Source organism: Oncorhynchus keta, chromosome 32 (assembly GCF_023373465.1).
Source record: "Oncorhynchus keta strain PuntledgeMale-10-30-2019 chromosome 32, Oket_V2, whole genome shotgun sequence".
NCBI classification, from domain to species: Eukaryota; Metazoa; Chordata; class Actinopteri; order Salmoniformes; family Salmonidae; genus Oncorhynchus; species Oncorhynchus keta.
The window spans coordinates 15,132,729-15,276,907 of NC_068452.1; the positions used below are offsets into that span (position 1 = coordinate 15,132,729).

Below are 144,179 nucleotides of genomic sequence, written 5' to 3' on the forward strand. Positions count from 1 at the left end.
GCTGTTGAGGTAAGGGCTGATTTAAATGCATTCAAGATGGCCAACAATGGCTCTAGCATTAATTCAGGAGTAATTGCTAAAATACGGTTTCACAAATTCTCAAGTTCCAATTGGAATTTACACAGCACCAAACTACAATACCCATAACCCCAACACTGCAACCTCAACTAACAAATATCCCAAATTAAAATATGCAAATAATCACTACTCCAACCTCAGGAGAACGTTAATGACCAAACAACCAGGCAATTCACCCAAAAAGAAAAGCAAAAATAAAGCATTGGGTTTATAAAGAGAAAAACAAACATTCCACAATCTGTACAGTGACATCCATTTACGACTGGTAGAAAAAGACAGGAAGAGGGAGCTAATTTGGTGTAGTAGTGGCAGCATTATTTGTAAGTTATAATAAGCCATATGAAATGTTTAATAACAGTAAACAAGGACACTAATTTGGGTAATACAATATAAGAGCTCTCTGTAACGATGTCTGTATTTAACAAAACCCCAATTTACATTTAAAATGTCCGTATATCTGTTTAATATATAGAGTTTGTCCTTTCTTTATCAAAATGCCCGGTACTCTTAACAGGTGATGTATGATTGTAAAAAGAAAATGTAAAAAAGCTGATTTTAAACTACAAAGGAAATTAAAATCAGAGACTCTGATTTTACTCTAAAGACTACCTTGTTTATCATAAAACCAGTGCTGCCTTTTTGGTAAAAGTTATGAAGAACAGTAAAGCCTTTGCTGATTGGCCAAATCATAGGGCTAACCAATAGGACCCATTTTTACCAGCGGATTCTGAGATGGAGTCAAGGGAGAAAACATGCCTTCCCATGGAAGGCAACAATGTTCTGGCTCTCTGCGGCAACGATGCTCGGTCTCCACGGCACCAATACAATCAATTCTTTAGCACTGGTGTGACGGACATAAACCCCCCCATATTACCCCAAACTCAAATGCCATGAGGCCTGACAAAACCATTAAAAAAAGTACAAATACAATTCCCTCTACCAAAACGGGAGACTTTTTATTCACCAACTTTATGGTGTGAAATATAATCATCATAATTACATTATTGATAACTGGTATTTTTGGTACGATGCAAAGTTCTAGTGTGGCCTGTGAGCTAAACAGATTTATGAGTAGATGCTACTTTTCAAGCCCTGTCTGGACTGGGGACTTCCACCAGAGTCCTGTTCAGTAGGGCACAACGTAGCAAAACGGTTTGTGACCAAAAAAACGTATCCCTATTGGCTAAGTTCAGGCAGTAGCATCTCCCCATATCACTCGGTTTTAAAAAGGTTTTCGCCCTACTGAACAATACCCTGCTAGTGGTGAGGCCACAGTTGTTAAATACACCAAAGAAGAACTGATAAAAAAAAATGAAGGCTGAATCTACACTAGATGTACTCCATAACCTCTTTGTGACTTCACGCACTTCAGTGCATTTCGCACACCCCAGGAATGTTCTGATCCAGAGAACGTTTGGTGGAGTATAAACCCAGGGTCCTATTCATTAGTGTACACCGTACGCTAAATATTTTGCACCGTAGCAAAAATGTATAGCAACGGCAAACGAAAACAAGCATTTCTTGTTGGACAAATTCAGGTAAGTCGCTCCCCGTTTCAGCCAGTTTCGTTCCAAATGAATACAGCCCAGCCTCACTCCATAAGGCTGGGCCGTATTTATTAAGACATCCCGACTGAGACATCTGAGAACTCTGTACATATAGCATAACGCATCTACTCCTTTTTGGTCTGTGTCTTTGAGAAAACAAAAGTGAAGAAGCTAAATAACTTGAATATTTAAATGAGACCTATCACTGAACACCTAAAAAAAGCCTACATGCATTGGAAGACTGTCACAAATATCCCCCCCAATGACATAGCTATCTCTGCCCCAAAACATATTTCATCCCATCCATTTCACCGTCCCAACACCACATTTAGGTTCTATCAACAAAATGTGTTTATTTGGTGGCTGGTGCATATCTTTGTGAAACAACGTTAGGCGAAAAAAAAGAAGAGCTACAATCAACTAAAAGTAGTTGACAGACAGAGGAAAATAACATCTACAAAGAGTCTATAGCTTTTGCTGACTAAGCGAAGGGGGACGCAATAGAAACGACCTCTGGAGGACTAAAGAGGATCGTTCATTTCGCCACTGCCTTCATCTTCAGTCCTGTCCTCCAGCCTACTGTATGCTCAACTCCCCAGAACTACTGTCACCGGGTTGAAGCACCTGGAAAAAGGTGCAAAAGTTTGTGCTTGACAGATCTGTGTCCATGTTCCATATGAGGGGTTGTAAAAGGTGGGTGGTGTGTGCATATCTGACCTATAAAGCACTCACTTAAAAATCTTCCCCCCAAACTGAAAGCATCAGCATACTAAAAGATGGAAGGTGTCTGTGTTACTAGTTTGTTCTCAGAGGAATAGAAGGAGGGTGACAATTATCAGGTTTGGGGAATGAGAGAGGACGTCACTTTGGTACAAGCAAGGTGAGCAGAGCTCGTCTTGTGATCCCTTTCGCCACAGCGCCTGGCGTTAGTGTGTGTGTGACCACAATCACATGCATCAACACCAGAACCTCACAGGGGACAGGTAATGGACAGGCTGTGAACACGAGTTGACATGAACATATACACAGGTACACACAACGTAGCAAAACGGTTTGTGACCAAAAAAACGTATCCCTATTGGCTAAGTTCAGGCAGTAGCATCTCCCCATATCACTCGGTTTTAAAAAGGTTTTCGCCCTACTGAACAATACCCTGCTAGTGGTGAGTCAGTCATCAGTGATCATCACCTGCCCTACACAGCCAGGTTGGTTGGGTTAGTAGTTCCCCAAAGGTCCTGGAGGCGGCGAGGGGTTATGATGTCATGATCAGGCGCCAGTCAGTCTCCTCCCTAAAATTCATTATGAAGACAAAGGAGCCTCCAGAATTTCTGTAGGATGGAAGGAAGGTAAATGTCTTCTGTTCACTTGTCCATCTTAACAGTCCACAGAAGTGTGTGTACAGCGCCTGGCATGAGTTGCCCAGTCCGGACTGAGTGAAAGGGGGGGTAAATGGGTAGTGGTCAGAGCAGACCCCAAAAGAAAGCTGTCTCTGGGGTGGAAGAAACAGGGGGGGGTGTCTCAGTTGGATGTGTCAGAGTGAACGCTGCCAGGGGGACCTGGTAGAGAGGTGACGGAGGGGGGTTGGGTGTTGTCCTGCCAGCTGTTGCTAGGCTAGAAGTAAAGAACCAGGATAGAAAAACAAAGACAGTTTTGTTTCACTTGTTAATACAGGTGTGTTGTGACCCTAGTAAAATCCACTTGTAAAACACTGCAAATTACATTTGCCTGGACTAGAAATACTTGGTTGATAGGCATGCATTTCTTTCGGTCTAAATAAAAGGGATACAAAAAGAAAGACAATTAGGAAGATTTGACTCACGTCGAGGCGGCGTGGGATGTAGAGTGAGCTAGTGGTCAACTCCTCATAGCCTGCCGTCAGGTGTGTAGCACGGTGCAGGGTATCCACCTGGAGGGAGACAAGACAGGCGCCATCAGGCGAGATGCATGCACACACACATACTTTCCTTGTTTTTACTATCCTTGGGGGGAATTTTAGGTCCCCACAAGCATAGAAGAACACCCCCACACACACGACATGGGTTCAAAAATAATTTGTTTCCTTTCAAATACTTTGTGCATGTTTGGAAGATAACATTTGAACCCAGGTCTGGCACGCACACAAACGTACTTGCGGATCAATCAGGGGATAGTGTCACAAACACAGGTGGTCATGAAAGGAACTTTAAAGCTTCCACAAACCTCTGCTGTATCTGTCAACGCAAAAGCAGCATGGCTCTTGGTTCGGACTTCTGGTTCCCTACTAGCTAACCTCTAATCACTTGTCTGTACAACCCTCACTTTGGGTTCATATCTGCCTCTCTGCCGTCACAAAACACTGCCTACCGTCCGGTTAGCCAGGGAGAATCTCAAAATTGCATTTGTCCTCTCCTCGCCTCCTTATCAAAACCTCTCTCTGGGATGAGAAAGCCAGCGGTCTCTCCCCTCTGACATTCTCCTCCAATGGGTTTTGAGAAGGATGCGAGGGGAGCGGCGGACACGACGACTCAAGGAAAGGATTTTCCCTCAGCCTCTCTGACACTGACCGTCAGGCTGTTTACAGCAGAAATCTGTGGATCCTCTGCAACAACAAAAGTGCACTTCCACAGGTTTACAAACAGAACAGTGATGAGGTGGAGGGCAACAACAACAACAACGGCAGAGTAATGGGGGAGTAGAGGGGGCCTTAGGCTTCCGTGGTGACAGGATGGAGAGAGATAGCAATGGGCTGCATGCGTCCAAAACGGCACCATCTCTCTCAAAAGTAGTGCACTACATAGGGAATAGGGTGCCATTTGGAGAAGCAAATGTGGACATAGAGCGATGAAATGGATGGATAAATAACTGGGGGAGAATGGTAAGGTAGGCACACCAAAGGCTTAACTGAAACAAGGTTATGTGGAGGGGGCTGGAGAGAGAGGGGAGGAGGGTCAAAATGCACCACGAGGTGTGTTTCTCTACTAAGTGGACCAGGGATAGGAGGTCTTCGGTTGGGTGTTAAAGAATCAGGGGTGATGCTAGGGCAGGGGTGAGGAGAGGGAGGTTGGGGTCATCATAGCTAGTATGAAACCTCCCCAAAATGCCCTGTTTTTTTTCTTCTTCCAGAAATCTTGTTTGAACAAATTCCAGGATTGCCTTCACAATTCACTCCTGATTCCAGAAATCCTCCAACCATGATTTCACGAAAACCAGGACATTTTGGGAACATTACAGGAATTGTGCAACCCTATAGGGACTTGGTTGGAGGGGGTTGTGGTTGGGGCATTGAGGCAGGCTTTCCTAGAGGTCCTCTGTGCCTACCTGGGGCTGCAGAGAGGGGGCGATGTTGAGGACGGCCTCCCCAGCCCCGTTGAGGTTCGAGGGGTGCAGGCCAAGGTAGGCAGCAGCTGCAGCGTCGCCTGCATGAGACAAGCTGTATGACCCCGACGACCCTGCAGGCAACACACGCTGTGTCAGCCAATCAGGCATCTCAGTGTGGTTCTGTCAGCCAAATCAGGCACCGTAGTGTGCCAGGGGTCAGAGATCACAGTTCAACCAGGAAGTTAAAGGACACTGGCTTTTGAAAAGCCATACCCGTGCTCACAAACCGTTTGCTAGTGTTGAAAACATGAGGATTGTGGACCACAGTCAGAGTATTTAGAATGGGTTGAGCAGTGAATTAGTCCCTCATGACACAGCCTTCTGGGTGCCAAGATGATCCAATACATGTACAGATGGATCCTCAATTCCCAACTTCTTCACATTGCTGTGAATTAAGTATGAGACGAGCGCAGGAGAATATAAAAATGGCCAAACTATAGGCCAACTGCAACTTTCTTGTTTGAAACGGACCAAAATCAAGACAACACAAATGTCTTATTAGATGAAAAAACGCAGGTCAACATTTTAGTTACACTGTAACAAGTGAGCATCATAAAGTGGAAGTCAGACATTTTCAGTTGGCAAGTCTTGAGTCCTAACACTCGACAGTCCACCAGCGAGCTGTAATCTTACTGCGGTAGAGGCAGACCATAGAAATAGAATCCAGATAATAGATTCTATTTCCATGAGGCAGGCATACAGCACAGCTCACAATGACTGAATGGTACATCACCTACCTGCTCCTGTCTGCTTCCTGAGCAAATAGGGGTAGCTGGTACATAAGGGTGCGTGTGTGTGCTTGCGTGTGTGTATACTGTACACTAGTGTGTGTGTCTGTATTCTGTACACTCGTGTGTGTGTGTGTGTGTGTGTGTGTGTGTGTGTGTGTGTGTGTGTGTGTGTGTGTGTATACTGTACACTAATGTAAAGGTGTGCTGGCTGCTACATAAAGACAGTTTGCAGTAGTAGTAGGCTAAATAAATAATGTTAAAATGATGACATCGAAAGAGGAAGTGGTGAAATTGAACAGAGACCATTCAGAAAAGAAAAAAACACATTGGTTAGTGATTGGAATTGGATGTATGATCAGATCGTGGATGACGGTCATTTCCTACTATGAGTTATTGCTTAGGGCATCTTTGATGCTGCTGAGTCAAGATACATTTAACCCTGAAAATGACCACTTTCTACAACAATAAAGCAACTTTTAACAAGGAAATTATCAATCTGGCTCAAAGTAAGATAGTGTAAATAATCTCTCCTCTATAGAAAACCTGTGAGCGCAATAACATCACAGCAACGCATCAGACACCAAACAAGCAGAAGAACAGTAGGAAAGTCTGATGGAGAGCCAGACAGAGGCATACAGCCAGACAGAGCGAGCCAGACAGAGAGAGTTCTCGTTCCATGCATGTGGTTCTACACTTCTGCCAGTGTGCATGAACGACACTGTGTGGTCTACACTTCTGCCAGTGTGTATGAACTACACTGTGTGTGTGTAATAGCATGAACATCAGCTGATTGGTGTGAGGAGGCAGGGTGAGTGAGATATGGATGGAGGGGTGGGGGTCAGGGGTGGTTGGAAGGGGCACACGGTACCTGAGTTGGGCGTCGCCGGAGAGTTAGCCTGGCTAGCCTGCGCCGACACGCTGGCAGCATCCACCGCTGTTTTAACTGCGTAGAGGTTCGCTTCCTCCTGGAACTTACCAATGTTCTTCTTGTACCGTATTCTCTTGTTGCCGAACCAATTAGATACCTGAGGGGGAGACGGATAGACCAGTGTATTAGTCAGTGTTTCCCTTAGATTTCTTTCCAGGGTTGTATTCATCAGTGCACACCGTAGCACAAGGTTTCCCAACGGAAAACGAAAACAAGCGTTCTTACTGGAAAATGTCAGGTAGTCCATCTCCGTTTCAGTATATTTTCAGTCACCTGACACTTTCAATTGAAACCAAATAATTTTAGGCAGGGGAACCGGCCCCCCACCTATAGATTAGAAGGGGAAAAGCTGGTTTCAGTACTGATAAGTCCACTGACAGCAGAAGCGTGTTGTGCGGTATGGTACCTGTGAGACCGTGATGGCACACTTCTTGGCCAGCTCTTCTTTGGCCTCCTCACTGGGGTAGGGATTAGACAGGTGGGAGTAGAAGTACTCGTTCAGCACCTCTGTAGCCTGCTTGTTGAAGTTACGCCTCTTACGCCTGACAGAGACATCGATACGATACGAGACAGTCAGTCAGACAATATTCATAATCTCGGAACAATTTTAAAACACGCTGCAGATTACAAATGAAATTACTGCAAAACTCTTGAAAAGCACACACGGACCTGGCGTCGAGGAATCTGGAGCGTAGAATCATGACGGCCTCGCAGGTGCTCTGTTTGAGCTGCATCTGGATGGAGCTGAACTTGCGGTGGATGATGGCCACCATGCGCTCGATCTCCTTGGGAGAGATGGGCCGCGTGCGACTCTGCTCCCTCAGCAGGTTCATCACGTGGTTGGTGAACTCACTGCACGCCTGGGGTGTAGGGCGGAGGAAGAGAAGGCGAGGAGGAGGAGAAGGAGGGAGAGATGGGACTTTCAAAACAAATTTGAAACTTAAATTCAGTTATACAAAATAATACAAATTCTCAGGAACACACTAATCTTTGAAGGAGAGAGAAATGTGTGTGCTGTTCCTATTTCTCCAGCTTAGATTGGGAAATCTGTGTAAATGAGTCTCTCCCTCTCTCCTACCTGTTCATATTTCTCCAGCTCAGAGTGGTAGATCTGTCTGATCTGTGCCAGCTTGGCTCTGTAGTCTGAGTGTTCGATGCCGCCGTCGGCACCGGGTGACCCTCCTGCTGCTGCTGCGGCCGCAGCTGCTGCAGCCGAGCCCCCGCCCTTCTCCGGGCCAGACACGCCCTCGGCCAGCAGCATGTTGTCCAGGCGCATGATCTGGGGGTCTGGGGGGTCCTCATCCTGAATGCCTCGGATACTCAGCACTTGAGGCGGAAAAAAAGAATAAATTCAATATATCAAATCAATCAGGCATTAAGGACAAAAAGGGAACACCATGTCTCAACTGCAACGTCAGGCTCATTCAGATTCAACCCCCTTTTTTCCCTTCTATAAAAAAAAAAAAATTATATTTAACTTGGCAAGTCAGTTAAGAACTCAACAAATTCTTATTTTCAATGACTGCCTCGGAACGGTGGGTTAACTGCCTGTTCAGGGGCAGAACAACAGATATGTACCATGTCAGCGCGGGGATTTGAACTTGCAGCCTTCCGGTTACTAGTCCAACAATCTAACCACTAAGCTACCCTGCCACCCCTTATCCTAACCTAGACACTTAAAGTAGATCTGAGGAAGTTGGATAGGTATAGGCAATATGGTAGTAAAACTGTCAGTAAAAGCTGTCAAAACAACCCTGCCAATTCTCTCGTCACTTAGCTATTGGTCACAAATGGAACCCTAAAAGTTGTGCACTATAAAAGGGGATAGGGTTCTTAATTAGCAGTACCCTATTCTAACACCAGGTGGCAGGGTGGCGCCTCAGTGGCAGGCTGCCAGTACAGAGCAGAGGGAGGCAGGCAGGCAGCAGCAATGTGAGACATGGGCGGAGTAATGGGAGTGCATGCGCTGTCACTACAAGCTCGGCTGGCCATAAGTACAGCTTTCAGCCCGCTCCGCTATTCCACTGTATTAAACCCAGGACCTCTGTCAGCCCCCAGCCATGCACTCATCTCTCTCTCTCTCTCTTACAGATAGACACACACACACGGAGGTACACAGTACACCCAGGTGCAAAAACACGCGTACACACTGCTCTCAATGCACACAGACTGCTATACACAAACTTGACTCACAGCCTTTGTTTTAACACAATCATGCTATAACTGTACATTGCCCTTTCAAGCAACTATGGTCAATGTGCAAACGAACCAGGCAAGCATCTTGGCTTGGCTCAGTAGAGTGAAGGGGGTATAAGGGGCCTGTAGCGCTCCTGTACTAAAAGCCAAGACCAGTAGCTCTCGGAGCCTGTTCTGTCCAACTTACTGTTCTGCTGCTAACAGTACAGGAATATATTCTGAACAAAAACATGTAAAAGTGTTGGCCTCATGTTTCATGAGCTGAAATAATTGAGAAATAAGCTTTTTGTGCATATGGAACATTTCTGGATCTTTTGTGTGCACAAATGTCTTTACATTCCCGTTTGTGAGCATTCCTCCTTCATCAAGATAATCCATCCACCTGACAGGTGTGGCATATCAAGAAGTTGATTAAAGAGCATGGTAATTACACAGGTGCACCTTGTGCTGGGGGCAATAAAAGGCCACTAAAAATGTGCGGTTGTGTCACAGAACACAGATGTCTCAAGTCGAGGGAGCGTGCAATTGGCATGTTGACTGCAGGAATGTCCACCAGAGCTGCTGACAGAAAATGTAATGTTCATTTCTCTACTATAAGCCGCATCCGTTGTTTAAGAAAATTTGGCAGTACGCCCAAATGGCCTCACAACCGCAGAACACGTGAAACAACGCCAGCCCAGGATCTCCACATGAGTCTTCTCCACCCGCAGGATCATCTGAGACCAGCCATCCGGACACCCTCTGCCCTCCCAGGCCCATCCATGGCTGCGCCCCTGTCCATTCATGTGAAATCCATAGATTACGGCCTAATGAATTCATTTCAATTGCCTGATTTCCTTATATGAACTGTAAATCCGTGAAATTGTTGCATATCGCTTTTATATTTTTGTTCAGTATATAAACGTGTGTGTGTATGTCGACGGGGTTGGGTACAGCTGGAGACACATTTCCCTCTTGCATGGATTAATAAAGTATTTTTGTTAAAGCCATTACTAGCAGCTGTAAATGCCTTGTTCTGTACAGCTTACAGTTCTGGAACAGAGGAAAAACAGGACAATTCTATTTCTACCAGCTTTGTTCTCTCTGGGTTACCACAGCCACGAGAGAGAGTTATGCTGAACAGTAAAATGCATCATCTGGGATATTTCCTGCAGTTCAATGTTAATGATATAGGCCTACCCATTGATTCTTGAAAAGTATACACAACCAAGTGGCAGGGTTGCTGTTGGACTACAACACAAACTCTGGATTGTGGCTTTAACATGTAGTTACTGAACACTTGAGGTAAGGATGTTTGCACAATAAAGTCAGTATCCCATCTTTTAGTGTACTACTTTAAAGTGCATCCTAACAATTCTGCCCACTCTCTCCCCCATCAGTCTTCACATCCCCTAAACAATGCTCTCTCTTCTCTTAACTTCTATCCAAATTTCCCTCCTTTTCTATAAACTTTTTTCCTCCCCTGCTGTTGCCCTCCTTTTTCTTGTTCCCTCTTGCCTGTTGTTTTCACCATCTAGATCCGCTTTCTCTCGGTTCTCTCCGAGACACATTCCTTCTCTGTTGCTCCCCCTCTCATGGCTCAGGAATGTAGCAGACCCAGCGGACTGAACGAATGACCCCGATTGGCCCATCCCTCTCCCTCCTTTTCTCTCCCTCTCAACTAACAAAGCTGTACTTAGTACTTATAGGCTAGTTAGAGAGAAAGTGCTTTTAAGATGTGTATGCAACTACTTCCTACGTTTTCTAAAATTTGGTGTGTGCTGGTCTGAGTAGATTGCTTTAATAGTGTTAGAGGATTAGCCTGCGTGTGCGTGTGCGTGTGTGTAGAAGTCAGTGTGAGCTGTCCGGTCCCAGACACTGTTCCATACTAACCATTTCCCGATCCAGCCGAGGCAGCAGCCAGTGCAATACACTAGAGGCTCAGAATATTCATCAGACATCGGCTCAAAAAACTTGAAATAGTATTTGTTACCTAACAAATATTTTAGTTGCGCTTGACTGAGCTTGTGTAGACCAACAACGCCAATGGAATAGTCCCAAAGGTACAAACCCCACCCATCTAGCACTCCAGGCAAAACACACTTAATAAAAGAAATGTGCTTTTGATCAGGTAGTGTTATACATGGATGCATTGGTCATAGGAGTAGCCAACTGACCTACAGCCCAAAGGGTCTCCCCTCCATCCGGCCCCAACCTCTCTGCTGAGACACACCCTCCCACCCGGCATTATTATAGCCCCCAGCTGTAGCCCCTAATGACCTCAAATTCCACTAATTACTACAATTATTAAGCTGTGATTTCTGACAATCACACACACAAAACTATTAGGGCCGATGCACTCAGTACTGAGCAGTCGTAATGCATTTTCCAATAAAGCAATAAGGAGCTCGTGTTTGCGGCCACAATACAATTCTATAGTAAAAACCACACAATAACACCCTTAGGCAGGTTATGTGGCATTTTTTTTTTTTTCACCAGAGACTGGCAGGGAGAAGAGAAGAGGCACAAGGCGAGAAATAGAGGAGAGCTACAGCCATACTATGAAATATTCAGGCTCTCCAGCTGGGGTTTCCACTGCATACATAATCCCGAAGCTCATTTCTGCCTGACAGCCAAAATCGCTATGCTGTGTCGTAGACACACCTGGTTTCTGCACACAGGCTAGAACACAATTGTGCGTTGTAGACCTAGTAGGTAGCGCAGGTAGGTAGCTACACACCCACTCTCTAGGCCCCTCAAACTCAACTCTGGAGTTCAAAGCCAGTTCCACTGCATTTAAAAAAAAAACATTTTTTTGTTGTTTTTAAATGGTTTTTATTGCTCCTCTCTATTCACGGAGTGATTTAGACCAGGGACACCAGGTGTGTAATTAATGATCAGGTAGAACAGAAAAGCAGCAGACTCCGGACCTCGATGGGTCAGAGTTGAGAAGCCCTGGCTCTCGGCCTACATGTGTGGCAGGGTGAGGTTGAAGGCCACCCTAACAGAGCAGCAGTGTCTTCAGTAAATTAGGGGGAAATGCATGTACCCAGAACACATTCAGGCCATCATCCATCCCTCAGCTCATGGCGCACACACATTTTTTACCCCACGTCTGTCTTCTCTCGCTCTGTCCTGCATCCCCTTTTCACTCTGACGACCCCCCCACACACACACGCTCTTGTATCCCCCTTTCTCCTCTCTCCCGGCGCCTCCCTCTGTTCTCCATTTCAGTTGAGTTCTCCATGTGAGCTGCAATCCCTCATACTGTCAGCCCCCACCTCTCCTCCTCCATCCCCTCCCTGTAGACAGACAGGATTAGCATTTTAATTGCATCAGCTCCTTTGAGTATTCTCAGCCTTTCGCTGAGGGAGAAAACCAGGGAGAGGGGGAGAAGGGAAAAAGAAAAAAAGGTAAGGAGAAAGGGTAGCCTAGAAGGAGAACCAAGGAGAATTGGAAAAACAAGGGAGTCACAGGAGTAGACATAAAAGCAGAGAGAGAGGCAGAAAGAAAAAAAGTGGCAAGAGGGAACAGCAGAATGATAAGAATGGAAATGCTCTTACCACTATTCCATAACTGGCCATAAATAAATCCAGAGGAAAAGAATGGTTGAACAGAAAGAAAGTTAAAAGCTACATGTAACCTTTACACAAGAAGAAAGAAAAAAAACTACATACGAGTCGAGGCTTGACATTCAGGCAAATTCGCCGCCAGTACCAAGTGAAAGGAAGTGGGGGGGATGAGAAGGATGTGCAGTAAACTTTGTGAAATAAATTCACTATGAGCAAACTTCCCAGTCTAAGACGAGGTAGAAAATATGATAAAAATATCACATATAAAACTTTTGAAATATTTTCAACTCAGTTCTATGACACCCATAGAATTCTATAATGAGTCTCGTCATTTGAAATGTTATGATGAAAGCAACCTAGTGAGCGTTCTGTGGCATCAGGAAGGAAGGAGTGTAAAAGTGACTCTGGGCCCCGGGAGGAAATTGAAGACTGTTACTGAACCCACAGGTTGAATTAGGATCCCTATGCTACAGCGGGAGTCATCGGAGTGCTGTCTGCAGTAGTATTCCTACTCCAGGGGTATCCTCTTCCATTTTCCCTCCTCCTTCTAACACAAATAATAACATATCCCTGGTGTAACAGAGGTGGTGAAGCACGCTCAGATGACAACTAACCTTGCCTGAGACCTGAAGCAAGGCTTTAAGCTCAACAGGCTAACGCAGTCTTGAAACCCAGTCGGTTACGTCCACTGGCAAACATGCTGTACAAAAGGTGAGGCTAGGGAGCTGAGGGCATCGTATCATCTTAAAGTACACAGGGTGTACATTTGGACTACATTCTCGGGCTCCCAAGTGGCGCAGCGGTCTAAGTGCTGGAGGCATCAGTACAGACACCCTGGTTCGAATCTGTATCACAACCGGCCGTGATTGAGAGTCCCATAGGGTGGCGCAGAATTGGCCCAGCGTCTTCTGGGTTTGGCCGGAGTAGGCCGTCATTGTATATAAGAATGTGTTCTTAACTGACTTGCCTAGTGAAATAAAACATTTAAAAATGATTCATTCCACCAAACATTTTAGTTTTGAGTGGTACTTTTTGGAGAGGGGCAGTAGTGTGGAAGGATGCGTCAGGTCCTGCTTTAAGCAGCGTCTGTGGTTGCATTGGTCCTCTTTACTGAAACCCTGTGGCACACACCCAGGTACACACACACAAAAAAACAAACAAACGGTCAGTGTGCTTCCTTCCTGAGTGAGGGAGTGGTGAGCAGTCAATGTCAACACAGTGTGATGAGGAGTGTGAATGGAAGATGTCCCACCCTGGGCAAACACACACCGAACACCATTAAGCATTAAATCAGCCCTTCATTAACTAGAGATGACAACTATGGAGACCAGAGCAAATCAGGGACAAAAGGCTTCAATCAGATCTAGGCCTATATGGCTCAACACACACCATGTTCTCAGGTGCTCAACACATTCTCCATAATAAGTATCCACTAGACAAGTGGATGGTAGAGGAGCAGCAGGTATGAGATGAATAGAATCTTTTTTTTTTTTACCTTAATTTATTGACTAGGCAAGTGAAGAACAAATTCTTATTTACAATGACTGCCTACACAGGACGATGCTGGGCCAATTGTGCGCCGCCCTATGAGACTCCCAATCACGGCCGGTTGTGATGCAGCCTGGAATCGAACCAGGGCCTGTCGTGACGCCTCTAGCACTGAGATGCAGTGCCTTAGACTGCTGCGCCACTCGGGAGCCCTCAGAGTTTAGGCAAGAGGGTAGATGTATCCCTTAAAGTGGCCATTGTCCCTCTATCCATCGTTAACTTATATATATATGTATATATATATATGCCATTTATATATACATATATATATATATATATATATAAGTTAACGATGGATAGAGGGACAATGGCCACTTTAAGGGATATATATGCCATTTAGCAGACGCTTTTATCCAAAGCGACTTACAGTCATGTGTGCATACATTCTACGTATGGGTGGTCCCGGGAATCGAACCCACTACCCTGGCGTTACAAGCGCCATGCTCTACCAACTGTGCTACAGTTGACTTCCCCAGTCTTCGCTCCCTCTCCTAGTGTTGTCATGACACCAGAATTTTGACGATACCACACCCCCAAAAAAAGCTTATTATCCAAAATCACAGAATGGCACTTGATAAAGACAGAAACGTGCTCTGTTCAATCGTTGAACATCATTTGAGTTCAATCTAATTACATTTTAAAAGTTGATGTCAAAATGTCAAACACAGCCAAGTATGTTTTCATGAATACATTATACAACTACTTTGAAGTTTTTACCAATCTAACTATATAAATGGTAACCATTTATTTGAATAGTAAATCTCTATTGATATACTGGGTAAATCAAGATGTAGGCTAGGAGACCTATTCACAATACAGGTGAATGCATTGAGTTATTGAGCTTCTTTTACCTGATTTCATGTAGCTGTAGATGAAAAATTGGATTGCCTTCCATATGGGACGTATTTTATTTTACTGATCAACAAAATTTGCATAGAAGTAGCAATCTCTTCTTTTATAAAAGTTTGCGCTGTCTCTTTAAACCCAGTAATGATGTCATTCATGACAATGCACACGCCCACACAGTCAGTTGAGGTCGTGAAAAAGAGACATGACAGGTGATGGGGGAAAGTAGCGATGCACATGATGGAGAGACGATTAAGTGAATTAAAGTTTTTGGTGACAAATTATTGTATTTTAGCACAAAAAGTAATAGGGTAGTAAATTGATGTTAGCTTCAACAGTAAGCTAGAAAGGAAAGTTAGCCTACAAAGCTGGAAGCTACCGGTATCTTCTTGCATTGCGTTCTAGCCAATATGGACAGTTTTGCAAACAGTAATTAACAGTTTCAACATTTCTACATGCTGTGTCGCATTATTCAAGTGTGTCAACTTCTGTGCAGCATGAGTGGGGAGCTAACATGATGCAGTCCAGACTCCAGCGAATGAGTAAGTGGAGCAGACAAGAAGCAGGAATGGTGCTCTCGAGCTTTAAGGAGGCATCGGTTGCGCTGATAAGAGACTTGACACTCTCAATCAGTATACAACGTGAGAAACAAGTAGAAGTACCGAAAGTAACAAATTCTAGTACCGAACCGTTTTTCATGTTCTAATATCAAAAAGGCATGACGATTCAGTATACCGTACAACACGACATCTCTCCCTTTCCCATCTGTCTCCATCATTCCTTCTCCATCCCTCTCCCTCAAATAAAATGTTATGTCACATGCGCCTAACACAACCTTACTGTGAAATTCTTACTTACAGGCCCTAACATGTTTTAAAATGTTTATATATACAGTATACAATTTTACCCTGATGTCCCTACACAGCTCTCTAGTCTTGGCCATTGTGGAGAGGTTGGAGTCTGTTTGAGTGTGTGGACAGGTGTCTTTTATACAGGTAACGAGTTCAAACAGGTGCAGTAAATACAGGTAATGAGTGGAGAACAGGAGGGCTTCTTAAAGAAAAACTAACAGGTCTGTGAGAGCTGGAATTCTTACTGGTTGGTAGGTGATCAAATACTTATGTCATGCAATAAAATGCAAATGAATTACTTAAAAATCATATAATGTGATTTTCTGGATTTCTGTTTTAGATGCTGTCTCTCAGTTGAAGTGTACCTATGATAAATTACAGACCTCTACATGCTTTGTAAGTAGGAAAACCTGCAGTGTATCAAATACTTGTTCTCCCCACTGTGTGTGTGTGTGTGTGTGTGTGTGTGTGTGTGTGTATATATATATTATATATATATATATTAACAGCGTTGTTGGTTAAGTAAGTAAAATATTTTAATATATAAGTTACAATAAAACAAGGCTATATAAAAAGGAGTGCGGGGGGGGGGGGGGTGTACAGGTTAGTCGAGGTGATATGTACATGTAGGCACCTCATCTTCCCCCTCTTCTGTCTCATCAGCCCAGCTGCCTGCTTTCCCATTCTCGTTAGTCGCCTCTGAAGGAGCTCCTAAAGACTTTGAAAAATGAACTCTCATTTGAGAGGTTGTTAATTTGCAGCGTTATGCAAATGAGGTGCCAATTAAGCAATAGATCAGAGGAGCAGCGGCCATTTATAACAAACCAACGAGTACCATGACAGTCAGATGTTACTGGGGAGAGAGCTGGATGGTGGTTGTCTGATTACACTAGCACTCACTCTAATCAAACACAGTGATTATATTAAAATAGTATTAGAGCACAGATCTATGGAACTGGTAAGTAGGTACTACAATGTACTCTAATTAGTTAAGCTACTCACAAACAGCCTGCTTAAACTCTTTATTTTACCTTTTTAACTAGGCAAGTCAGTTAAGAACAGATTCTTATTTTCAATGACGGCCTAGGAACAGTGGGTTAACTGCCTGTTCAGGGGCAGAACGACAGATTTGTACCTCGTCAGCTCGGGGAATTGAACTTGCAACCTTTTGGTTACTAGCCCAACGCTCTAACCACTACGCTACCTTATACAGCCTGTAGAGCAGGGTTCCCCAAGTGGTTTTATTTGGCCCTCCAAGTGGTCTAAGCAAAAAATAAGTGGATGAATTGTTGGTCAGAAGACTGTAAAACACCAGGAAATCAGCTCCAAGTGATTTTAATTGAGGAAATCTGTTCCAAAAGTACTCCCATGCATAAGAAAGAGACAAGTGATTCTATACAACATGTTAACAATGTTTGAAATTGTGTTTAGTCCAATTATAACGTTTTGGACTTCTTGCGATGAATTTGCGGCCTACAAATAATTTGTAATTATGTTCCGGCCTCCCGACCATCCGCCCGTGGCTGAATCTAGTTGATGATCCCTGCTGCAGACCGAGTTTTGTTTATGTGTATTATTATGAGTGTTGTGTTTACACCTTTGTGAGAGACTGCCAGATTAGAGTAGATTAACCAACAGGCTGTATCCAATGCCTAAATCCAAGGTGTCATCAATCTAAACTCCCTCGCCGGAGAACAATACAGCAGCTCCACAGGTTAACCAGGAGAAGAAGTCCTTAATACTGCCAATAACCCACTAGCTAATCCTGGGCAGTCTCACACACACATAATGAAGGTGCAAGCCACAACATATGCCAGTGTGTGGTCTATTAAAACAAGTTGCTATGTATGAGTTAGAGAGAATTCTATCAAAGTGAGTGAAGGCCTTTACATTTTTTTTTTTTTTTTTACATCTCTGTTAAAGTAATGCACTTTAAAAGGCATGGGGTGACATTTTGGACACAGTGTGTGTAAAATATACAAAAACAATCCTACAAGTGCTTATTCTGGACCCAGATCTGTTTGTGTATCATCTTGCCAGCTCTTATGGTCATTGTCTGCAAGACAGCACCAACATATCTGGAACCAGGCTAGAAGGCTCCCTCCCATCAATTGTAATTAATCCTTCAATTAGTGGGGATTAGGGCACTGGGAGCTCTGACACTCCAACTGCCCGCCACTGCCACCATTAATGCAATCCAGGGGAGGCCACATTTACATGTCTTTAATTAAGAGGACTGACAGTGGCTGCCTTTACAACAAGCTTCCCACTGACCAGGAGAGAGGGAGAGGAGAAACAAGCTGAGGGGTATTTGCTACCACTGGAACACAGGCATGGCTTCCAATGTAGGATAGATCATACAATGTCATCCCTTGCATCTATGAATTTGAGAGTAGGTAGGCCTACATTTCTCCAGCGGTATCACTCAGCTTTATAGCAAACCAAGTGACGAGGCTGTCTCGTTTCAAATTGAGGAAAGGGACTTTAAAGAATGAAACAGAATCTCACTGCCAATAGGTACTTTGTTTTTGCAAGAACAATAGCGGTATCTGCTGCATGCTGAACCAGTAGCGACGAACCTACTGATTCTACTTGCAGAAGCTTAATGCTCAGCAGTGGCCAACAAGTTAACTTTGGGCCAATCCAAGAGCACAACCCCCCTGAAAAAGTGGCCATTTTCTTCATACATCCACAGACGTGCTAGTCACACCTCACATGCAATTAGGCTATGGGATGGTAGCTAGCAAAGTGCACAGACGCAATGCACACAACACTAAAAACTTCCTCCAAACTAGCTAGTGTTAACATAATTAAATGACAATGGATGAGCTAGTTTCCTTGTAACAGCTGCCTGTGTTAGTGCAGTGTCCTTAGCTAGCTAGCTATGGAATATGCTAACTTTAGCTAGCTAGCTAAACATTTGGCTATGGGCTGGCACTGGCAGTATGGGATTATGGAGAGTGAATGTAACAGCAACATTGCTCAGAGCCGGTCCTGACCTCTCTGGGGCCCTAAGCAAAATTCTGCTATGGGGTCCTCCTACCTGACCCATGTAAACCACTTTCCATTGCCACAGTCACACCTGACACCCCAGTGCTCCCACTACAATCCTCCCTCCTTTAAAACAGTTTGCTCCATCTCTCAGTCTAAGAATAAGTAGACCTATGCAGAATAGAACTGAATATTTTCTATAGAATCTTAAGAAAATATTCACTTAACATTAACAAGAAATTGTAGAAGATATAAGATGTAAATATAACACTGAGCTTTGGTTCTGCTGCCTGGTAATTAGTCCAGTCCTCACAATATTATACAATTAGCTTTGGCTATACAATGTATATAGGGTATGTCTGCAGCTATACGTCTCAAAATAGTCAAATAAAACCCATACAGCTATGTGATTAACTTAGGTTCCCTCTACAGCCTAGGCATTTTCAGCATCAGCTGGCTTTATAAATACATTTGATTGATCAGCATGGGCACCAGTCTATCTGGAAGAAATTGAGAAAGTATGTCATAGTTAAACAGTCATTTACACAAACCGCATTTCTGCCATACAATCTTAAAATGTTACGAAGTGTGTAAACATTTGAATTAAAATCTTACCATCAAAATATTCCTCTTCTGCACTTTGAGGCAAAATCATCAATGTCATCATCATAGGACATGTTTCCCTACGATTTATACTCATGATGGCCAGACCACTCTGACACAACCTTCCTGTGACATGGAAGACCTCAGGTAGCTTTTGATGAGCTCACTGCCGATGTTACTGGTAGGATGACTGCAACTCTTAGGGCTATCCAACGGTTAGGATAGAATTCCTCCAGGTTTTTCCCCACAGAGAAAGGAAAGCAGCACAAAAGGCAGTCATCTTATCTGAATCTTATGTGCCAGATCCATTCCACGAATGTCACAGTCATCTCTGAATGCTAGAGTTTTACATTTCCATGCAGAGAGCCTTTAAAGATTCACTGGACATCTGAGAGGCAGTGCTGAAGTTCAGCGGCACTTTATTTGCTTGAGTGTTTCAAATATCTCATCCATGGATGTCACTACAATGAGTCGACTAAAATGTTGAAGTAGTTGAACTTCAAGGTTTTTCAGTACATCAGTCACTGGTTCATCAGGAGCCTCATAGCTGAAATGTCCCTTGCTGTTTCTCAGTCTTGTCTCTTTCAGAACGGCCTCCACATTAATTTATTCAAATGCTTTTTGTTGTCTGGGCCGAGAATCCAGTTTCCCGGTATGTAGTGAGGGAGGCCTTTGCATTTGTGATGAAATTCTCTGCGATATCCAACTGCATTTAGAGGAGTCTGTTCACCTTGTTTGCCATTGTCAGTATCTCACACCTACTCTCCCATCTTGTGTCACTCCATGTCTTCACAGTTATGTTCACATGTTTCTTGAAAACCCTCCATCTTTGTGCACCAGCTAAAAAGAAGGCGAAGAGCTTTTGCAAATGCCCCAAAAACCTGTATGTGCTCCACGTGAGACAAACACAGCTCTGGGATTTTTTTTTTGAGCCGTCTGGCTTGTACTCCTTGGTGCTTGCCCTTCATGTTGGCCCCATTAACATAAGCTTGCCCTCTGCAGTCTTCAAATGGAATCTTCAGCTTGTTCAGCTTATCGAAGATGACAGTGGACAGATTCAAGCCTGCTGTAACCTCAACATTCGCAAAGCCGAGGAAGTACGCCTTGATCTCTGGCTTTCCCTTTAAAGCCACGCTTCTCAGAATAATGGATATTTACTCCTGGTGACTTGTCAGGTGTACAGTCCAAGATACATGGAGGAGTACTTTGAGTCTCGAGTCACTATTGCTTCCAGAATCTTGTCACTCACAATCTGTATCAGCTCATTGTGTGTGCTCTTCCCAAGGTAATGAGCAGGTGTCTCAATCTTTCATTTTGCTGAGATGTTCCATAACGGGGTCAAATTTTGCCAGTAATTCAACCTCTTTTAGTAAGTTACCATTATCAGGTTGAAAGAGTTTGTCTGATGAACCCGATTGCTAGATTTCTTTCAGCAAGAGACTGGGTGATTCTTATTAAAACGTGTAAGGATATCCCGCTATCGCTTCTTTCAGCAAGAGACTGGGTGATTCTTATTAAAATGTGTAAGGATATCCCACCATCACTTTCTTTCAGCCTCCAAAATTGTAACTTGTATCTGGTCAAGAGTCTGTCCCCAACTTAAGATCAATTGACCAGTCATTCATGAATTCCTTTATTATTTTGTAGTCTTCTGTAGATGAGCTTATAACAAAAACAACACAGCGTTGTTTTTGATTGGGTATGAAAGCCAGCTCCTGGTAATCTTTTCCCCATTTGACAGCGGTCTCTGTAATAAGCCTGAATGGGTACTGGGTCTCTTCTAGACTTGTCTTTAGGGTAAGAAAAATCCAGGCCTGGTTTAAAAATGGACCTCTGCGCACTAACTCGGTCCTTATAAAGTATGTTAAGACTGGGGGGCAATCTGCTGGGTAATTTGGTGGAGCAGAAACTATTATATTTGGGTCTGTGTTGGTACTTGCTGACGCTGCCTGTACTGGGTCTGTGTTGGTACTTGCTGACGCTGCCTGTACTGGGTCTGTGTTGGTACTTGCTGGCACTGCCAGTACTGGGTCTGTGTTGGTACTTGCTGGCGCTGCCAGTACTGTGTCGGTACTTGCTGGCGCTGCCAGTACTGTGTCTGTGTTGGTACTTGCTGACGCTGCCAGTACTGTGTCTGTGTTGGTACTTGCTGACGCTGCCAGTACTGTGTCTGTGTTGGTACTTGCTGACGCTGCCAGTACTGTGTCTGTGTTGGTACTTGCTGACGCTGCCAGTACTGTGTCTGTTGGTACTTGCTGACGCTGCCAGTACTGGGTCTGTGTTGGTACTTGCTGACGCTGCCAGTACTGGGTCTGTGTTGGTACTTGCTGACGCTGCCAGTACTGGGTCTGTGTTGGTACTGGCTGACGCTGCCAGTACTGGGTCTGTGTTGGTACTGGCTGAGGCTGGATGTGGATCAACTGAGTCTGTGCTTGTACTGGCTGATGATCCAGCATCTCCTCTACTGAAACGTAAGCATAGCACCTGTAAATGATAGATAATACTATTAAACTTTATCAGCTGCATCAGGCCCATTTCAACCTGGATCCCACAGATTTCCTTTTATACATTTAAACATATAAAATACTATTTATACTATGGCTTGGCTGAATACTTGGTTATTATTTATTGCCCAGTATGCCCAGCTAATCAACAATTCAATAAATAAATCAATAATAATAAGATGTCCATCTTGCATTAGTCCAGAGTTGTAACTAAACCTTGACTGAGAGACTAGATAATAATGGTCTTGCGTGGGTTTGTAAAGTGCTATAGGCTATGGGGGGTGTGTGGACTTTCTTTTACACATTGCACATTCTCATTGCTTGCTAGTAAATTAATAAAAGTAGTCTTTAAAAAAAGGTTGGATGTGTCTGACCATTTATTCAACAGCAGTTGAGATTGTTCTGGCTCTGAGGCCTATAATGTGTTATTAAAGGAACAACGCGCTAATCCTCTCCGGTATAATTTGACAAGAGTCTTTACTTAATTTTGACTGATCAACGCTGATCAGGGCAGCCGATATGCCGCCCAAGGTGACACCACCCCCAAAAGGTTGACTTGCCAGGTGAAAGCTATGATCCCAGATGTCACTTTTTAAATCCACTTCAGAGTAGATGAAGGAGAGGAGACAGGTAAAAGGATTTTTAAGCCTAGAGACAATTGAGACATGGATTGTGTGTCATTCAGAGGGTGAATGGGCATCACAAAAAAATGTAAAGCTTCAATTACACAGACAGCGTCACAGCATTTTGGTACACCACAATTACATTAATTTCCAATGAAACTTTGCGTTGAAGCATTGTGTTGCAGTGCGTTCGGTGCATACGTTGGATTTATTGAATGTATGCGTCAAACTGTATGCGTAGACAGCTTGACAGAAATGGTAGCAGAAGGTGAATGTTGAACTTTTGTTGCACACATATCCAGATGATGCTGCATACTATTTTGTGCAATGACGCTGTTGGTGTGCCCAAAGCGTAAGTGCCTTGAACTGGGTATGGTAGTAGGTGCCAGGCGCACCAGTTTGGGTAAAGAAATGCAACGCTGCTGGGTTTTTCATGCTCAACAGTTTCCTGTGTTTATCAAGAACGGTCCACCACCCAAAGGACATCCAGCCAACTTGACAACTACGGGAAGCATTGGAGTCAACATGGGCCAGCGTCCCTGTGGAACGCCACTGACACCTTGTAGATGTAGAGTCCATGCCCCGACAAATTGAGGCTGTACTGAGGGCAAAAGTGGGGGTTGCAACTAAATATTAAGAAGGTGTGCCTAACATTTGGTACACTCAGTGTATATTAAAAACACAGGAAATCCCGTTTTTGACTGCACTGGGCCTTTAACAAACGACAGCAGTAGGGTCCAATCCAAAGCCTTCACAAATCTGTTTCCCGTTTGATTTAATAGGCTGACTGTGTCCGTGAAGCAGCTCCATGCTCATTGTAAAGCAACTGCAGTGACAAGTTGACTATATCCCAAATAGCACCCTATTACCTACATTGTGCACAATTTTTGACCAGGGCCCATTTTGGAGACAAACAGCGTCTTGAGTCACAACAGCATCGAGATGAGAGCCTTTAATTCCTGGAGGAATAAAACAAGGGGGTTAACCACACCACAGATCAGTCAGCCCACCGACCATTAGGCCCAACCAAGACTGGTGTTGATCTTCCCTCCCCGGCGAGGGGGCTTGTATTGGGGGCTGGGGGGATATTGAGTGTCTGTCAGGTCCAGGGGTCTGTGTGATATTAGCAGTCTGCCAATCTGGCATGGGGGAACGGACACAGTAATTACTACTGCTCTTACTGCCTCAATCTCTATCGCTCCTTCTCTCCCCCACCCCTCTCTTTCATTCCGTGACGGAACAAACAGATTGAGTGACAGAGACAAACAGAATGAAATCTAGTGTGTGTGGGTGCGACTTATATACCAGCGTGAACGTAAATGCAATAAAATAAAATTGTCCTTAGTATGAAGTCAAGGAGCTGTGTATACAAGTATCTGACTGGGTTATCCCCATTTGTCTATTTAGATGGTAGCATTGTCACTCGGGATGTATCAGACGATCAGTATCAGACGATATCAGCTAAAAATGCGGTATTGGCCGATGTCTAGTTTAACGCCGATGTGCAAAACCGATGTCAAAGCTGACGTGCATACGTATATAACGTGACGTAATGACGCCACGTAAAATTGTGTGCTACACATGAAACACAGCATTCCTAACCTAGCCCACAATGTCTGCTGTGTGGATCAAGCAGTAAACAAGTCATTTGAGAGAGTAAGAAAATTCAAAAGGTCAACAGTTTCCTGTGTGTATCAAGAATTGTCCACACTCAACGTCAACAAAACAAAGGAGATGATCGTGGACTTCAGGAAACAGCAGAGGGAGCACCCCCCCTATCCACATCGACGGGACAGTAGTGGAGAGGGTAGTAAGATAAGTTCCTCAGCCTACACATCACGGACAAACTGAATTGGTCCACTCACACAGACAGCGTGGTGAAGTAGGCACAGCAGGGCCTCTTCAACCTCAGGAGACTGAAGAAATTAGTAGTCACCAAAAGTACTAAAACTTTTACAGATGCACAATCGGGAGTATCCTTGTCGGCCTGTATCACCGCCTGGTACGGCAACTGCTCCACCCACAACCGTAAGGCTCTCCAGGGGGTAGTGAAGTCTGCACAACGCATCACCGGGGGAAAACTACCTGCCCTCCAGGACACCTACACCACCCGATGTCACAGGAAGGCCATAAAGATCATAAAGGACAACAACCACCCGAGCCACTGCCTGTTCACCCCGCTATCATCCAGAAGGCGAGGTCAGTACAGGTGCATCAAAGCAGGGACCGAGAGACTGAAAAACAGCTTCTATCTCAAGGCCATCTATCTCAGTCTGTTAAAAACAGCCACTGCTAACATCGAGTGGCTGCTGCCAACATACTGACTCAACTCCAGCCACTTAAATATTGGAAAAATTGATGTAATTTTTTATTTTTTTTTGCACTAGCCACTTAATATAATGTTTACATACCCTACATTACTAGAGGTCGACCGATTTAAATAGGGCCAATTTCAAATTTTCATAATCGGAAATCTGTATTTTTGGACACAGACTTGGCAGATTAAAAAAATTTTTTTTTACACCTTTATTTAACTAGGCAAGTCAGTTAAGAACACATTCTTAATTTCAATGACGTCCTAGGAACAGTGGGTTAACTGCCTTGTTCAGGGGCAGAACGACAGATTTTTACCTTGTCAGCTCGGGGATTCAATCTTGCAACCTTAGGGTTAACTAGTCCAACACTAATCACCTGATTACATTGCACTCCACGAGGAGACTGCCTGTTACGCGAATGCAGTAAGCCAAGGTAAGTTGCTAGCTACCATTAAACTTTTCTTATAAAAAACAATCAATCATAATCACGAGTTAACTACACATGGTTGATGATATTACAAGTATATCTAGTGTGTCCTGAGTTGCATATAATCGATGTGATATAATCGCAAAAAAGGACTGTCCTTGCGCCAATGAGTACCTAACCATAAACATCAATGCCTTTCTTAAAATCAATACACAAGTATATATTTTTAAACCTACATATATAGCTAAAATAAATCCAGGTTAGCAGGCAATATTAACCAGGTGAAATTGTGTCATTGCACACCGAGTCAGGGTATATGCAACAGTTTGGGCCACCTAATTTTCCAGAATTTTACGTAATTATGACATAACATTGAAGGTTGTGCAGTGTAACAGTAATATTTAGACTTATGGATGCCACCCGTTAGAAAATACAGAACGGTTCCGTATTTCACTGATAGAATAAACATCTTGTTTTCGAGATGATAGTTTCTGGATTCGACCATATTAATGACCTAAGGCTCGTAGTTGCGTGTTATGTTATAACTAGGACTATGATTTGATAGAGTAGTCTGACTGAGGGGTGGTAGGCACCAGCAGGCTCGTCAGAATGAATTCAAACAGCACTTTCGTGAGTTTGACAGCAGCTCTTCACAATGCTTCAAGCATTGCGCTGTTATGACTTCAAGCCTATCAACTTCCGAGATGAGGCTTGTGTACTAAAAGCGTTTCAAACATCACTCGCTCTGAGACTTGGTTGTTCCCCTTGCTCTGCACGGGTAACGCTGCTTCGAGGGTGGCTGTTGATGTGTTGCTGGTTCGAGCCCAGGTAGGAGCGAGGAGAGGGACAGAAGCTATACTGTTACTCTGGCAATACTAAAGTGCCTATAAGATCAGCCAATAGTCAAAGGTATATGAAATACAAATGGTATAGAGGAATAGTCCTATAATTCCTATAATAACTACAACCTAGAACTTCTTACCCGGGAATATTGAAGACTCATGTTAAAAGGAACCACCAGCTTTCATATGTTCTCATGTTCTGAGCAAGGAACTGAAACGTTAGCTTTCTTACATGGCACATATTGCACTTTTACTTCTCCAACACTTTGTTTTTGCATTATTTAAACCAAATTGAACATGTTTCATTAAGGCTAAATTGATTTTATTGATGTATTATATTAAGTTAAAGTAAGTGTTCAATCAGTATCGTTGTAATTGTCATTATTACAAATAAAAGAATCGGCCGATTAATCGGTATGGGCTTTTTTGGTCCTCCAATAATCGGTATCGGCGTTAAAATCATAAATCGGTCGACCTCTATACATTACTCTTCCCATATGTATATACTGTACTCTATACCATCTACTGCATCTTGCCATCTTTATGTAATACATTTTTCACTAGCCACTTTAAACAATGCCACTTTAAATGCCCAAAAAATATTTTTTTGGGGTCAGTGTGGTGTGTGTAACCTTTTACTTAACTAGACAAGTCAGTTAAGAACAAATTCTTATTTACAATGACTGCCTACACCGGCCAAACCCGGACGAAGTTGGGCCAATTGTGCGCCGCCCTATGGGACTCCCAATCATGGCAGAATGTAATACAGCCCGGATATCAAACCAAACTGAGATGCATTAACTTAAAAACACACACGGACGCAGCGGTCGAACTATTTAACTGTACGAGAATGCTTAAAATAGGCTGCTAAAATTTGAAATTATCGCTATTGTTTTTTTTGGCAAGGAAAATATTGGATATCATATCGGCCGAAAATGTAATATCGGTGCATCACAATTTGTTCGATAGCAGAACGTTGATACCAGGTTAAGTATCACGATACTCAATACCGAAATTATACCATGGCAAAAATAATATGTATTTGCTTAGTCACAGAATAATCACTGGGCTTTATTTTTGAAAACATTGAACAATTGAACCTAAAAATTTGATCATATTACTCCAGTGCTAGCCTCTCTACACTGGCTTCCTGTCAAGGCAAGGGCTGATTAAGGTTTTACTGCTAACCTACAAAGCATTACATGGGCTTGCTCCTACCTATCTCTCTGACTTGGTCCTGCCGTACATACCTACACGTACGCTACGGTCACAAGACGCAGGCCTCCGAATTGTCCCTAGAATTTCTACGCAAACAGCTGGAGGCAGGGCTTTCTCCTATAGAGCTCAATTTTTATGGAATGGTCTGCCTACCCATGTGAGAGACGCAAACTCGGTCTCAACCTTTAAGTCTTTACTGAAGACTCATTTCTTCAGTGGGTCATATGATTGAGTGTAGTCTGGCCCAGGAGTGTGAAGGTGAACGGAAAGGCTCTGGAGCAACGAACCGCTCTTGCTGTCTCTGCCTGGCCGGTTCCCCTCTTTCCACTGGGATTCTCTGCCTCTAACCCTATTACAGGGGCTGAGTCACTGGCTTACTAGGGCTCTTTCATACCGTTCCTAGGAGGGGTGCGTCACTTGAGTGGGTTGAGTCACTGATGTGATCTTCCTGTCTGGGTTGGCACCCTCCCTTGGGTTGTGCCGTGGCAGAGATCTTTTCAGGATGGTAATTTGGTGGTTGAAGATATCCTTCTAGTGATGTGGGGGCTGTGCTTTGGCAAAGTGTGTGGGGTTATATCCTTCCTGTTTGGCCCTGTCCGGGGGTGTCATCGGATGGGGTCACAGTGTCTCCTGACCCCTCCTGTCTCAGCCTCCAGTATTTATGCTGCCGTAGTTTGTGTCCGGGGGGCTAGGGTCAGTTTGTTATATCTGCAGTACTTCTCCTGTCCTATCCGGAGTCCTGTGTGAATTTAAGTATGCTCTCTCTAATTCTCTCTTTCTCTCTCTCGGAGGACCTGAGCCCTAGGACCATGCCTCAGGACTACCTGACATGATGACTCCTTGCTGTCCCCAGTCCACCTGGCCGTGCTGCTGCTCCAGTTTCAAATGTTCTGCCTGTGATTATTATTATTTGACCATGCTGGTCATTTATGAACATTTGAACATCTTGGCCATGTTCTGTTATAATCTCCACCCGGCACAGCCAGAAGAGGACTGGCCACCCCACATAGCCTGGTTCCTCTCTAGGTTTCTTCCTAGGTTTTGGCCTTTCTAGGGAGTTTTTCCGAGCCACCGTGCTTCTACACCTGCATTGCTTGCTGTTTGGGGTTGTAGGCTGGGTTTCTGTACAGCACTTTGAGATATCAGCTGATGTACGAAGGGCAATGTAAATAAATTTGATTTGAATATGTTGATAACTGGTAGAACAAATAGAATATCTTCTATATTACATTTATTTCAAAAAAATAAAAACACCCTGTTAAATAACTGAATAATATATTTAAAATGTTCCTTCTGCAGAACTGTGAGACAGCGCATACAAAATAGTCTTACATCTTAAACAGTTTTAACTTTTTAATTTGATACATATATATCAGGGTTAATTTGCTCATCTATGGCCATACTATTCGGTAAAATTACATTAGACCTGAGTCATTACAGCTTATTATTGTATTAAATTAATAGTTTAGTTCCAAAACATAAACACTTTAGCTCGTTTCTTAAGCGTCTATATTGCAATAGTCTAAATCAAATCCAATTTTATTTGTCACATACACATGGTTAGCAGATGTTAGTGCAAGTGTAGCGAAATGCTTGTGCTTCTAGTTCCGACAATGCAGTAATAACCAACAAGTAATCAGCTAACAATTCCAAAACTACTACCTTATAGACACAAGTGTAAGGGGATAAAGAATATGTACATAAAGATATATGAATGAGTGATGGTACAGAGCGGCATAGGCAAGATACAGTAGATGGTATTGAGTGCAGTATATACATATGAGATGAATAATGTAGGGTATGTAAACATTATATTAGGTAGCATTGTTTAAAGTGCCTAGTGATATATTTTACATCATTTCCCATCAATTCCCATTATTAAAGTGGCTGGAGTTGAGTCAGTGTGTTGGCAGCAGCCACTCAATGTTAGTGGTGGCTGTTTAACAGTCTGATGGCCTTGAGATAGAAGCTGTTTTTCAGTCTCTCGGTCCCAGCTTTGATGCACCTGTACTGACCTCGCCTTCTGGATGATAGCGGGGTGAACAGGCAGTGGCTCGGGTGGTTGCTGTCCTTGATGATCTTTATGGCCTTCCTGTGACATCGGGTGGTGTAGGTGTCCTGGAGGGCAGGTAGTTTGCCCCCGGTGATGAGTTGTGCAGACCTCACTATACTCTGGAGAGCCTTACGGTTGTGGGCGGAGCAGTTGCCGTACCAGGCGGTGATACAGCCCGACAGGATGCTCTCGATTGTGCATCTGTAGAAGTTTGTGAGTGCTTTTGGTGACAAGCCGAATTTCTTCAGCCTCCTGAGGTTTAAGAGGCGCTGCTGCGCCTTCTTCACGATGCTGTCTGTGTGGGTGGACCAATTCATTTTGTCTGATGTGTACGCCGAGGAACTTAACTTACTATACCCTCTCCACTACTGTTCCATCGATGTGGATAGGGGGGTGTTCCCTCTGCTGTTTCCTGAAGTCCACAATCATCTCCTTAGTTTTGTTGACGTTGAGTGTGAGGTTATTTTCCTGACACCAGTCTCCGAGGGCCCTCACCTCCTCCCTGTATGTAGGCCGTCTCGTCGTTGTTGGTAATCAAGCCTACCACTTGTGTCGTCCGCAAATTTGATGATTGAGTTGGAGGCGTGCGTGGCCACGCAGTCGTGGGTGAACAGGGAGTACAGGAGAGGGCTCAGAACGCACCCTTGTGGGGCCCCAGTGTTGAGGATCAGCGGGGTGGAGATGTTGTTGCCTACCCTCACCACCTGGGGGCGGCCCGTCAGGAAGCCCAGTACCCAGTTGCACTGGGCGGGGTCGAGACCCAGGGTCTCGAGCTTGATGACGAGCTTGGAGGGCACTATGGTGTTAAATGCCGAGCTGTAGTCAATGAACAGCATTCTCACATAGGTATTCCTCTTGTCCAGATGGGTTAGGGCAGTGTGGTTGAGATTGCATCGTCTGTAGACCTATTTGGGCGGTAAGCAAATTGGAGTGGGTCTAGGGTGTCAGGTAGGGTGGAGGTGATATGGTCCTTGACTCGTCTCTCAAAGCACTTCATGATGACGGAAGTGAGTGCTATGGGGCGGTAGTCGTTTAGCTCAGTTACCTTAGCTTTCTTGGGAACAGGAACAATGGTGGCCCTCTTGAAGCATGTGGGAACAACAGACTGGGATAGGGATTGATTGAATATGTCCGTAATGCGCATGCTCTGAGGGCGCGGCTGGGGATGCTGTCTGGGCCTGCAGCCTTGCGAGGGTTGACACTTTTTTTCTTTTTTTAATTTTTTCTTTCCATTTTCCAATTAAGAACATTCAAAACAAAAGTGAAAAGATATTAGACAACGATAGGACAGTGACAGTAACAGACGAACGTAACAAAAAATAAATTATAGTTATATAAACCAACATACAATAAAAAATATATTTAAAAAAAAATAACGAGACATTGGATCACCTGCCGTAGGCTACATAATATATATTACGTGTGAAACATTATGTGAGGATTATATATAGATTCAATCAATGAGATGTGGGGGAGATTCTCCATATAGTCAATAAAAGGTTGCCAAATTCTGTAAAATGTCTTTAACTTGTTCCTAAAGCAGTAAGTGCTTTTCTCCAAAGGGATACAACTATTAACTTCCGAAAGCCACATTGCAACTGGCAGGGAGGAGTCCAATTTCCATTTCAAGGCAATACATTTCTTGGCAATCGCTAGCAATATTTCTGTTAGCTTTATAGTATGGCTTTGCCTAAGATTGGTGTTAGTAAATTTACCCAGTAGACAGACCTCCGGGTCAAGGGAATGCAACCCCATGAATTGAGGATATGGTATCGCATACCCCTTGCCAGAAACCGTGTAGTTTTGAACACTGCCAAGTGGAATGGAGGAATGTTCCTTCAACTGAGCCACATCTAAAACATAGGGAGGAGATATCTGGGTTGAACCTGTGCAGTCTAGATGGGGTGATATAGAGCTGATGGAGGAAATTAAACTGGATCAGTCTGTATCTGGAGTTCAATGTGGATGTAACCGCATCCCTGCATAGGTCACTCCATAGATCCTCATCAAGATCGATACCCAGATCTCTCTCCCATCTAAGTCAGGGTTTATCTAGCCCAGGCAGTGTTAGTCCTGACATAAGAGCATTGTAAACATGGGAAATGGTCTTGAACAGTGGTTGGTCTGCGTGGCAGAGTTGTTCAATAGGTGACATCTTAGGAAGGTTCCATTGTCCCGAGAGTCACCTTAATAAAGTTTCGTAGTTGTAGGTAGCTAAAGAAGTCCCTGTTAGGCAAGTGGTATTTCTGTTTCAGCTGATCAAAAGACATAAGAACTCCCTCCTCGTAACAATGTTCCAGAAGAGTGATCCCCTTATCAGACCATGGTCTAAAGTTACTATTCTGGAAAAACATAGGGATCAATCTATTGTTTCATAAAGGGGTTTTAGGGGAAAGGAATCCCCCTCGTCCGAACAGCTCATGCAGTTTGCACCATGCCAGGACAGAATGTATGATTAAAGGGTTGTCTGTGATGGTTTTTATAGATTTTCTGTCCCATTTGTAAAACAAATCTGCCCCAGTGTCATCATTTACCTCAAGCTTTTCAATGTTCAACCATGAGGGAGAGGGACCATTGTCAAACCTCTGAGCCAGAAACCTAGACTGTGCAGCCCAGTAGTACATTCTAAAATTGGGGAGGTTTAAGCCCCCTTGACTGTAATCAAGGGTCTGTTTATCCAGGCCAACCCTAGGGGTTTTGCCGTGCCAGATAGATGAACCGTCTGGTCAGCTTGTTGAGAGAGGAAAAAAATGCTGCGGGAACAGGGATAGGGAGAGATTGAAACATATAGAAACCTGGGCAGGACATTCATTTTAATTACATGGATTCTACCCAGTAGAGTGAGAGGTAGGTCCATCCATTTACAAAGGTCAACCTCCACCTTTTGCAACAAACTGGCCAGATTGAGTTTATAGAGGTTGTTCAGATTACCATCCACCATTATGCCCAAATATGTGAAGCCCATAGGCGACCATCTAAAAGGAAACTTGTGCTTGATGGTATCATGGTCAAAGACAGACAACGGTAAGATTTTGCTTTTATCAAGATTGACCTTATATCCAGAGAAAGAACTATAACACTGTAGTAGGATCTGCAAGTGAGAGAGGGAGTGTTCTGGGTTTGTTAGGAATAAGATAAGGTCGTCCGCAAAGAGTGATAATTTATGGGTATGGGGGCCCACCTCAAAGCCATGTATGTCAGGGCACGTTCTAATAGCCTCAGCCAACGGTTCGATGGTGAGGGCAAAGAGGTGGAGGCTAATTGGGCAACCTTGTCTGTTCCCCCTATAAAGAGGGAAAGAGGAGGAAGTAATCCCATTCATAGCAATCCTAGCTTTAGGAGATTTGTAGAGTGATTTTATCAAATTTACAAACACGGTACCTAAACTGAACTTTTCCAAGACGCGAAAGAGGTATGGCCATTCAACCCTATCAAAGGCCTTTTCAGCAGGTATTTTGTTTTTGTTCGAGGGAGACCTGGTCCTTCTGTAGCTCAGTTGGTAGACACCAGGTATTTTGTTTTTGTTAGCAAGACTGAATTATATCAAAGAACCTTCTGAGATTATTGGAGGACAATCTATTAATTTACATTTACATTCAAGTCATTTAGCAGACGCTCTTATCCAGAGCGACTTACAAGCCAGTCTGATCTGGGTTGACCAACAGGGGAAGACATGACTCCAGTCTCTTAGATAGCATCTTGGTGACCAGTTTACAATCTGTGTTAAGGAGAGAGCGCACTTTAGCGGGTTTTTCCCTTTCTTGTGGATTACAGTAATCACTGCTTGAGAGAAGGACTCTGGGAAGCAGTTGTCTTCTCTGGCTTTTTTAAGTACCTCCATAAGGTAGGGGACCAACAGCTCCCTAAATTCTTTATAGAACTCTGGAGGGAAGCAATCCTCCCCAGGAGATTTATTAGAAGGTAAGGATTTAATGGCCTCCAACAATTCAGGGACTGAGAAGTGTTCACTCAGGCGCTCGCTGTCTTCCCCTGACAGGCATGGGAGGTTGAGAGAGGAGAGAAAGGAGTCTATCTCTGATAGATCATCGCTTGATTGGGAAGTGTAGAGGTCTTCATAGTATTTCTTAAAAGTATTATTAATTTCAGTAGGGTCGAAAGATCTCTTTAGTGAGAGTTTCTATGGCATTAATTGTCCTCTTACTTTCCTCTGCCATGCCAATACTTTGTGAGCTTTCTCTCCAAGCTCATAATAACGCTGTTTTGATTTAGTGATGGCCCTCTCAGCTTGATATGTGTTCAGAATATTATATTTAAGTTTTTTATTTACCAAAAGCCTGTATAGATCTTTAGTCGGGCCTCTTTGGTAGGTTCTCTTGCTCGGAGATTTCAGATTCAAGAGCACTCAGTTCCGCACCGTGTTTTTTCTTCAGCCCTTTAGTATAGGAAATAATCTGTCCCCTCAGGTAGGCCTTCAATGTGTCCCAAAGAATGAAGCTGTCAGGAGCAGAGGGTTTGTTTGTCAAAGTAAAAATATTGATCTGCTCTTTGATGAATGCACAAAATTCAGGTTGCTTTAGAAGTGTAGAATTTAGTCTCCATCTATATGCTCCATTTACCTTGGTAGGAATGGAGATTGATAATACCAGAGGAGAATGGTCACTAAGCAATCTGGGGAGATACTCGACATCTAACACTCTATGAAACAGTTGTGTCGAAAGTAAAAAGTTATCTATGCGTGTGTGTGTCTTGTGTAGGTGTGAATAAAAAGTAGTCCTTATCCTGTGGGTGCAACTGTCTCCAGATGTCTAGTAAATTGAGATCTTTCATGAATGACATGGTGAGCTTGCCGGCTTTGGTAAGAAGTGAGGGTTTATCAGAAGACCTATCAAGAACTGTATCTAAGCAAAAAATTTAAATCTCCTCCAACCAGTAGCCATCCTGGTGGTGCCAGAGGGCAGAGATGGTGTTGTTGACGAGAAGGGGAGCAACCTGTTAAAAAGGGAAGACATTCTGAATAAACATATGGTCATTTCATTTTTGGATAAAAAGACGTGCCCGTTTTTAGATATTTTTATGGAGCTTAAATAGTTTTCACTCTGGCGTTTCCAGGGTCACAGTAGACTCTGAAAACATATGTTTTCAATGATCCCCTGCACCAAAACAAACCTGCCAGAGGGATCAGAGATGGTGTTGTTGACGCAAAAGAAGGGGATGTGTCTACTTTTCAAAATTGCAGTTCCTCTTGCTTTGGAGTTAAAAGAGGATGCAAAAACTTGTCCTACCCATTCCCTCTTCAATGTCTTGTTCACTGGCTGTAAGATGTGTTTCTTGTAAAAACACAATGTCAGCCTTTAATTTCTTAAGGTATGTATAGACTCTTTTCCTTTTAATATCGGGCTGTTAAGAACTTTTACGTTGAATGTGACATATTTTAGTGGATTAAGCATAGGTTGGGTTTCAAATATGTAACTAAATAGAAATCTATCATATGCAGATAATTAGGAAATGTTTAAACTTTGGTTTGAGCACAAAAGTGACCTGTGTCTCTCTTTAGGAAGGAAACAATAAACATAGAAAAAAGGGAGAAAAAAAATATAAAAACCCCACCCACCCAGATTGTCAGACTAGAACAACAGTCCCAACAATCAAACATGAATACACTTGTAGAGATACGTTGCTGCTCGCTTTCCATCTTGCTCTTACTAGCTAAACCTTGGCGTAAACTAAAACCTGCGAGCTCTCTAAATTGAAAACAAACGTTGTGAATAGATATTTATGGCTGAATATTTACTGCCCATGGTAAGGGCTGCTTGAGTCTCTTTACGAAAGATTAACATAAATGAGGGGGAAAGCAGTGGGCCAAAACCCACGTATTGCTTCGCCCAGTAGATATGGACTAAACCAAAATATACTCTCCTGTAAATGTAATAGAACTCACCCCGGGAAGATACGGTTAGTTGAAAATTTACAAATCAATTAAAGTGACCGGGAGATACCAGCAGTTCAATCCGGATAAGAGAAAACAAACTGCATTTTATCCCCCAGATAGACCGTCCTGGCTCAGACTCAGACGTTGCTCAGTTCTTTGAGAAAAGTGTGCACTTCTCCCGGTGTGTTGAAGAGATGGCTTCGGCCTTTGTACTGAACTTTCATCTGCGCAGGGTGGAGGAGGTAGCCGGTGATGTTCTTCTCCTTCAGTGCTTTGGCGGCAGGTCTGAACTGCTTGCGGCGTCTGGCGAGGTCCGCGCTCATATCCGGGAAAAGGCTGACCCTCTTCCCATCGATGGCGATGTCCCCTTTGGCTCTTGCGAGTTACAGTATCTTCTCTCTGTCTTGGAAACGGAGGAACCTGATCAGGACAGCTCGTGGGGGCTCATCTGGCCGGGGTTTCGGCGCTGATGTTCTGTGGGCGCGTTCGATTTCCAGCGGCTTGGTGAAGTTGGTTATGCCTAGGACCTCCGGGATCCATTGAGTGAAGAAACGGACCGGGTCACGGCCCTCGCTGTCCTCTTTCAATCCCACCACACGGATATTACTACGTCTACTCTGGTTCTCCATCTGATCTACTTTGTTTTTGAGGTAGGCATTGTCCTTTTGCAGTTGTGTCAAGACCTGGTCATGTCTAGCGATGGTATATTCAACTGTGCTAATGCGCAGCTCTGCCTCAGTCGTTCTCAAAAGGAGATCATTCATGGAGGATTTCAGGTCATCAATGGAAGAATGGAGTTCAGCCGATTTCTTATCGATTTTCAGAGAAAGACCTCTGTTACCATCCTGAATTTCCCGGAGGAGAGTAGCCAGCATGTCGGCAGGCTCGCAAGAGGCTGCTGAGAGCAACAGTCTGGAACTGTCATCTGAGTTATGAGGGCTAATGCTAATCTTGCTGGCTGTATCTTGGGAATCAACAACGTTTTGGTCGTCCTTCTTGCCTCTCGGTCGGAGGTTCATGGCTCTTTGGGGAGGTAAGTACTTGACAATTTATCAGCCGATGTTAGAATATTGTTTCAACGTTGTTATTTAGGTAAAAATAGAATAACTTTGAAGAGCTCGGTTTGTCAACGTCTGCTCAGCGGCATCACGTGTCTCCTCCGGGTTGACACGTTTAAATGTTTTCCTCACGTCGGCTGCAGTGAAGGAGAGTCCGCATGTTTTAGTTGCGGGCAGTGTCAGTGGCACTGTATTGTCCTCAAAGCGGGCAAAAAAGTTATTTAGTCTGCCTGGGAGCAAGATATCCTGGTCCGTGACGGTGCTGGTTTTCTTTTTGTAATCCGTGATTGACTGTAGACCCTGCCACATACCTCGTGTCTGAGCCATTGAATTGAGATTCTACTTTGTCTCTATACTGACGCTTAGCTTGTTTGATTGCCTTGCGGAGGGAATAGTTAAACTGTTTGTATTCGGTCATTGTTTCCAGTCACCTTGCCATGATTAAAAGCAGTGGTTCGCGCTTTCAGTTTCACGCGAATGCTGCCATCAATCCACGGTTTCTGGTTTGGGAATGTTTTAATCGTTGCTATGGGAACGACATCTTCAACGCACATTCTAATGAACTCGCACACCGAATCAGCGTATTCGTCAATGTTGTCGTCTGACGCAATACGGAACATATCCCAGTCCACGTGATGGAAGCAGTCTTGGAGTGTGGAATCAGATTGGTCAGACCAGCGTTGAACAGACCTCAGCGCGGGAGCTTCTTGTTTTAGTTTCTGTCTGTAGGCAGGGATCAACAAAATGGAGTCGTGGTCAGCTTTTCGGAAAGGAGGGCGGGGCAGGGCCTTATATGCGTCGCGGAAGTTGGAATAGCAATGATCCAAGGTTTTTCCAGCCCTGGTTGCGCAATCGATATGCTGATAAAATTTAGGGAGTCTTGTTTTCAGATTAGCACCCTAGAAATACAATTGATTTTACACAGCATGCTACGATTTCCAGAGTGCATTTCAACTCCCATGGGATGCTGGCTGGCTAGTGGCTACTGCTAGCAAGCCCAGACAAACGCAAAGTAGTCTTAATATATTGCTATTATAGCTAAATTATGAGTGCATTTCACATTATTTTTGGGTTGTAATCATAGTATAATGCTCACATGAATGTCATGCTGAATACACTATGTTCATGTCACCAACTAGGTTTCCATCCAATTGGCAACAGATATGACAACATTCTAGAGTCAGCATAAAGAAAATATGCATATTTTCCCACCAGCGGTGTTTCCACCAAACAGACTTGTGGATACAAATCTGTGCTTGATGACATGCACACAAAATGTATTATTTCGGTTAAGTTTTCATTTACCGAATGAAAAGCTAACACTCAATGTGTTTCCATTGCATTTCCAACTCCACCAACTGTTGCGTTAAATAGCCTATTCTGGTCTGAGCACGTGTTCTCTAGCAAACAGCTTACAGATACTGCGCAGGTAGGCTAATCTACATGAGATTATTATTGATAAGACGAAGAACGTTATTTATCTGACAAACGTGAAATCATTATTTCACCAAGATAAGAGCCTGGATATTTATTGGAAAGAGCATCAAGATCACTGTGCACTTTCACCACTCTGAAGTTCATAACTTATTTCATCTAGTAGCCTAATAAACTGTATGTTTTCCCAAGTCGACATTGGAGGACAACACACCAGATCACGTGATTCCAAGTTTACTTCAATATGGTTATTATTTCAATATTGGTGCATAAAAGGAGTTTCCACCGCCCGCTCGCACAATTAATTGTACAGACACAAAAAGAGCCCACCACGTCAAACATGGTCACTGTCACTCAAACCTTAATCAAATGTTGTTGCTAGTAGAATTACATTACAATGCAGATGTCATGTGTAAAATAGTTTGTCGTTTTGCAACAAAACCTCCCTTGCCCTGTACTGCTTTGTAACTCCTTCCACATAGTTGTTTTGATGGGCTGGCCCTCATCTGCTTTGAAAGCAAAGTATCCCAGAACTAGCTCCAGAAGCGAACTTTGTCAAGTTGCGGGCGTGGAGGTACAATGTTTGTTATAAGAAGCCATGCCGTCAGTATTTTCTTTCTCCTCTCGCTTTTCAAAAGTGGCTTGCACTGTGTCAACTGCATGTGCAAGTAGCCTGGCTAGTTTACTACAGCCCCCATGAGAAGATTCAGAAAAATTACTAGACCGTCTCGATCCTCTCATTCCGTATATGACATGAGCCATTTGACAGAAGAACCAAAAGTACCAAATTCTAGTAGCAAACCATATTTCATTTTCTAGTATAGAAAAAGTACAGAAGTTTCAGTATACTGTGCAGCACTAGTAGTCAGCCTGCTTTGTTCAAGTTGTAAAGGGTTTCATTTACAAACCAAGTTAAGAACAATTCTGTTGTACATTCAGTTAACAAGCTTCAACCCAGTTGTCCTAATGTGTTGTAAATATTGCGTTTCTCTTTTGTCCCAAGTGGCATGCCTATATGAATTTCCCTTTACCCAAACCTTGGGCTGGGCCTGCTCTTCAGCCAACAGACGCCTAAAGCTTCAACCTCGTAAAAAACGCATTAAGTCTGAGGTTTCTCCAACAACTCATTAAGTTTTACAGCTAGGTTCAAATTAAGCTCTTTGAAAAATAATAATAATAATTAATTAGTCCTGTGATTCACTGGACGGCAGGGCTGATGACTAGTGTGGTCGGACACAGCCATAGACAAGTGTTTCTCAACATTTTCTGTACTTGACCGGGCAAGATAGGGGTCTTGCTCCTTGGAGAACATTTTACAATAAATCTAGGCCTAAATTCAGAAAGCAGTCTAAAAAAAGTGTCTGAACTATCTCAAGCAGCAATCAGCATCATCCCAGGTAACAGTAGCGGTCCACAGACTGGAGGTTGACAAACACTGATCTAGAACAGTCAAGGATGTCTACGGTCGGAGACATTCAATATGTTGTCCTTTATGGTTCGGTTGGTAGGTCATGGCGCCTGCAACGCCAGGATTGTGGATTCAATTCGCACACATTGTTAAGTCGCTTTATATAAAAAGCAGCTGCTAAACGGCATACATTATATTATCGATTTTAATTGTCTAGTACTAGAAAACTAGGCTCACTTCAGGGAAGAAAAAAAACAGCTTATTGCCTTTTTTAATCAACCACCAATAAAAGAAAAACAGCTTCATCTGGAGCCTAAAAAACAACATGGCTGTTGCTTAAGTGGGTTGAAGTCGATTTCAAAACCCTGGCTTGCACCTCGGCAGAAATATTTCAATAAATAGACGTGCTTGAGTTAGTCATGTTCCGCCATTAGTTTTTACGACTTAGATCTTGAAAACATTCAACAACACTGGTTCAGTCAAACCTCTATGCTGGCTTATTCAGTAGAGCATGGCGCATGCAACTCCAAGGGACGTGGGTTCGTTTCCAGCTGACCCATACGTAAAAATGTACACATGCATGCATGTCGCTTTGGATGAAAGCCTCGGCTAAATGGCATATTATTAATCAGGAAAAACAACAGTGCAGAGAGAGGGTGGAGGAATTAAAGAAATGTTGTAGTGTCATATCGAGAGAGAACTTAGCTGCAGAAAAGGGAAGAGAGCACGCAAGCAAACTAACATTAAAAAGTAACAGCAGTGGCCTTTGACAAAAACTTTCCCCGTTGCACCAGCAGCTATTTTCACTGCCAATGCCCAAGAGAGAGAGAAGGAACAGAACAAGCCGTCAACCAGAATGGAAGCAAAGGAATTGTCTCTTCAACTTTGATCAATTCCTGTCTCTCCCTCTCCCTTCCGATGGCTTTTAATATGTTTCAGAGTGAGTCTTCAAAAGATTTTAACAAAATGAAATGTTCACACGTATGAAGGTAATGTTTAACGTGAGAGAAAGAGTGATAGAGAGAGAAGAGGGGGGAGGAGAAAAATAAAAATAAAGAACGAGAGACTGGTGGAGAAGTGAAGGGGGAGAGGGGGTCCTGGTATTTCGAGCAGAACATTTCCTTAACAATGAAAACAATCTACCCAACTGCAGCACTCAGAGGAATTCACTCCCCTCCTCCATTATTACCATATCAAAGCCCGGAGTTCAGAGCAAGTCTTCTCTTTCAAGAATAGGAGCTAGGCGAAGAGAGAGAAGGAGGGGTAGAGGACAAGACCGAAGCAGCAGGAGTAGACCAGAGCACGGACTTTGCTTTTATCCCTGCTGTTCAGTGTGTGTGTGTGTGTGTGTGTGTGTGAAGACTGCAGAAAATCTAGTGGAGATACTCGAGGACTACTGATTGGGGCCTTCCATAGGCTGCAGGAGAGAGGCTACGCCTTCACTATATTGAAACAAACAGTAATGTAACATGCTAAGGAAAAAGAAAGAACAGGTCAGAAATCAGCTCAATGTAATTTAGGCTTTGGTGGCATACCGTATACCGGGGTATTTGGAAATAGGGCTTACACTGCTTAAAAAGGCTTCTTTAAAAACTATCGGGATAGCCCCCTTTTTTCCAATTTTTGCCCAAATCCAACTGCCTGTAGTTCAGGCCCTAAAGCAAGGATATGCATATTCTTGGTACCATTTGAAAGGAAACACTTTGAAGTTGGTGCAAATGTGAATTGAATTTAGGAGAATAACACACAAGAGCTGGTAGTAGAAAATACATTTTTTATTTTTAAAACGGGTATTTTTCTACCACCATCGTTGAAATGCAAGAGAAAGGTCATCATTCTAGCCATCCCTCTGGTTGCAATTCCGATCATGTCCACAAGATGGCAGTAGTGTACGTGCAACGTTTCAGATGGATAAACTTGGAAGTATGAGTGAACTTCAAGACTTTTATCTGTGAAATCCCCAGGTACATTTTGGCTAATCGTGAAGGAGACGCATTCATATTCCATTTTGTGCAAGAATATCATCAAATCTGTATACTTGGACTTTGATTTAGCTTTCCAAGTATTAGTAGCCATTGCAAAACCAGTTTTCAGAACTGAATATCCTGATAATTTTTGTCCAAAATGAAAAGGCATGCTGTCGTACAAGATTAGTAGTTACATTTTACGACATATACACGGTTTCCTGTAAATCGCAGCTCATTGGCCATCTAGCTAGCTTTGTTTGACTCCGATTGCTCATTTGACAAAGATACAGTCGTTCAAGTGATGGCTGACGCGTCATCGGCGTGCCATGAAGGCGTCACTCTCTGACCAAATATGTCGTCCTATAGGATATACTACACCCCTAATGAAATAGTGAAGTCTTGTCCAATTTGTAAGTCGCTCTGGATAAGAGCGTCTGCTAAATGACTTAAATGTAAATGTAAATGTTGTTACCTTCTTGGATCTCTGAGGAATAGATACGAACGTGATTTGACTTGTTGAAACAACGTTTAGGGTGAGATTTTCACGAGTGGAAATACACAATCAACCGCGCATGCTATATGGACCTTTTTAGGGTATGAAAAAGGATTTTATCTAACAAAACGACACTATGTTCATGTTATGGGACCCTTTGGATGATACATTCTGAAATCATTTCACGTTCAGAGGTGAATTTATCAAACCTATAGCAATGGCATTTTTTTGTGGTAATATCTACTGTAAATTGGACAGTGCAGTTATATTAACAAGAATTTAAGCTTTCAGCCGATATAAGACATAGGTACTGACATTTGTTTCTCTAAAATCTGCGATCTTGACATAACGAGCTGCATGATTAACAACTGTCTCGTTGATAGAATGCCGATCCTTAAGTTAACCAGATTCCTCTCAGTCTGGTATTTTTTTAATAACGTCAACACTATTTACTTTACTTTTTTTTATAGCTACTCTAAGTAAATAACTGCAGTCAACTTGTGCTATACGTTAGGTGATAAAGTGTGTTAATTTCATAAATTTTTTATTTTGAAACTTACAGTAGTACCCAGTCACGTGGTGCTTGTCTACAAGCACGGCCAGCCCGCTCATTAAGTGCCCACCAATGGCGGTAGATTGACGAGGGAGACATTTTCTGAGTTAAACTGACCAAGACACACCTCCAACAACACATAAAACCTCCCAATTACTGCCCCCAAAAATTGACACTCTCTCTCAACCAGCAGCATAAGGGCTTCTAAGGTGATCGTTGATGATACACAGGGGTGCAAAATATTTTACTTGTCCATTCCCAGCGCACCTCTCCAGGGTGCTGTTGGAGAGACATCACTGCAGCGCTCCAACAACATTCCAGAAAATATTTATTTATTTAAGGGCCTCCCGAGTAGTGCAGCGGTCTAAGGAACTGCATCGCAGTGCTTGAGGCGGCAATACAGATCCGGGTTCAATCCCGGGCCGTGTCGCAGCCGGCAGTGACCGGGAGACCCATTAGGCGGTGCACAATTGGCCCAGCGTCATCCGGGTTAGGGGAGGATTTGGCTGGCTGGGAAGTCCTTGTCCCATTGCGCTCTAGCGACTCCTTTCGGCGGCCTGGCGCGTGCACTTTGACTTCGGTCAACACTAATTACCAATTAAACAAAACAAAATTGGGGAGAAAATGGGGTAAGAAGTACAAAAATAATGATCTAGCATAAATAATTTTGCAGATATAGAATACGGTAGCCTAGAGGCTGGAGATAAAATGTATGACGGACACTTTTTACATCATGCAGGTTTCTCCGATCAAATAGCCAAACGGCGCCCAATCAACAAAAAAATGCACCGTCATGTTAACAAACAACATATCCTAAAAACAGGTCAGTGGTCAAAGTAAAATGTACAATATGGAATGGAGTGTTTTCCAGGAGTTATACACCCCATTGTCATGATTAGTAGTTTCAAGTTTGTATGTGCATTTTTGACAAGATGATCATAGCAAAAAAGAAATCTGCATTTCCCGCTGTGTAAAGACATTGCAAATAGGCTCATGATAAATTTGTGTAGCTGATATTCAGAGCTTAAATAGACAAAATCAATTTGTCACAGGAATCAGGACTAAATAAAGCCAATGCAACTGAGTGTTTTACAAATGGTGGGCCTACCACATGGATGGGCATTCATAAAATTCCACTGCTGGCCGACATGGTACGCTACACCCCAGTAAATACGAGCCAATGACTTTTGACCTTTTTTTGGTCTTGTCCAGATGTTCTTTTTTTTGTGTTTTACAAATGGTAGGCTTACCACATAAGATGGGCATTCATGAAAATCAACTTCAGGCAACAGTGTAGGCTACACCTCAGTAAGCACAGCCCAACACCCTTTGGGCATTTTTATTGGTGCAGTCCGAACTGGCGTTGATTTACACATCCACGGACATTGGTTTTTGGTCCAGTCCAAACCAGTCACAGACCACATGAGTGGTTCAGATTTTGTCCAGTCTGGAACAGCTTTGATTTGGCCCAAACTGATGTCTATAAATTAACGTATTTTCTACTTTCATAGCAGAATACCTGACAATGTGACTGACCCAAAATTAAGGAAAGCTTTGACTATGTACAGGCTCAGTGAGCATGCACTTGCTATCAAGAGAGGCCGCTATAAGTAGACCTCCCGAGGGAAGACAGGCTATGTGCCCTCTGCCCACAAAATATAGTAGAAGCCGAGCTGCACTTCCTAACCTCCTGCCAAATTTATGAACAGACACACATATTTCCCTCAGATTACACACCAAAAATTGGAAAACAAATTCATATCATGATAAACTCCCATAGCTATTAGGTGAAATACCAGTGTACAACCACAGCAGCAAGGTGTGACCTGTTGCCACAAGAAAAGGGCAACCAGTGCAGCACAAACACCATTGTAAATACAACCTATATTTATTGATTCTCTTCCTACTTCAACTATTTGCACATCTGCATTGTCTATCCTTTAACTTTTGTGAGTATCATGTTTACTGTTAATTTCAGATTGCCAAAGCAAGGGAAATTAACAATGAAAACATATGTTTCAATTGAGAGAGAGCAAGGGATACAGAGAGCAGGAGGAAGGGATGCCTTCTTCTACTCACATTCCAGAGATACATAATGGAGCCTGCAGGGTGTCTTGTGGAGATGAAGGGAACAGGGAAATGGCAGATCAGGTAGGCCTATACAGAGCTGGTAGGAAGAGGGCCACTTAATACAAAATAACCAGCAGACTGGAGCAGTGGCTGAGATTCTTGACAATAGCATAGGCCTACATACAACCACAGGTATTGTAACTCTAACAAGCTGTTTTGCATGGATGCAAGTACACTGAACAAAGATATAAAAACGCAACATGTTAAGTGTTGGTCCCATGTTTCAAGAGCTAAACTAAAACATCCCGGACATTTTCCATTTGCACAAAAAGCTAATTTCTCTCCAATTTCATTACATCCCTGTTAGTGAGCATTTCTCCTTTGTCAAGATAATCCATCCACCTGACTGGTGTGGCATATCAGGAAGCCCATTAAACAGCATAATTACAGGTGCAAACGTGTACTGGGGACAAAAGGCCAGTCTAAAATGTGCAGTTGTTGTCACTAGAGGTCGACCGATTAATCGGCACTGCTAATTAATTAGGGCCGATTTCAAGTTCGTAACAATCGGCAATCTGCATTTTTGGACGCCGATTATGGACGATGACATTGCACTCCATGAGGAGACTTCGTGGCAGGCTGACCACCTGTTACGCGAGTGCAGCAAGGAGTCAAGGTAAGTTGCTAGCGAGCATTTAAACTTACCTTATAAATAACAATCTTAACATAATCACTAGTAAACTTAGTAATATCATCAACCATGTGGTCCTTCTGTAGCTCAGTTGGTAGAGCATGGCGCTTGTAACGCCAGGGTAGTGGGTTCGATTCCTGGGACCACCCATACGTAGAATGTATGCACACATGACTGTAAGTCGCTTTGGATAAAAGCGTCTGCTAAATGGCATATATTATTATTATATTATGTATAGTTAACTAGCTTGTCCTGCGTTGCAAATCAATGCAGTGACTGTTAATTTATCATCGAATCACGGCCTACTTAGCCAAACGGGTGATGATTTAACATGCGCATGCATTAGTGAAAAATAAGCACTGTCGTTACACCAATGTACCTAACCATAAACATCAATGCCTTTCTTAAAATCAATACACAAGTATATTTTTAACTTCTTACGGATCATTGGGATGCTACCGTCCCACCTGGCCAACATCTGGTGAAATTGCAGAGCGCCAAATTCAAATGACAGAAATCATAATATTAAACATTCATGAAAATATAAGTGTCATACATCATTTAAAAGCTTAACTTTGTTGTCAGATTTCAAAAAGGCTTTACGGCGAAAGCACACCATGCGAATATCTGAGGAGAGCGCCCTGCACACAAAAGCATTACATACATTTTCCAACCAAGCAGATGCGTCACGAAAGTCAGAAATAGCAATAAAATAAATCACTTACCTTTGAATATCTTAATCTGGTTGCAATCACAAGGGTCCCAGCTACATAACAAATGGTCATTTGGTCGATAAAGCCCTTCTTCATATCCCAAAAAAGTACATTTCAATGGCGTGCTTGACTCAGTAATCCAACGGTTTCCCCTCGTTCAAAATTCATACAAATGAATCCCGTAAACCAATAAACTTCTTAACAAGTCAAACAACGTTCCTACTCAATCCTCATGTACCATATCAAGTAAATATTACGATACAATTTAAGACAGAACACTGGAGACCAATACCGGAGATAAATAACAATGGACTCACCGGAACGCGCTTCAAACACTACAGCCAAAATGGGAGCCACTTAGAAAAAATACAAATTCTAGCTCATTTAAAAAAAAAAACTGAAAAAAAAAAAAAGCCTGAAACTCTTTATAAAGACCGTTGACATCTAGTGGTTGTGTCTTGTTTTGTGTTTGTCTTGTATTGTGCAAACTACAATCTGGGAGGACTTCCTTCTATATTCCCATCCATTGTAATTAGAGGTGGGCTGGAGGGGGGAAAAAACTGGATGATTGTCTTCAGGTTTTCACCTGCCATATATCAGTTCTGTTATACTCAGACATTATTTTAACAGTTTTGGAAACTTTAGAGAGTTTTCTATCCAATATGACCAATTATATGCATATCCTAGCATCTGGGCCTGAGTAACAGGAAGTTTACTTTGGGCACCACATTCATCCAAACTCCCAAATACTGCCACCTAGCCCGAAGAAGTTAAACCTGCATATTTAGTTACATTTATTTTATGTTTATATTAACTAGGGAAATTGTGTCACTTCTCTTGCGTTCTATGCAAGCAGAGTCAGGGTATATGCAACAGTAGGGCCGCCTAGCTCTTTGCAAAGTGTGTAACCATTTCTTCATTGCAAAAAACGTAAATCATTTGCCACAATGAACAGCCTGATCAACTCTATTAGAAGGAGATGTGTCGCGCTGCATGAGGCAAATGGTGGTCACACCAGATACTGACTGGTCTTATTATCCCCACCCCTACTTTAAAAAAAGGTATCTCTGACCAACAGATGCTTATCTGTATTCCCAGTCATAAGAAATCCATAGATTAGGGTCAAATGCATTAATTTAATATCAACTGTTTTCCTTATATGAACAGTAACTCAGTAAAATCTTTGAAATAGTTGCATGTTGCGTTTATATATTTTGTTTAGTGTATTTCAAGTAATAACCATGGCAATGTTAAAGGTGACATCCAAACCAAACTGGTTTAACCTATAACCATTGGTGCTCTATGCCTCCATTCCATCCAGCCACACATTTTCAGGCCTCTGTCCACCAGAAAGGTTATGTGAAAAATCAAAGGCATCAGGGCCGTGGGTTGCCTGGGCAACAGGCAACAGGCTATCCTACCCCTTCCAGCCTACTCTGTTCCTATGAGGAGAGAGCAATAATACACTGCTGACAGGTCACCATAACAGGCAGCAGTACTTTCTAACTGTATTACAAAAGGAGAGCGATATAAAGGGGAGAGGAGAGAGGGCAAGAGAAGGGGAGAGTAGAGGAGGATGGGGAAGTAATTAAGGCAGGGAAGAGAGAATCCATGAAAAGGAGAGGTAAGAGTGGAGAAAGGAGGGCAGGTAGCTCTAAAGCCCAGCCTCTCTCCTCCCACGCTAGCCACCATAACCATCAATATGCCATCCATCCATCCCTCCACTCCTGAGCCGGCCTCCTCCTTTGAACCATGCCAGAGAGCGCTAGCTGACTAGAATAGCTAATAAGATAGGAACTAAGAACTTTTTAACGAGAGCCATGGCTGGTCTGGAAAAGCTGCACTACGTGACCAAAAGTATGTGGACACCTGCTCATCAAACATCTCATTCCAAAATCATGGGCATTAATATGGAGTTGGTCCCCTCCTTTGCTGCTTTAACAGCATCCACTCTTCCGGGAAGGCATTCCACTAGATGTTTGAACATTGCTGCGGGGACTTGCTTCCATTCAGCCACAAGAGCAATAGTGAGGTCAGGGACTGATGTTGGGCGAATGGTCCTGGCTCGCAATCAGAATTCCAATTCATCTCAAAGGTGTTCGATCGGGTTGAGGTCAGGGCTCTGTGCAAGCCAGTCAAGTTCTTCCACGCCGATTCAACAAACCATTTCTGTATGGACCTCGCTTTGTAAAAGGGGGCATTGTTATACTAAAACAGGAAAGGGCCTTCCCTGAACTGTTTCAATAAAGTTGGAAGCACAGTATCGTCTAGAATGTAATTGTATGCTGTGGCGTTAAGATTCTCCTTTACTGGAACTAAAGGGCCTAACACGAAAAAAAAGATTTAAAAAAGCCCCAGACTATTATTTCTCCACCAAACTTTATCGTTGGCACTACGCATTGGGTAGGTAGCATTCTTCTGGCATCTGCCAAAACCAGATTTGTCTGTCGGACTGCCAGATTGTGAAGCGAAATTCATCAAACGCGTCTCCACTGCTCCAGAGTCCAATGGTGGTTACACCACTCAGCCTGACTCTTGGCATTGCACATGGTGATCTTAGGCTTGTGTGCGGCTGCTCGGACTTGAAAACCCATTTCATGAACCTCCCAATGAACTGTTCTGGTACCGACGTTGCTTCCAGAGGCAGTTTGGATCTCGAGTGTTGCAACCAAGGAATTATTTTTTACAAGCTATGCGCTTCAGTGGTCCCACTCAGATTTGTGAGGCCTTACCCCTAAGCAACTGAGCAGTTGTTGCTCCGAGACATTTCCACTTCACAATAACAGCACTTACAGTTGATCGGGACAGACATTTGATGAACTGACTTGTTGGAAAGGTGGCATCCTATGACGGTGCCATATTGAAAGTCACTAAGATCTTCAGGAAGGCCATTCTACTGCCAATGTTTGTCTATGGAGATTGCATGGCTATGTGCTCAACTGTATACACCTGTAAACAACGGGTGTGGCTGAAATTGCCGAATCCACTAATTCAAAGGGATTTCCACATACTTTTGTATATATAGCGTACTGTCGCAGATTCTATCCCTGCCCTTTGAAATTGCTCACAGACACAGAAAATGTAGTTCAAATTGATGATATTTGCTCGTTTGCTTCCAGCAGGTTAAGATCAGCTCAGCATAACAAAAACAACCACCTACTTTCCCTTCAAACCTTAGTTACCAAATCAACCAATGAGATCAATAGCCAGTCAATAGTGTTTGGAGGTATCAATAGGTAAATGAACCAGGTGCCAAGGTTTCCATTAACGAACCAATAGAAGCACCCATAAGGCCTATATGTCTGAAACAACCTGAAAATATTGGTGCAGAGTTCTGGTCCGCAACCCAAATGGCACCTTCTTCCCTAGATAGAGCACTTCTTTTGACCAGGGCCTATAGGACCCAGTGAACAAGTGCTCGTTCAAGTTCTGCACTTCCCTTCATCGATTTAAAAAGGAAAGCACTGGCATAAGAGAGATTGTGGAAACTCCCCAGCTCATGCTTACACCAATCCAATGCTTTGAAATGTGTGGAGAGGAGTAAGGTAACTGACAATAAAATTGTATTCTTTTCCACAGAAATGTGGGTTTGCGTTATAAAACAATTCCTATTGAGTGCACATTTTAGTAGAACTGAGATTCAGGCAGACTGGGATGATAGTTGAGAACAAAAAGTGGAGACTCACCGGTCTTCTCTTTGATCTCACACAGAACGCTGAAGAGGGCAGGCTTCATTCTGTGACAATTCAGGGCGTGTTTCCTGCCGGCAAGAAAGGAGAGAGAGCGAGAGAGGGAGAAGAAAGAGAGCAAGGAAGAGAGGGAGTTGGAGGTAAGATTAGAATATATGCCTGCTTGTCCTAGTCATTTCATAGCATATGAATGGCAAAGCAAGCTAAATTAGCTAAATTAGAGTCGATGAGGTTTGTCCATCCAGCATTGATCTAGTAGTGCAAGGTCTGTATTAATGGACTTATAAAGCTCATTTAAAAAAAATAAAAAAGTAATTGTATTATCACACACTCTGTTTCACATTGAGCTTAATATCTTGGTCCCCCATAGCACTGTTATCAAGTTACCGCCAAAGCCATGTTACTTTTATACACGCAGTCATTTTTGGGTGAAAGCATACTCTGCTGAACACCCACTCAGCAACACTTGACTTTAATTATATTATAAACTCTCAATTAGAAAATGTAATTATGCAAACAACCTAAAAATGGGCCAGGCGCCATCACTGGTAGACCAGGGCCTTATTACTAACGAGCACGCAGGGCGTGTGCCCTGGGGCCCCAACCTCCAAGGGTACCCATCCAAATGATTATTATTTCCGGCGGAGGGCACCCCAAAACAAAACTTAGTTAGGTACCCAATACTGCTCTGATAGCATATGAACACGGCATAAGCCATGGCAAAATGTTTAGAATAGCAGGAAATTTGCTTTAAAACGGCTAAATTCTCTCTCAACCTCATTGCAAAATGTGTAGGATTGCAGGATTACCACTGGTAGTCATTGCAAAGATTGCGAAGCTGCATGCGGCTCTGGAATTTAAATGGCAGCTCGTGAAAATTCAATTTTAGTAGGGGGTCCTTGCCCAGGGGCTCATAATATTTAGGAGGCCTTGACATTAAAGTTTGAAAATCCCTGACACAACACACACACAGAAACATGACTCACATATTCCTCATTGCTCTGATCTGTGCAGCGTCAGTGAAGAGTTTAATATTGAGCCCTTCCAGAGTGTCATAATAACTCCCTAGAGCTGTGATCCCCAACTGAAGGGACCTTTATGATTTTTTTTGCATCTATGCCTATTTATAAAACCACAAAACATCTCATATTCAAACTCATTAAATACATTGGGGAATCATGTGCTGAAATATGCAACAGCTAAAACATACAGTCATGGATTTGACGGATAAAATAAATTGACCAAAAAAAACACAGGTCAAAATAATTACTACCCAAAAGGGGAGCATGACAAAGGTAAAAAGGTGTTCAACCGATGAGCTGTTTTGAAACATTCCCGACACAGGCATCAGAGAGAGAAGGAAACAACCATGATACAACGTATGAATGAGTAGGCAACGCCTAACCTCAACACCAGTTGTGTCCATGTAGGAGGCCTAACCTCGGCTATTTCATATGGGGAAATGCGTGAGAATTTATACGCCGAGAAGAAGTGTATATTGATGTGTCTGCTGACGAGGGAAATCGCTCGTTACATTACTTGTTTGAGCGAGTGCATAATTGTGTCCACCTGTGTGTCAGTCTTAATTCTATATTTTTATTTAACCTTTAATTACACAGGTTTGTCTCACTGAGCAACATTTTTTTATTTTGCAAGTGAGAGGATTTGAGTGGGGGGGGCCATGGAGGGAGATGGGGGTCAGGGGGGGTATGAGCAGGAGCTGGTGCTCGTGCTCTCATGGGGCATGCGGTCAGTCCTGTGGGTCCTGTACACTACTGACCTGTGCTGGAAGTTGAGGGGCAGGCCACCCCCTGCCGTGCCCCCCCCAGCTCCCCCTCCCTCTGCGGGGTCATCCGATCCGCCCCAGTGCGCCGGCGACTCCTCTGGCCAGCATCTGGATATGGGGTAATAGGGGGAGAGGGTGAGGGGCGGGCAGGACAGGTTGAGTGGTAGTGCACTAGTATGGCACTGTTGTTGTCGTCGTCTCCTCCTCATTTGTTATCGCCGATGCCACCCCAGATAGTAAAACAGCCATCCTACCACACTGGGTCAGACCCGGTACATGTCCAGCCATCTCATCTGTTCTCGCCTGCCACCCAGTCCAGACAGTCCCCCCTCCCCAGGTCAGTATAAGAGCTATGTATGCATTCATGCATGCAAGGGGCCCCACAGGTGGCATGCATGGCCTAGGCAGGCTACATTTGATGGCGTGTGTCTGCGTTGTGCAGAGATACACCAAAAACAAAGTGGAGGTCACCTATTTGGCCTAGGAGAGCAATTAGTCCAAAATCAAAGGCTAAAATGTAAATCATAGGATTGAATAGGCCTTTATCAGACCATCTAAAATCATGGACTAGGGCTAATCCATGATGGGCTATATCATGTCCAAGTCGAAAACAAGTCAAACAGTCCATTGACTTTCTCCATCTTGCTGCAGTATTGAAATACGTAATTAACTTTCATCCCTGGCACGTTTTCAAATGTATAAATAAATCTAGCCTACCTCTGCTGAGAGAAACTACTAGTGAGTAATTTCACTGATCTAGAGCATCTCAGGTCTTCAGACCTGCATATACAACTAATTAAGGTTGTCACGATACTCAGCGGTATCATGGCAACAAAAAAAAACATGAAGCGGACTACATTTTCTAAAGAAAACAGTCAATGCTGAAAACAAATAGCCTTACGTTGTCACCCATAATTATGTTTATTTCCCAAGCTATAGCACACAATATTTTACATGCAGTAGATTTTTCTTAAAGGACCCAAGAGTTCAGTCTGATACTGGTACCGTGACAACCTTACACCTCAGAATAGGCTTTAGCTGCTGCCTAAGAGTTTCTGACTCCATCCTCAGATGAGTAGCCCGGAGACATGTAAACAACAGGAGTAGGAGTGGTGGTAGAACTCCTTTAGTAGTGCCAGAGACGCATGCTCGGTCTATCCTAGGGCAAACATTAAGCGCCTTCTTGACAGACTTATTGAATCCCTTCTCAGAAAAATGTTGCCTATGTTGAATTGTTCCAAAAATGCTATCCAAGTCAGAGTAGTGGTGGTGGTGTGGTGCAACTCTTTAATTAGTACCAGAGATGCCCTGATATGGATTGGCATGCTGTAGTCTGGTAGGGGGTGGGAATCATAAGTATCCTCTTGATTAGAGGTCGACCGATGATGATTTTTCAACGCCGATGCCAATTATTGGAGGACAAAATAGCCAATACCGATTAATCGGACTATTTTTCAAATGTATTTATTTGTAATAATGACAACTACAACAATACTCAATTAACACTTATTTTAACTTAATATAATACATCAATAAAATAAATTTAGCCTCATAAATAATGAAACGTGTTCAATTTGGTTTAAATAATGCAAAAACAAAGTGTTGGAGAAGACAGTAAAAGTGCAATATGTGCCATGTAAGAAAGCTAACGTTTCAGTTCCTTGCTCCTAACATGAGAACATATGAAAGCTGGTGGTTCCTTTTAACATGAGTCTTCAATATTCCCGGGTAAGAAGTTTTAGGTTGTAGTTATTATAGGACTATTTCCCTCTATACCATTTGTATTTCATTAACCTTTGACTATTGAATGTTCTTATAGGCACTTTAGTATTGCCAGTGTAACAGTATAGCTTCTGTCCCTCTCCTCGCTCCTCCCTGGGCTCGAACCAGCAACACAACGACGATTAGCGCGCGCTAACTAGCTAGCCATTTCACTTCGGTTACACAAGCCTCATCTCGGGAGTTGAGAGGCTTGAAGTCATAAACAGCGCAATGCTTGAAGCACAACAAAGAGCTGCTGGCAAAACGCACAAAAGTGCTGTTTGAATGAATGTTAGATACTTGTATGCTCAGTCAGATTATATGCAACGCAGGACACACTAGATAATATCTAGTAATATCATCAACCATGTGTAGTTAACTAGTGATTATGATTGATTGTTTTTTTATAAGAGAAGTTTAATGCTAGCTAGCAACTTACCTTGGCTTACTGAATTCGAGTAACAAGCAGTCTCCTTGTGGAGTGAAACGAGAGAGGCAGGTCGTTATTGCGTTGGACTTGTTAACTGTAAGGTTGCAAGATTGGAGCTGACAAGGTGAAAATCTGTCATTCTGCCCCTGAACAAGGCATTTAATGAGAATGTGTTCTTAACTGACTTGCCTAGTTAAATAAAAATTGTTATGAGAACTTGAAATCGGCCCTAATTAATAGGCCATTCCGATTAATCGGTCGGTCGACCTCTACTCGATGGACTAATCCAATCCCAGACTCAAAAAAAAAAAAAAAAAAAAGAAGCTAGGCCTACCTAATCATGCGCCGAAAAATGCTAGGCAAGTAAAAATAATAATACATTTTAAAAAATGAACTAACTGCTAAACTCTGAACATCTCTCAGACACAGAGTATAAATCTATAGCACAGACATCCAAAAACTCACAACCACATCATGCACACACCATAGACATTGAGAGAAAAAAAAAAAAAAAAAAAAAAGTCTTCAACATTGTACACACACAAACATTATTTTGGGCCTAATTTTTCTCTTGAACACGTATTCCAGTTAGTTACGTCTTCAAAGTTATACCCTTAACAGTAAAGGTAATATCCTCGAGTTCATCAGAATCATCATAAGCTGTGGGTGTAGCGTCCAGCACCCCCATCTCATTAATAGAAACTAGATTCAGACAGCTGCACTCCCGTACACGTTTTAGGAGAATTGATTGCACCACTTGCAAAATGAAAGGGATTGCACACCACGAGGAAGGGAGGGAGTGAATTAATTAAGAGAACCAGGTGGTCAAATGTGTGGTGGAAAATCACTAGCAAATGACATCACACACACTGGTCTCGTATTGGGACAGCCGGGTCTTTTGTTCACAATTCTGAACCCCCCCTGAATTCAGCTGACCTACAGCTCCTCAAAGTCACATGGCATATGAATATGGGCAATTTGCTTATTGTCATGCACACACACACACACACCAAGAGTCATGATATGCAAACATATATTATGCATGCATTAACAAGTGAAGTGAAAGACTTAAAATATTAATGATTGCTCTGTCAAAACAAGTGACTGATTAGATTAACATGTCCTATAACTACACCATGCTATTATATTTCCATAGCCATGTTGACGTGTCATATCAGATCTGGCAATAGAAATAACTTTTACAAGCCCACACAAGTGAAGTCCCTCCAACATTTCAATTAAAGGCAGGCTGATTATCTATGCTAATGACAATGTTGGAGATTAATCAAGTGTATTTATGTGTCCAAACGTGCACCCTATATAGTGCAATATGCAAAAAAAATTGTGCACTATATAGGGAACACGGTGCCATTTGGGACGCATTCCTAAATGGTCCTTGCCATCTGGGTTCTTTGGGACGTCCTTACCACATGGATGTTAAAATTTACAATGGCTAAGGTAAGAGTTAAGGTTCGGTAAGACTTATGGGATCCCGGATAGCACTAACACACTATTTATCTAGGAGGGCTAACAATTTGGCAGGCCTGTGATGGGAAAATATTGTTTGATTGCGCTTGCATGTGTTCAGTGATGTAACATAAAATAAAATTAAAATAAATAAAATAACAACACTAAATGAATGCTAATGTAATTGAAAGAGGAAAGGTGACTTCACAATCTTCATCCACTTTATTTTAAAAATGGTGGTCTGACACACACCTTCATTAGGATGTAGGTTGAACAATCGTAGATAGTACAATCTGTCAAGATTAAATACTAACCCTTAGCAGAGTTAAACAAGTTGAAATGTGTGAACTGAAAATGTATTTATACTACACGCACTACTGTCACATGGCATGGTCATTTGACGACAGCCAAAAACTTGTTTAAACTTTACACATTGGGGAAAACTTCAGCTTTCATGTAGTCATGCCCACTCTTCAAGAGATCGAGGTGAACCGACAAGGTATCATAGATCTGAATGTTACATTTTACATAACCTGGGTAACACTGTTTGCCCTGGCTTTCCAACTACCTAGGAGCTAAATCAGATGTGCTATTTGCATAGTTGAAGTCGGAAGTACACTGGGGTTGGAATCATTAAAACACTCCACACATTTCTTGTTAACAAACTACATTTTGGCAAGTCGGTCAAGACATCCACTTTGTGCATGACACAAGTAATTTTTACAACAATTGTTTAGAGGGATTATTTCACTGTATCACAATTCCAGTGGGTCAGAAGTTTACAAACACTAAATTGACTGTGCCTTTAAACAACTTAGAACATTTCAGAAAATGATGTCATGGCTTTAGAAACTTCGGATTGACTCAAATTATGTCAATTAGCCTATTGGAGGTGTACCTGTGGATGTATTTAAGGCCTACCTTCAAACTCAGTGCCTCTTTGCTTGACATCATGGGAAAAAACAAAAGAAATCAGCCAAGACCTCAGAGATAAAAATTTTTAAAAATTGTCGACCCCACAAGTCTGATTCATCCTTGGGAGTAATTTCCAAATGCCTGAAGGTACCACGTTCATCTATCAAAACACTAGTACGCAAGTACTAGTACCGTGGTCCTTCTGTGGCTCAGTTGGTAGAGCATGGCGCTTGTAACGCCAGGGTAGTGGGTTCGATTCCCGGGACCACCCATACGTAGAATGTATGCACACATGACTGTAAGTCGCTTTGGATAAAAGCGTCAGCTAAATGGCATATATTAAGTATAAACACCATGGGACCACACAGCCGTCATACCGCTCAGAAAGGAGACGTGTTCTGTCTCCTAGAGATGAACGTACTTGGTGCGAAAAGTGAAAATCAATCCCAGAACAGCAGCAAAGGACCTTGTGAAAATGCTGGAGGAAACAGGTACATAAGTATCTATATCCACAGTAAAAAAAAAAAAGAGTCTTATATCGACATAACCTGAAAGGCCGCTCAGCAAGGAAGAAGCCACTGCTCCAAAAACTCTATAAAAAAGCCAGACTACGGTTTGCAACTGCACATGGGGACGAAGATCGTACTTTTTGGAGAAACGTCCTCTGGTCTGATGAAACAAAAATGGAACGATTTGGCCATAATGACCAATGTTATGTTTGGAGGAAAAAGGGGGAGGCTTGCAAGCCAAAGAACACCATCCCAATTGTGAAGCACAGGGGTGGCAGCATCATGTTGTGGGGGTGCTTTGCCGCAGGAGGGACTATATTATATTGAAGCAACATCTCAAGACATCAGTCAGGAAGTTAAAGCTTGGTCGCAAATGGGTCTTCAAAATGGACAATGACATCAAGCATACTTCCAAAGTTGTGGCAAAATGACTTAAGGACAACAAAGTCAAGGTATTAGAGAAGCCATCAAAGCCATGACTTCAATCCTATAGAAAATGTGTGGGCAGAACTGAAAAAGCCTGTGTGAGCAATTAGGCCTACAAACCTGACTCAGTTACACCATCTCTGTCAGGAGAAATGGGCCAAAATTCCCCCAACTTATTGTGGGAAGCTTGTGGAAAGCTAACCAAAACATTTGACCCAAGTTAAACAATTTAAAAAGGCAATGCTACCAAATACTAATTGAGTGAATGTAAACTTCTGACCCACTGGCAATGTGTAGAAATAAAAGCATGAAATAAATCACTCTTCTATTATTCTGACATTTCACATTCTTAAATTAAAGTGGTGATCCTAATTGACCAAAAACAGGGAATATTTACTAGGATTAAATGTCAGGAATAGTGAAAAACTGGGTTTAAATGTATTTGGCTAAGGCATATGTAAAGTACCAACTTCAACTGTAACTGTACATCAAAACATGAAATCAGGCAAAGATGCCACGACGTGTGAAAACCACATTTTTTTTAAATTTACCTTTATTTAACTAGGCAAGTCAGTTAAGAACAGATTCTTATTTTCAATGGCAGCCTAGGAACAGTGGGTTAACTGTTGCTAAATGCTAAATTTACACTTGCTGTATACTGCTTTAATAACCTGTTGTAACAGTTGCAGCCGAAAGTATTTTTCAGTGACAACACGTTTGTGTGGCGTCAGTCTTCTGTTTACAGACAGGTGTTTGGATACGCTGCCAATTAGCACAGGTAGTCAACTGTCTTCCGTAAAACAAGCGCTTTTACTTGGAAATATGGCCACGTGGGAACCCTAAAGCACAGTAAAAAAAAAAAGTGAGCGGTAATTTAACCTTTTGTTTTTTGAAAATGATTTCTTGCTGCTATGAAAGATACAATCATTATGTTTACAAAACTGTACCACAATTGATGCATGTTACCTTTTAGCTTATGCGTGGGGCTCTTAACACAACTTCACTAGCCAGAAGACACCATTGTCACTAGGCGTTAAAGGTGGTTAGCATCTATGAATGGGCTAAACCAGAGGTGTTAAACAAATTTTGTCCCAGGGCCGCATTGTCTTCAACCGGGTACGGAGAGCTGCACTGAAAATGTTATTTCTCTGCCTTCAAAAATCGGAAAGCTTTAATTAGATTTTTTGGAGTGCTCGAAAGTCAAGAAACTGTATGAGTGTAAACTCCATTATCATTTATACAGTTAAGATTTTGTTTTAGTAATTTAAAATATTTTGACTGTTTTCCTCCACACAAAAATAAAAACTATTTTACTCAAAGATTGCATGATTGGACCCCCTCGTGGGCCGGATATGGCACCTGGGCCGTATGTTTGGCACCAATGGGCTAGGCTATAGAAATATTTTGTGTGTATGTATGAGCCTGCTTCCTTTATTCGTGTAGCCCTCCATTAAATTATTCGTCAGATAAATTAAATCTTCTGTTGACAAACCACAAGTGACTGAATAAAGCAGCGTGCATCACATCAAACAATATCCATCATTGTACTGTACCAGGCAACAAGCGAGCAACAGAACACAAGACGAAAGCATTAACAAAAACATATAGTCTCATCTTCGCTCCAAATATCCCTCACAGCTCGTTTCTTACCTGGCCTGCGCCTCGTCCAAGCTTTCGTCTGTGATTGCCATGATCTGTTGTAGAATATCCCCAATGTCTTGTTGAGGTTGACCGAGCTGTTTCCTAACCGAGTCTGGGTCGCCAACGTCGCCTTGTGATAACCCGCCGAGTCCGGTGAGACCCGCCAGCATTCGCGTTTGATCATCCATGGCTACTTAAACGTAGGTCCTTTCCTCACAATCGAATTCACAGTTAGCCAGATAGCTAGCTAACAATGAAACCCCCAGCACAAAGCATACGCCACTGGCTGATAGTAATTAATTACAGCCAGCTAACGTTAGTTAACCAAAAAAAAAAATCATTCCAAAGCAGTTCCACATTCATAAACGATTTGTGCTTACTCGCCGATGTCAACCGGGGCAAGCTGCTATAGCGAATAAATGCTGCTAGCTAAGCAACTGTCAAGCTAGCTGTGTAGCCCTAAGAAATATACAGGGGGGGGGAAAAGCAACGGACACATGCACCTAAGTAGGGAGCTGGCAGACAGCGCCTCGCGCTAAATACAAGAAAATCGTTATGTCCGGCAAATAAAATATGCATTCAAAATAAAGCAAAAAATAAAGACAAAACAAAATGTGGCAACACCTTGCTAGCTAGATGCATACATCAATAAATCACACTCGCGGTGGTTCAGAAGGGGCTTATCAAAAAATAGTATTGTTTACCCAGACAGGGAAAAAGCTGCGCGAGGACCAGTGTGCATCGTTCACATACCAGCTCGCGCTAGCTGGTGTAGCTAATGACCAAATTAGCTGGCTAAGTAGCCAGTTAGCTAGACACTTCTTGTGAATAAAACAAACTCGTATGGCATCGGTAAAGAAAATAACTGATTGACTATAATTTGATAACACTAGCTATGCAAATAACAGGCAAGGGTTTATTTAGATAACTATGCTGGCGCAAGTAAATAACGCTAGCTAAGTTGATATATATATATATATTTTAAGTGGGACCACAATGCTGAAGCTCAAAACATAGCTAAGTTGATGTGTGCTAAACTAGAATCACATCATCGCAAATGATTGATCAATTCCAAACAAAAATGTAGCAAGTGGGCAATGCTAGTTAATAAGGCAACGACACTGGCATGCTAAATAGTTAGCTAACAAGATGATCAACCGTGTATTTTCACGGGTCGGAAACGGGACAGTCACTCTCCTCCCACATAAAAACCACGTTTGAGGAAAAAAATGTTTGCTGAAAGTTATAATGGCATTTTCCACCGGTCAGCCACGGCAAGTTGAATTACATTACACTCTCGGCTGCAGTAGAGTGTGTGTTTTCTCTGATCCTTATATTTTTGCAGGACAAAGGTTGGCGTTTCCTCCCTTCTGCTCACGAAGCCACAGCAGACTGACTATACAATATCGCGCGTTCAATTCATGATGCAACTGCGTCACCGCACCTAGGCTGTCAGATCTTATTGATGAGATATTTACCTTCCATTTTATTGAAATATTTTCCTGTTTCATATAAACTAATCCAGGGCCACATGAAAAACTTCAGTCGGCTAATTTCGACTTTTGTTTTGAACCACTTCCCTGACATGCAGATGACCCATGTCATCCGTATGACACCGAACAGTGTTAGCCCACTGAGCTAAGGCTGGCAATTAGGCATCGTTCCTATTTATGTCAAAGGACTTCAAGGAAGCACTTCTGCTACAATAGTATACTGCCAAGAGGTCTTGACCTCAGTGGCACAGGTGATACACTACATTTGCAGGGGGCAGATCAAGGGGATGAGTTTGTGTACTTATTGGACTTGGCTAAGTGTCAGTCTGACACAATTGTAATTAGTAGTGCAAGCTTTATTTACTGTCAAGATCACCTCAACCCTGAACTGTCAATCGATTGAATTACCACCACGCTCAACCCATTGACCAAATCAATGACTGAATCATGCAGTACTGGGACCAATATTGAAGCATCTCATTATTAATCTACAAAAAATGTGTCAAATTGGAACAAATCACACCATCAAATAGGCCACTATTAAAACAGGCTGTGTTCAGAAACATCCAATGAATGAAACGTCCGGTCTTTTAATGTGAGAAATATGGACAGCACCGATTGAATACAAGTCTTCAATTTTTTTTAATATATATTTTATTTTTTAACAAACGTGGACGTTTTTGCTGTCATTTATCACTCAGATGAGAGAGCAGCGCCTAGTGGTTAGAGCATTGGGAGACTGAATAGACATGGAGAAAAGGCTGACTGCTGTGCTGGAATGATGGGTGTATACACCACGAAGGGGAGTGCACAGGACAAAACTGGCTGTGGATTATGCTGATGCTCGGAGCATCCCTCTTCTACAGTCTATGCCTAATCAATCTGAAGTTAAAGGGAGAGGGGGTAGATTTTTACAAAGACCTGGCCTAACAGGGAGAAAAATCATTTTTACAGCACCAACAGGCATTTACACGTCAAAGTAGGCCCAGGCCTGTTGTGGGTCACAAGAAACCATCACATTTAACCCTGTTTATTTGAATACATTTTTGGTCCATTTGCAAACGCTATATTGTAATAGTAATGTTAAGCAGTGATGTCAAAACATCTAAATAAACTACACGATCAATAAATAAGCTAATCCATATTTTGTATCTAGTTCTGTTCTTTTCCTATTTATATCCCTTCTGTTCTGTGAATGTTGTTTTCTCCAGTGCCTGAATGCGTCTTGACTACTTTCAATTTGTAAGCAGGAGAAGCTCTCTTTCTCATCCCACAAGCACCCAGCCTTATTTTAATCTAAATAAGAATCAATCTCTTGCTGTGCACCAGCCTCCCTCCGTGATTCCCCAGCACTCACAACCTCACTTTTCTCCCAAACCTCTATCCTTTCATTCTTACCATGCCCCCCCACTGCAAGAACAGCCCACAGAAAATACGTATGTTTGTAATACAGCAATAAATAAGATGAAATATCATGGTGATTTGAGTCAGTAGGTGCAAGGCACCTTTCCTATTTGGTGGTCAGAACATGAACCTGTCCGATTCCTTTTACACAATTTCTTAAAAAAAAAAAAAACAGACATCACATTGTTCATGCAAGTGTAACCCTATTGACTGTTAAACTTCTGAGGAAATATTCCTTGTTGGGGCCACATTCAGTTGTTCATGTTTCTCCTGGTAAGAGGAAGGCTCAACCTTATAACATGAAAGATGGTGAGAACTGAAGATGTGATAGTGAGCGATTGAAAAAAAAGAAGGGGGGGGGGGTTATGACACACCAGGCATAATATCAGGCCTTCGTTCTGCGCCAGTGACCCGGTGAAAAGAAAGGGAGGGAGTCAAGATGAGGTGGGGATGAGGTGGGGGAGGGGCCTCCTCCCTGATGGACAGGAGAAGGGACAGGAAGACATAGCAGTGCTGGAGGAGAGAAAAGAGGACTGAATCTCTGGACAAAACAGAGAAGATTGAGGGATAAGAAAGGGTCAGGGAGTAAAGTATTATACAAGGGTGTGTTGAGAGAACTATCAAGTTGTGTGTACAGAGAATTCTTCCCCTTGTTACACACTGAAACCAAGAGATGTTTCAAAGGAGTTGGGAAGGAATAATAGTTTCACATTTCCTTGTTTATGAAGGGTTAAAAACAAACACAGGATTGGACCTGGTCTTAAAACAACTGATTCAATGGTCAAAAAATGCAAGACAAATTCAGATAATTACTGTTTAATAATATATATATTTTTAGCATAAACAAAACAATTTTTTACAAGAAAAACAGACAAGAATGTACAGGAAAATTAAGGAAAGCAGGTATCTTACAAACTAACCCCAAAATTCATCCACTGCAAGTTCATATTTTTCTCTACATCTTTTACTGTAGGTGAATATTCATTAGCTATTTAAATAAAGGGTGAGATCGCCCTCTGGTGGCCAACAGCATACGTTTCGTAGGGAGACCGGTATCTGTCAGGACCCATAGCACTCTGGTCAAAAGTAGTGCACTATATAAGGAATGGGGTGCCATTTGGGAGGACCAAAATAGTATAGTGGTGGAATAGAATAGATAGAAAGTTTTAGCTGAAATAATCCACATTCATCCCGTGAAGAAAGATACCAAAGACTTATTCACAAACAACCACACAAGCCACCACAGAGAACAGCTAAATTAGGGAGCCATGGGTAGAGTTAAGACATTACATAAATACAGAAAAAGCCAGACTGATCTTTCTCATAGGTCATTCATTGAGTGAACCTGGATGAAACCAAAGGTCACAATAGAGTCTGTGCTATTAAAGGTGTGCCTTGTCCTGCGTGTACAAAGCCAGAATTCAGTTCGCTTAGTTATCTTTTTTTGCCATGAAAAATCTAGTTTGGTTGTACCATGATACTGTATTGCAATAACCCTAAAACAGAGGTACTAGAATTATACGGTGGATGATGTATTGGTTGATACAGAGGATACGGGTCCTGCCAGTAGATCTCTGACTGGGTCAGAGGAGAGATACTGGAATCCCACATCAGCCGCTGATGGGAGCAGATGTACACACTTAATACATGATCACAACAAATACATTTAATAAACACAAAGATAATATACTCACTAGGCTGCAGGTAGCCTAGTGGTTAGAGTGTTGGACTAGTAACCAGAAGGTTGCTAGATCAAATCCCCAAGCTGACAAGGTAAAAAAAAAATCTGTTGTTCTGCCCCTGAACAAGGCAGTTAGCCTCCCAGGGAACAGTAGGTTGTCATTGAAAATATGAATTTGTTCTTAACTGATGTGCCTAGTTAAAGGTTCAATAAAAAAATTAATCAAAACAATTCAAAGGGGCAGCGCAGTTAAGAATGTGATTGCCAATTTTTAAATGCTTCCACACAGAGGTCGAAATAACACGGAAATGGTTAATTATGATAATGCCCTTCTTGGAAGAGCTGCCTGGAATTTCAGCCCACATCATGACTTCACAAGGTGATCTGCTTATAATAGACCAATGACTATTCATCTGGGTAGGGGGGAGGCTCTAGACCATCCTATCAGGGATGTGTATGCAAATATCTTAAAATTTGCTTCATAACACCCACAAGATCAGATTGAACATTTCAACAGCCAAACGAGACTCAGGGAATAAAATGATCAAAATAGTTATTTTTCATTAAATAAACAGTGATATTAGACAGTGATGATTTAAAGACCTTTAATAAGTCAAGAAGTGTTCAGCAGGGAGAAAACATTTTGAAACAGAAAGGGAAGGTACTACCTAAATTGAAACAGATTAGAATTTTCTGTTGCAAAGGTTCTGCCCTACTGAACACGACCCTGAGAACCACTACAGCCATCCATCCATACAGACATGCCCTTACCCAATCTGCTGCTTGTCTCATTCACCAGTAGCCGAGCCTGTTCCTGTCTGGACTGCAGCTCCCTGACCATCTTACACTGTGTGTCCATCTATGGAGGAACAATGTTTTTTTTATTACGTGCAACTCACATTTTGAGGGTGATAAGCGTTTCACCACTTCAACAGTAATAAAAACCGGCCTTCGATATGCACTCATCTACAACAAAAGCCAGGGCAGCACCGTGGTTGAGGCAAATAAACTCTCGGCTGGGCGATATGGCCAAAATATGTCAATACTTTCTTGTATTAAAAAAATAAATACAATTTCTAGATATGCTTTATGAGTAGTGCATGACTAGCGTGGCAACATTAATTCTAAGTGTTTTAATGGGCCTTTCTCCATTCTGGTTGAACAATATAAAACAAATCAAAGTTCAAACAAAATATTGAATATAGTGACTGGGCACTTCGAAGTGTTTGACATGACAAGGAATCAAAAAGCAAGGTGTTATTGCGACAGGGTATGAACCAAATGTTGGTCAGTGTTTTCCAGTGGATCCTAATTAGAGGTTACGTTTCATGCACTCTTACTTGATGTAGCTAAAATATTGTGTTCTACATTTGGAATTTTATTTAACTTGGCAAGTCAGTAAAGAACAAATTCTTATTTACAATGACGGCCTTCACCAACCAAATCCGGACGACACTGGAGCAATTGTGGGACTCCCAATCACAGCTAGTTGTGATACAGCCTGGAATCGAACCAGGGTGTCTGTAGTGACGCCTCAAGCACTGAGATACAGTGCCTTTGACAGCGGCGCCACTCGGAAGCCAAGGCGTTGCCTATTCCTCTCAGATTCAGAATATGCCATTGTACAAACACTGGTATCAGCACAGATAGATATTTCACCGGACGTATAAATGTGAAGTATCCGCTTGGCGTTTCCACTCACTGGAAGCCCACTGGCCAGCAGGGGGAGAAGATGCATTTTGGCTGACATACTACAATTTCTCATCAACTGAACATTTGATCTCAATACAGTTCTGTTCCCAAAACTATTAAATCGGTTATGAACAGAGCGGACTACCCTTTGCAAAAGTAAAAAATAAATGTATTTTTTTAGGAGTGCAAAGGGGAATTGAGTTATTGCACACGCACACTTCAGAGTAGGCGTTCCCTAACATAAATATGCAAAAGCATGTTAGAACGCGCAAATAGGATCGCACTAGCTCATGCTGGGCTCTGCCCAGAATGACTCAATTGTTCCCATTTGGAAACAGGCTGTGGTCCATCTTGGTTTAGTTGTAAAAATCTTTGGTATCAGGCTAGCTTGCCAGCTAAGTAGCTATTTGCAGCTAAAAATGTGTTTGAGGCACAAATCAACAAAAAAAGTCCATCTGTTTGCAGACACTGAGATACAAACTAAAAGTGTAATTGTAGAATGTTTGTGGATTTACATTATAAAGCAAAGTGGAAAGCAGCATCGTTGTCAACATCTTGTTGCATCTGAAGCGTTGACCATGCAGACTGTCACTGCGAGTGAACGGCTAGTATTTTAACTTGACTCATGGAAGAGCAAAAACAAGTCTCCTTGAGTGACAATTGGCTGGCTGTGTGTGTAAGGAGAGAAGACTCAAATAGCAAACGGAGTAAACTATAAAACTGACATTACACACAGAGGAGTGGAGTAAAATTTAAACAAATCAAACATAAATACTAGTATACAAAGGTAAACTAAAGACCCAAACTAATCTGCATCAATACCAGTATTTAGTCAAAAACAGTATACCGCCTAGCCCCATCTCAGGCTATTATAAATGGACATTTTATGTTAGATTCATTAACACAAGGGTGTGATAAAGATGGAGAAAAAAATTGTTCTACCCTGAAGGCAAATGTGGACACTTCACACATTAGTAGTCAAAAATGTTTTTATTGCATTGGAATTATAATGTGTGCACTGCAGCTACCATCTTAATTTGACCATGGGACATGGAACACTGAGGGGGTGAATTCTAACTTCCACTTCAGTCAAATGTGTAATTACTCGTAGTCGATCATAGTAGTCCTTCAACTTTAAGCATCAGCTGTCAGAGCAGCTTACTGATAATTACACCTGTACACAGCGCATCTGTAAGTAGACCACCCAACTACCTCATCCCCATATTACTTTTTGCTCCTTTGCACCCCAGTATCTCTACTTGCACATTCATCTTCTGCACATCTCACTCGTGTTTAATTGCCAAATTGTAATTATTTCACCACTATGGCATATTTATTGCCTTACCTCCCTAATCTTACTACACTTTTATATTGTGTTATTGACTGTACGTTTGTTTATCCATGTGTAACTGTCGCACTGCTTTGCGTCATCTGGGCCAGGTCGCAGTTGTAAATGAGAACTTGTTCTCATCTGGTCTACCCGTTTAAATAAAGGTGAAATAAATAAAAAATGCCATCAATGCAGGACTAAGTGGAAATCTGACTTAAATGCAAGTTAAGATTTACCCAATAGAACATTACATTTCAAATACTCCCAAAGGCCATTTTCCTGGACACAGAGCCAAATACTGGACTACAAAACTATTAGAGATTCTCCATTGAGCTTGCTTTTAGTCTAGGACTAAACTGTGTTCAAGAAACCATCCCCAAGTGGACTAATACAAGTTTGTTCGTATTACCACCAGTTCTACAGTGGACAGTACAGCCCGCTGTCTGCGGAGCACACTGTGGTAATCAGGTTTGTTCTGGATGAGCTGGCTCTGTGAGGACTGGGCCAGGCAGCGAGGGTCTAACATCACCCCATTCTCCAGGCATTGCTCCAATTGCCTGCAAAGGGAAAGATGAGATATACCAACACATTTACACGAGGCAAAAACCAGTCCTAAAATGGTCCGTAACCAACTCTAGTATCGTTATGCCATTCTGAACAATGAACAATCATTGGGGGAAGATCAGCTTTAATATTACAGATAGTGTATCAATCCATCCATCAATGAAATTGTCTGCACAACTTCCAATCCTCCATTCATACACGTGTATGTAAACATGCATACAAAGAGGTCTACCAATTATGGTTTCTCAGTGCCGATACCGATTATTGGAGGGAAAGAAAGCCAATATTTGTATTTTTTTAAATGAAAAATTTTTAAAAGGCCAATTTCTCATTTGTAATATTGACAATTACAATACTGAATGAACTTATTTTAACTTAATATAATACAATAAAATCAATTTAGCCTCAAGTAAATAATGAAACATGTTCAATTTGGTTTAAATAATGCAAAAACAAAGTGTTGGAGAAGAAAGTAAAAGTCAATATGTGCCATGTAAGAAAGCTAACGTTTCAGTTCCTTGCTCAGAACATACGAAAGCTGGTGGTTCCTTTTAACACGAGCCTTCAATACTCACAGATAAGAAGTTAAGTTGTAGTTATAGGAATTATAAGACTATTTCCCTCTATACCATTTGTATTTCATTAACCTTTAACTATTGGATGTTCTTATACGCACTTAGGTATTGCCAGTGTAAAAGTATAGCTTCAGTCCCTCTCCTCGCCCCTACCTGGGCTCGAAATAGGAACACAACGACAACAGCCACCCTCGAAGCCGCGTTACCCAAGCAGAGCAAGGGAAACAACCACAGGCTCAGTGAAAGTGACATTTGAAAAGCTATTAGCGCATGCTAACTAGCTAGCCATTTCACGTCGGTTACACCAGCCACATCTCGGGAGTTGATAGGCTTGAAGTCAAACAGCGCAATGCTTGACGCACAACGAAGAGCTGCTGGCAAAACACACGAAAGTGCTGTTTGAATGAATGTTTACGTGCCTGCCTCTGCCTACCACCGCTCAGTCAGATTATATGCAACGCAGGACACGCTAGATAATATCTAGTAATAAACCACGTGTAGTGAACTAGTGATGATTGATTTGACAAGATAAGTTTAATGCTAGCTAGCAACTTACATTGGCTTACTGCATTCGCGTAACAGGCATTCTTCTTGTGGATTGCACAAGGACTAGTTAACTGTAAGGTTGCAAGATTGGATCACCCGAGCTGACAAGGCAAAAATCTGTCGTTCTGCCCCCGAACGAGGCAGTAAACCCACCGTTCCTAGGTAGTCATTGAAAATAACAATGTGTGCTTAACTGACTTGCCTAGTTAAATGGAGTAGAAATATATATATATATATATATATATATATAGGCAAAAATCAGTGTTCAAAAATACAGATTTCCGATTGTTATGAAAACTTGAAATCGGCCATTCCGATTAATCGGTCGACCTCTAGTATATACACATATACACTTTTTACATTGTAGAATAACAGTGTAGACATCAAAACTATGAAATCCAAATATATTTATATTTCTCAAAGTAGCCACCCTTTGCATTGACAGCTTTGCACACTCTTGGCATCCTCTCAACCAGCTTCACCTGGAATGCTTTTCCAACAGTCTTGAAGGACTTTGCACACATGCTGAGCACTTGCTAGGCTACTTATCCTCCCCTCTGCGGTTCAACTCATCCTAAACCATCTCAATTCTGTTACGGTCAGGTGATTGTGGAGGCCAGGTCATCTGATTCAGCACTCCATCATTCTCCTTCTTGGTCAAATAGCCCTTACACAGCCTGGAGGTGTGTTGGGTCATTGTCCTGTCGAAAAAAAAATAGTCCCACTAAGCACAGACCAGATGGGATGGAGTACTGCTGCAGAATGCAGAGGTAGCCATGCTGGTTAAGCGTGCCTTGAATTCTACATTTTAAAAAAATATATTTTTTAAATCATTGACAGTGTCACCAACAAAGCACCCCCACGCCACCTCCATGCTTCGTGGTGGGACCCACACATGCATAGATCATCCGTTCACCTACTCTGCGTCTCACAAAGACACGGCGGTTGGAGCCAAAAATCTCAAATTTTGGACTCAGACCAAAGGACAGATGTCCACCTGTCCAATGTTCATTACGTGTGTTTCTTGGTCCAAGCAAGTCTCTTCTTATTGGTGTCTTTTAGTAGTGGTTTCTATGCAGCAATTCAACCATGAAGGCCTGATTCACGCAGTCTCCTCTGAACAGTTGATGTTGATATGCGTCTGTTACTTGAACTCTGCAAAGCATTTATTTTGGCTGCAATTTCTGAGGCTGGTAACTAATGAACGTATCCTCTGCAACAGAGGTAACACTGGGTCTTCCTTTTCTGCAGCAGTCCTCATGAGAGCCAGCTTCATCATAGCGCTTGATAGTGTTTGCGACTGTACTTGAAACTTTCAAAGTAATATAATTTTTCCCGGATTGACTGACCATGTCTAAAAGTACTGGACTGTCGTTTCTCTGCTTATTTGAGCTGTTCTTGCCATAATATGGACATGGTCTTGTACCAAATAGGGCAATCTTCTGTATACCACCCCTACCTTGTCACAACTGATAATGCTCAAACGCAGACATTAAGGAAAGAAATAACACAAATTATCATTTAACAAGGCACACCTGTTAATTGAAATGCATTCCAGGTTGAGAGAATGCCAAAAGTTTGCAAAGCTGTCAACTCAAAGGATGGTTATTTTGAAGACTCAAATTGATTTAACACTTTTTTGGTTACATGTGTTATATAGGGATGCACAATATAATATTTTTTTACATTATTATTATTTATTTATTAAATCTGTGAACATAACAGAAATCGTCCGATATTAGCTCAAATGCCAAAATCGGTATTGGCCAGATATGTAGTTTAATGCCGATGTGCAAAACCAATGGCAAAGCTGACGTGCATACCTATATAATGTAGGTACATGACGTAATGACTGTACATAAAATGTAAAGGCTACACATCATTCCTAACTTAGCCCACAATGTCTGCTGTGTGGATCGAGCAGTCAACAAGTCGAGCAGTTATTTGAAAGAGTAAGAACTTGTCAGTGAGACAACTCAAAGACAAAACTCATTAACACCAAGATAATGAAATTCATTGCCCATTTACAAGTAAACGTTCTGTCGTGGGTGATGTTGGCTTTCGCGAGTGGTCGAGCACAGGTACACACTAACGTTACCAAGTGCGCAATTTCAGATGTCGCCCTACCGGAGTCACACAGTAATAGTGTCATTGATATTAGCTTCACGACGTTATATGGAAAGCCGTTTGGGCGTACATTTTTTGAATGGAGCATGCTTATTTAAGATGGTGAGAAAGGCACTTTTAAAGAATAACCATGCATCCTCTGACGGGATGAGGTCAATGTCATTCCAGGATAACCCGGCCAGGTCGATTAGAAAAGCCTGCTCGCTGAAGTGTTTTAGGGAGAGTGTGACGTGATGAGGGGTGGTTGTTTGACCGCAGACCCATTAAGGATGAAGGCAATGAGGCAGTGATCTCTGAGATCCTGGTTGAAAACAGCAGAGGTGTATTTGGAGGGCGAGTTAGTTAGGATGATATCTATGAGGGTGCCAATGTTGACAGATTTGGGGTTGTACCTGGTAGGTTCATTGATAATTTGTGTGAGATTGGGGGCATCAAGCTTAGATTGTAGGATGGCATGTCCCAGTTTAGGTCACCTAGCAGCACGAGCTCAGAAGATAGATGGGGGCAATCAATTCACATATGGTGTCCAAGGGCACAGCTGGGGGCAGAGGGTGGTCTATAGCAAGCGGCAACAGTGAGACTTTTCTGGAAATTTTTAGAAGTAGAAGCTCGAATTGTTTTGGTACAGACCTGATAGTAAGACAGAACTCTGCCGGCTCTCTCTGCAGTAGATTGCAACACCGCCCCCATTGGCAGTTCTTTCTTGTCGGAAAATGTTAGTTAGGGATAGACATTTCAGGGTTGTTGGTGGTTTTCCTAAGTCAAGATTCAGACATGGCTAAGATATCCGGGTTGGCAGAATGTGCTAAAGCAGTGAATAAAGCAAACATAGGGATTAGGCTTCTAATGTTAACATGCAAGAAACCAAGGCTTTTACGGTTACAGAAGTCAACAATTGAGAGCACCTGGGGAGTGGAGCTAGGGACTGGAGCTAGGGACTGCAGGTCTTGGATTAACCGCCACATCACCAGAGGAAGAGGAGAAGTAGGAGAAGGGTACGGCTAAAAGCTATAAGAACCGGCCGTCTAGCACGTTCGGAACAGAGAGTAAAGGGAGCAGGTTTCTGGGCACGATAGCATAGATTCAAGGTATAATGTACAGACAAAAGGTATCGTAGGAAGAGTACATTGGAGGTAAACCTAGGCATTGAGTAACGATGAGAGATAGTCTCCAGAGACGTTTAAACCAGGTGATGTCAACGCATATGTGGGAGGTGGAACAACATGGTTGGTTAAGGCATAGTGAGGCTCTACAGTGAAATAAGAAAGTAATCACTAACCAGGACAGTAATGGACAAGGGATATTGATATCAGGGAGAGGCATGCGTAAGTGATCGTATGGGTCCAGTGAGTGGTTGGGCCGGCAGGGGACACGGCGATTCAGACAGCAGGCTGGGGCTAGCGAGCTATGGGGTGGGGTCTGTTTTTGCCTCCTCGAGCTGTGTCGTCGATAGACCAGTCTTGGAATTAGTAGGTTTCCAAGTACCAGAGGGGTTCAAGTCCAATTGGAGAAATGGGTATAGTGGTCCAAGAAACTGGCCGATGGATCAGCTAACAATCCAATATGCTCTAGATAGCTTGCAGGTCGCGGTTAGCAGAATGGGCCATCAGGGGACGTCGCACCTGAGGGGCCTGTTGGGGTCCTCGAGCAGATTATGTCGGTATTCCAGTCATGAAGGATCGGCAGGGTTCCGTGCCCCGTAACCGGCAGTAGAAGGGGTCCGGATATTGTAGCCGAGGAGTGGGCTTCAGGAGTAGCCCAGCAGCCATAGCCGGGAGATGGGTTAAGCATGGGCTAGCTCCAGGATAGTTGGTGCTTGCGCCGGGATGGAAAGGTTAGCCAGGAGTAGTCAACCCGGGTTGCGGTTAGCTAGCTGCGATGAATCAGATGAAATGGTTCAGTTTGAGGTAGGAATCCGGGGATATGGAGAGAAAAATATGTCCAGTATGCTCTGGTTTGAAACGCATTGTACGAAATGGCGAGAGCTTTCCGAGCTAAAGGTTAGCTGATGACCGCTAGCAGTGGTTAGCTGACTAATAGCTGGCTAGCTTCAGTTGAGTTATTCCAGTTCGGAGGTAAATAGAAATACTTTAACAAAAAAACAGATCCACACCACATCGGGTGAGGTGGGTTGCAGGAGAGTATTTTGAAGTTGAAGTTTAGGAAAAATATTAAAAAGAACGCAAAGAAAAATATATACACACACACGGGACAAGACAAAGACGTCTGACTGCAACACCATCTTGGATTCCTGCATTGTGATTTCAAATTAACAATTAGTTTGTTGATTTTATATAAAACATTAATCTCGTTTAGCATGATTCATTCAATTATGGCATAATTATACTGCTTGTATTAATTTGCTTCACTTTCAATGACATACTTTTATTTTGAAGGCTAACAGCAAAGTCCACTATTGTGGCAAATCCTTACTGTGGCTCGGTGGTTCCGACCAACATTAATCAAATAAGAACCGCCTTATAAATTAGGGTTATTTTAGATGACAGCTAGCTAACTATAACTACCGAAACAAATGTCATTTTGGGGGAAGAACATTGTTTGCATCCATGAGCTAGCTAGTTAAAAAGAAAAATTATGACCAGCACCGTAGGTGCGCGCAAGAACTTCACCAGCATCATAGCATACGTATCGACGAATCGTTGTGATATATGAAATACCAGTGAGTTTAATCAATATGTAAAACTCGTTAAATTGTGACGTGCAGACATATTCAGGTCCTGATATGTCAACAAGCTGTTGACACGCAAAGACTCAAATGGTGTTCATTAGAAATCCTGATTGAGAATGAAACGACTGAACGAAACAGCAAGTAAGTGAAAGAAATAGGTTTTGATTATGTTTTACTGGTAATGGGGACATGCGTAAATGCCAACAAAGTAACTTTTTAGTCTGTACACAGCCTGTATTCGAACCAGGGACTGTAGTGATGCCTCTTGTGTTGAGATTAGAAGTCGACCGATTATGATTTTTTTCAAAGCCGATACCGATTATTGGAGGACCAAATGTTTAATGTCTCTTTAATGAAGAAATGTTCTTCCCACAGTTCGCAATGAGCCAGGTGGTCCAACTGCTGCATTTTCCCTGAATCTGCTTGCACAGCGTGCAAGAGAAGTGACAATTTCCCTAGTTAAAATAAATTCATGTTCGCAGGCAATATTATCTAAATATGCAGGTTTAAAAAAAATACATACATGTGTATTGATTTTAAGGCATTGATGTTTATGGATAGGTACATTCATTCAACGATTGTGCTTTTTTCACAAATGCGCTTGTTAAATCACCAGTTTGGCGAAGTAGGCTGTGATTCGATGATAAATTAAAACGCACTGCAAATCATCAATGTGGTCAGCCTGCCAAGCAGTCTCCCCGTGGAGTACAACATAATCAGCGCTCAAAAATGCCGATTACGAACACTTGAAAATCGGCCCTAATTAAATCGGTCGACCTCTAATTGAGATGCAGTGCCTTGGACGCAGCTGTCTATGTGTGTTAACTATACTAGAATGCTTAAAAGGCTGCAATTCTTTCAATATCGTTATGTTATTTTTTTGGCATGGAAAATATTGGATATCAGTAGAGGCCAAAAGTGGCACTATTATTCTACAATGTAGAAAATAGTTTTTTTTAAACTAACAAACCCTGGAATGGAGTCGGTGTTTCCAAAGGTATGACTGGTACTGTATGCATGCATGCATGTATACACAACCTTTTAAAAATGTTCCACTAACATCGAAAATCACTTCCCAACTATTTAGCAACCTATAATGGCAAAGCTGTGAATTTTTGGGTAGTAAATGTTTTTTTTAAATACCAGTTATCACATTCTTTAATGCAGGGCCACAGACTAGTTCCTTACTTATTCCCCCTTCCACTTTCCGCTTCCATTTTTTGCAGGAATTCTGCAATTAGTTAGTAGTAATTTTGGGTAGAGCAGACATTTCCATACATTTTTGTTAGCTGAATGTGTGACAACTCCACCAGTCCTATTTATTATATTCTCTTTTAATTTAAAACGTTTTTATTGATTAAAACAATAATCAATTACTATATTTGAGTTGAACCACAATATGTTGTATGAGTGTGTCTTTCCTGGTGGATTTAACTGAAATTGCAACCTATGGCATGTTTTAAAAATATTGATATTTTGGAGATTTCATTTCACATATACCTGAAATTCAAAGGTTGTAATCTGAATAAAGGCCATTCTGGAACATGGGATGAGACTTTCTTACTAATTTGCTAGAGAACCAGTTAAGATTTATGTATAACTTTCGTATGAATGACACCTTTAGTGAGAGGTCTAATGCTTTAATATTTAAATCATTTCTGCCCTCTGAATTCATATTCATTATATAAATAGGCCCTTAAATTGTGTCTGGCTTGTCATTCTAGATAAAATGCTATATTTTTTGCCCATATAATTTAACAAAAAGCAGGTCGCTAGGTGGAGGCAAGACCATAAGCAAATAGGTAAACTGGGATATGACTGAAGAGTTCATCTGGGAGATTTTTCCAGAAATAGACAAGTGTTGTCCTTTCCTTAGTAGCAAGATATATTTTTGCTAACTTTCTATTAAAACATTTTTTTTTTAGATTATTTCTTTCAGGACATATACCGAGTATGTCCACATCCGTCAGACCATTTTATTGATAAACTACACAGTAATGTAAAAAAAATAATAATAAATGTGATCAATATCCAGATAGAGGATCTAGGTTTTTATTTTATTTTAAGTATCTATGAGGCTGTGGATTTAAAAGGAAACATGACCTTTGTTTAAGCCCTGGATTACCAACCCCTTAATATTATTGTTAAGCTAAAATTTTAACAGCTAACATTTCAATGGCAATGATAAAAAGATATGTTGATAGTGGACAACCTTGTTATACTCCGACAGTTTAAAACTTCCTGAGAATAGCCATGATTTACACAGGGTTACTATACTTAACTTTAAACCATTTTATAAAAAGAGATTCTCCAAAATTGAAATATTCCAGGCATTTATATATGAACTCCAGTTGTACTTTATCAAAGCCTTTTCAAGGTCTCCTATGAATACCAGGTCTGGGTATTGATAGCTAACTTTGGCTAATGCCCAAATTGGACTGAAGCACCTGGCACATAAGAAAAATCACTTTGACAACCTGAAACTTGGAGCATGGTGAGTGCAGAACGAGAGTGAACAAGTACATGTAATTTGTGGGTGTGTGAGAATGTGCTCACCTGTCTAATTGTTCAGCTTTACTCCGGTGCTTGTCTAACAGGGCCTCCCAAGACGCACTCTCAGCCTGCAGCCTGAAATCACAGGTGTAATAAAGCATTTTTAAAATACTATTTATTACAGGCACTCACACAGTGATGAGGAAGTCAGTTACCTGTGTATAGCCTTCCTGACCTGCTCCATGGTGTTCTGCATTTCAGTGTCACTAGTGAGAAAGAGAGTCAAAAGGGAGCCATAACAGATGACTGAATGAATACAGAAAGGGCTGAACTAGAAATAAAGGACAATACAGAAGAATGACAGCCCTTTTTCTCTTGGGCTGTGCCGATACTAGTTTCGCAATATTTTTTCCATGCCAAAAACAAGAAGCCTTCCTTTAAAAACCTGCTGTTTGTAAAATATTGTGTGCTATAGCTTGGGGGGGGACTCTGGATGACATGACACGGCTTGTTTCCAAAATAAGTTAAAAGTCAGTTGTTTCCTTGCCACTATACTGCCTAGTATCATGATACTCAGATCGTCCCAGACCCTTCTCATGTTAAAGGATAAAAAAATAAATAAAAAAAAGGGCTGAAATTTATAAAATAGTAAAATAGACTCCCCAGGAAAAAGGTAAGTATGTTTGACTAGTCAAGGAACAAAATGAGGTTGAGGGCTGTGACGAGACAGCATTACCTGGCTGTGCTAGTGGGAGGTTGCTGACACTGCGGCTCATTGCGTAGGTCTTTGGCCAGGCACCACCACTCCTTCTGTAAAGCCTCCACTGAAACAGGGAAGAAAATGGTTATTATTAGACAACACAAGTGAATTTGGAAGGTATTCAGACCTTAACTAATTTTAAAAGGCTGTAACTTAAGGTTAGCTTGGGGGACAATTTATCTATACACAGAGCAAAAACAAGTTTGTAGAATTGTTGGCAAAAAGGAAAAAAAACACATTTACAAAGTATTCAGACCCTTTACTCAGTACTTTGTTGAAGCACATTTGGCAGCGATTAGAGCCTTGTCTTCTTGGGTATGACGCTACAAGCTTGGCACACCTGTATTTGGAGAGTTTCTCCCATTCTTCTCTGCAGATCCTCTCAAGCTCTGGCAGGCAGAATGGTGAGTGTCGCTGCATAGCTATTTACATCTCCAGAGGTGCTATTGGGTTCAAGTCTGGGCCACTCAAGAACATTCAGAGACTTGCCCTGGCTGTGTTTAGGGTCCTGTGGGAAGGTGAACCTTCACCCCAGTCGGAGGTCCTGAGCACGCTGGAGCAGGTTTTCATTAAGGATCTCTGTGTACTTTGCTCCGTTCATTATTCCCCCTCGATCCTGACTAGGCTCCCAGTCCTTGCGGCTGAAAAACATCCCCACATCACGATGCTGCCATCACCACGCTTCAGGGATGGTGCCAGGTGTTTAGTCTTGGTTTCATCGGACCAGAGAATCTTGTCTCATGCTCTGAGAGTCCTTAGTGCCTTTTGGCAGAATCAGCGGGCTGTCATGTACCTTTTACTGATGAGTGGCTTCCATCTGGCCACTACCATAAAGGCCTGATTGGTGGAGTGTTGCAGAGATTGTTGTCCTTCTGGAAGGTTCTCCCATCTCCACAGAGGAACTCTGGAGCTCTGTCAGAGTGACCATCGGGTTCTTGGTCACCTCCCTGACTAAGGCCCTTCTCCCACAATTGCTCAGTTTGGCCAGGCCAGCCCTAGGAAGAGTCCTGGTGGTTCCAAACGTCTTCCATTTAAGAATGGAGGCTGTGTTCTGGGGACATTCAATGTTGCATACAATTTTGGTACCCTTCCCCAGATCTGTGCCTCGACACAATCCTGTCTGAGCTCTACGGACAATTCCTTCAACCTCACGCCTTGGTTTTTGATCTGACAGGCACCGTCAACTGTGGGATCTTATATAAACAGGGGTGTGCCTTTCCAAATCATGTCCAATCAATTTAATTTACCACAGGTGGACTCCAATAAAGTTAAACATTTCAAGAATGATCTATGGAAACAGGATGCACCTGAGCTCAATTTTGAGTCTCACGGGAAAGGGTCTGAATACTTATGCAAATAAGCTATATGTTTTTATAAATTAGCAAAAAAAAATCTAAGCCTGGTTTCACTTTGTCATTATGGGGTATTGTGTGTAGATGTATTATTTAAAAAATATTTAATACATTTTAGAATAAGGCTGTAAGGTAACAAAATGATTGCCCCCATCTATCTTCAGAGCTCATGCTGCTAGGCGACCTAATTCAACATCTGATTGATTGTGGTGTAGGCGGTTTTGGTCACACATAAGGGCAAATACATTTTTATTTGACCTTTATTTAGACTAGGCAAGTCAGTTAAGAACAAATTCTTATTTTCAATTACGGCCTAGGAACAGTGGGTTAACTGTTCAGGGTCAGAACGACAGATTTGTACCTTGTCAGCTCGGGGATTTGAACTTGCAACCTTCCGGTTACTAGTCCAATGTGCTAACCACTAGGCTAACCTGCCGCCCCTAAACTGGAACATGCTTAACACCCCAGTCATCTTACAATCTAAGCTTGATGCCCTCAATCTCACACAAATTATCAATGAACCTACCAGGTACCACCCCAAAGCCGTAAACACGGGCACCCTCGTAGATATCATCCTAAACAACTTGCCCTCTAAATACACCTCTGCTGTTTTCAACCAGGATCTCAGCGATCACTGCCTCATTGCCTTCATCCGTAATGGGTCAGCGGTCAAACGACCTCCACTCATCACTGTCAAACACTCCCTGAAACACTTCAGCGAGCAGGCCTTTCTAAATCGACCTGGCCGAGGTATCCTGGAAGGATATTGATCTCATCCCGTCAGTAGAGGATGCTTGGTTATTTTTTTTAAATGCCTTCCTCAACATCTTAAATAAGCATGCCCCATTCAAGAAATTTAGAACCAGGAACAGATATAGCCCTTGGTTCTCTCCAGACCTGACTGCCCTTAACCAACACAAAAACATCCTATGGTGTTCTGCATTAGCTGAACAGCCCCTGTGATATGCAACTTTTCAGGGAAGCTAGAAACCAATATACACAGGCAGAGGAGGGAGGACACTCTTCGAATCCACCATACCTTCTCCGTTATGCAATCTGGTTTCAGAGCTGGTCATGGGTGCACCTCAGCCACGCTCAAGGTCCTAAACGATATCTTAACCGCCATCGATAAGAAACAATACTGTGCCTCTGGCAGTCTATGGGGTGCCACAGGGTTCAATTCTTGGACCGACCCTTCTCTGTTTACATCAATGATGTCGCTCTTGCTGCTGGTGAGTCTCTGATCCACCTCTATGCAGATGACACCATTCTGTATACTTCTGGCCCTTTGGACACTGTTAACAACCCTCCAGGGAGCTTCAATGCCATACAACTTTACTTATGTGGCCTCCAATTGCTCTTAAATACAAGTAAAACTAAATGAAGGCTCTTCAACCGATCGCTGCCTGCACCTGCCCAACATCACTACTCTGATGGCTCTGACTTAGAATATGTGGACAACTACCTAGGTGTCTGGTTAGGCTGTAAACTCTCCTTCCAGACTCACAGCAAACATCTCCAATCCAAAGTTACATCTAGAATTGACTATTAGACACTATTACGCAACAAAGCCTCCTTCACTCATGCTGCCAAACATACCCTTGTAAAACTGACCATCCTACCAATCCTCGACGTCATTTACAAAATAGCCTCCAATACCCTACTCAATAAATTGGTTGCAGTCTATCACAGTGCCATCCATTTTGTCACCAAAGCCCCATATCCACTACCCACCACTGTGACCCTACCTGACATGGCTGGCTCGCTTCATACTGTCGCCAAACCCACTGGCTCCAGGTCATCTACAAGACCCTGCTCCAGGTAAAGTCCCCTCAACTCGCTGGTCACCATGCAACACCCACCTTAGCCCACGCTCCAGCAGGTATATCTCTGGTCACCGCCATAACCAACTCTTCCTTTGGCCGCCTCTCCTTCCAGTTCTCTGCTGCCAATGACTGGAATGACCTACAAAAATCTCTGAAACTTAGCACTCATCTCCCTCACTAGCTTTAAGCACCAGCTGTCAGAGCAGCTCACAGATTACTACACCTGTACATAGCCCAGCTATAATTTAGCCCAAACTACCTCTTTTCCTACTGTATTTATATAGCTCCTTTGCACTCCATTATTTCTCTACTTTGCAATCAACCAGTCCAGTGTTTTACTTGCTATATTGTATTTACTTCACCACCACTTTTTGCCTTTACCTCCCTTCTCACATTGTATATAGACATTTTCTACTGCGTTTGTTTTACTCCATGTGTAACTGTTGTTGGTGTCAAACTGCTTTGCTTTATCTTGGCCAGGTTGATTGGAAATGAGAACTTGTTCTCAACTTGCCTACCTGGTTAAATAAATCAAGTTTGAGGCTGGTTAATTGTGAAATGGCTAGCTAGTTAGCGGGGACAAACGTCACTCGCTCTGAGACTTGGTTGTTCCCCTTGCTCTGCATGGGTAACGCTGCTTCGAAGGTGGCTGTTGTCGTTGTGTTCCTGGTTCGAGTGAGGAGAGGGACGGAAGCTATACTGTTACCCTGGCAATACTAGTGCCTATAAGATCATCCAATAGTCAAAGGTTAATGAAATACAAGTGGTATAGAGAGAAATAGTCCTATAATAACTACAACCTAAAACTTCTTACCTGGGAATATTGAAGACTCATGTTAAAAGGAACCACCAGCTTTCATATGTTCTGAGCAAGGAACTTAAACGTTAGCTTTCTTACATGGCACATATTGCACTTTTACTTTCTTCAACACTTTGTTTTTGCATTATTTAAACCAAATTGAACTGGTTTCATTATTTGAGGCTAACTTGGTTTTATTGATGTATTATATTAAGCTAAAATAACTGTTCATTCAGTGTTGTTGTATTTGTCATTAAAAAAAAAATCATAATCGGTCAACCTCTAGTCTGAATACTTTCCAAATGCACTGTATACCTACTGCAAGGCACACAACTAAAGCTCTATTCAAAACACAGCACCTAACCAGTAGGGGGCAGAAGAAATCTTTGGATGTTTTTTTTGCTGGATGTTACAATCCAAAACCACTACTTATTTGATACTTACAAGGATCCTACCAACCTTGTGTCTGAAGTGACTCTAAACTGCCTTTTGGTGTCATGCTCAGTGAGTCTTGCAACTTCTTGACTGCCAGCTGGAGACAAAGAGGAGAGAGATGGGACACAAAGTCAGCAAAATTGTCAGCCAGGCTCCTAGACATTGAAATAACCTCCAGGTTGAAGTTTGTCTGTGTTTTGAAAGTCAGGCTCTAGCGAATTGCAATCACTTAAACATACCCCCATAGAAGCCTCCATCAGTTTCTCTTGCCTCTCCTCCTCTGGTAGGGATTGGCTGATTGACCTGCATATAGCTGGATAGGAGGCATTTAGACAGAAGTTTAGCATTTACAGGTTACAAGAGAGCATTTTGTAAATCACTTAGCCCCAATTGTGCCTCCTTCCCATACTGCCATTCATTGTTTAAGGGTCAACCTGGGATAGGTGGCCGACTCTAGCCATAGCTTGGAAAGAGCATGTTTTATGGCTCAAGAAGACGTAAACAATACTCTATCTAGTGTCACTCATCCCAGACACCACAACCAAAGTTGTTGATATTGAAAAATAAGGGTTTTGGGCCTCACTCTGGGAGGTGTTGGGGAGGGAAGGGAGAGAGCGTCGGTCCCTGGTCGACCTCCAGGAATTCCTTGGCGTGCTGCTGGGGCTCAACGACCGACCCTCTGTTAGAACATCTCCCTCAGGATCCCTTCCATTCCGCTCTTCTCCAGAACACAGCTCCATCTGTGCCTCTGTTGTTTCTGACATCTGTATGTTGGTGGTGGTGGAGGCAGGAGTGTGTCTGCAGGGCTACCATTTCTCTGCATGAATTGTCCCTTAAGGCAGAGTTTGGGGGGGTTGGGGACGAGTTGCGCTCTACTCCTCTCAAGATAACAACCAAAGTGTTACCATAATTCAGCTTTTGAAACAAGCCATAGTTTTTAGCACGGTTTGGCACCAAATGGAAACGGAGGTTATTATACTGAACAAAAAATATAAACGCAACAAGATTTTAATAAGTTACGGTTCATATAAGTCAATTGAAATATATTCATTAGGCCCTGATTTATGGATTTCACATGACTGGGAACACAGATATTGCATCTGTTGTTCACCCAAAAATGTTTTAAAGTAAGATGGCACTTACAGACATGGAAGCTCTGCTTCTAGCTCCTAAGCAACTTTGCAGACAAGCATTTCGCATCTGCTAAATATGTGTATGCGACCAATAAAATGTGATGTGAATAGTTTTTTTTTGCCTCAGAATGGGCTTCAGGATCTTGTCACGGTATCTCTGTACATTTAAATTGCCATAGATAAAATACAATTGTGTTCGTTGTCCATAGCATAACCCGACCGCCAACATGGGGCCCTCTGTTTAAATCGGTGACATCAGCAATCCGCTCGCCCACACGACGCCATATGTGGTCTGCGAGGCCAGTTGGACGTACTGCTAAATTCTATAAAACGACAGAGGCGGCTTATGGTAGAGAAATTAACATTAAATTCTTTGGCAACAGTCGTGGATATTCTTGCAGTCACCATGCCAATTGCATACTCCCTCAAAACATGAGACATCTGTGGTGTTGTGTTTGTGTGACAAAACTGCACTTTTTAAAGTGGCCTTTTATTGTTCCCAGCACAAGGTGCTGTGTAATGATCATACTGTTTAATGAGCTTCTTGCTATGCCACACCCGTCAGGTGGATGGATTATTTTGTGAGAACTGCTCACTAACAGGGATGATTATCAAATCAAATTTATTTATATACCCCTTCGTACATCAGCTGATATCTCAAAGTGCTGTACAGAAACCCAGCCTAAAACCCCAAACAGCAAGCAATGCAGGTGCTGAAGCATGGTGGCTAAGAAAAACTCCATAGAAAGGCCAAAACCTAGGAAGAAACCTAGAGAGGAACCAGGCTATGTGGGGTGGCCAGTCCTCTTCTGGCTGTGCCGGGTGGAGATTAATGACAGAACATTGCCAAGATGTTCAAATGCTCATAAATGACCAGCATGGTCAAATAATAATAATCACAGGCAGAACAGTTGAAACTGGAGCAGCAGCACGGCCAGGTGGACTGGGGACAGCAAGGAGTCATCATGTCAGGTAGTCCTGAGGCATGGTCCTAGGGCTCAGGTCCTCCGAGAGAGAGAAAGAAAGAAGAATTAGAGATAGCATACTTAAATTCACACAGGACACCAGATAGGACAGGAGAAGTACTCCAGATATAACAAACTGACCCTAGCCCCCCGACACATAAACTACTGCAGCATAAATACTGGAGGCTGAGACAGGAGGGGTCAGGAGACACTGTGGCCCCATCCGATGACACCACCGGACAGGGCCAAACAGGAAGGATATAACCCCACCCACTTTGCCAAAGCACAGCCCCCACACCACTAGAGGGATATCTTCAACCACCAACTTACCATCCTGAGACAAGGCCGAGTATAGCCCACAAAGATCTCCCCCACGGCACAACCCAAGGGGGGGGGGGGGCGCCAACCCAGACAGGAAGATCACATCAGTGACTCAACCCACTCAAGTGACGCACCCCTCCGAGGGACGGTATGAAAGAGCCCTAGTAAGCCAGTGACTCAGCCCCTGTAATAGGGTTAGAGGCAGAGAATCCCAGTGGAAAGAGGGGAACTGGCCAGGCAGAGACAGCAAGGGCAGTTCTTGCTCCAGAGCCTTTCCGTTCACCTTCACACTCCTGGGCCAGACTACACTCAATCATATGACCCACTGAAGAAATGAGTCTTCAGTAAAGACTTAAAGGTTGAGACCGAGTTTGTGTCTCTCACAGGGGTAGGCAGACCATTCCATAAAAATGGAGCTCTATAGGAGAAAGCCCTGCCTCCAGCTGTTTGCTTAGAAATTCTAGGGACAATTAGGAGGCCTGCGTCTTGTGACCGTAGCGTACGTGTAGGTATGTACGGCAGGACCAAATCAGAGAGATAGGTAGGAGCAAGCCCATGTAATGCGTTGTAGGTTAGCAGTAAAAACCTTGAAATCAGCCCTTGCCTTGACAGGAAGCCAGTGTAGGGAGGCAAGCACTGGAGTAATATGATCACATTTTTTGGTTCTAGTCAGAATTCTAGCAGCCGTGTTTAGCACTAACTGGAGTTTATTTAGTGCTTTATCCGGGTAGCCGGAAAGTAGAGCATTGCGGTAGTCTAACCTAGAAGTGGCAAAAGCATGGATTGATTTTTCTGCATCATTGTGACAGAAAGTTTCTGATTTTTGCAATGTTACGTGGATGGAAAAAAGCTGTCCTCGAAACAGTCTTGATATGTTCTTCAAAAGAGAGATCAGGGTCCAGAGTAACGCCGAGGTCCTTCACAGTTTTATTTGAGACGACTGTACAACCATTAAGATTAATTGTCAGATTCAACAGAAGACCTCTTTGTTTCTTGGGACCTAGAACAAGCATCTCTGTTTTGTCCGAGTTTAAAAGTAGAACGTTTGCAGCCATCCACTTCCTTATGTCTGAAACGCATGCTTCTAGCGAGGGCAATTTTGGGGCTTCTCCATGTTTCATTGAAATGTTCAGCTGTGTGTCATCATTATCAAATTTTTGCACAACATTTTAGAGAAATAAGCTTTTTGTGCAACATTTCTGGGATCTTTTATTTCAGTTCATGAAACCAACACTTTATGTTTATATTTTTGGTCTATGGTTGGCCTGTACCACAGTCGTCATGACATCATCCCACCTCTGTTGTCAGTGTAGTAATCTCATCACTAAAATCAACTAGATTTTAATCTGTCACAATAGAATGCCAGTGTAGCAAGCAAGAGTGCACCAGACATTTTTACATTTTAGTCATTTAGCAGACACTCTTATCCAGAGCGACTTACAGTAGTGAGTGCATATATTTTTCATACTGGTCCCCCATGGGAATAGAACCCACAACCCTGGCATTGCAAATGCCATGCTCTCCCAAGCGAGCCACACGGAACTTAAAAGTCCTCTCAAACATAAATCAGGATTTTCTTGTGGACTCTCAACTTGACTTCCAGTTCAAATGTATGCAGCTCACTCATCAATTAAAAAAATATATGTTCAATCCCTTATGTAGGTATAGTAGGCAGTGCATTGCATAGGTAAATGGAACATGACAAAGTAGCACTTGACACAAACAGCACCACTTGTATTTTTTGGTATTTTATAAGTCTGTAAGAGTTTTATCTTTTTACAAAATGAAGAAAAAACAAAATGTAAAAAAACAAACACTTCGCAATTCTCTTGGAGAACGCCCTGTTGTGTGTGTGCGCATTTCACATGGGCCGGCACACAATCTCAAATGCCACACAATACTGCTGTCTTCTTGGCCTTCGGTGATAGAGGGAGGGATGGAGAGGGGATGGAGAGGGGGAACGGGAAGGCAAGAGGGGGAGTCTAACTACACCTGGGAATCCAATAGTATTTATTTTCTTTCAACTACTTTAGCTGCACTTGTTTCAGCTTACCTGGCGCAACAGTCCCAAACGTGCAAACCCTGCTTATCTGGAGCTCCTGGCAGGATCAACCAAAATGCTCAAAGTATTCGAAAGAAAGCAAATAGCATTTGAGCCCAAGTTTGTCTCTAGCATAGAAGAAATATAATTTTAAATACATTAGTGAAGAGGGGGAACAGAGGGACAAAGCAGAGGTGTGGTAGGGGTACAGTACTGCGCGTCTGCCTGACATGCCTAGTCCATCTCCTCAGCTGTCTTGTGCATCACATCAGCCTTTAATCTTTTCCTCCCTCCACAAGTCTCCTCAATCCTTTCCCTTTACAGATTGGTTGCTGAGGGCAGAGGGTTGCTCAAGGCAGCTGTTGGCATGGCGATTCAGGAAGGCAGCCTCAGGGTTCCTTTGCCCAGCAGGAACTGCAGAATGCGGTCGACCAGCAGGGCAGCGACAAAGTCAACCACCAGGATGCGGGCAATGACTAGCTTGAACTGCAGGGGAAAAAACACATAGATAATAATAATTTATACATCCTTTTGCGCCAGTTTCCTACACAGATTAAGTCTAGTCCTGGACTAAAAAGCAGTTAAATGGAGAACTTCCAAACATGTTACTTCATTATAAAAAGGTTCATACAAGCTTTTAACAAGTTATAAAGCAATCACACAAAATGTGTGTGAAAGTACAGATGTTGGATCCTAATTTGACCCATTTCATTGCAGAAGGAAAATAATCAAGTGTTTGATTATGTTTGAATGTTTGAAGAAATATTTAGAATCACCGCAAGGAGGCAGCTGGAAGCGGTGTTTATGTACAATGCAATAGAGTACCTACAATGTACCTTAGCCTGCAGGTCCAATGTGTGCCAGTTCAAGTAGCCTATGCAGGCTACAGCGCGTCTCGTGTGAATTCTTATGTGGATTATAAAACATTGACATATTTGTAGGGGGTATATGTATTTTTCATTAGGGAAAATCCTTTTTTTATAAATTGTTTTAATATAAGTTAAAATGTTTTGCAATAGGCAAAATCAATTATTGGTGGCATCAGTGCCTGTGTGGTCCAGCGTCTACAGCCGCTGACCCCGGGACATATATGCCTGTGTCGGCATTGGTTCAAATCCATCCCACTGCCTCTTCAATAAAAGCAAAACAATTATGAAAGGAGTGGGATTGCCCCACTCTTTAAAAAATACCTTTAAGAAATAATAAATCGGACAAATAACAATTAGATTGTGAGCGCACATCCAACATAAAACATAATTATAAATAACACAAGGTATGCTAAATTGATTAATAGAAAATGCACAGACCTAGCAAGTAACAATAGACTGTGAAACAAACCAGTAGATATTATTACTGCATTGTCGGAACTAGAAGCACAAGCATTTCGCTACACTCGCATTAAGATCTGCTAACCATGTGTATGTGACAAATACAATTTGATTTGATTTGATGAGCCTATTATCGGTTTTCACACCTTTCATTATGTGACAATGGATAGGCTAATGGTTAGCCTACAGAATATGAACAAATATAGCCCCACTGGTCTGAAAAACTCGACTGCTCCCGCAAGGAGAAAGAGAACTGCTGCTTTTCAGTAACATAACTACTATAAATCACAAAGCTCATTTGAATTTCCTAATGAGCAGGACATTTATGTGATCAAATTAAGATCCAATATCTGTATAATATATGCTGACCTCTGTTGGTATATCTACAAGAGCAAACTGCTCGTTGAATTCAGGCGAGGATCCTGAGAGAAGGCCCACGATTGCCAGACCTGAAAGGGCGATACTCCATAGCAGCGGCCTGTTCTCACTCAGAGACTCCATGAAAGGATGACCCTAGAAAAACACACAGTATTAGTGGAATACATGTTATTCAATGATGGCTAGGTACTGCATAAAATGGGGCACATTTTTTATTAGGTATCACTTAATGAAGCCTTCATAAATATTTTATATGCAAAGAAAGGCCTTATAAGGGATCATGAAGGCTACATTAAACCTAAGACATGGAGGAGGAAGAGCAGTACCTTGTAGTTAATGGCAAAGGTAGCCATCTGCATGGCCATAGACATTATGTACACTGTGCTGTTGATGAGATTGGGCTCAAACTCTTTGTACAGGTCCGCAAACCGCTCCGCCCTAAAAGATAAAGGACAACAGACAGAGGATTATGAGAGGGGATACTTGGACAGGTTGGAAACAAGACAATGTCAATAACTGTAAGGTGAACATGTACAGTTAGTACTGTTTGGGTGCCAATACAGTATCAACAAGTCTGTAGGTATCTATAGTGTGTGTGTGATAGAGAATGTGTGTTTGCATGTATGTGTACCTTGGAGGACTTCTGCTCTGCGCTCCTTTGTACAGGTATACCAGACTACAGAAGTGAACAGCAAACTGCAGCAGTACTGTCAGAACAGTGTACAGGTTGAAGATGTTAGGTAAGGGCCGCTCTTTAGACAGAGTCTTCAGGGGCTGGACAGGACAAGAGAAAAGAGGATGATAACTTAAAAGGGCGCTTTCACATCTCCCCTGTATGATCCATTTCCTGGAGCGTTTGGTGCCCTGAGCCGCACTATAAAGCATGTGTGAAACACAAATTAATCCTGGCAAAAACAAATCCTGGACCTTCGTTTGTAGCGGGTCCAAGATGCAGGACCAGAGTATCAGGAGTCGCATGAAACTTTTTGCCCGTTGTAAACAAGCTAGCTCGCTAACGTCATGTAGAATGTGCGTCTTGCTAATCGCACCCTGAAATAGGCATTTTCAGGTCTTGTGAAAGCAAAACTTATTTTGTAGAATTCTCACACACTCTCCAGGAGAACGTACCAGGGCACCAAATTTAATGTGAAAACCACCTAAGTTGAATTAAAGGCTTAACTTGAAACTACACCTGTTAGCACTAGGTCTACATAATAATACAGTGGGGCAAAAAAGTATTTAGTCAGCCACCAATTGTGCAAGTTCTCCCACTTAAAAAGATGAGGCCTGTAATTTTCATCATAGGTACACTTCAACTATGACAGACAAAATTAGAAGAAAAAAAATCCAGAAAATCACATTGTAGGATTTTTTATGAATTTAAGAACGGTGAGCAAAAATCCCAGAACCACACGGGGGGACCTAGTGAATGACCTGCAGAGAGCTGGGACCAAAGTAACAAAGCCTACCATCAGTAACACACTACGCCGCCAGGGACTAAAATCCTGCAGTGCCAGACGTGTCCCCCTGCTTAAGCCAGTACATGTCCAGGCCCATCTGAAGTTTGCTAGAGAGCATTTGGATGATGCAGAAGAAGATTGGGAGAATGTCATATGGTCAGATGAAACCAAAATGTAACTTTTTGGTAAAAACTCAACTCGTCGTGTTTGGAGAACAAAGATTGCTGAGTTGCATCCAAAGAACACCATACCTACTGTGAAGCATGGGGGTGGAAACATCATGCATTGGGGCTGTTTTTCTGCAAAGGGACCAGGACGACTGATCCGTGTAAAGGAAAGAATGAATGGGGCCATGTATCGTGAGATTTTGAGTGAAAACCTCCTTTCATCAGCAAGGGCATTGAAGATTAAACGTGGCTGGGTCTTTCAGCATGACAATGATCCCAAACACACTGCCCGGGCAACGAAGGAGTGGCTTCGTAAGAAGCATTTCAAGGTCCTGGAGTGGCCTAGCCAGTCTCCAGATCTAAACCCCATAGAAAATCTTTGGAGGGAGTTGAAAGTCCGTGTTGCCCAGCAACAGCCCCAAAACATCACTGCTCTAGAGGAGATCTGCATGGAGGAATGGGCCAAAATACTTTTTTGCCCCACTGTATGGTTTCCTACCAATCACAACTACAGTACATGCATTACATGGATGTCACAGGTTCTTTCGCAATACTATTTCCTCGATTCCTTATGTCCTTTCCTCTTTGAGGAGGCAGGGAGGAGAGGACACAAGGAACTGAAGGAGGAAAAACTATCAAGAGAAAGTACTACAGTGTTTTTTCCGCCATGTGACCTTTCACCTTTGACCTGGAGATGAAGAGAAAGCAGCCAGCCAATAGCAGGCCCTGTAGGGTGGCCTGGAAGTCACTGAACTTGACCCCCTCCAGGTAGAGGACAGACTGGCTGTAGGCCAGCACCAGGGCGTTCAGCGCCAGGATCTTAAACATCTGTAGTGTGGTCACCAGCGTACAGCGGCCCTGCTTTATCACGTGGCAGACTAGGCAGGAGGAGATGATAAAGAGGGAGACTGTGTGTGAGGGAGAGAGACAGTGAGTGAGTGAGTGAGTGAGTGAGTGAGTGAGTGAGTGAGTGAGTGAGTGAGTGAGTGAGTGAGTGAGTGTTAATTTGTGTTTGTATACAGTGTGGATGTAAACAAAAACACACATTTTATCAAATTAAAATAAAAACAATGTGTATGTTCCTCACTGCACTGTATGGAGGATAATTTGTAGGTGAAGGGGGCAGCAATGGAGGCATCTCCCAGTTTCACTACTTGTATCTGATCTTCTTCCAGCTCCCTTAAGACTTGACTAATCCTCTCCTACAACAGAATTAACACCAAATGGTTAACAACACGCACAATCACCTCTCCCTCCCTCCCTACCCCAACACACACACACCACCTTCTGTGCGGCTAGCTGCTCCTCTCTCTGGGCCATAACCCTTTGCCTGGCTGCCCTGGAGGTCAGTTTGACCCCTGAGCTGGTGACCGGAGGTAGGGAGGGTCTGGAGTCGGCTGCTGGGGTCTCCTTCTCTCTGCCCCTCTTCCTCCTCTCAGGCATACGCTCTGGAGCGTTGGCCAACAGAGCCACACCTGATGGGGGGAAAGGAGAGAGAGAGAGAGAGAGAGAGAGAGAGAGAGAGAGAGAGAGAGAGAGAGAGAGAGAGAGAGAGAGAGAGATCACAAAATGACTCACATATAGCGACATTGTTTTTGATAAGAGGATGGTATAAATTTTCCTACTGAGACAATAAATGTTGAATTGAAGGTATCATGGTGTAAGACAGGTGTGTCCGTTAAAGTTGCTGAATATTGTGCACAGCTTTGACATGTCGAGTGACCTCACCAATATGAGAGTGTTTGAGTGCTCCGACGTCATTGGTCCCGTCTCCGCACATTAATGTTGTATAGCCCAATCCTTTAAGACTAGTGATTACAAACTCCTGCAACACAATAAGAATACACACAGTTAGCACAAAACTAGTCTCAAAATGTACCGCCAGTTCATGAGTGTGTTGGTTGTACAAAACCCGAAAAACACTTTCCTAATATTGAGTTGCACCCCCCCATTCTTGATACACACAGGAAACTGCTGAGCATGAAAAACCACAAACGAGTGCGTCTGGCAACTACTAACATACCCCGTTCAAAGGCACTTAAATATTGTGTCATGCCCGTTCACCCTCTGAATGGCACACATACACAATCCATGTCTCAATTGTCTCAAGGCTGAAAAATCCTTATTTAACCTGTCTCCTCCCCTTCATCTACACTCCCCAATAAGGGATCATAGCTTTCAGCTGGATTCACCTGGAAAAGAGCCTGTGTTCATAATGTTTTGTACACTCAAGAATATATGTAGTCTATCTTTTATAATTTAATAAATTCATTACATCAACAAAAATGGAGTAAAATAAGAACAATTGGAATTGAAGGGTAATCAAATCGAACAAAGCTTTATTGATACAAAAATAGAATTCAGTGGTAGTGTCCAAAATTGAAGCCTATTTAATCCCTATACTGTATAGTGCACTACTTTTGACTAGAGTCCTATGGGCCCTGGTCAAAAGTAGTGCACTAGAAAAATAGTAGGGTGCCATTTCTGACTTAGCTAACATCTACATGGAGACAAGAAGACTGACCTTCTGTTTAGGGCTGACCCGTGTGAACACCCGGACATGTGGCAGGAGAGCGTGGAGTAACCGGGTGTCACTGGTCAGTCTGGTTAGCCCCTCCCCCGTCACACACAGATCATACTGATGAACCAACGAGGGTACAGATGGCGGGAGAAGCGGAACACACACACTGCCGTCTATAGACTCCCACTGCCATTCACCTGGAAGGAACAACGGCACAAGTTACCGTATTATAGTGCATTCTTAAAAAAGCGACGCACTACACCTGTGTTAAAAACATACATATTATGTCAAATAGTCTCAAGTACTTAAGGTGCGCCTGATTTGGTTAGCATATTATTCCATTGCACTGGGGCGAAGTAGATCAAGTGCACCTCAAGTATAATATATATGTATTTGACCCAGGTCTACAACACATGCACTGTCCACGATAGATCCCTTCATTACAACAATCACATGGTTATATCATCAGTGCATTAGTCTGTAGATTAGTTTAGTACAGAGCCCTCCAACCATGTTCGGAGAGCTACCATCCTGTCTGTTTTCTGTCCTACCCCATTTGTAACTAACCTGATTCAGCTTATCAACCAGCTATTAGAATCAGGTGCAATAGATTAGGGTTGGAGTGAAAACCGACAGGACGGTTTTCAGATCAAGCATAAATTGGCTCTTAGTGTGCCACATACCCTGGTTGGGTCTGGCCTGCAGTACGAGTGTGTGTTCCTTCTGGATGAAGTGGAGCTCTCTGGCCACATGGCACGCTGTTAGAGGGTTGTCACCTGTTATCATCACCACCTGAGGGAGAGACAGAGGAGAGGAGGGTTATGTGTATGTGTGGTGTGTAGTGTGTGTGTGTGTTTGTGCGCGCCCGACTGAGTGACTGCGTACATGGATGTGCCTGATATTATTGTAATAATTGTAATCTGTGTCAATGTGTGTGAGCGTGCGTGTGCATTTTGAGACAGCCTGCTCACATGATGCGATGCCTCCTGGATCTCTTTAATGACAGCCTTGCTGTCGGTCTTCAGGGGACACGAGACGACCATGAAGCCAGCAAACTGCAGGTCACACTCCAGAGCATCACGAGTCACCTCCCGCACCTATACAGACAGCCACAAAGCACCCAGTCACACAAACAACCAACCCCTTCTGTAAAAGAGAGACACCCTCAACTAACCGCTTGGCTGAGGTTCACGAAAGCCTTGTAGCTAACGTGGTACTTTATTTATCTCGAAGACCCAGAACTACCCCACCCCCTCTCTCGGCTGAGCAGCTGGATTGTTGAGAGTATTGAAATAGCGTGCCATGTTAACTATGAGGCTTTCGGGAAACTCATCCCCTCACACAGAGCAGGGCAGGACCGATAGGTGAGTTAGACAGGACAAGTAGGTGAGATAGGTGAGTTAGAGGGGACAGGGCAAGACTGGTGAGTTAGACAGGACAGGGCAGTTAATTATGTACACCCATCTAGTACAGAATCAGACCCCCCCTTCGCCTCCAGATCAGCCCGAATGGGGAATGGAAATTTTGATAAATTAGTATTAAGGGCCCTAACGTGTGCCAGGAAAACATTCCGCACACCATTACACCATGCCACCAGCCTGTACTGTTGACACAAGGCAGAATGGGGCCATAGATTCATGCTGCTTACACCAAATCCTGACTCTGTTAAAAGAATGGCTGGAAGCCAGAGATTTCTCTGGAGAGACACTGAAAAGATCTTCTTTTGCAAGAAAACAGTGAAGGAGCTGAAGCAAGAAAGAACTTTGGCTAAGAGTGCTTTTACCAAGCAAGCAAACTTCCTTAGCAGAGGTGCACATGACTAAGAGCGAACTGCGAGAGGAGTTCCAGAAGCTCACGTCGGAGGCAAGGAAGGTCAGTGAGACAAATTATGAATACAGGGCTGGACTTCTGGCAGACATTGAAGCTGAAACCGATGAGGGTGAAGAAGCTGACCTGAGCAAGCAGCAGCAGACTGAACTTGAGAAGACATTTCAAGAATGCGAAGTATGATTGGATGAGGTCAGGGGGATGATCCAGTTCAACCTATGGCCTAGATACGGGGAGGACGAGGTGAAGTCTGCAATCAAAGAAGCTGAGACCGCCTGTGATGGAGTTGCTCAAATACCTGTGATTGCTGTAAATAGAGATAGCTTCGAGCTACGGTGGGATGGTGCGAAGGCACAAGTCCAAGATGCAATCACAAGCCTAGCAGAGTGGGAGATGTGGATTCCAGTAGCATAAAAAGAATGGCTGGAAGCCAGAGTAAAGGATCTGAAAGCATTCAGAAACAACCTTGAAGCAAGGAGGGCAGGATTTCTCACAGCGCAAAGAATTGCAGAAGAGGCTAAAGACAGAGGGAGAGTGCCGCAGATGCCCGTGCCAGCTCCACAGCCGACACTGAGAATAAAACCAACCTGTTTACCCAGGTTCAGTGGGTATAAAAGGAATTTCCATCGATGGAGGAGAGACTGGGAGAGTCTACAGAAGCAGGGGGAACCAACAAGCTCAGTCGAAGTAAAGAAGATCCAACTCCTTGACAGTGTAGATGAGAGAATGTGCAGAGACCTCCGTTTGTCTACTGACAATACTGCTGAGGACATGTTCAGGGTGCTTGAGAACAGGTATGGAAACAAGTCTACAATTGCCTTGGAGATAATTGAAGATCTGGAGAAAAATCCTGCTTTAAGAGCAAATCAGCCAAGGAAAGTTATCGACATGATCCAAACTATAGAGAAGGCACTGGATGATCTCACAGAGCTTGGAGGCACAGGAGCCATCAACAACCCTCTAGTGATCAAATCCATAGAAAGCAAGTTCCCTGACAACATCAAGTGAGATTGGCTTGTCTTCATGGTTAACCCGAGGAATAATGTCATGCCGGACAATCACTTTGAGAACCTTCTTAAATTCCTGAAAACACAGGAGGAAATTCTTGAAAAATTAGAGCAGCTGGGAGTGAGTGAAAAGCCAGAAAAGAAATATGCTTGTGTGGAGAGAAAATATGCGTCCACACGTTCCACAAGGAAAGGCGGCTATGTTGTCTGTGGAGATGAAAAGCATAGAGAAAATATTTTATTTTGCAAGCGTTTCAAAGAACTGAAGCCTGTGGAAAAGTTGGATGCTGTAGAAAAGATGGGGGCCTGCAAGAGGTGCTTGGTCTGTCATGGAGAAGATGATGAATGCAAAGACACTTATCTGTGCAGGAAAAGAGACTGTAAGAAAGACCATCATTTATTTCTTTGTCTGAAGGGAGATTTCAAGAGGAGTGACTCAGACAGAAAACAATCCAATGTGAGAAGGTATAGAGGAGCAGGAGGAATTCGTATCTAAGCTCTCCCCAGAGATGGCAGAGAAATTCAAGAAAGCATTCACCAACATCACTGCGAAAACAAACTGTGTCGAAAAGAATCAGCTGGGAGTGACTGAGTCAAGTGCAGTAGAAGAATTGCCAGTTATTCTAATGCTGCTCAAGGTAACTACCAATGCAGGACAAAAAATTGGAACCCTGATCGACTTGGCATCGGACACAAACTACATCACTCACAGAGCTGCCGGAAGATTAAATCTTCGAAGTGAAGACATCACTTTAGTCTTTCATGGAGTCGGAGGAATGGCCATGAAGATTAGAACCAGAAGATATCTCCTCAGAGTGAGGTTCAAAACTCCCATAGGCACGGAAAGAGCTCATGAGCTTATGTGCTATGGTTTGAATGAAATTGCCAACATCCACAGAGTCATCAAACCTGAGCAACTCAAGAAGTTCTTCCCAGAAGTCAATCTAGGATATCTGAGTAGACCAGAGAGTATTGAGCTACTGATAAGCCACCGCGAAGGAGGACTTGCTCTGCAAAGAGTGAAGGTGATTGGAGACCTTGTCTTGTGGGAAGGCCCGCTAGGAAAGACTGTTGGTGGAGCACATCCAGATCCGTTTGAAGAAGTGGATATAGCCGCACACAGGTCTGAAACACACTTTGCTCAATCCATGAGAGCAACCGCTGTCAAGTATCAAGAGATAGCTAAGCTGTTCACAGCTGAAACCAAAGGCACAGTTGCTCGCAGAGAGTTCTTGGATTGGTGGAAATGGGACAGCATTGGAGCAGCTTGCGACCCAAAGTGTGGATGATGCCGGTGCGGCAACTGTCAACCAGGAGGCAAGGAAATTACTCTGAGTGAGGAAAGAGAGCTGGTGATCATAAGGAAAGGCCTCACCTACATCAAAGCAGATGCTCACAGTGATGAACCCCACTGGGACACAAAATACCCCTGGATTCAAGATCCAAGTTCCCTTCCTGACAACAGGAGTGGGGTGGAAGCCACCTTCTTGAGAACAGAAAAGCAACTCAAAAAAGCCAGAGTGGAGAATAGCATACACAGCTCAAGTCCATGAAATGGTGGAGAGAAGAGCAGCGAAGAAACTCACCAAAGAGTTCATTGCCAGCTGGAAGGGGCCAGTATGGTATGTCAGCCACTTGGTGGTGCCAAACCCGCACTCTCTCACAACACCTGTGCGACTGGTATGGAACAGCAGCCAGAAGTTTAGAGGGGTCAGAATGAATGACCTTCTGCTGAAAGGGCCTGATGTCCTCAATCCCATCCGAGCAATACTACCCAGGTTCAGGAGAGGCGTCCATGCGGCGACATTAAGAAAATGTACAATTCTGTGTGGTTGGAAGACCAGGAGATGCACCTCCCCATATTTCTCTGGAGAGACACTGAGGAGGAAGAGATTGAAGAGTATGCGATCACCAGAGTCAACATTAGCGATCGACCAGCAGGGTGCATTGCGCAATTGGCTATGAGAGAGACAGCCAAACTGCCCATGTTTGCTCACCTGGAGGAGGAACGTAGGATCCTTGAAGAGGATACCTATGTCGATGACATCCTGACTTCCCATAATGACTTCTTCCTCAAGCCCTGGGTCCGGTCAGATCAAAGTGGAAGGCAGGAGATCATACCAGGAGAACAAGGAGTGCAGTCAAGCACAGCACTCGTTCTCCCAAACCAAATGAGGGAAGGAGATAATAAAGCCCTTGGAGTTGGATACCTTGTTGAGGAGGATAAACTGTACCTCATGACTTCAATCCATTTCTCAAAGAGGAAAAAGAAAATGAGTCGGCCAAAATCTCCTTGATGAAGAGGTGAGAGGGAAAACTCCAAACCCCACTGACGAGAAGAGAACTGCTGAGCCAGGTAGCTAGCCTGTAAGACCCAATAGGCCTCGTCACACCTGCCAAACAAAAGGGCGCCATTCTTGTTAGAAAGGCGTTTCAGGAAGCTGGAGGCAAAACTCTGACCCGAGACACTTGGGACAAACCTTTGTCTGAAAATTTGAGGGAAGAAGCCATCCAATTCTTTGAGGAATACACACGTCTTGGCCAAATCACCTTTCACAGAAGCCTCACACCAGTCAACTGGATTGGAAAACCTTGGGGAATAACATTCTCTGATGGAAGTGACAAGACCTATGGAGCCGTAGTGTACTTAAGATGGGAGACCCAGCAAGGCATCAAAGTCAGACTGGTTGAATCCAAAGCAAAGCTCACACCATTGGACCAAAAGGGAGAACCAGTAAAAGCTGAAATCTGCAGTGCAGCACGACTTCGAAAGTACGTTGAAAAGCACAGTCGAATAGAAATTGAACGATGGCTCCATCTACTGGACAGTCAAACTGTGTTGGGAGCAATCCAGAGAGACAGCTATGGATATCAAACTTTCTTTGCGAATAGAGTTGGAGAGATCCATAAATCCACATCCGTAGAAGACTGCCTCTTATTTTTAGGTGATAGAAGTGGTCATCTGCTGCAACCGCCCATCCGTGACAAGGATTAACGAGTTGTGCGTCCTGAGATGCCGTTCTACACACCACTGTTGCACTGCGCCGTTATTTGCCTGTTTGTGGCCCACCTGATAGTTAGCAAGATAATTGCCATTCTCCTTCAACCACTCTCATGATCGAGCTCGTTTCGACCACAGGACTGCCGCTAATTGGATGTTTTTTGTTTGTCACACCATTCTCGGTAAACCATATACACTGTCATGCATGAAAAGGCCAGGAGGGCGGTCGTGACTGAGATAATGGATCCGGTGCACTTGGCACCGCCGATCAGACCACGCTTAAAGTCGTTTAGGTCACTCGTTTTGCCCATTCCAACGTTCAATCGAACAGTAACTAAACGCCTCGAAGCCCGTCTGCCTGCTTTATATAACGATCTATTTTCGTGAACAGGGTGGTGTACCTAATAAATGTTTATTTTATGAAAAAAATATGACTAACAACAACAAAATGTAACAATTTTTGACGAAGGGATCCGTGGAATAAGTATGGAGAGTGCAATACAATACAATGTAATATTATTCATCCACTATTTGTTCTTAAACATGGGCAACATGGGCCTGGGAGGCTAACAGGGATATTGGTATCCTCAGTACTCACTCAATACTTTTTTTATTCCCCCAAATGTATTATTATTATTATTGTTTTTTTACACAAGTGCACTGTCATTTAATCCTTAAAATTGCTACGTTTTTCTCTCTGCCCCATGGAAAAATATGTAGCGTTGCAGGATATTAGCTTTAAAGCTGCAACAACAACAATTGTCTCTGCCACATGACAAAATGTGTAGCGTTGCAGGATTTTAGCTTTAAAGCTGCAACAACAACAATTATCTCTGCCACATGACAAAATGTGTAGCGTTGCAGGATATTAGCTTTAAAGCTGCAACAACAACAATTATCTCTGCCACATGACAAAATATGTAGCGTTGCAGGATATTAGCTTTAAAGCTGCAACAACAACAATTATCTCTGCCACATGACAAAATGTGTAGAATTGCAGGAAATTTACTTGAAAACGAACGTTTTCTCTCCGATGCTAAGAGGCAGGTCTTCAAGGGCCCAAGATTTGGTTCGTCCAGCCATATAATACTGAAGTCATAGTAAAACTCATTGTATGCTATTTTTTATCTCACGTGAGTTGTGTTCTGATTATGATGGGGCTCCTGATGAATTTGCTATCACAAAAGGGGTCCCCGGCCGCAAAAAGTTTGAGAAACCCTGAGTTAGATAGGACAGGACAGGTAGGTGAATTAAACAGGACAGGTAGAGTTACCTGTTGGTGGCTAAGGTGTCCGATCTCTCTGTATCCCAAGGCCAGAACCCTGGCCCCTTCTCGGGACATCTCCCTGTGCACCTGATCATAGCTGGCTGGGCACTCTGAGAACTATAGAAACAAACAAATGGTTAGAACAATGATAATGACACAAAGAAAGTGTAATAAGCAGGTTGTAACTGCAGCAGTGATGTATCTACTCAACACTGAGATGATAAAGTGGTGATCCGAACTGACCTAAGACAGGGACATTTTTTACTAGGATTAAATGTCAGGAATTGTGAAAAACTGAGTTTAAATGTATTTGGGTAAGGTGTATGTAAACTTCCGACTTCAACTGTATATTCAATTATACATTTAAAATGTTAGTATTCTATTAAAAACAATGATTTTTACCATGTCCCTGAGTGTCTCTGGAGCTCCTTTGACAGTGGAGACAAAGCAGAGGTCAGTGGAGCCCGGCTTCTCATAGGAGGCGAGGACGGACATCCTCTTCAGAGCACTGGCAAAGTGGAACCGCAGGTGGATCTTCAGGCCTGGGGTCTTTATACTGTGAGCAAACACCTTTTCATCTACACCACACAGAGAGAGAGGGACAGAAGGGTAGAGATGATGCAAACATATGGAGACACACACACACTCTCACTTCTGGTGTACAAAGGAGACAGAGCAGAAATCCTGAGATACACACGTGTGCGCGCGCACACACACACACACAACCTTTAGTGAGGATCCAGTCAGCAGCAGTGAGCATGGCCTTCTCCAGGGGGTCGCCTACCAGCTGTCCGTCGTCAAGGGTAACCAGTGAGTGACAAGTAGCAACCACCCGATGCGTTTCCACTGGGATCTCTGACACAGGCATCACTTCTTTCCCTTCTCTGGAGGAGTTTAGAAAAAGTTTACAAACAAATGTAAAAACGTACTTCATATTCTTCCAAAGATTTTAATACGATTAATTAATGCTAAAAACGTGTCAGTTTCTCTTTAAATGTCACTCCTCAATATGACAATACTCACAGTATGACACCAGCGCATAAGGGCATTGGTAAACACTTTATACATTATGATGCCATTATGTAGCCTTTAAAATGTCTTAATATCATCAGGTCCAGTCAGTCTTTGGAAAAATTTGCAACAAAGAAATGTATCATACTGAAAAATCTAAAAAAAGAGAGTGTACCTGAGTCCTGCGACCCCCCGCACAACCAGATGGTCGCTGGTCAAGGTGCCCGTCTTGTCAAAGCAGCACACCTCCACCTTGCCTGCAAATGGGATCCTGAAGGGCTCAGTGCAGAACACATCTAAGTAAGGGAGAAGAAAGAAAGGGGTGAGTTAAATAGCAGAACAGCGAGGTGGACTGGCATCATTAAGTACTACAAACATTACTATACCAGTTTCAGAACCACTTTCACAACACATACATCCACATACCACCCCGCCCACACTGCTGACTCACAGAGCTTGGCCAGAGCGATGAGGGATGTGTTGACTGCAAGAGACAATTCTATAGGGAGCTCAGGTGGAACCACGGAGGTCAGGATGAGAGAACACTCCAGGAACAACTTATACCGGTTCCTGCTAGGGTCCTTAGTTCCTGCAGGGGAGAGCACACAGAGACAGTTACACAACTAAACTCAGCAAAAAAAAGAAACGTCCTCTCACTGTCTACTGCGTTTATTTTCATCAAACTTAACATGTGTAAATATTTGTATGAACATAAGACTCAACAACTGAGACAAACTGATCAAGTTCCACAGACATGTGACTAACAGAAATGGCATTATGTGTTCTTAAACAAAGGGGTGTTCAAAATCAAAAGCAACAGTCAGTATCTGGTGTGGCCACCAGCTGCATTAAGTACAGCAGTGCATCTCCTCCTCATGGACTGCACCAGATTTGCCAGTTCTTGCTGTGAGATGTTACCCCACTCTTCCACCAAGGTACCTGCAAGTCCCTGGACATTTCTAGGGGGAATGGCCTTAGCTCTCACCCTCCGATCAAACAGGTCCCAGACGTGCTCAATGGGATTGAGATCCGGGCTCTTCGCTGGCCATGGCAGAACACTGACATTCATGTCTTGCAGGAAATCATGCACAGAACGAGCAGTATGGCTGGTGGCATTGTCATGCTGGAGGGTCATGTCAGGATGAGCCTGCAGTACCACATGAGGGAGGAGGATGTCTTCCCTGTAACGTACAATGTTGAGATTGCCTGCAATAACAACAAGCTCAGTCCGATAATACTGTGACACACCACCCCAGACCATGACGGACCCTCCACCTCCAAATCGATCCAGCTCTAGAGTACAGGCCTCGGTGTAACGCTCATTCCGTCGACGCTAAACGCGAATCCGACCATCACCCCTGGTGAGACAAAACCATCAGTGAAGAGCACTTTTTGCCAGTCCTGTCTGGTCCAGCGGCAGTAGGTTTGAGCCCATAGGCGACGTTGTTGCCAGTGATGTCTGGTGAGGACCTGCCTTACAACAGGCCTACAAGCCCTCTCTCAGCCTATTGCGGACAGTCTGAGCACTGATGGAGGGATTGTGCGTTCCTTGTGTAACTCAGGCAGTTGTTGTTGCCACCCTGTACCTGTCCCGCAGGTATGATGTTCAGCTGTACCGATCCTTTGCAAGTGTTGTTAAACGTGGTCTGCCACGGCGAGGACGATCAGCTCTCCGTCCTACCTCCCTGTAGCGTGGTCTTAGGCGTCTCACAGTACTGACATTGCAATTTATTGCCCTGGACACATCTGCAGTCCTCATGCCTCCTTGCAGCATGACTAAGGCACGTTCACGCAGATGAGCAGGGACCCTGGGTATCTTTCTTTTGGTGATTTTCAGAATCAGTAGAAACGCCTCTTTATAGTGTCCTAAGTTTTCATAACTGTGACCTTAATTGCCTACCGTCTGTAAACTCTTAGTGTCTTAAAGACTGTTCCAAAAGTGCATGTTCATTAATTGTTTCTGGTTCAATGAACAAGCATGGGAAACAGTTGTTTAAACCCTTTACAATGAAGATCTGTGAAGTTATTTGGATTTTTACGAATTATCTTTGAAAGACAGGGTCCTGAAAAAGGGACGTTTCTTTTTTTGCTGAGTTTTTAGTAATAGTTACTCACACAGAGAAAGCTATGCAGTATGTTTGCACACATGCCTGTAAGTTGCTTTGGATAAAAGCATCTGCTAAATGGCATATATTGTTATTATTATTAATAATAATAAAAAATACAGTTATACTGCAGCTCTCTCCTGACCTCAGGGCCTATTTCAACAACTTGTTTTATAACATTTTATAAAGGAGGAATTTGTGTTTAATAGGTCACGTTTGTTTTTTTTGTGAATAGGGCCCTTCGGCACGACTGTCAATGTTCAGTAAAAATGTTAATTGAATAAAATATTATCTCCTTAAATTGTCTCTTGGCTAATAAACTACTGCCAAGATATAAACAAACTGTATAATGGAGAAATGCTCTAAGTAGGACCAACTGTACTTCTGCCTCTGCATTGCTTGTTCCATGGGGTTTTAGAATGGGTATCTGTGAAGAACTTTGTGACAACTGTTGAAGTAAAAAGGGCTTTATAAAACACATTTAATTGATTAATTTTGTTGCGTTGTTCACTGCATCCCTCACCTTCCACCCACACATAGCCAGCAGCAGCGATGGCAAACACCAGGAGGAAGAGGATGAAGATGAATGTTTCCAAGTTGTTGGCTGTCACCCTCTTCACTCCAAACAAGATGGTCCTCAGCAGTTTACCCTGTAGACAGGCGTGGTTAACAACACTAGGGTTGTATTCATTACTGAACACCGTAGCAAAACATTTTACAACAGAAAATTAAAACAAGCGGTTCTTATTGGACAAGTTCGGTAGTCAAGGGCAGCAGCCCCTCACCTGAGAGGTATAGAATCCGGTTCTCAACACATAAGCCACACAGCCATTGTCCACAGCTGCAGAAAAATGAAAAAGAAGAAAAACAAACTATTATAATTTGCTCATAGTGAGACAAGATAGATACAAGGGCAGATTCAATCCATCTATTCTGAGGCTGAGGGAGATGACAGTTGAAACATAACTGATCTAAAATATAGATTTGTTTTTATATTGATAAGGGATAAATAAATATAGATTTAAATTGCTTTATAATTAGAATTGTTAATCTCAAGGTGCAAAAAATGCAGGACATTTCTGCCTTATAAGTGAATAATATAATAAACAGTAGGTAGGAACTGACGTTTGAGTCCTACAGTGGCACGGAGCGGGGGGCTGTGCTGTACCACCTTGGTCCCACCAGAGATTATGTGGAGGCGGGCATCACCCTGGAGGTCCAATACCCTCTCTGGGTCCAGATCCTCCACCGGCTCCTGAACACACAACATGGTGGAACATCAAATTAAAAACGTATTTTAAAGGATAAATAGAGCCTATGATTTAGAAAGCATATGATTTTGCTAAATGATTTGTGGAGCATGTTTGATATTCTATGCTTATGAAGTCTTTATGAATGATCTATAGTAACATTCCCATTGTTTTGACAATCTACAGTGATCATCCTTGAGAAGTTTCTACAACTTGGAGTCCACCAAATTCAATTGATTGGACATGATTTGGAAAGGCACAAACCTGTCTACATAAGGTCCCACAACTGACAGTGCATGTCAGAGCAAAAACCAAGCTATGAGGTCAAAAAAAATTGTCCGCAGAGCTCTGATTGTGTCGAGGCACAGATCTGGGGAAGGGTACCAAAACATTTCTGCAGCATGAAGGTCCCCAAGAACACAGTGGCCTCCATCATTCTTAAAAAGAAGAAGTTTGGAACCACCAGGACTCTTCCAAGAGCTAGCCGGCCAGCCAAACTGAGCAATCGGGGGAGAAGGGCCGTAGTCAGGGAGGTGGCCAAGAACCGGATGGTCACTGACAGAGCTCTAAAGTTCCTCTGTGGAGATGGGAGAACCTTCCAGAAGGACAAGCATCTCTGTAGCACTCCACCAATCAGGCCTTTATGGTAGAGTGACCAGACAGAAACCACTCCTCAGTAAAAGGCACATGACAGCATGCTTGGAGTATGCTAAAAGGCACCTTAAGACTCTCAGACCATGAGAAACAAGATTCTCTGGTCTGATGAAACGAAGATTGAACTCTTCGGCCTGAATGCCAAATGTCACGTCTGGAGGAAACCTGGCACCATCCCTACGGTGAAGCATGGTGGTGGCAGCATCATGCTGTGGGGATGTTTTTCAGCAGCAGGGACTGGGAGACTAGTCAGGATCAGGGAAAGATGAACAGAGCAAAATACAGAGAGATCCTTGACGAAGAGCGCTCTGGAGCGCTCAAGACCTCAGACTGGGGCGAAGGTTCACCATCCAACAGGACAACAACCCTCAGCACACTGCCAAGACAATGCAGGAGGGGCTTCGAGACAAGTCCCTGAATGTCGTTGAGTGGCCCAGCAAAAGCCCGGACTTGAACCCAATCGAACATCTCTGGAGAGACCTGAAAATAACTATGCAGCAACGCTGCCTATTCAACCCGAGTTTGAGAGGATCAGCAAAGAAGAATGGGAGAAACTCCCCAAATACAGATGTGCCAAGATTGTAGCATCATACCCAAGAATACTTGAAGTACTGAGTAATGGGTCTGAATACTTATGTATATATGCCATTTAGCAGACGCTTTTATCCAAAGCGACTTACAGTCATGTGTGCATACATTCTACGTATGGGTGGTCCCGGGGATCGAACCCACTACCCTGGCGTTACAAGCGCCATGCTCTACCAACTGAGCTACAGAAGGACCACTATTATGTAAATGTGATACATTTTGTATTTTTTAAATAAATTTGCAAACATTTCTAAAAGCCTGTTTTTGCATTGTCATTATGGGGTATTGTGTGTAGATTGATGAGGAAAAAACAATTTACATCAATTTTAGAATAAGGCTGTGTAACGCAACAAAATGTGGAAAAAGTCTGAATACTTTCCAGAGGCACTGTATAATGTCCAGATAGACTGCATTGTTTTACATGGTTGTTATCTAGTATAGGACAGGTTTCCCGTATGTCTGACCTTCATCTGAGGAACTGACTCTCCCGTCAGCATGGCCTCGTCCACGATGCAGCGCCCTCTCAGCAGAAGCACGTCACATGGAACCAAGTTCTCCTGGGGAGAGCGGCCTGGGGGGGTGGAGAGAAAGACAGATATATACTGTGTCAAACCAACGTGAGAATGCTGTTCATTGACTACAGCTCAGCGTTCAGCACCATGGTATCCTCAAAGCTCATCACTAAACTAAGGTCCCTGGGACTGAACACCTCCCTCTGCAACTGGATCCTGGACTTCCTGACGGGCCGCCGCCAGGTGGTGAGGGTAGGCGACAACACATCAGCCATGCTGACCCTCAACATGGGGGCCCCTCAGAGGTGCATGCTTAGTCCCCTCATGTACTGACTGTTCACACGTTAAGTTTTCCAGACGATACAGCGGTGGTATGCCTTATCACCGACGAAGATGAGACAGATTATAGAGAGGAGGTCAGAGACCTGGCAGTGTGGTGCCAGGACAACAAGTTCTCCCTCAAAGTCAGTAAGACAAAAGGAGCTTATCGTGGACTACAGGAAACGGAGGACCAAGCACACACCCGTTCACATCGACGGAGATGGACCCTACTGAGTGCGGGGAGGACGGTGGTCAACACTTCCGGGGAAAGAAAGACTGAGAGCATCAGTGCTGGAAGAAGGAACAAATGCAAATGATTGAGAAAGCGTTGTCGCCACACAATTGACTGTGACTTCATTGTGCCAATACTAGATATGTTTATTTATATTTACTTAGTTTTAACTGTTAGTTTGTTTTGCCAATATCTCATTTGTTGTCAAGTTAAGGTTTCTTTTATTTTCAAATATCAGTTTTACATTATGCCTCTAATTCCAGTTTGTACATAATGTTGCCAGGTGTCTCTGTCATACCTATCATGCTAACACTTCGCCCAACCCACCCCCTTTTAAAAATATATATATATATTATATATTGGTTGAGAGTTCCTCGGTGTCCACATCACTAAGGGTATATCATGGTCCAAACACACCAACACAGTCATGAAGAGGGCAAAACAACGTCTCCTCCCCCTCAGGAGCTGAAAAGATTTGGCATGGGCTAAATCATTGCGCACCAGTGACTCCTGACGCGGGCCGGGCTCTGTGCGCGCTAACCAAGGTTGCCAGGTGCACGGTGTTTCCTCCCACACATTGGTGCGGCTGGCTTCCGGGTTGGATGGCGCTGTGTTAAGAAGCAGTGCGGCTTGGTTGGGTTGTGTATCGGAGGACGCATGACTTTCAACCTTCGTCTCTCCCGAAACCGTACGGGAGTTGTACGGGAGTTGTAGCGATGAGACAAGATAGTAGCTACTAAACAATTGGATACCATGAAATTGAGGAGAAAACATGGTAAAATGTTTAATACCAACAGGGCCCTGAAAAGCTTCTATTCTCAAACCATAAGACTTCTAAAAAAAGACTGACTATGCACATACACTGGACTCTACCCACACACTCACACATACTTACACCAACATAACATATGCCCAAACACACATTACACACACTTTCAAACTCACCACATACACTACCGGTCAAAAGTTTAAGAACACTTACTCATTCAAGGGTTTTTCTTTATTTTGGACTATTTTCTACATTGTAGAATAATAGTGAAGACGTCAAAACTATGAAATAACACATATGGAATCATGTAGTAACCAAAAATAGTGTTAAATAAAATATATTTTGATTTGTTTTTGAGATTCTTCAAATAGCCACCCTTTGCATTGATGACAGCTTTGCACACTCTCGGCATTCTCTCAACCAGCTTCACCTGGAATGCTTTTCCAACAGTCTTGGAGTTCCCACATATGCTGAGCACTTGTTGGCTGCTTTTCCTTCAATGCGGTCCGACTCATCCCAAACCATCTCAATTGGGTTGAGGTAAGGGGATTGTGGAGGCCAGGTCATCTCATGCAGCACTCCATCACTCTCCATTTTGGTAAAATATACCTTATTTGTCATTGTCTTGTTGAAAAACAAATGATAGTCCCACTAAGCGCAAACCAGATGGTATGGTGTATTGCTGCAGAATGCAGGGAGGAGGAGGTGGTGTGGGGGTGCTTTGCTGGTTAAGGGTGCCTTGAATTCTATATAAATCAATGACAGTGTCACCAGCAAAGCACCCCCACACCTCCTCCTCCATGCTTTACGGTGGGAAATACACAAGCGGAGATCATCCGTTCACCCACACCTCGTATCACAAAGACACGGCGGTTGAGACCAAAAATCTCCAATTTGGACTCCAGACCAAATTTCCACCAGTCTAATATTCTTTGCTCGTGTTTCTTGGCCCAAGCAAGTCTCTTCTTCTTATTGGTGTCCTTCAGTAGTGGTTTCTTTGAAGCAATTCGACCATGAAGGCCTGATTCACAGTCTCCTCTGAAGAATTGATGTTGAGATATGTCTGTTACTTGAACTCTGAAGCATTTACTTGGGCTGCAATTTCTGAGGTTGGTAACTCTAATGAACTTATCCTCTGCAGCAGAGGTAACTATGGGTCTTCCTTCCCTGCGGCGGTATAGGGCTATCTTCTGTACAGTGAGGGAAAAAAGTATTTGAAACAGTGAGAGACAGAATATCAACAAAAAAATCATGAAAAACGCATGTCAAAAATGTTATAAATTGATTTGCATTTTAATGAGGGTATTTGACCCCTCTGCAAAACATGACTTAGTACTTGGTGGCAAAACCCTTGTTAGCAATCACAGAGGTCAGACGTTTCTTGTAGTTGGCCACCAGGTTTGCACACATCTCATGAGGGATTTTGTCCCACTCCTCTTTGCAGATCTTCTCCAAGTCATTAAGGTTTCGAGGCTGACGTTTGGCAACTCAAACCTTCAGCTCCCTCCACAGATTTTCTATGGGATTAAGGTCTGGAGACTGGCTAGGCCACTCCAGGACCTTAATGTGCTTTTTCTTGAGCCACTCCTTTGTTGCCTTGGCCATGTGTTTTGGGTCATTGTCATGCTGGAATACCCATTTTCAATACCCTGGCTGAGGGATGGAGGTTTTCACCCAAGATTTGACGGTACATGGCCCCGTCCATCGTCCCTTTGATGTGATGAAGTTGTCCTGTCCCCTTAGCAGAAAAACACCCACAAAGCATAATGTTTCCACCTCCATGTTTGACGGTGGGGATGGTTTCTTGGGGTCATAGGCAGCATTCCTCCTCCTCCAAACACGGCAAGTTGAGTTGATGCCAAAGAACTCCATTTTGGTCTCATCTAACCACAACACTTTCACCCTGTTGTCCTCGGGAATCATTCAGATGTTCATTGGCAAACTTCTGACAGGCATGTATTTGTGCTTTCTTGAGCAGGGGGACCTTGCGGGCGCCGCAGTACTACATGAGTGACGTAATTTCCGGTCACAACTTGCAGACTTGTTTACGAGTTGCTGTGAGTTTTGTTGCCAACCTATTTTGCTACCTGACAACTTTACTGTTTTTACTTTTTAATTACCGTCTATATTTTTGTTTTTTCCTATATTTTCGTTTTTTCCCTCAACTTTTTCACTCCGGACGCTTTATCTGGACACGGTTCGTCAGGACCGCCAACAGCCGAAGCTAAGTAGTAACATTAACATGATGCCTTCTAATTGCAGTTTCTGTACTCATAATATACAGGAGAACGATCGCCTTCTGGCGAGGATAGCTGTGCTACAAGCCCAGCTTCAGACGCAATTGTTAGGCAAGGGTAATTTCAGTGTAGGAAAGGATGAAACAGCGTCTGTGCCACCAGTAAGTACAGATAGTAGTATAAATCCCCTGGCACAGTCCCCGCAGCCGGACAACTTTCCCACGGTTTCTGGAAGGAAATGCTGTAGGAATGCTCAACCGGTGTCGCTCATTCAGCCGACAGAAACTTTCAACCGGTTTTCCCCATTAAGCAGCGAGTCGGAGTCAGATGCCGAGTCTTCTCTGGTCTCTACTCCTCCCGTTACGGGGTCTGAGACGCCGAAGCTTCCCACCATTAGCTCTGACAAATTGAAAACTCTAGTCATTGGCGACTCCATTACCCGCAGTATTAGACTTAAAACGAATCATCCAGCGATCATACACTGTTTACCAGGGGGCAGGGCTATCGACGTTAAGGCTAATCTGAAGATGGTGCTGGCTAAAGCTAAAACTGGCGAGTGGAGAGAGTATAGAGATATTGTTATCCACGTCGGCACCAATGAGGTTAGGATGAAACAGTCAGAAGTCACCAAGCGCAACATAGCTTCAGCGTGTAAATCAGCTAGAAAGATGTGTCGGCATCGAGTAATTGTCTCTGGCCCCCTCCCAGTTAGGGGGAGTGATGAGCTCTACAGCAGAGTCTCACAACTCAATCGCTGGTTGAAAACTGTTTTCTGCCCCTCCCAAAATATAGATAGATATAGATAATTGGCCCTTGTCTCTGGACCCACTCACTGTCACACTTTGGACCTAGTTTTGTCCCATGGAATAAATGTTGTGGATCTTAACGTTTTTCCTCATAATCCTGGACTATCGGACCACCATTTTATTACGTTTGCAATTGCAACAAAGAATCTGCTCAGACCCCAACAAAGGAACATCAAAAGTCGTGCTATAAATCCACAGACAACACAAAGATTCCTTGATGTCCTTCCAGATTCCCTCTGTCTACTCAAGGACGCCAGAGGACAAAAATCAGTTAACCACCTAACTGAGGAACTCAATTTAACCTTGCGCAATACCCTAGATGCAGTTGCACCCCCAAAACCTAAAAACATTTCTCATAAGAAACTAGCTCCCTGGTACACAGAAAATACCCGAGCTCTGAAGCAAGCTTCCAGAAAATTGGAACGGAAATGGCGCCACACCAAACTGGTGTGTAATAAAGCCTCTCTTGAAAAAGCCAAACCTTGACCCTGAAAATATTTTAAAAACTAAATCGGCCTATATCAAATCTTCCATTCCTCTCAACATTTTTAGAAAAGGCTGTTGCACAGCAACTCACTGCCTTCCTGAAGACAAACAATGTATACGAAATGCTTCAGTCTGGTTTTAGACCCCATCATAGCACTGAGACTGCACTTCTGAAGGTGGTAAATGACATTTTAATGGCATCGGACCGAGGCTGTGCATCTCTCCTCGTGCTCCGAGACCTTAGTGCTGCTTTTGATACCATCAATCACCACATTCTTTTGGAGAGATTGGAAACCCAAATTGGTCTACACGGACAAGTTCTGGCCTGGTTTAGATCTTATCTGTCGGAAAGATATCAGTTTGTCTCTATGAATGGTTTGTCCTCTGACAAATCAACTGTAAATTTCGGTGTTCCTCAAGGTTCCGTTTTAGGATCACTATTGTTTTCACTATATATTTTACCTCTTGGGGATGTCATTTGAAAACATAATGTTAACTTTCACTGCTATGCGGATGACACACAACTGTACATTTCAATGAAACATGGTGAAGCCCCAAAATTGCCCTTGCTAGAAGCATGCGTTTCAGACATAAGGAAGTGGATGGCTGCAAACTTTCTACTTTTAAATTCGGGCAAAACAGAGATGCTTGTTTTAAGTCCAAAGATCTTCTGTTGAATTTGACAATTCATCTTAATGGTTGTACAGTCGTCTCAAATAAAACTGTGAAGGACCCTTGGCGTTACTCTGGACCCTGATCTCTCTTTTGAAGAACATATCAAGACCATTTCAAGGACAGCTTTTTTCCATCTACGTAACATTGCAAAAATCAGAAACTTTCTGTCCAAAAATTATGCAGAAAAATGAATTCATGCTTTTGTCACTTCAAGGTTAGACTACTGCAATGCTCTACTTTCCGGCTACCCGGATAAAGCACTAAATAAACTTCAGTTAGTGCTAAATACGGCTGCTAGAATTTTTTTTTATCATATTACTCCAGTGCTAGCCTCCCTACACTGGCTTCCTGTCAAAGCAAGGGCTGATTTCAAGGTTTTACTGCTAACCTACAAAGCATTACATGGGCTTGCTCCTTTACCTATCTCTCTGATTTGGTCCTGCCGTACATACCTACACGTACGCTACGGTCACAAGACGCAGGCCTTCTAATTGTCCCTAGAATTTCTAAGCAAACAGCTGGAGGCAGGGCTTTCTCCTACAGAGCTCAATTTTTATGGAATGGTCTGCCTACCCATGTCAGAGACGCAAACTCGGTCTCAACCTTTAAGTCTTTACTGAAGACTCATCTCTTCAGTGGGTCATATGATTGAGTGTAGTCTGGCCCAGGAGTGGGAAGGTGAACGGAAAGGCTCTGGAGCAACGAACCGCCCTTGCTGTCTCTGCCTGGCCGGTTCCCCTCTTTCCACTGGGATTCTCTGCCTCTAACCCTATTACAGGAGCCGAGTCACTGGCTTGCTGGGGCTCTCTCATGCCGTCCCTGGAAGGAGTGCGTCACCTGAGTGGGTTAATTCACTGATGTGGTCATCCTGTCTGGGTTGGCGCCCCCCCCTTGGGTTTTGCCATGGCGGAGATCTTTGTGGGCTATACTCAGCCTTGTCTCAGGATGGTAAGTTGGTGGTTGAAGACATCCCTCTAGTGGTGTGGGGGCTGTGCTTTGGCAAAGTGTGTGGGGTTATATCCTTCCTGTTTGGCCCTGTCTGGGGGTGTCCTCGGGTTGGGGCCACAGTGTCTCCTGACCCCTCCTGTCTCAGCCTCCAGTATTTATGCTGCAGTAGTTTATGTGTCGGGGGGCTAGGGTCAGTTTGTTATATCTGGAGTACTTCTCCTGTCCTATTCGGTGTCCTGTGTGAATTTAAGTGTGCTTTCTCTAATTCTCTCTTTCTTTCTCTCTCTTGGAGGACCTGAGCCCTAGGGCCATGCCTCAGGACTATCTGACATGATGACTCCTTGTTGTCCCCATTCCACCTGGCTGTGCTGCTGCTCCAGTTTCAACTGTTCTGCCTTATTATTATTCGACCATGCTGGTCATTTATGAACATTTGAACATCTTGGCCATGTTCTGTTATAATCTCCACCCGGCACAGCCAGAAGAGGACTGGCCACCCCACATGTGCTTTCTCTCATTCTCTCTTTCTTTCTCTCTCTCGGAGGACCTGAGCCCTAGGACCATGCCCCAAGACTACCTGACATGATGACTCCTTGCTGTCCCCAGTCCACCTGGCCGTGCTGCTGCTCCAGTTTCAACTGTTCTGCCCTATTATTATTCGACCATGCTGGTCATTTATGAACATTTGAACATCTTGGCCATGTTCTGTTATAATCTCCACCCGGCACAGCCAGAAGAGGACTGGCCACCCCACATAGCCTGGTTCCTCTCTAGGTTTCTTCCTAGGTTTTGGCCTGTCTAGGGAGATTTTCCTAGCCACCGTGCTTCTACACCTGCATTGTTTGCTATTTGGGGTTTTAGGCTGGGTTTCTGTACAGCACTTTGAGATATCAGCTGATGTACGAAGGGCTATATAAATAAATTGTATTTGATTTGCAGGATTTCAGTCCTTCACGGCGTAGTGTGTTACCAATTGTTTTCTTGGTGACTATGGTCCCAGCTGCCTTGAGATCCTGTGTCGTTCTGGGCTGATTCCTCACCGTTCTCATGATCATTGCAACTCCCCGAGGTGAGATTTTGCATGGAGCCCCAGGCCGAGGGAGATTGACAGTTCTTTTGTGTTTCTTCCAATTGCGAATAATCGCGCCAACTGTTGTCATCTTCTCACCAAGATGCTTGGTAATGGTCTTGTAGCCCATTCCAGCCTTGTGTAGGGCTACAATCTTGTCCCTGACATCCTTGCTGAGCTCTTTGGTCTTGGCCATGGTGGAGAGTTTGGAATCTGATTGATTGATTGCTTCTGTGGACAGGTGTCTTTTATACAGCTAAGAAACTTAGATTAGGAGCACTCCCTTTAAGAGTGTGCTCCTAATCTCAGCTCGTTACCTGTATGAAAGACACCTGGGAGCCAGAAATCTTTCTGATTGAGAGGGGGTCCAATACTTATTTCCCTCATTAAAATGCTAAAATTTTGACATGCGTTTTTCTGGATATTTTTGTTGTTATTCTGTCTCTCACTGTTCAAATAAACCTACCATTAAAACTATAGACTGATCATTTCTTTGTCAGTGGGCAAACGTACAAAATCAGCAGGGGATCAAATACTTTTCCCCCCTCACTGTATACCACCCCTACCTTGTCAAAACACAATTGATTGGCTCAAAAGCATTAAGAAATTCCACAAATTAATAAGGCACACCTGTTTATTGAAATGCATTCCAAGAGTGTGCAAAGCTGTAATCAAGGCAAAGGGTGGCTCTTTGAAGAATCTCAAATCTATTTGTTTAACACTTTGTGTTACTACATGATTCCATTTGTGTTATTTCATAGTTTTGATGTCTTCACTGTTATTCTACACTGTAGAAAATAGTAAAAATAAAGAAAAACCCTTGAATGAGTAGGTGTTCTAAATCTTTTGACCGGTAGTGTATGCTGCTGCTACTAGTATATGCTGCTGCTACTACTACTGTCTATTATCTATCTTGTTGCCTAGTCACTTTACCCTTACCTACAATGCATTCGGAAAGTATTCAGAACCCTTACCCTTTTCCACATTTTGTTACATTAGACTTCTTCTAAAATGTACTAATAAAAATCCTCATCAACACCACTGATGAGTTCTGACTATAAACTTGAAATATTTTTAATTATCAGGTATCCTATTGAAATATTGAGCGCCATAGTCTAGTTTCCACACCAGAAGTGAATGGTTACCTGTATGCTTGGAATGTATTGAGTAAAGGAAGTGCAATCACGTGGCAGGCACTTATAAGGGTGGAGAGCTGTGGTTTTGTGGAAGGGGGCAGAGGTCAGATCAGGTCACATTATGGGAGAATGAACAGTTTATGGCCCGCATCACATACTTTCCTGCCTAGCAATAACGATGTCATATTTCGAGAAAAGGACGACGTCACCCGAATTGGGTTATTAATACTACCACTGGTGGAACCATGTCTTTATCTTATGCCGTTGAATGAACTTGGTTAAAGCTTTACTAATTGTCTGCGAGTTATACTAGGTTTACTACAGAAATAGCTTATTTACATAACTATTCAGACCTTTTGCTATGAGACTCGAAATTGAGTTCAGGTCTGAATACTTTCCTAATGCACTGTATATGTACAGTACATGGCTACCTCAATTACCTAGTACCCCTGCACATCAACTGGATACTGATACTCCCTGTATATATACATTTTAAGGCAATGCATCGCAGTGCTAGAGGCATCACTACTTGTTCGATTACAGGCTGTGTCTCACAGCCGGCCGTGACCGGGAGACCCATGAGGTGGCACACAATTGGCCCAGGTCCGAGTTAGGGGAGAGTTTGGCCAGCCGGGATTTCATTGTACCATCGCGCAATAGAGACTCCTTGTGGTGGGCCGGGCATCTGCAAGCTGACCTCGGTCGCCAGCTGGATGGTGTTTCCTCCGACACATTGGTGCGGCTAGCTTCCGGGTAAAGCGAGCAGTGTGTCAAGAAGCAGTGCGGCTTGGCAGGGTCGTGTTTTTGGAGGACGCATGGCTCTCGACCTTCGCCTCTTCCATATCCGTAGGGCAGTTGCAGTGATGGGACAAGACTGTAACTATCAATTGGATATCACAAAATTGGGGAGAAAAATGGGGTAAAAAAATATATATATAAAAAAGGTTTTTAAAAAATATACACTACTGTTCAAAAGTTTGGGGTCACTTAGAAAATGTCCTTGTTTTTCAAAGAAAATGTTTTTTTTTGTCCATTAAAATAAAAAATCCTACAATTTTGTTTCTGGTGTCCTTTGACAGCTCTTTGGTCTTGGCCATAGTGGAGTTTGGAGTGTGACTGTTTGAGGTTTGAGGACAGAGAAGCCTCTTAAAGAAGAAGTTATATATATATATATTTATTATTATACAGTGGGGCAAAAAAGTATTTAGTCAGCCACCAATTGTGCAAGTTCTCCCACAAATATAAATATATATATATGCACACACACACACAAACTTTAACTAGGCAAGTCAGTTAAGAACAAATTCTTATTTACAATGACGGCCTACCAAAAGGCCTCCTGCGGGGACGGGGGCTGGGATTAAAGAGAAAAATACATTAAATACTGCTATCACACTGCTATGCTTTATCTTGGCCAGGTCGCAGTTGCAAATGAGAACTCTCAACTAGCCTACCTGGTTAAATAAAGGTGAAATAAATAAAAAATACAGGACAAAACACACATCACGACAAGAGAGACAACACACTCGATAAAGAGAGACCTAAGACGACAACATGACATGGCAGCAGCACATGACATCACAACATGGTAGCAACACAACATGACAACAACATGGCAGCAGCACAAAACATCGTACAAACATCATTGGGCACAGACAACAGCACAAAGGGCGAGAAGGTAGAGACAAAAATACATCACACAAAGCAGCCGCAACTGTCATTAAGAGTGTCCATGATTGAGTCTTTGAATGAAGAGATGAAACTGTCCAGTTTGATTTATGGTTGCAGCTCATTCCAGATGCTAGCTGCAGCGAACAGAAACGACGAGAGACCCAGGGATGTGTGTGCTTTGGGGACCTTTAACAGAATGTGACTGGCAGAATGGGTGTTGTATGTGGAGGATGAGGGCTGCAGTAGATATCTCAGATAGGAGGGAGTGAGGCTTAAGAGGGTTTTATAAATAAGCATCAACCAGTGGGTTGCGACGGCTATACAGAGATGCCCAGTTTACAGAAGAGTATAGAGCGCAGTGATGTGTCCTATAAGGAGCATTGGTAGCAAATCTGGTGGCTGAATGGTAAAGAACATCTAGCCGCTCGAGAGCAACCTTACCTGCCGATCTATAAATTACGATCTATAAACTCTGTAATCTAGCATGGGTAGGATGGTCATCTGAATCGGGGTTAGTTTGGCAGCTGGGGTGAAAGAGGAGTGATTACGATAGAGGAAACCAAGTGTAGATTTAACTTTAGCCTGCAGCTTTGATATGTGCTGAGAGAAGGACAGTGTACTATCTAGCCATACTCCCAAGTACTTGTATGAGGTGACTACCTCAAGCTCTAAACCCTCAGATGTAGTAATCACACCTGAAGAGAGAGGGGCGTTCTTCTTACCAAACCATATGACCATTGTTGTCACGAATATTACCGAAAGTGGCTCCCCTTCTTGTTCGGGTGGCACTCGGCGGTCGTCGTCACCGGTCTACTAGCTGCCACCGATCCTTTGTTCTGTGTTCATTTGGTTTTGTCTAATTGGTTTCACCTGTTCATTGTTTGGTTGTTAGGGTGGGGTTATTTAAGTTTGTTTAGCCCGCTTCTGTTTGTCCTTGTTCTTCTGTATTTGTGAGAGTGGTTAGTGTTTTGTTGGGTTTTCTCGCTGTCCTAGTATTTCACATAAGGGTACTATTTTGTTTTAAAATTACACCTGTGTTGGGTATACTATTTTGTTCCTGTGATTTTTTGGACATTAAAGCGTGTTTTTTCCCGCATCCTTTGCTCTCTGCGCCTGACTCCACACCCATTCACTCATTGAGCGTTACAATTGTTTTGGAGGTGTTCAGAACAAGGTTAAGGGCAGAGAAAGCTTGATGTGGAGCATTTAACACAACATCTGGGGAGGGGCCAGCTGAATAGAAGACTATCATCTGCATATAAAATGGATAAGAGAGCTTCCTACTGCCTGAGCTATTTTGTTGATGTAAATTGAGAAGAGCGTGGGGCATAGGATCGAGCCTTGGGGTACACCCTTGGTGACAGGCAGTAGCTGAGACAGCAAATGTTCTGACATTGTACACTGCACTCTTTGAGAGAGGTAGTTAGCAAGCCAGGCCAAATACCACTGAGAGTAGGGCTGGGCAATATATAGAGTTTTTTCAATATATTCAGCACGATATGGAAAATGCCTGTATCGCAAGAATCAAGGTTCTGTTATGTTTTACAAATGCAGCATCTCACTGTCTTTTCTCTGTCAGCCCAATGACGAATCATGTCCAAATTGCGTGACAACACGTTACAACAAATTGTAACCACGCCAGAGAAGTGTAGTGGCGGTAAGCGTTCCAACAAAATGGAAAGTGAGGAAGTGAGCTTAGCCTCTCATGAGGATGAAATCATCCCCAAAAAGGACAGCAATGTTTTTTTCATTAATATGGAAGTGGTTCGGGTTCAAGAGGTCTGATGTTCAGCAAACGAATGTCCTGTGCAAAATGTGTCGAAAGACAATTGCTACGAAAAGCAGCAGTACAACCAACCCCTTCCATCACCTGCAACTGAAACATGCGGTGGAATGGAAGGACTGCGTGAGACTACGCAATGCCAATTCCAGTCACCCGATTCCGAAAACGTCTTCTAAAAAGACAAACTACCATAAAGGCATCCTTTTCAAACATAATCCCTTATGACAAGAAAAGTTTGAGGTGGAAGGAGATCATGGATGCAGTGAAGTATTAAATAGCGAAATATATGGTTCCAAATCTTTACAGTAGAAAAGCCAGGCTTTAAAAATCTGCTAGGTACAGTTGGCCACAAATATCTGCTGCCAAGACACAGATATCATATGGGTGAAGTCTCAAAGACTCTCTGGCATCGTGGAAGATGAGCGAAGACCAGCAGGTGTGCATGACAACTGACAGCAGGAGCAACATGATAAAAGCATTGCGATTGAACAACTGGACCCGCCTGCAGTGCTTTGGGCACAGGCATCACCTCACCATCGGTAAGTGTGACATTGGATAATTAAAGTGCATTCAAAAAAGTTATGTTCAGTCTAGCTGTAGGCTAATGTGTTAGTAGTGGTGTCATTCTGCCAATCGAATAGGAAATAACCACAGGCTGTTTTAATTATAACAACAAATTAACTAAATTAATACATTTCAATCAAAATGATTATATAAATTACATATTCAAACAGCTAGTGGTCAAACATTCCTAAACAATAGAATAGAAGTGTGGGTGTGTGTTGTTAATTTGTGTTGTTAATTTGTTTTGCACAAATAGGCCTTGAGGACTGTTTTTTATTTTAATAAAGAAAATCCAGTTAAGAATTATGTCTTGGCCTTTTTTAATTTGTTTAGAGAAAACAAGAAATCCAGATATATATTGTGAATCGTCCACACCTCTAAAAAAAATATAGAGATATTACTTTTAGGCCATATCGCCCATCCCTACCTCAGAGACACCAATACTCCTTAGCCGGCCCACAAGAATGGAATGGTATACTGTATCAAAAGCTTTGGCCAAGTCAATAGAAAAAGCAGCACAACATTGCTTAGAATCAAGGGCAGTGGTGACATCATTGAGGACCTTTAAGGTTGCACATCTATAACCTGAGCGGAAACCAGATTGCATACCCGAGAGAATACTATAGACATCAAGAAAGCCAGTCAGTTAATTATTGACAAGTTTTTCCAACACTTTTGATATACAGGGCAAAATAGAAACAGGCCTATAACAATTAGGATCAGCTTTAAATAAATAAAGAATCGTGGCTGCCTTCCAAGCAATGGAACCTTACCTATTGAGACGATGTCCCCGGGGACTAGTTCATCACTGGACACAGGCCTCCACTTCCTGTTGCGGTAAACCTGTTGGGAAACATGGGCACAAACGTGTAAATATCAGGGGCCTGTTCAGTAGGGAGAAAATGTTTTGACACAGAGTAAAACAGGGAGGTACTAGCTACACTTGATCAATAATAAGAACACACAAATACGTTATTTTCTGTTTCAAAACACTTTACACGGTGTGCCCTACTGAACACGACACAGACAGATCAATATAAATCCAGATCAAATCGATAATTTGGTAAATGCAGCATTTCCCAAACTAGGGATCGAAAGACTCCTACATGGGCGGCAGGTAGCCTGGCGGGTATGAGTGTTGGGCCAGTAACCGAAAGGCTAAAACTGAAAGGTTGCTGGATCGAATCCCCGAGCTGACAAGGTAAAAATCTGTCGTTCTGCCCCTGATCAAGGCAGTTAACCCACTGTTCCCCGGCCGCCAATGACGTGGATGTCGATTTAGGCAGCCCCGCACTCCTCTCTGATTCAGAGGGGTTGGGTTAAATGCAGAAGACACATTTCAGTTGAATGCATTTCAGTTTTACAACTGACTCGGTATCCCCCTTTCCCCCTATTGTGGCTCTAACTTGTGAACGATATGGGCTATACGCTATTATGACCTGCAAGCTAAGACTCTCAGGAACAAGTATGTGTCTTCTGTTTCCCTCTACCACGCACAAAAGCATGACTCGTTAGAACCGAGTGGACAGAACCAGCCACCAAATCAGACTGGGGGGGATATTCTGGGGGAAAAGATTATCATAATTGAAAGCATGAATGGTGTTCTTTTCTACAGAGATCATACACAATTATTGGCTGATGATCTTCTGATGCATTTCAATCACTTCAAACCATACTTCTCTCAGATTGAAGTACTGCCAAACTTATTTGCCATAGACCCAAATAAAAAAGTAAATATTGGCTGTTGATTACATCATGCAAAATAAGTTTACCAAAATGGGGTCTCAGCCCAAAAAAGAATAGGAACCCCTGGGTAAATGAGTCTGATGCTAGTATATAATGGAAGTCAGGGCCTTTGTTCTACAACTCTAGAATAAAAAGGCTCTGGTGAGAACTTGTTGATCTGTACTTGAGCAAGAAGAACAGGCACCTGTGCATGTATCATATCATCAAATATCAAACGACATGATAATTTCCAATAAAGATACTGTAGTTCACCTGGATCATGTAGGGTTTGTTCCCCATGCGTCGTATCTCAGACATGTTCCTCATTTGCTGTTGTACCAGAGAGGCTTCGAAGGCTAACAGCATGAAGAGAGTGAACACGCTGTAGTACCAGTACTCATCCAGACACCACAGACCAACACAGAACACCTGAGGAGAGGAGAGAGAGTGCGAGCGTCCATCTGTACACCTGTTGAGCGGTACTTTGCTGGCCTGGTTGACGCATCAGCATCCACCATAGTTGCTAGAACTGTACTGGAAAGGATCATGTGAAAAGAAAATATCTGAGCTTGTGCAGTACGGTTCAGGTTTGCACGATAGTACTGAAAGGGTATTATTATGGAGTCAATACTATCCCATATGCCCTTAAAGAGATCAATATAGAAAGTGAAAGAGACTTGAGTGATTTTACTACGTGTCATATTACTAGACAAAACAACACGCAAATATGCAAGCACGCGCACACATACCTGGAAGACGAAGAAGGGAGCGGTGGCTCTCTCCCTGAAGAGTTCCAGGAAGTCCGGCACCACCATCTCAGCGCGGTTGGTCCCATAGCGCTTCTCGGCGGAATGCAGGTCTGTCTCCTCCTGGTAGCCTCGCCAGGCCTGGAAGAAGCCCATTGGCTGTCTGACGGGGAACGACACGGGGAGGAAACACTTCCTCTCCTTGCTGTCGAAGATGTAGGAGATCTTCTGGAACTCAAAGGAAAGGATTCCCTCACCGTTCTCATCCTGAGGAGAGAGCAGGAGAGAGAGAGAGATAGAGAAAGAGAGCAAGCGTGTACATGAGTTAAAACACACACACAAAAATGTGCCATCCAAAAAGCAGTATAACTGACTAGCATTGAGATGTTAAGAGGACCATTCTAACACCATGCATTGCCCACAAGTTTCAACCAGTGTACCTGGGTCATGTTCAGCACAGCACACCGTAGCAAAACGTTTTGCAACAGTTACAAACGTTTTCTCACCATTGAACACAACCATGGGTTAAGTAAACAAGGTGTAGGCCAGGGGAACAAGGCAAACTCACCCTGTCTCTCTGCAGTTGTACCAGCTCAGCAGAACCATTGTTGGGGGTGGGTATAACCTTAGCCAGGGTGGCCTTATGTGGGTCTGGCTCCTGTTTATACACATAAATTCACATACTCTGAAAGACACAGCCTTATAATCAAGGCAAAACTTTCTGGACAAGGGCACAACTCTATTACACATCATTTCCAAATGTCCGTGTGTAGAGTATAAAATAATGCTAACTAGAGTGATCACCAGTTATGTTGGGCAGTGTTAGTTCAATCTCCAACACCTAATTCCAAAACAACTGCAGATGATCCAACCACTTTACCTTGGAGCAGGTGAGCCAACAGTGCGCGTGCACTGACCAATAACCGGAGAGCGCCGTGAGGACGTGCGCGATCCCGATGGCGGCGAGAGCAAGTAGGCCTGCTTCTGGGTATTCGGAAGTACCATACACTCCGAGCCACACGTACAACCAGCCAGGGTACAGCACGGCTAAAAAAGGTAGAACCGTGCCGTGGAATATCCAGGGCCTGCGCCGGTACAGCGACACTGAGCTAACATTCTCGTCGTCAGTCTCGGCGCTGTCATGCTGGCTGTTCATTGAGGTGGCCTTTTGCTGGTTCCCCGCCCCCTTATTCCCGTCCTCCCCAACCATATTCCCGTTTCTTAGTCGCGTTCGTTTTTGTCCCTCTATCCTCCACCTCCCCCCTAGCTATTATTGTCGGTGGTAAGGCAGTTTCACACAAGCCAGTTGTTTTAGTCCGTTGTCAGGTCCAGTTTCTGAATCGCTCATTCTCACACAGCTGCTTCCGTGTACGAAACCACGTAAGGAAACGTGTCATTTTTGCTCTCGTATGGTTACTTCCTGCCGATTTGAACACATTTGTTTGACATCAAATATCCTCAATCGAGTGCATATTAAAATTAGCATTTTAAAAGCAGGGGTTAACAAAATACAGGTTAAAATATCACAGGACAATCGGTTGTTTCTCCTTTAAGAAATCGATGTCATATCTGGAATTGACAACAACCCAGGACCAATGGTATAGAACAATGGCAGTATGCAACGTGTTTCGACCAGTCGAAATAGAGGAGGGTGTATGCGGTAGATATTCTGTGTATGGCTGTGAACACATTTTATAACCTTGATTCTATTTTTACTTTGTCTAAACAAGCCTTCAAACTACCTCCACCACAAACATGTAAGTGTCTTCAACGTTATGCATTTTATTCAGTTTCATAGCTATCTGAGTAAATCTACTTTGTAAACTCTACTCATTTACACCAATAAAATACAGTTGTGACTTGACCAGTATTAACGTCCAGATAGCTCAAATTCAAACTACAATTATAATGTCAAGATACGGTCGTTGATTACCAAATATGGAGTTTCGATGAGAATCTAGGTTTACTACCATTACGGCCGGTATGTACCCAAAAATGTCTAAAAATTAACAAGCAACCGGGAAAAAATACTTCTGCATGGTCACGGCTAGAAGGGATCCACACAGTTTGTCAAATTATCGTCAAATCTGACTTTTCGTAACGGGTTAGGAAAGAGGATCCAATTGAAGATTGCAAGAGAATGTTTATTATTGCTCCTATCTGTCACACGCACTTGTGTTAGCTTTTTAAAAAGCTTAACTGTTAATAAAGATGTTCAAAGTAGTCGCAACTAAAGAATAAATGAACAGACCACGTCAGCTACAATAAGTTTCTCAATAATGTTCAAATTTTTTTGTTGTTGCTATGACTGTCATGTTATTTTTTTTTATCTACCTTTGTTAAATGCACTAAGTCGCTCTGTGTAATAGCATCTGCTAAATGACCAAATTATACATGTAAAAATAAACACTTGCAAAGCATGCTGGGTATTACGTTAATGAGCTCCGCCCCCAAACAAGCACATATTTGATAGGTGCGGACCAGAACCATATCTGAATCAATCATAGACGTCTATGCTACGTTTCACAAGTTTGTACAGTACAGTACAGTACAGTACAGTACAGTACAGTACAGTACGGTACGGTACAGTACAGTACAGTATGGTACGGAACAGGCCAGTAGAGTTTTATTCAATATAGTACAGAATACCATCGTGGATACCATTTTTTTTATGTCTGCGTCCAATGTGAAGGAAGTTAGAGGTAGTTTCACGAGCCAATGCTAACTCGCTTTAGCGCAATTACTGGAAGTCTATAGGAATTGTTAGCATGCTAGCTGTTTTTGATCACATGACTGGGGAAGTAGATAACTATATAATATTTTTTTTCAATATTTTTTTCTGCATGCTTTCTATCTTGGTTTGGTAATTTAAGTTGACACAAACCTCTTTTCCATCCCGAAAATGACCACTTCTTAGACGGCTTGCTTAAAAATGTTCTATATAGAAATATTATGTAATTAGCTCCAATGATTGTATTTTCCTCCATATAAAAAGGGATAGTTCGAGATTTTGACAATGAAGCCACTTATCTACTTCCCTAGTCATGTGATCAAAAACAGCTAACATGCTAATAATTCCTGTAGACTTCCAGTAATTGCGCTAAAGCTAGTTAGCATTGGCTCATGAAACTACCTCTAACTTCCTTCACATTGGACATAGACATAACAAAATGGTATCCACGATGGTACTCTGTTGCAGCTAGCGATACTCATAAAATAATTATTTCAATTAAATGCCCCCACCCCCATTACAGTGGGGCAAAAAAATTATTTCGTCAGCCACCAATTGTGCAAGTTCTCCCACTTAAAAAGATGAGAGGCCTGTAATTTATCATAGGTACACTTCAACTATGACAGACAAAATGAGAAGGAAAAAAATCCAGAAAATCACATTGTAGGATTTTTAATGAATTTATTTGCAAATTATGGTGCAAAATAAGTATTTGGTCACCTTCAAACAAGCAAGATTTCTGGCTCTCACAGACCTGTAACTTCTTCTTTAAGAGGCTTCTCTGTCCTCCACTCGTTACCTGTATTAATGGCACCTGTTTGAACTTGTTATCAGTATAAAAGACACCTGTCCACAACCTCAAACAGTCACACTCCAAACTCCACTGTGGCCAAGACCAAAGAGCTGTCAAAGGACACCAGAAACAAAATTGTAGACCTGCACCAGGCTGGGAAGACTGAATCTGCAATAGGTAAGCAGCTTGGTTTGAAGAAATCAACTGTGGGAGCAATTATTAGGAAATGGAAGACATACAAGACCACTGATAATCTCCCTTGATCTGGGGCAAGATCTCACCCCATGGGGTCAAAATGATCACAAGAACAGTGAGCAAAAATCCCAGAACCACACGGGGGGGGGGCCTAGTGAATGACCTGCAGAGAGCTGGGACCAAAGTAACAAAGCCTACCATCAGTAACACACTACGCCGCCAGGGACTCAAATCCTGCAGTGCCAGACGTGTCTCCCTGCTTAAGTCAGTACATGTCCAGGCCCGTCTGAAGTTTGCTAGAGAGCATTTGGATGATCCAGAAGAAGGTTGGGAGAATGTCATATGGTCAGATGAAACCAAAATAGAACTTTTTGGTAAAAACTCAACTCGTCGTGTTTGGAGGACAAAGAATGCTGAGTTGCATCCAAAGAACACCATACCTACTGTGAAGCATGGGGGTGGAAACATCATGCTTTGGGCCTGTTTTTCTGCAAAGGGACCAGAACGACTGATCCGTGTAAAGTAAAGAATGAATGGGGCTATGTATCGTGAGATTTTGAGTGAAAAACTCCTTCTATGCAAGGGCATTGAAGATGTAACGTGGCTGGGTCTTTCAGCATGACAATGATCCCAAACACACCACCCGGGCAACGAAGGAGTGGCTTCGTAAGAAGCATTTCAAGGTCCTGGAGTGGCCTAGCCAGTCTCCAGATCTCAACCCCATAGAAAATCTTTGGAGGGAGTTGAAAGTCCGTGTTGCCCAGCAACAGCCCCAAAACATCACTGCTCTAGAGGAGATCTGCATTGAGAAATGAGCCAAAATACCAGCAACAGTGTATGAAGACTTACAGAAAACGTTTGACCTCTGTCATTGCCATCAATGGGTATATAACAAAGTATTGAGATAAACTTTTGTTATTGACCAAATACTTATTTTCCACCGTAATTTGCAAATAAATTCATTAAAAATCCTACAATGTGATTTTCTGGATATTTTTTTCTCATTTTGTCTGCCATAGTTGAAGTGTACCTATGATGAAAATTACAGGCCTTTCTCATCTTTTTAAGTGGGAGAACTTGCACAATTGGTGGCCGTCTAAATACTTTTTTGCACCACTGTGTGTATATATTTAAAAAAATATATATATATTTTTTTTGTATATTTATTATTTGTTTTTACATATATTGTAACGACCCTGAGTTTATTCGCGCGGAAATCGACTCTGCGGCACAGTCGATAGCGCACCGGACCTCGGGCTAGAAGGTCGAGGGTTCGAGACCTGCTCCCTGCCTGTTTCATTACACTGGTTTCAAAAGGGATCGGACCTTGTATCCATGACAGTGCGTGTGCTTGCCCGGTGAGCGCGTTCCTGTAAGACGTAGAGCCGCAAGCTAACATTAATTTGTCCTATTTAGCTATTTTACCTGAGTTGTTTATTTTACCTGAAATGCACAAGGACCTCTACTCCGACAATTCTTTTTTTACAATAAACAAAGGCTTAGTGGGCAATTTTGTTTTTCATTCCTTCCACAATTGTCATTGTCACAGAAGAGGACACACAGTCAATGATTGGACATCACTGTAATTGTCTATGCATATCACAGAAACTGTTCTGCATGTCTGTGTCATCCTTCAGGCAGGTTGCCATGGATATCACCACCAAGTATTGCCATAAGGAGATGGAGTGCTATGGGCAGTGTGTGGCCGCTCACCCGTCAACATGGCAACAGCACTGTCAAGACCTAAAGATGAAGGTGGCACAGTGTACCTCTTCACAGTAAGGAATAAGCCGTTGTCCCTGACTATCAGTTGCGCATGTATAACTGTCTTAGGTTATGGATTTTAGGCTATTTATCTAACTTTCAACTCCTTGTACTCTGTGTCATTGTTTTGCATGTTAAGGAGTAGAATGATAGCAGCAAACAGACTGGTAGTACCCAGGCTATAACTGACTGGCCGAGATGATCATATGTAAATCCGATACAGAGCAAAGTCCCTCTCTGAGTCTGGTTCCTCTCTCGGTTTACTCCTATTTTGATAGTTGGAAACGGGGGAAAAACAGTCAAGTAGGAGAACAGTAAGGTGGACGTGGGGAATGAACCCTGGTCTCCAGTGGGCAACAGTATATGTGACTAGCCAGGAGCGTTAACGCTAGACCACAGGCTTTGCACAGGTTCTCCTTCTAGGCCCAGGCCCTATTCCTTCCACTGTGCTGCTGCTTGTTCTTCGGGGGTCTAGGTTGGGTTACTGTAAAGAACTGTTGATTTGAAAATAATTCAGATGTAAAAAGTCAAACCAGTGAGTACTGTACAGTGCCGATGTGAAGTGTAGGATTGTGTTTAAGTTTTTTTCAGGATCTTCTTGATCAATGTTTCTGCAGCCCTGTGATCCAGAAGATCCGGACAGACTGTTCAAAAGAGTTCACAGAGTTTGAACGCTGCTTACTAGAGAACCAGAACTCACCTACCTCCTGTTCAGCACACGTGGCACGCTTCCTCGGCTGTGCCGAGACAGTGGACCTTGCCGGAGTGGGTGAGTGTTCACTGATTGTAGATCAGTCTCCGGCTCATTCACAGCCCTCACTTTTCTTGTGATTATTCTAACTTTTGAATGGTGCTCCTTGGCCTTGAGAGAGTGCTTTACATCAGTGTCTTTCATATTCGGTCTTCAAGTACCCCCAAAGGTAAACATTAAAGCACTATCTTACTACATAGTATGATCTTGTGTCATTTTGTCATTTGTTTAGGTATTCTGTTTCTGAGAGATTACCTTTTTGAATACTTGGTGTAGTAGTTGAAGAAGTGAATAGATCTCCTCTTTCAGCAGTGAACCCGGTTCCTCAGCCCTCTTAGGACCCAGCAGTGACCATCATCCATCCCTCTGAGAAGATATCTCCTTCCTGCAATACTAACGCCGGACTCCTCTATCAATCATGGATAAATCAATGCCCATGTCATATTGATAACATAACAACCTGACTTTGTACATGAATAAAGTGGACTCTTGTCCATGGCTACTTTAGGATTTGTCAAGAGAACTCGGAATGGTAGACAAGTTACTGGAACTGATTTCTGCCTGAGACCGTCAAGATTCAAGACAGGTTATTTCTTGAAGTTATTTAATAACTCTTCGATGCTACAGCTCTCTGACATACACTGGGACAATGGGATTCAGAGGTGTCCTCTTTTCTATATGTGAAAATATTCACTGTGCAGCAGGTTGTGTGTAATACATATTTATAACACTGTAGTAACCTCGGGTAGCAGCATAAATGGTTCTCTTTTCCTCTACAATTTATATTGAGAATGAATGTGTGTAACAGAGTTAGCTTTGCAACCTCACTCCGCAGCATATCTGTGCACAACTGCGTGTTATCCAAGTATCCCTGGTTTGCGGTGTAGTGGTCTCTTGTAAATGTTATTTTGGGGGAAGTTTATCATTAAACTCCTATATTTCAGTCCTATTACTCATCCAGTTTGGATACATACTCTGATGTTATGGTGCCCCTTTCTCGCTCCCACGCTCATTTTCTTCAGGTTGGAATCAGTCATGGTAGAATATTCAACCGTGGAATGTATGATATCTCTCCCACACATCTCTCCTTGGCTACTCATTTGTTGAGGGAAAGGAGGGAGCACAGGAAGGAGGGGAAGGTGGCTGGAAAGTTTGAATTTGAAGGAGCTAAGGAAAGGTGGAAGAAACAAGAGGCTTTCCACTGGCCGGAGGGAACAGAGCCTAGGAAAATGGAGAAGGTGGAGGCTGTGGAGTTATAATCTGTGTTGACCATAGAGAGACAGACGAGGGGGAGGATGTTGAGTTATGTGCCCTTTGACTACTAACCGGAACAGGCCACCTTTTCTGCTTCAATTATTAAAGGCTGAGGTAGACGCAATCAAGTGGAGAGATTCTTCCTTAGAATTGTCAGTCTTCAAAAAGGTCAACACTTTGACACAAACATGCAGAGGCTCTTTTCTACAATTACATTTTAGCTCTCTATCATACCACTGAGTGACAAAACATTAAGAACACCTTCCTAATATTGAGTTGCACCTCCCCCTTTTGCCCTCAATTCGTCGGGGCATGGACTCTAAAAAGGTGTCGAAAGCGTTCCACAGAGATGCTTCCTACAGTTGTCAGGTTGGCTGGATGTGTTTTGGATGGTGGACCATTGTTGATACACACGGGAAACTTGAGCATGAAAAACCCAGCAGTGTTGCAGTTCTTGACACAAACCAGCACGTCTGGCACCTACTGCCATACCCCGTTCAAAGGCATTTAAATATTTTGTCTTGCCCATTCACCCTCTGAATGGCACACCTACACAATCCATGTCTCAAGGCTTAAAAATCATTCTTTAACCCGTCTCCTCTTCATTTTAACAAGTGACATCAATAAGGGATCATAGTTCAACTGGATTCACCTCTTCAGTCTGTCATGGAAAGAGCCGGTGTTCATAATGTTTTGTACACTCAGCAGAAGAAGCCTTGCATCATCAACATCTTACACATACTCAGAATAATGTAGGCATATTTAGTCTCACTCTGAATTGACAAGTTATATTGAAGAAAGGCAACATTACACGCAAAGAGCACATACACTGGAATAGGTCACAGAACAAAAACTTGGAACAATTTCTTTCAGACAATCTAAGAATAAGAATTTCTCATACCTTCCAGAGAAATGTATCCCACAATAAATTATATCCACGTAAATACTATACTGTAAAAAATATATATCATCAGTCAATTATGAGAAATCATACAGGAAGCGGACTCCACAAGATGGTCCCAGTGTGGGTATAAGCTATAGGAAAATACTATCATTAGTGCTATGTTCATAGTAATAATTATTTACATTTTGAAAGTGTGGCACACAGCTCATGCTACAACAAAAATACTTAACCATAAGAATACAAAATATTGAACGTCTATTGTAAGGTGTGTTTTCGATCAAAGATAAATAATTACAGTGATTATACCTATAGTAGTACTTACTGTATTATTCATTGTAACAACAATAATATTAACACAATTATTTTACATTGGAACACATACCTGTTTATCGTAGCTAGGGCCAGCGGTTTTCCTGACCACATGACCTGACCAGGAAAGACTCCTGGGCCTAATCATACTTTTTACTTAAGTGTTACACACCAATTAGTATTCAACTTCTACATTTTAGTTAGGGCCTTGAGTTTTTCCAGCCAAGGACAAACTCCTGCACCTTTATTAGTGAATACTTCACAGTATCAAATAAATAATTACATGAAGGCTAGCTCTGATCCATGGTGTTACATACGGCTTGCTGATGCTGAGCATTCCCAAGCAAGCCCCACATAAACCCCTGAACCAAAGCTACATGAAAGCGTTACACTTTCCTTTACACAACCCTGTTTCCTTTATAAGGTTCTCCGAATGACCCTGTCAGCCTACTCTGTAGTGGTGTTTCTCAATCCTGGTCCTGGGGACCCAAAGGGGTGCACATTTTTGTTTTTTTCCTTTCGCACCTGACAACGCACCATCTTGACCACACAGCAGCGCAGAGCTTACAAGGCCTCCTTCGGGGTGTCCTCCAAACCATGCAGAAAGGTAAGCAGACCAAGCATAACATTGCTTCTTTTTTTCTTTCGCTCTCTTTTCAATGTGCACCCCTTTGGGTCCCCAGGACCAAGATTGAGAAGCGCTGCTCTATAGGACCCTGATTGTATCTATGGTCTAAATATCTCCTTTCGCTATGTTGACTAATGTGAACTAATCAGGGGTTAGAGTGATGTGTAAATAATTTCCTGTATAACATTGCTAAAAATTCTAACACACTAACCTGAGCGCAAACTCTAGACCTAAGTTACATACTTCACTCATTCACATACAAATCGAGCGTGCCACTCTGTATCCTTCAACTCATCTCAACCTATAATGAAAGCTATCCCTCCAACGTTCCTCCATATCTACCTGTACCTTTATTCCAGTCATTCATTTAGGCTCAACTTCCATTCACTTTCTGATTTGGCTGAATTGACCCCATCTGTGCTATGAACCAGTGGCCATCTCCAATACAACGGTTTTTGGGTTGAATCATGTTCTGGTGGCAGCTCTGCCCCTAGCCTGCTGTAACCTCTCTGGTATGTGTCTTCACTCTGCTCCTAAACCCAGCTGCCAAGAAGACTCCCTAACCATGTGGACAACCATAAGCAGGTCAGATCATGAGCTAAATTAATTAAACACTCCCCATTCATTAGCAACCTAATAAGTAACATAGGTTTCTGACTCACAAACACACAGACCTGACAGACCTGGATTCAAATAGTATTTCTTCTCTTCAAAATACTTTAACTGCTCTTGCTTTCCTGGGCAATCCTCCCCTCCCTTATATGAAACATGAGAGAGTATCAGATAAAGTATGATGTCATAGGATTTCACATCTGTCTGCTACAGGTAGGAGGTTGGGATCAAGCAAAAGAGAGTGGCCGTGTCCGAATACCCATACTTGCGTCCTAAATTAGTAGGACGTTTGAGTATGTGAAAAAAGTTTTATAGTATGTGAAATCTTGAAGAGCTAGTGTTACTTTAAATGCCCGGATGTCATACTCATTTTGGCTTTCCATCTAGTAGAATTCGCGAGGCACTATTGAGGAAGATAATTGTCTTTTCACACCCGTGTGTTCGACAACAACTGATAATCAGATTAGGGGACAAAAGCGATTGCGCATTCGATGATGCCTTCTCAGTGTGGATGAGTAGTGTTTTGATATTTGTTGCTTACTGCATACGTTTGTACTAAACACAATGTTCTAAATAGTATGTAATATGATTAGTACACAGTATGCAGTTTAAGTAAGTAACGGGCAAGCCAGATTTAGTTCACGCCCTACGTCATATTTGAGACCTTAAATGGCTACCTGGGTCGTGTTTGGTATGGAAAAACATGTTCTTAGTGGATAAGTCGAGGTAGTACATCCCTATTTCACTCCTAAGGTTTCCTCCCTACAGAACATGACCAGGTGTTTCCTATTATGCTTTTACTTGGTCATGTACAATAAGCCTGGTCAGACATGGATATGGACCCAGCTCAAGCATGGTTGGTGTGATGACCTTCTGGGTCTAGTAGGATAACTGGCCATTAGCTGCTTCTCTGAGTGGTGATTGGTGGAGTGAATCAGGGGTCAAGGGTGAGGGGTCAGGATGTGAAGTAGGAGTTCTGCATGGAGTAGAGGCGGTCGATGGGGTTTCCCACCCGGCCCGCCAGGAGCCCACTGTCCGCCACTGCCAGGAGACAGTCGCCGAGGTGACTGATGCTCCCGTCGCTGTCCAGATCGTGGAACACAGTCTCTGAATCTAAAGGGACAAATAGAGTTAGTGTGTCTGTCTGTTTGGTCCGTCTGTCCATCTCGCTCTCTTTTTATGTTTCTCTCCCTCTCGCTCACCGTAGGAGTGGAGATGTTCAGAGCCCAGCTGAGGGGGTGTGAGGCCATGGCGGAACGGCTCTCCTCCGTAGATGTTGGGGTCCAGAGCCAGTAGCTGCTGTCGTGGCAACGAAGGGTACGACAACAGACCGTCCAATCCGTGGCCACTAGAACCGTCTGGGAAGAGAGAGACAGAACATGAATCAATCCCTGCATCTCTTCCTCTCGTCCTGCCCCTTTACCTCCAGAGACATTGTTTCACCTGCCTTGAGTTGAGTTTCCTGAAACTTAGCTACTTTGGCAAGCTACTCTGTTTAATTGTTACTTTTGTAGTGAAAGACTAATCTTCCTGTGCATGAATGACCAAAAATGGTCAAATTAAGCACTTCTATATCTACCGTCCCGCGAGTTAAGTACCAGTTAGCTACAAGGCTTTTGGGAAACCCCTGCTCTGTTCTCCCCTCTCTTACCCTCACTGTCATCGTTGCTCTGTCGCCCCCCCCTGGTCGGCCCTCTCCTGGACCCTCCCAGCTGCTCCTGTTCCTGCTGCTGCTGCTGTTGCTGCTGCCTGCGAGCTATCTTCTTCATCTGCAACGCACAGGACCAACACACACTGGCACACTGATAATGGACCCAATGGCGCTATTGCTCTGTCGTTCGTTAGAAGGATAGTTAACCAAAATTGCATTGTTATTTGGGTGAACTATCCTTTAACTGTGCTTTAGCCTTTAAAATAAATGTTAGCATGCAGTTTCAGAGCAATTGCGCCGTTAGATTCATTATTAGTGTTATATTAGTGTCATGGGCGGGGGGAGTGGCGATTCAGGACAGGTCAAATATCTCACCTTTGCTCTCTGGTTTTGGAACCACACCTGCACGACTCGAACCGTCAACCCGGTCTCAGCTGCCAGTGTCTCTCTCACCTGAAGATAAGAGAAATTAAGCCATGACACTAAATGGGACAGTGTGTGTATATATCTGTGTGTCCGTGTGTGAGAGAAAAAAGAGACAGAAAAGTGAAAGAGAACAAAATAAATAAACCGTGTTACGCCTGGTCTGCTTACCTTTCTGCAAGGTTTGGAGGACACCTCGAAGGAGGCCTTGAAAGCTCTGCGCTGCTGTGTGGTCAAGATGGTGCGTGGTCGCTTTGACCGTTTGTGGTCCTTCCCTTCGCCGCCCTTCCCCCCTACAGAACCGCCCCCACCATCCTCATCCTCACTCTTCACTGAGGGGTGTGGAGAGAGACAATAGGATCTTCAATTGACAGACAAACTGGTATCAAATGGTGCCTAGTAGTGAATCCCAATGAAAAAACAAGTCATTAGGTTATCACTGTGTAATTATGTAATCTCCTGCACTTTCTGTACCATAACAAAGTGTCATCCAGTGATTGTATTGGTTGATTGATTGATTGATTTGTTGGTTGCCCTGTCTTTTCCTGTTACCTGACTCAGTGGGTGTGGGGCTGATGGCAGCCAGCATCTCCCTCTCCTTCTCGTAGTCTCCCCTGCAGAGCAACTGTCCCTCCTTCAGGACAAACTCGTCTCCGCGCTGCAGCCGGCGCTCACATTCACAGCAGCTGAAACAGCCCAGGTGGTACACCTGCCCCAGCACACGCATGATCAGCTCTGAGCGCCCAATCACCTGCAGGCACGCACTGCACTTCCTGACAAACAGCCTATAGGGACAGAGGGGAGAAAGGGTGCGTTCCAGTGTGTAATAGATAAGTTGTCTTTATTGCAGTCGGGTGTGTTCCAGGTTGTCTTTTTTGCAGTCTTGAAGATGTTTAACGTCTCTAGAATCACAGTAGGAATATGATCAAGTAATATTCTGAGATGTGCAGAAGACACCGTCTTGACCACACAGCAGCACAGAGATTTTAAGGCCTCATTTGAGGTGTTCTTCCAAACAGTCTTTTTTGTAGTTGGGCTGCAGATGATCAGGTCTCACATCGCTTGCAGGAGTTGTTGTAATTTCTCACGAACATGATATTAGCAGTCCTCTGAGATGTGCCGAGCGACTGAATTAAAGACAACATGAAACGCACCCAAAGGCAGAAACAGATTGACTGAAAGATTAGACCTCATTTGCACCTGTGAAGATTCTCAATCAAACCTGTGTACGGTATCTAATTAAATGTCACATCAGCATTTCCCATAACTTAAAGCTTGAACATGTAACATAGTTAACATCTACATGGTAATGCTTTAGAATGTCGTTCTTCACTGATGACACTTGGGGGCAGTAGTCAACTGACGTGTAGGGAGCCTGCACTGAAGTGTTGGTGGATTCTAGTTTTTTACGAATTCTTTACATTAATCTATTGAACGAGCTGGTACAGCCCATCATTACCTACTATTCACAATTAGTAGGATTTAGAAGAGAACATGTGAAACATGTATTGTGCTTGGACAATTTTCTTTAACAGTTCACACACTCATTCACGGGGCTTTGTTGTCTACTTTCTTTTTGCTCATTCACCACGACTCTCGTGTGTCCCACCCCACACCCCTTTCATTTTCTCACACTCTTCATTCTCTTCTCATCAACATATCAATTCAATTTAAAGGCCCCAAAACTCCTGCTTTTAAATTCCTCTTGAATTCCAGTTGTTTTATTCCTCTATCCCCCCTTTCTTCTATCGCTCTCCAGTATTTTTCTGACAGGATTCCCAATTCTCCCCCCTCCCTCCATACTCCTTCGCTCCCTCCCTCCACAGTTCAGTGAAACTAATAAAGACAGGATTAATTAGATTGTTGTTTAAACAGTGCGATGCCCAGACAGACGCTGTAAACTCATAACCAGGGATTGGCCATAGCATGGGGTTAATCTCTCTCGCTCTCCTCTCTCTTTTACACACCAAAACACACACACACACACACACACTTTCCTCTTTCTTTATCGGTCTCTCTAGCCTAACCCAACCCACAAACTCTCACATATATTTACAGGAAACCAAGGTTACTCATCAATATACGGTGAGTACTTCCATATACATTTCTACAATATCTAAGCATATTTAAAACACACACCTGCACACCCCTAATCATATTATGACATATTGACACAGGGAATCCTGGGTCATTAAACAAGACTGCAAACAATAGGTCTGCTGTGCAGAGACTTAGCTCATAGAAAGAGAGAGACCATAGAGAGAAAAATGTTTCTGTTGAGCAAGGGATGACTGGATGAGATGAGAAAGTGACAGGATGACTAGGGACAGAGAGATAGAGGGAGGAAGTTAGAGGGAAGGAGAGAAGTGTTAAGGCTGGGTGAGAGGAAGGTGTCAGTACCCCAAATCTGAAGGGCTGAGAGGGGAAGAGGTGAGGAGAGGAGAGTGAGCCAGGTCGGCACATTAGAGCTCCTAATCTGTGATCTTGTCCGAACCACAGCTGCCACGGATAATCTCTCTCAATCCATCTGTCTGCCAAACTAGCTAACACTCTCGAAAATTACCCCAATCACAGCCCACCACTGTCACACATACTTACTTAACCAAACACACTCACTTGCCAAACACACTTACACACACGCGTGCGAATACTCTCACACACACACACAGACGCACGCACACACACCGATCGAGGAGTACCACTTCAACACTAATCCAGGCAACACCACCACCACGACTATCAATTCACTTCACACTCCATTATACCGAGCTGTCTATGTCTACAACACACAGAAAGTTATTTCAAGTGCCTCCTCTTAATTACCTCATTGCCTACAGCAATTGTAAGTAAAATATCTCATCCAATAGCCCCGAAAATGGCAAACCAGAATTTTTAATTTTAAAGGGGAAAATCTGCTATTTTTTTTACTTTAACATTCACAACATATACACATTAATTATTGAAGAAAATGAGCTTAATTCAATTGTTATCCCATAATATAACATTGTTTTACTGCTTTGTTTGTAAATAACGTAATTGTAAACAGACACGAGAACCTATATTTTGAGGCTAAAACTATACATTTGATCTCATGGATGGTCAGTCCTTGCATCAATAGCTCTGTATACATTTGAGAGTAGTTACATTTCTCCATCCTTCAGCTATTTACAAAATCATTGGCAGGGTGACGGCTTTGTTATTTGAACTGCAGATTTCCCCGTTAAATCCCAGTTTGTTTTTTTAAATTCATTTTATACTGCCATAATTTATTCAACATAAAGGTGACATGGGACAACGGTCACCAGACCACAATTCCTCTGCAGTGTTTAAGTCCTGATTTTTGGTTATTAATCCCATTTCATAGTGCCACATATTGTAGAATTTAATAAACTTGGAAACTGAAGGCAATGGTCACTGAGGGAGGTCTCTAAGTCGATCAGTCTAATCCCCCTAATAGAAGTGTAATTCACAATAGACCCACCCACCTCTGTCCCGAATGGCACCATATATTCCCTTTATAGTGGCTGCTATCAAGATGAATGGTCCCACTTTAGACAAAACATAATGAAGCCTTCATAAACCCTTTATAAAGCCTATATAGGTGTCTCCGAAATTACCACAAGCATTCGTAAGCAAACGGAGTTAGATTTTACCCTGCTTGGCACTTTGACCTCCCCAATTCACGGCACCAATGAGATTGACTGGGTTCGAACCCCAGTGGGTTATGACTGTTGAGACATTAGCTTGGGGAGCGAATGCAAGTCCTCAGATCTCAGCAAAGACTATGTTATGCATGTGTTAGTTGTATGTTGATGTGTATGTGGACCTGCTTGCTCCTATGTGCGTAAGCATGCATGTTCGGTATGTGTCCATCCATGTGAATGGATTAGTGAAAATGTGTATTGGGTTTTGTATTGTCAGCTATCAGTGAATGTTTGTTTTAGCATATTGGAAATGTAAGCTTGGGTGAGGTTGTGGGTAATGGTATCTTTACAGTGAATCTGGATGTTACAATCTTAGTATAGCTTTAGTATAATTTTATTTTGGTGTGTGAGCATGTGTGTGTGATTGTGTGTGTCCACGTACATGTGTGTGTGCACGTTCAAGTATGTGTGTGAGCGGATATTGCACTGTGAAGCAGGATGGCTCAGAGCCAGGGTTCAGTAATCACATCATCTCCTTTTATTAAATCTCCCTGCACTGCTTCTGTGTTATTAAAATTTCCCAGCATTCCCCACGATACAGCTCCCCCCGCCGCCACCACACACACACACACACACACACACACACACACACACACACACACACACGCCCGTGACTCACACACTAAGATGCCCACATACAAAAACAGACACATACACAAAAAAATGCTTGGTTGTTTGGTTGACCCAACTGCTGGGTTGCAGGTGTTTGGTCACTTGGTTGCGTGGTTTTCTTTAAAAACTGCTGGGTCATTGGTGCTGGGTTATTGATCCAGCAGGTCAGATCATTAGACTGGAGGCCTAGTTTAATAGGGTTGTTGCTTTCAGATAGTTATTTTTAGCCACCAATGAGAGTAAACGTAATTCCTGTTAATCTGTTCTGTTGTATAGTTATCACACGTTTAGATCCATAAAGCTTACATAAGTGTATGAGTTCCCCTAAAAGCGTATGTAAATCCCACTGTTGCGATACAATAAGGTGGTATACCTTATTATAATTAAGCAATGAGGCCCGAGGTGGTGTGTGGTATATGGCCAGTATATGGCCAATTGTTCTTACACACGATGCAACGCGGAATGCCTGGACACAGCTCTTAGCCGTGGAACAAAAGTGTGTGGACACCCCTTCAAATTAGTTTGGCTATTTCAGCCACACGCGTTGCTGACAGGTGTATAAAAATCGGGCACACAAGCCTTGCAATCTCCATAGACAAACATTGACAGTAGAATGGCCTTACTGAAGAGCTCAGTGACTTTTAACATGGCACCGTCATAGGATGCCACCTTTCCAACAACTCAGTACATCGAATTTCTGCCCTACTAGAGCTGCCCCAGTCAACTGTAAGTGCTGTTATTGGGAAGTGTAAATGTATAGGAGCAACAATGGCTCAGCCGCAACGTGGTAAGCCACACAAGCTCACAGAACGGAACGCTGAGTGCTGAAGCACATAGCGTGCAAAAATGGTCTATCCTCATTTGCAACACTCACTACAGAGTTCCAAACTGCCTCCGGAAGCAACGTCAGCACAAGAACTGTTCGTCTGGAGCTTTATGAAATGGATTTCCATGGCCGAGCAGCCTCACACAAGCCTAAGATCACCATGCGCAATATCAAGCGTTGGCTGGAGTGGTGTAAAGCTTGCTGCTATTGGACTCAGGAGCAGTGGAAATGTATTTTCTGGAGTGTTGAATCACACTTCACCATCTGGCAGTCAGATGAACGAATCTGGGAGAGAATGCTCCTGAGTCCAAATGCATAGTGTCAAGTGTAAAGTTTGGTGGAGGAGGAATAATGATCTTGGGATGTTTTTCATGGTTCGGGCTAGGCCCCTTAGTTCCAGTGGAGGGAAATCTTAATGCTACAGCATACAATGACATTCTAGACGATTCTGTGCTTCCAACTTTGTGGCAACAGTTTGGGGAAAGCACTTTCCTGTTCACCCCGCTCCTCCGCTCTCTCCACTGGCTTCCAGTTGAAGCTCGCATCCGCTACAAGACCATGGTGCTTGCCTACGGAGCTGTGAGGGGAACGGCACCTCAGTACCTCCAGGCTCTGATCAGGCCCTACACCCAAACAAGGGCACTGCGTTCATCCACCTCTGGCCTGCTCGCCTCCCTACCACTGAGGAAGTACAGTTCCCGCTCAGCCCAGTCAAAACTGTTCGCTGCTCTGGCCCCCAATGGTGGAACAAACTCCCTCACGACGCCAGGACAGCGGAGTCAATCACCACCTTCCAGAGACACCTGAAACCCCACCTCTTTAAGGAATACCTAGGATAGGATAAGGATAGGATAATCCTTCTCACCCCCCCTTTTAAGATTTAGATGCACTATTGTAAAGTGACTGTTCCACTGGATGTCATAAGGTGAATGCACCAATTTGTAAGTCGCTCTGGATAAGAGCGTCTGCTAAATGACTTAAATGTAAATGTTTAGCATGACAATGCCCCCGTGCACAAAGCGAGGTCCATACAGAAATGGTTTGTCAAGATTGGTGTGGAAGAACTTGATTGGCCCGCACAGAGCCCTGACCTCAAACCCATCTAATACCTTTGGGATGAATTGGAACGCCGACTGCGAGCCAGGCCTAATCGCCCAACATCAGTGCCCGACCTCACTAATGCTCGTGGCTGAATGGAAGCAAGTCCCTGCAGCAATGTTCCAACATCTAGTGGAAAGCCTTCCCAGAAGAGTGGAGTCTGTTATAGCAGCAAATGAGGGGACCAACTCCATATTAATGCCCATGATTTTGGAATGAGCTGTTCGACGAGCACGTGTCCACATACTTTTGACAATGTAGTGTATATTGGCCATATATCACAAACCCCCGAGCAGTGGTGGAAAAAGTACCCAATTGTCATACTTAAGTATCAAAAGTAAAAGTATAAATAATTTCAAATTCCTTATATTAAGCAAAGCAGATGGCACCATTTTCATGTTTTTAAAATGTACAGATAGTCAGGGGTACACTCCAATACTCAGACATAATTTAAAAACAATGCATTTATATTTAGTGAGTCTGCCAGATCAGAGGCAGTAGGGATAACCACGTGTTCTCTTGATAAGTGTGTGAATTGGACTATTTACCTGTTCTGCTAAGCATTCATCATGTAACAAGTACTTTTGGGTGTCAGGGAAAATGTATGGAGTACAAAGTACATAATTTTAAAGGAATGTAGTGAAGTAAAAGTTGTCAAAAATATAAAAAGCAAAGTAAAGATACGCAAAAAAACTACTAAAGTAGTAATTTAAAGTACTTTTACTTAAGTACTTTACACCACTGCCCCCGAGGTACCTTAATGCTATTGTAACCTGGTTACCAACTTACCTAGAGCAGTAAAAATAACTTCTGTCATACCCGTCCTACACAGTCTTTTATATAGTGGTTGGTTTGAGCCATGAATGCTGATTGGCTGACAGCCCTTTAGCCGTGGTATATTGGTCATATACCACACTGCCTTGGGCTTTATTTCTTAAACATACCACGGCTGTCAGCCAATCAGCACTCAGGGCTCGAACCACCCAGTTTATAATACAGCATGTAATAAATTATCTTCACATTATAAAAGAATGTGTCAAATGCAAAAACAAAATAACAGGTGGCCAATAAAGCTGAGTTGACCTAGCTGAAAATAATTTAAGGATTATATTAAAACAGACCTAGCTGCTAGGTCAACTCAGCATGAGAGTAAAAACTACACATTTGATGGTTAAATTAACCCATGTTTGGATAATCCCAACAACTCAACTTGTCTGGGTCTGGGTCAAAATAACCCAGCGTGTGTTCTGTCCAATATTTAGCTAGCGTTGGGTTACCAAATAATCCAAATTGGGTTGTTTTTAACACAGCATTCTTTTGAGTGTATGGGTCACAGACACGGTACATCACAGAACAGTGATATACAAACAGAAACAACTTGCAATCACACACACATATGCAGATGGAAGGCATTTCTTTCAAAGCCTATGTGTACTTATAGACAACGTGCATCAGACAGTCTTATTTGATTTCCAAACATTTTGAGGTATACAGTATGAATGACTCTCTGATTAGTATAAAATACAATATCAAGGTCTATTACTAATGACTAGCAGACCAGTCTCTCCATTGACTCTCAGTGGAACTATTTACACTGTTCACAATAATACTTTAGATATTCCATACTCTGATCTCGACTGAAAGACTACCCTTTAATGACAGTTCAGATATGGCATCTCATGAAAAAATGTAATATACCTGCAAAGAGTAACAACTGAAAACTGTGCTTGATGCTTGGGAGAGTGTGAGAGGAATGTGATATGTGTGAGGACATGGATGAGTGTGTGTGTGTGTGTGTGTGTGTGTGTGTGTGTGTATGTGTGTTTAGATAAAAGCTAATCCCCAGGCCACCAGAACGCAATATCCTGTCTGGCGGTTTCTCATTTCCTGTCTCTCTCTGGTGGAGCGGGATGCAGGGGGAGGGTGGAGGAAGACTGGGGAGGGGAGGAGACTCGTTGCCCCAGAAACAGGAGATACAGCCCCCCGATTTGAGAATGTTGACACCGCTCTCTCTCTGCCTCTCTCTATCTCTCCCTCCCTCTCTCAGGTCCACCCCCATCTTTTCTTTTCTCTTTTTTTCTCTCGCTCTTCTTCTTTTATTATCTCAGATTTAATAACGGCAAGGCGAGCAGCTTGTTCTTCCATGAAACATTTATTAGCTGTCTGTAATGAAATTGTTGTGGGGGAGGCCAGATGATGGGGGACTCATCGGGCATTATGCAAAAACTATGGCAATATTACTGGGGGGTGACACAGACACACCTCGGCTCACACCTCACCTTCCTCCTCTTGTCTTCTTCTCCTAAATCTCTCTTTTGCTCTCTCTTGCTTTTATCCAATTCTCACTCCCCATCTGCAATTTATCAACTTTCTCTAACTTCTCCTCATTTTCAGTCACATCTCTATTCTCTTTATGTCCTTTCTCTCTGTATTGTTTTGGCACAATGCATGCCTTGATAAATGTATCACTGTAAGGTTCTGTTTCTCCATCTATTTTCTCTTCCTACCTCTTCTCTCTTTCACACCTCTTTCATCACCTGTTGACCTGAGCTGGGAGGTGACGTAAGAACCCTTACTGTGTGTCTGATGGAAGAGAAGGAGTGTGTCTGAAATAGCACAATTTTACTTATATAGAGGCACTACTTTTGACCAGAATGGTAACCTATTCCCTATATAGTGCACTATAGTGAAATACTTTAATGCCATTTAGTGTCATTTCAGATGGAGACAAGACATTGTGTTAAAAACCACAATACTACTCCTCAGTCTGGATATGGAGTACTAAAGTTGTCTGTGTCTGTCTGCCTGCCCATACCCCATGTGGACAACCATGTATGAGCCAAGACCAACAATATATCCCAAACGCACTCCTTACAACCCCTCAGACTGAACTATAGTGAGTGCAAACACATGGGATGAATTCCTAACAATTCTACAAAAAAAGTGAGTATTCTTCAGAGTGGATATCATTGGCTGCAATAGGTTATGCTTCAGTTCAGACTATGTACTCCATTGCACAGTAGGCTTGCTGCAGTTGTGTTGATCAATCAGCTTTGTTGGGTTTTGGCATATATGTTTTAGCAGTATATGTTTTAGCAGTATGGGGTAGAATGTCTTGATTTAACCCATTCCCTCCACTGTGCATACTAACTAATTATCCATCTCCTAGCACAGTTATACTGTATATTACAGTATATACAGAATATAACTATATACTGGTACTGTGAGTATATAGTTATTCTCTTAGGCTTGCCATCACTGGAGTGGCTGAATACATTTGGTAATTAGCACTGTGTCCAATCAACCCCCTCCCTCCATCCCACCCTCCCGTCTCCTCCCATCCTGAGACACAAAGAGGCGCTGAGCGGAGAGACGATTAAGAGAAAACGAGGGATAAACAGAGAGATAAACTGATTGGTGTCATCACTGCTATCAATCTCAACGAGAGGGAAATGAGGTTTGGAATCGAGAAATATTATTACAAACCAGACAGTGATGAACGAGGTAATGGAGAGAGGAGGAGCGAGATAGGGAGGAGGATAAGGGGGATGGGTGGGAGAGATACTGTATCTGTGTGGAAGACATTATTTCTCTGTTCTTAATCCCAGCATAGGACAACAGTGATTCCACATATAACCATGTAAGATGAGAAGGTGGGCTACTGGCCTGGCAGTTTGAGAGATTGTTTGGTCAGTAAACGTTGGTCTTGGCTGAAACTCTTGGGGTCTCCGCTCCGAATCCCAGTCCCGCCGTAATTTCCACACAAACCTCTAACTTTCGTTTCCTGTCTCTCTCCACTGTCTCTACTACTAAAAACATCAATGGTGTTTTTACCAACAATACCACCACCTATCGTGATACAGTGATATCCACTGTAGTGTTCTACATGTTGATATCCAACCCATATGTATGTGCAGTAGGAGCAGGCTATCTGTTGCCTGGTGAGCGGGGGGTGTAGATAGGCCTCAGAGCCCCCCACTTTAGACTGAACCTGGGCTCCAGGCTCCTCCAGGCTCTAGTCGCCCGCCGGGCCCCAGGGGCGCAGGGCCTTTATTGGTCTGAGACCTAGGTCAGCCCGGAGACTGCTCTCTGTTGCTCTGTGGGAAGTGTGTATCAGAGTGTGATTGGGGGATACTGGAGAGTCTGTATGGGCAGCGGTCTGTGTCTCTTTGCCTGTCTTGGAAATTGTGTGTAATAAAAACACACAACTCTCACCTAAGAAAAAGGACTAATATGAAAATATTTGAAAACAATGGCTAGACGGAGATACTGTAGCGGGAGGAGGCAAACAGCAGGGCTCAGCAGAGTGGAACCATGCTCCTCATGTAATGAGTAACCCTAACCCTAGCTTCAACCACTACCCTAACCCTAGCTTCAACCACTACCCTTACTCTAGCTTCAACCACTACCCTAACCCTAGCTTCAACCACTACCCTTACTCTAGCCTCAACCACTACCCTTACTCTAGCCTCAACCACTACCCTTACTCTAGCCTCAACCACTACCCTTACTCTAGCCTCAACCACTACCCTTACTCTAGCCTCAACCACTACCCTTACTCTAGCTTCAACCACTACCCTTACCCTAGCTTGAACCACTACCCTTACCCTAGCTTCAAGTCCACATCCCGGTTCAACCATAACCCTAACTTCAACCATTACCCTTACTCTAGCCTCAACCACTGCCCTTACTCTAGCCTCAACCACTACCCTTACCCTAGCTTCAACCACTACCCTTACCCTAGCTTCAACCACATCCATTACTCTGGCTTCAAGACCACATCCCAGTTCAACCCGAACCCTAAATCCAACTCCAACCATAATCCCCCACCTCCAAATTCACAATTGAAATTATGATTAGCTCCACAAGCTAATACCTAGGCTTAGCTCAGTGGACTAACACAGTCTTAGGACTAACACTGGGAGATCTGGGTTCAGGAGACCTAGTCGGTCATTACAAGGTCACTATGAGAGTGCTATGGGAATGATACAGTAAGTACTCGATTCAATCAGATCCACTTTAGCCCGCGATAACTGACAACTGCATAGCAGTATTATTGTTTTATTTAGACGATGTTGGAGGTGGAACTGCGTTGGAATTGTCAAATCAGCAAGCGGCTCCCCGTGTTATACCTATCGCGGACATTGCCATTGGATGCACCCAGTCACATTTGTATAAACTGGTTGAATCTACACCTAAGCACACAACTCCAGACCGCAAAGGGTTACAGCAAAAAAAGAGACCTTCATCCAATATTAAGCTTTCCACTATTTATAGTAAATTCTTATACACAGACACTCACTCACTTCCAATTATCATACAGTGTGTGTGTGTGTGTGTGTGTGGTGCTGATGGAATGACTGCAGGGAACAAAAGGAAACATTGTTACTGATCTTCTGAAGGTCATAAGTAAAGATGTGTGCCAAGTCTCTCACAGAGACAGACATACACAGTACACACACTATATAGAAAGAGAGAGACTCATCATACGTACACTATATACAGTGGGGAAAAAAAGTATTTAGTCAGCCACCAATTGTGCAAGTTCTCCCACTTATGAGAGAGGCCTGTAATTTTCATCATAGATACACTTCAACTATGACAGACAAAATGAGAGAAAAAAAAAATCAGAATCACATTGTAGGATTTTTTATGAATTTATTTGCAAATAATTATGGTGGAAAATGAGTATTTGGTCAATAACAAAAGTTTATCTCAATACTTTGTTATATACCCTTTGTTGGCAATGACAGAGGTCAAACGTTTTCTGTAAGTTTTCACAAGGTTTTCACACACTGTTGCTGGTATTTTGGCCCATTTCTTCATGCAGATCTCCTCTAGAGCAGTGATGTTTTGGGGCTGTTGCTGGGCAACACAGAATTTCAACTCCCTCCAAAGATTTTCTATGGGGTTGAGATCTGGAGACTGGCTAGGCCACTCCAGGACCTTGAAATGCTTCTTACGAAGCGACTCCTTCGTTGCCCGGGTGGTGTGTTTGGGATCATTGTCATGCTGAAAGACCCAGCCACGTTTCATCTTCAATGCCCTTGCTGATGGAAGGAGGTTTTCACTCAAAATCTCACGATACATGGCCCCATTCATTCTTTCCTTTACACAGATCAGTCGTTCTGGTCCCTTTGCAGAAAAACAGCCCCAAAGCATGATGTTTCCACCCCCATGCTTCACAGTAGGTATGGTGTTCTTTGGATGCAACTCAGCAATCTTTGTCCTCCAAACACGACGTGTTGAGTTTTTACCAAAAAGTTATATTTTGGTTTCATCTGACCATATGACATTCTCCCAATCTTCTTCTGCATCATCCAAATGCTCTCTAGCAAACTTCAGATGGGCCTGGACACTCGCAGGGGGACACGTCTGGCACTGCAGGATTTTAGTCCCTGGCGGCGTAGTGTGTTACTGATGGTAGGCTTTGTTACTTTGGTCCCAGCTCTCTGCAGGTCATTCACGAGGTCCCCCCGTGTGGTTCTGGGATTTTTGCTCACTGTTCTTGTGATCATTTTGACCCCACGGGGTGAGATCTTGCGTGGAGCCCCAGATGGATGGAGATTATCAGTGGTCTTGTATGTCTTCCATTTCCTAATAATTGCTCCCACAGTTGATTTCTTCAAACCAAGCTGCTTACCTATTGCAGATTCAGTCTTCCCAGCCTGATGCAGGTCTACAATTTTGTTTCTGGTGTCCTTTGACAGCTCTTTGGTCTTGGCCATAGTGGAGTTTGGAGTGTGACTGTTTGAGGTTGTGGACAGGTGTCTTTTATACTGATAACAAGTTCAAACAGGTGCCATTAATACAGGTAACGAGTGGAGGACAGAGGAGCCTCTTAAAGAAGAAGAGAGCCAGAAATCTTGCTTGTTTTTAGGTGACCATAAACCTTTTTCCATCATAATTTGCAAATAAATTCATTAAAACCCTACAATGTGATTTTCTGTTTTTTTTTCTTCTCATTTTGCCCGTCATAGTTGAAGTGTACCTATGATGAAAATTACAGGCATCTCTCATCTTTTTAAGTGGGAGAACTTGCACCATTTGTGGCCGACTAAATACTTTTTTTGCCCCACTGTATGTTGGAGTCATTAAAACTCGTTTTTCAACCACTCCACAAATGTCTTGTTAACAAACTATAGTTTTGGCAAGTCGGTTAGGACATCTACTTTGTGCATGACACAAGTAATTTTTACTACAAATGTTTACAGACAGATTATTTCACTTACAATTCACTGTTTTACAATTACAGTGCGTTAGAAGTTTACATACACTAAATTGACTGTACCTTTAAACAGCTTGGAAAATTCCAGAAAATGATGTCATGGCTTTAGAAGCTTC

At 43.0% G+C, this 144,179-nt stretch overlaps 5 protein-coding genes across 14 annotated transcripts in view; 1 reads left to right on the forward strand and 4 right to left on the reverse strand.

Annotated features, from left to right (window-relative positions):
* Positions 1-1,885: 1,885 nt before the first annotated feature.
* LOC118365113 (pre-B-cell leukemia transcription factor 1-like) lies at positions 1,886-59,688 on the reverse strand. Of its 4 annotated transcripts, none has more exons than XM_052490692.1 (9): positions 58,120-59,688; positions 50,956-51,069; positions 49,173-49,246; positions 7,720-7,967; positions 7,311-7,501; positions 7,048-7,183; positions 6,690-6,738; positions 3,445-3,531; positions 1,886-3,236 (listed from the first exon to the last, which is right to left on the reverse strand). In XM_052490692.1, exons 1-8 carry the CDS (start codon positions 58,296-58,298, stop codon positions 3,488-3,490), a joined length of 1,035 nt encoding a protein of 344 aa, XP_052346652.1. In that variant the 5' UTR covers positions 58,299-59,688; the 3' UTR covers positions 1,886-3,236; positions 3,445-3,487. The 4 variants fall into 4 exon arrangements, with proteins under 4 accessions (XP_052346652.1, XP_052346650.1, XP_052346653.1 ...); XM_052490690.1 differs by having other exon boundaries at positions 6,582-6,738; positions 58,120-59,676; XM_052490693.1 differs by lacking the exon at positions 50,956-51,069 and having other exon boundaries at positions 6,582-6,738; positions 58,120-59,646.
* A 5,667-nt stretch (positions 59,689-65,355) lies between these two features.
* Positions 65,356-80,640, reverse strand: LOC127914385 (uncharacterized). Its single transcript, XM_052490170.1, has 7 exons — positions 80,460-80,640; positions 80,116-80,189; positions 79,901-79,973; positions 75,441-75,528; positions 74,920-74,970; positions 74,768-74,839; positions 65,356-66,267 (listed from the first exon to the last, which is right to left on the reverse strand). Exons 1-7 carry the CDS (start codon positions 80,638-80,640, stop codon positions 66,096-66,098), a joined length of 711 nt encoding a protein of 236 aa, XP_052346130.1. The 3' UTR covers positions 65,356-66,095.
* A 3,387-nt stretch (positions 80,641-84,027) lies between these two features.
* Positions 84,028-119,968, reverse strand: LOC118365086 (endoplasmic reticulum transmembrane helix translocase-like). Of its 2 annotated transcripts, none has more exons than XM_035747027.2 (25): positions 119,461-119,968; positions 119,149-119,238; positions 118,584-118,847; positions 118,108-118,263; positions 116,883-116,952; positions 103,365-103,471; positions 101,534-101,663; positions 101,194-101,249; positions 100,932-101,058; positions 98,755-98,892; positions 98,479-98,599; positions 98,019-98,176; positions 97,695-97,870; positions 97,299-97,409; positions 91,162-91,287; positions 90,874-90,982; positions 90,194-90,387; positions 89,398-89,494; positions 88,954-89,144; positions 88,757-88,871; positions 88,351-88,547; positions 86,674-86,816; positions 86,369-86,480; positions 86,034-86,177; positions 84,028-84,822 (listed from the first exon to the last, which is right to left on the reverse strand). In XM_035747027.2, exons 1-25 carry the CDS (start codon positions 119,788-119,790, stop codon positions 84,712-84,714), a joined length of 3,573 nt encoding a protein of 1,190 aa, XP_035602920.1. In that variant the 5' UTR covers positions 119,791-119,968; the 3' UTR covers positions 84,028-84,711. The 2 variants fall into 2 exon arrangements, with proteins under 2 accessions (XP_035602920.1, XP_035602918.1); XM_035747025.2 differs by having other exon boundaries at positions 88,351-88,577.
* LOC118365134 (coiled-coil-helix-coiled-coil-helix domain-containing protein 5) lies at positions 119,497-125,763 on the forward strand. Of its 6 annotated transcripts, none has more exons than XM_035747096.2 (5): positions 119,942-119,960; positions 120,311-120,337; positions 123,937-124,077; positions 124,681-124,832; positions 125,124-125,763. In XM_035747096.2, coding segments are annotated over exons 2-5 (324 nt in total). In that variant the 5' UTR covers positions 119,942-119,960; positions 120,311-120,335; the 3' UTR covers positions 125,153-125,763. The 6 variants fall into 6 exon arrangements, with proteins under 6 accessions (XP_035602992.1, XP_035602991.1, XP_035602989.1 ...); XM_035747093.2 differs by lacking the exon at positions 119,942-119,960 and adding an exon at positions 119,993-120,178; XM_035747094.2 differs by lacking the exon at positions 119,942-119,960 and adding an exon at positions 119,993-120,178 and having other exon boundaries at positions 125,127-125,763.
* A 1,077-nt stretch (positions 125,764-126,840) lies between these two features.
* The window catches only part of LOC118365107 (LIM homeobox transcription factor 1-alpha-like), a 27,982-nt gene continuing 10,643 nt past the window's right edge, over positions 126,841-144,179 (reverse strand). The window contains exons 4-9 of the mRNA XM_035747057.2: positions 131,148-131,380; positions 130,767-130,927; positions 130,548-130,625; positions 130,173-130,290; positions 129,724-129,879; positions 126,841-129,634 (exon numbers count right to left, since the gene is read on the reverse strand). Of these exons, the coding sequence (XP_035602950.1) occupies positions 129,477-129,634; positions 129,724-129,879; positions 130,173-130,290; positions 130,548-130,625; positions 130,767-130,927; positions 131,148-131,380 (904 nt within the window). The 3' untranslated portion in view covers positions 126,841-129,476. The remainder of the gene's footprint in view (positions 129,635-129,723; positions 129,880-130,172; positions 130,291-130,547; positions 130,626-130,766; positions 130,928-131,147; positions 131,381-144,179) is intronic.

What these genes read in the sequence shown, in the direction of transcription:
- LOC118365134 (XM_035747093.2), top strand. Translation starts at nt 120,141, where the DNA reads ATGTCATATCTGGAATTGACAACAACCCAGGACCAATG. An exon ending in ACAACAACCCAGGACCAATG is followed by an intron (nt 120,179 to 120,310) that starts GTATAGAACAAT and finishes TGTCTAAACAAG; the next exon opens with CCTTCAAACTACCTCCACCA. An exon ending in AGTGGACCTTGCCGGAGTGG is followed by an intron (nt 124,833 to 125,123) that starts GTGAGTGTTCAC and finishes CTCCTCTTTCAG; the next exon opens with CAGTGAACCCGGTTCCTCAG.
- LOC127914385 (XM_052490170.1), bottom strand. Translation starts at nt 80,640, where the DNA reads ATGTCAGAAACAACAGAGGCACAGATGGAGCTGTGTTCTGGAGAAGAG. An exon ending in CCTCCCCAACACCTCCCAGA is followed by an intron (nt 80,190 to 80,459) that starts GTGAGGCCCAAA and finishes CCTCCTATCCAG; the next exon opens with CTATATGCAGGTCAATCAGC. An exon ending in AAAGCTGAACAATTAGACAG is followed by an intron (nt 66,268 to 74,767) that starts GTGAGCACATTC and finishes TTCCCTTTGCAG; the next exon opens with GCAATTGGAGCAATGCCTGG.
- LOC118365113 (XM_052490690.1), bottom strand. Translation starts at nt 58,298, where the DNA reads ATGGATGATCAAACGCGAATGCTGGCGGGTCTCACCGGACTCGGCGGG. An exon ending in TTGGACGAGGCGCAGGCCAG is followed by an intron (nt 51,070 to 58,119) that starts GTAAGAAACGAG and finishes CCCCATATCCAG; the next exon opens with ATGCTGGCCAGAGGAGTCGC. An exon ending in TGAGATCAAAGAGAAGACCG is followed by an intron (nt 7,968 to 49,172) that starts GTGAGTCTCCAC and finishes TTCCGCCTCAAG; the next exon opens with TGCTGAGTATCCGAGGCATT.
- LOC118365086 (XM_035747025.2), bottom strand. Translation starts at nt 119,790, where the DNA reads ATGGTTGGGGAGGACGGGAATAAGGGGGCGGGGAACCAGCAAAAGGCC. An exon ending in GTTGGCTCACCTGCTCCAAG is followed by an intron (nt 119,239 to 119,460) that starts GTAAAGTGGTTG and finishes GTGTATAAACAG; the next exon opens with GAGCCAGACCCACATAAGGC. An exon ending in TACAACTGCAGAGAGACAGG is followed by an intron (nt 118,848 to 119,148) that starts GTGAGTTTGCCT and finishes CTCTCTCCTCAG; the next exon opens with GATGAGAACGGTGAGGGAAT.